Below are 143544 nucleotides of genomic sequence, written 5' to 3' on the forward strand. Positions count from 1 at the left end.
CGCTGAAAGAACGCACCCGGGAACAGGAAAAGATAAAGTTCATTCTTGCTAATATTTTATAATTAAGCTCGGCGCATGTTTTATATAGATATGTATTTTCTTTTTTAATAAAACTGGACTTGTGAATGCCGTATAGAAGGGTTTAGATTCTGTTCCACAGATGGCGCTAATGCACACGAAAGCTGCTTGCCAACCGCCAATAAACAACAGAAGAAGAAAAACACCACGAAGAAGAACGCAGTCTGACAACTTTCCGATTGAGCGGGTACAAGATACCTCAATCGGATTGGGGAAAGGAATATTCCACCCCTTTAAATTCCATTATATATTCATTCGGATTGGGACTTTTCTTTCGGAATGAGGTGTATACAAAGGTTACATTCTTTCCGTTTGAGCAAATAACCCGAATGGAATTGGAATATTTGGGTCCATGTATACATGGCTAATGCACTTCCCCGATGGCGTTCCGAGTGGCAGGGTTTGGTTGTTGTGTTACTTACAGAACCAAGAGTGTGTATTTCATCATCTGGGGGCCCAAGTTAAGTCAACCTAGTTGCTTATATACGGTATGCCACCCCACCAAAAACAATCCATCCATCCATTTTCTATGCCGCTTATCCTCCCAAAGGTCTCAGCTAAGTATGCTGCAGAACCAAAGATCTCAGTATGGAAGATGGAGAAACAGCACGTTGGCCCCTCCATGGGAAAATCAGCCATGACGGAGCAGTCAGTCCACATCCAGAGTATTGTGCACACTCTGCAAGACGTTTTTTTTTTTTTTTACTGAAGCGCTTCCAACTTTAAAATAGCACATGAATGCAAAGCAGACGTTGGACTGCATTCTTTCTTGAGTCTCTTTGCTCATTCGAAATGAAACCCAGTTCATATACAGCAGATGAAAAATAAATGATATTTCAGGATTCACAGATTCCGGCACAATTAGCATAAAGCTAATATGCACATTTTGAGAAACAGGAAAGTCTCCATTAGCCTTAAAGTAGAACCGCTTTTTTTGTTTTAAAGCCCCACATTCCGGTAAAGTTTGGTCTTGGATCACCGACACAGCACTGATTACTAACAATTACATTACTAACAATGAAAAATGTAAACATTTGTCTCAATGATGTTACAGTACAACACTTTTGAGGCATAATTCACAAGGTCAGATGCAGCAATACAGTATGTGCCAATCAACTTGTCTATTTGCATAAATTGGGGTTTAGTAGTCCCTCGTTTATCACGGTTCAATGGTTCTTCAATGGCGTCTTCTTTATGAGGTTTTGTTGAAAAAACTTTTAGCTTTGTCTCTTTTTTCCTGATTTATCCATCCTGACTATTCGTACTATTTGCCTGAATTATGGAAATACAGTTATCCCGACCACCATAAGCGAATTTCACAAGTAGAATTCAATATCAGTAAGCAGTTAGCGCATATAGAAAACCAGTTTCAGACTTTCAAAATACTATTTTTACCATTATTGGAGCCCTCTAGACATGACATAGCACCCCTATAGTCACCCTTACAGTCATATAGTAGATACAACGCAAGAAAACATAAATAAATCATGTTTCAATAAATGTGTGTGGACAGGAAGTGACATACGGGATGAAGAGTTGACTTTCAGTCGGAGTACGGCCAAAACAGCAGCCCGTGTTATTATTATTGTGGTGATGATGATGATGGCTATTCATCCTCCTACTCTTAGCCTCCTGCGTGTGGTCCAGCCCATCCTTCCTGGACATGAGGTCAGGCCACGAGGACCACAACAAAGGGTGAGCTCACCTCCACCGCAATTCATAATGCCCCCCCCCCTCTCTCAGCATCAGGAGTTAGATGACTGAGAAGAGGAGTGTCTCTGTGCAGGAACCACAGCACCAATCATGGAGGCGTATGTGTCTGCAAAAGGAGAAAGTGTCCCAAAGAACAGAGGTTGATGTTGGTCCATCATGTTGGTCCATCATGTTGGTCCATCATTCTTCTGTCCGTGTGTCCAGCCAGTAATACTGCTCACTTTAGTGTAGCTATGGATGCGATGGAGGAGAGAGGCTGGTGGATCAATGGCTTGACGTTCTCGTCATGCATGGATGGACACATTCTGATGATGGTGCCTCATAGTAGATGATGGATGATGAATATCGGTCATGATTGACGAGTGGAAGGTTGGCTGTGAATAATAGCTAATGACGGACGGATGGATGATAACATGGCATGGTAGGGTGGACAGATGGATGGTTGATAACATGGCATGGTAGGGTGGACAGATGAATGATAACATGGCATGGTAGGGTGGACGGATGAATGGATGATAACATGGCATGGTAGGGTGGACTGGACGGATGAATGGATGATAACATGGCATGGTAGGGTGGACGGATGGATGGATGATAACATGGCATGGTAGGGTGGATGGATGGATGATAACATGGCATGGTAGGGTGGACAGATGGATGGTTGATAACATGGCATGGTAGGGTGGACAGATGGATGGATGATAACATGACATGGTAGGGTGGACAGATGAATGATAACATGGCATGGTAGGGTGGACGGATGAATGGATGATAACATGGCATGGTAGGGCGGACAGATGAATGGATGATAACATGGCATGGTAGGGTGGACAGATGTATGGATGATAACATGACATGGTAGGGTGGACAGATGGATGGTTGATAACATGACATGGTAGGGTGGACGGATGAATGGATGATAACATGGCATGGTAGGGTGGACAGATGGATGATAACATGGCATGGTAGGGTGGACAGATGGATGGATGATAACATGGCATGGTAGGGTGGACAGATGGATGGATGATAACATGGCACGGAAGGGTGGACAGATGAATGGATGATAACATGGCATGGTAGGGTGGACAGATGTATGGATGATAACATGACATGGTAGGGTGGACAGATGGATGGTTGATAACATGACATGGTAGGGTGGACGGATGGATGGATGATAACATGGCATGGTAGGGTGGACAGATGGATGGATGATAACATGGCATGGTAGGGTGGACAGATGGATGGATGATAACATGGCATGGTAGGGTGGACAGATGGATGGATGATAACATGGCATGGTAGGGTGGACAGATGGATAGATGACAGGTAATAATGAATAATGAAGACATACAGCGAATGAATGAGAGCATGGATGGACGTATGGAAGGATGGTTGAATAATGAATGAGGGATGATAGATAAACATTATGCTAGAATGCTATCAACCATTAATACAGTGACTGCATCGTTGATGAATAGATGAACAAACGGGTAGGCGGGGGCTAATTTATGACGACTATAATTCATTTTTCAGCTGCTTTGGAATTCCCTTTGCGGTAAAAGTATCCCGGCATACTCACATATGCTGTGCATGAAAACAATATGTCATATGAAGAGATTTGCATGCGGGATCAATGCCGCAAAGAGGCTGGCTTGAAAGGGGAGAGGAAGGAGGCGGAGGAGGAGGAGGAGGAGGAGGAAGAAGGGGTGTGACTTCCAGCCCAGCGACTTTGGAGGAGTTTGGAGAAGGGTGGAAAAAAGAAAAAGATGATGATGGTCTGTGCTGTGCGGAGCAGGAGGGAATCGGGGAAGCGGTCTCGGAGGACGTTCATTGGGAGGAATGCAGCTAAAACTAAACCAGTGACATGACTGGCTGGGATTTTAGTTTGAAACGTCAATTGGACCCCCAAACTACATCCTGGTAAGTCCACCATTTATCATCAAAGCCTGCTTGCATGCATTTGGCAAAGAACGAAATGACCTCACGAGCATGCCCTCCCCACAGAGGACCAGCCCGCGGACCCCCCTTGCTGGCTCCTTTGACCTAGTCCAAAATGATAGACCCTCAGATACATCTGCACTATAACTACACGGGCAAGCTGGATCACCGCCCCACAGTGGGCACCAGCACAGGAAGGCTGGAAATAAAAACCCTCCTCTTCCTGGTGGCGTGTGCCTTCATCGTCCTGGAGAACCTCACGGTGCTGCTGGCCATTTGGAGAAACCACCGCTTCCATAACCGTATGTACTTCTTCATCGGGAACCTGGCGCTCTGCGATATGTTGGCAGGGGCGGCCTACCTGGTGAACCTGCTGCTGTCCGGCGAGAGGACCCTCCACTTGTCGCCCATTTTGTGGTTCGTTCGAGAGGGCAGCATGTTCGTAGCGTTGGGTGCCTCCATCTTCAGCCTCCTGGCCATCGCCATTGAGCGGCACCTGACCATGATCAAGATGAGGCCCTACGATGCCAGCAAGAACTACAGGGTCTTCCTGCTCATCGGCACCTGCTGGTTGATCGCAGTCTCTTTCGGAGCGTTGCCCATCCTGGGATGGAACTGCCTGGACAACCTCCCCGACTGCTCCACCGTCCTCCCCTTGTACTCCAAGACGTATGTGGCCTTCTGCATCACCATCTTCATGGTCCTGCTCCTGGCCATGTCGGTCCTCTACACACGCATCTACGTCCTGGTCAAGTCCAGCAGCCGCAAGGTTAGCAAGCACAGCAACTCGGAGCACGCAATGTCTCTGCTACGCACCGTCATCATCGTGGTGGGCGTCTTCATAGCGTGCTGGACGCCCATCTTCGTGCTGCTTCTGGTGGATGTGGCGTGCGAGCAGCGCCGGCGGTGCCCCATCCTCTACAAGGCCGACTGGTTCATCGCAGTGGCGGTTCTCAACTCGGCCATGAACCCCGTCATATACACGCTTGCCAGTCGGGAGATGAGGAGGGCCTTCCTGGGGTTGGTGTGTTGCCTTTGCTACCGGGGCGAGGCGTCGGCGCCGGGGAGCGGGAACAGGCAGTGTCTGGAGCCCAGTCGCAGCAGAAGCAAGTCCTTTAGCAGTCAGAACAACCAGAACCAGCAGAGCTGCAGACAGGCGGGGTCGGAGAAGGAGGCGGACTCTGGACTGGCTGGGAAGGTGTCCGTGGTTGCAGGACCCAGCGGCACTGATGCTGAGGGGTTTGCCCAGAGCGAGGCCCGGATGGCCTGACTTCTGGCCAAGACTTTTACGACAGGATAGGATGGCCCCCTTCTTGAGGACAGGTTGGGGTCTGGTGTGCTTGGGTTGGGGATCTATATACGACCCATGTGGTCAGGATTGGACACCCATCCCGTGGACTACAATTCAGTTCCAACTCTATTTATCCCGAGGGGCAAGTTAAAGGACACCAAGATTAAACATTAAACGGAAACACAACAGCCACCATTTGTTCACCCCCCCAAGGCAGATTAGGGCGGTCCTGCAGTGCGAATCCAGCCTGAAATGTTCATTAGATTGTTTGAAACAATCACATTATTTATTATTACTCCTTATGCACTAATTCTGTATGATAAACGACAACGCGACCACTCCCGAACCAGTTTGTCCCACCATACCCCAATGGGAGGTGCCACATTCTAAGGTTGGTGACGTCTGCGGTGTTTTGGCGCCACCTGGTGGTCGTCCGTGTAAACTTGTGTAGCCGAGTGAGTGTAATAATAGCATGGCTGCTTTTTAAGAGTTGCATGTGCAAGTTGTTACCTCATGTGATCAGTAGAGGTCGCCATTCGTCCCGGTGACGTACTTCCTTTTCCCTCTTCAAAATAAACTTCACCTCTTAGTTGCAGTCTGCCAAAAAATAAAAGGCATGTTAGAAACAGCCTGAGAATGATGTAGAACGGGAATCAAACCACAACAATAAAACACGGAATTTCTACACACTGACGTTTTTATTGCCAACAGTCATACAGAAGAATGTTAAACCCCAACTACCCTCTCTGGCTGCGCCTTGTTCCTAAAATAGTAACTTCTTGACTGATTCTATGTGATAATGTTGTATATGTGTGGAAAGAGAGATGACGTTGACACTACATGTATACATTAAGAAGAAGAAGAAGGAGGAGGAGGGGGGTGGGGTGGTAATCGAGCAGCAACACGCAGCAGGGCCAAGAAACACAAGGATCTCCACAAGTGGAGAACAGGCATGCTCATCATCACCATCATGAACATCACCTATTGCACTTGGAAGAATGAAAAACATCCATATTTTTTTTTTTTTTTTACAAAGGAAAGGCACATTTTCATCAACAAAACCCAGGAAAGCCGCCTTGGCGGAGAGGAGCGGGGACTTCCTCACGTCTTTGTTCCAACTATTTCCAAAAAGGATGTTCCTTGTCTTAGTTAAAGCAAATATTCTGGTATAGCGTTGCAAAATAGCTAAATGTGATTTTTCGAAGAATTCATGTGAATACGTTAAAAACAAAAAAAGACCACATTTTCTGACAATTTGGTTTGATTTCTACTCTGCCAATTCATCCTCATGAATAATATCAGAAAATGTCCAGAGTGGAATGCTAAAATCCCCATGGACCGCATGGTTCCCTGTGGAATGTATGTGGGACACTAATGTGACACTTGAATGACACTTGCTGTCAAACATGGACTGTACACCCCCCCTTGCAGCAAAATACAGGCACGGTTTATATTTCATATTTATATTACATTGCATCGGTCTGGTTAAACCCATTGAACGCATGCTGATTTTGGTTCAACTGCAACTGAAAGTCAAGCCCCCCCTTCCTTTCCGTTTGGTTCTGACGGATGAGCACATTGAAGAGAAATGGGACCCGTCTAATTCAGGTAAGCCGCATGAAGCCAAGAGAGCATCTCCTTTGCTACCAGCGAGGGACGAGGAACATCTCTGTGCTGACACCTATAGAAGGGAAATCTTGCTCCGCTTTGGTGATTGTGCTGTTGTGGTCACTCAGATCCTATCACCTTACAAAAACATGTGCTGGACCAAACACCCGTCAAACACCTGGAGGCAACAACCCGCATGGGATTGTGTTAAAAGGGTCAATATTTAAGTACGGAAGTGTCAGCACAAACAAGCCCCCCTCCAAATAAAGACTTAACGACAGTTTGACTAGGAGACAAATCATGCAACCCATTGAAGCAGCCTACAAGGGAGTATTGGGCCATACTGAAGGAATCAATAATAATAAATAATAATAATAATAATAACACTACAGTCAGAATAAATGCCAAGAATAAGGCAGACATACTGCAGAATAAAATGTTGCAGGAAGACAAATGCATACAACAAAAAAAGTCATATTTTGCAAAAATAAAAAATAATAAAAAATAATAAAAAAAAAATCATCAATAAAAAAGAGGAGAATAAATGTGATGATGCATCATTTTTGTTTTCTTTGGAATGAAGTTGTAATTAAAGTAGTAATACAATAAAAAGTATTTGAATAAAAACTTAACTACCAGAGTTAACTCAAATGCATACAAGAAAAAAAGTCATATTTTGCAAAAATAAATAAATAAATAATTTAAAAAATTTAATTTAATCAGGAAAAAAGAAAAGAATAAATGTGATGATGCATCATTTTTGTTTTCTTTAGAATAAAGTTGTAATTAAAGTAGTAATACAATAAAAAGTATTTGAATAAAAAACTTAATACTACCAGAGTTAACTTAAATGCATACAAGAAAAAAAGGTCATATTTTGCAAAAATAAAAAATTTAAAATAATTAAAAAAAATTTAATCAGGAAAAAAGAAAAGAATAAATGTGATGATGCATCATTTTTCTTTTCTTTACTATAAAGTTGTAATTAAAGTAGTAATACAATAAAAAGTATGTGAATAAAAACTTTTAATACTACCAGAGTTAGGTTAAATGCATACAAGAAAAATAAGTCATATTTTGCAAAAATAAAAAATAAAAAAATAAAATAAAAAAAATAATTTAATCAGGAAAAAAGAAAAGAATAAATGTGATGATGCATCATTTTTGTTTTCTTTAGAATAAAGTTGTAACTAAAGTAGTAATACAATAAAAAGTATTTGAATAAAAACTTAATACTACCAGAGTTAACTTGTAGTAGTAGTAGACAATATCTCCTCAGTTAAATAGAATAGGCAGCATTTTAGTAGTGATGATTATGAGAAGCAACATGATTGTAATCCTATCAGAATAAAGTGGTGACTATGCTGTGTTTGAAGTAGTTTGGCAGTAAAGATGAAAACAAGGCCAAAAAACACAATATTAATTGTAGTAAAAAAAAAAAAAAATAATAATAATGTGACTTCTTAATAGGCCAACTTTATTCTCATAATTGTATTGTCGTTTAGTCTTTGCAGTGTGGCCCTAATACTCCTTTGACGCCGCCCACAGCACCATGAAGGACATGTGTTTCAGGGGGGGGGGGCGGCTTCCATGTTTTCAGTAGAAATGCGGTTGTGCTTGACAGAGGAAAAGGTCTAATTTGTCATCTAAAATACTCTGCTTCACACAGCTCTCCGAGGTTCGTCTAAACTAAAAGAACGTCATCTTTTCAAACACCAAATCAAGATATGGCGTGTCCTATGTCTTCTCAAAAATATAGCATTTCAGTGGTCACAACAAAATAACACTTCTATCATAAATATTTCTTTTCCCGCGGAATAGTAACCGCTTTTTTTTTTTTTTTTAGCAGCTTCCCTCACGCTTCTTCCTCGAGTTTGAGAGACGGTGTGGGAGGGACGATTTGTTTCCCCATCAGGCGTTGCGGGCGTCACTGTTTCCATACGACAGGCTGCAAGAGACACAGTTCACTCCCAGCCGATACGATTGGCAGCTTGTTGTCACGGTGATGGCCAATAAGGTGGCCGATGCTGTCAAACACGTGATCTTTTGTCCGCACCTTCATAGAAAATAAACAGCATCACTGACTGACTGATTGACTTTGGGAGGAACCGTGAACCGGACTCTCACCGTGCCCTCGGGGTCCACCAGGAGGAGGTGTTTGGCAAGTCCCTTGTGCATGCCGGTCAGCACGTATGAGCCCGGGTTGGTGGTGCTCTTGCGCACCAGGAAGTCTCCGTCGTCTCGCAGCAGTTTTTCGGCGTCGTGGCGGCTCATTTTTCCGCGGTACCACGGCTGGCCCTCCAGCTCTTCCTGTGCTCGGAAGGCTATGGAGCGAGCCAGGAGGGGGCTGGAGTTGTCCACGGACGCCGCCTTGTGCAGAGCGGACACCTGCGACGGGGCTTGGGACTGGATGGCGTCCTCAAAGGGTTCTGCTCGAAGGCGATGGAAGGATTCATCAAGAAAGACGGAGAAAGATTCATCTCCAAAGATTTCAGGAGGAAATTAAAAGATAGGAAACTGGACACAGCCCCTTCCAAGAGGACTGGAGTGAGGCCAGAGGAGACTGGAAAGGTTTGGTTTGAGGCCAAAAGGTGGACATGAGGAAAGACGGCAACATTCCAGCTTCTACTTCCAGGTGTGTCCCTCTGTTTGGAGCAAAGCATTGGAAGAGCCAGACTTCAAGGACGTAACGTTTTGGTGCATCAGGCCTGCAACCCACTGACATCGCCGGCGTTTGCGTTCTTCCTTTCTGATGCTTCTTTCACCCTCAAGCTGGTAAAATGCACACTCTATGGCAGGGGTCTCAAACTCAATTTACCTGGCGGCCACTGGAGCTAGGGTCTGGGTGAGACTGGGCCGCATCAGGTTTTCCAAAAAAAACAACAAAAAACGGAAAAATGAATAAACTTTGCTTTGGTTCCGATTTTGTACAAGAAAAGCTCTGATAAAACATTCCGCTGTTGTCAAATATCTCACTTTTCTACACAAAATAAGATGAAAAATAAATAAACAAATCAAGAATAAAGAAAATCAATAAATCAGTAATAAATAAATATAATAATAATAATAAAACGGCAAATAATAAAAACTTAAAAAACCATATATAGTTGGTGGGTAGACAAATTATTTTTTTCAGATTAAAATTAACAGTATTAACAGTTATTTAACCTTTAACATGAACATTAATCAAACGTAATAATTTTTTCTGGGTACATGATACCATACAGCATCCATATCAAACTTGCGCGGGCCGCACTAACATTAAACTTTCATATCAAGGCGGGGTTCCTCAAACTAGTGTCCGGTGGGCCACATTTGGCCCGCGGGCCGTGTGTTTGAGACCCCTGCTCTATGGGCTTTAAGTCCGGCATGTCCCTGGGCTGGTCTAATGCCTTCCACTTCTTGCACTGAGGAACTCCTTTGTTTGTTTTCTGCATGGTGAAGGATCTCCCCATCAGTTTGGATGCATCCTTCTTCAAACTTGAGTTCATTGAAGCAAAAAAAAAAACCTTAAACTATATTAGGAAAGCAGGAAGTGAACAAATGTAACAGTTACTGATTGTAAAAGTATCAGATGGAGGGGTAGGATTTAATAAGCTTTGCTTCTTCCTACTCCTTTTGGACATGTGGAACTGTGAACTGATTATGTGATGCATTCAATTGTAATCTGATGCATGTTCAAATGAAATTAAACCATTACCATTTTGGTGCGTTACATCATCCGTGAAGATGAACGAGCCCGTCCCGGAAGAAGCCATAACATTGGCGGCACCATGTTCCACAGATGAGCTTGTATGTTTGGGATCATGAGCAGATCCTTTCCATCACTTTGGTCAAGGTTCATCTTTGTCTCATCAGGCCATAAAACGTCGCAATAAAAGGCACCTTCATCTTCATCTTTTGGTGTCAAACCCAAACCTTTCCAGTCTACAACAGCATGGGTTCCAATCCTTTAGGAGAGGACTGTGCTTAGAGTAGTCAGTGTACAGCCTATACAGCAGTACAGGTTTACTTTACTTGCAGGGATGTTGGCTATTTGTGTTTTTTCTGAGCACCAACATAGTCACACTGCAGAAGCTGTACACGACTCACGTATATAAGTCTAGTCAGGTCAGGGGTCACGGTCCCTGGACAAGCTCTATTGGAATAAAGATGGCTGCTAAACAGGAACAGGGACACACACTAACGTTGAAGTTGAAGACTTACTCATGTCAAACAGGTCCATGTGCGGGCTCTCCCTGGCGGCGGCCGCCATGCCCTTGGTGACTTGTTCCGACTCGGCCTGGAGTGCCGCCAGCACCTGTGCGTCAATCTGCTGGGTGTTCATATATGTGGGCATCTCTCCTGGCTTTGGTGCAGGACCTTTGCTCTCGCTGTTGATGTCCAAGGATCCTGGAGAACAGGTACGGTCTTGTCACTGGAAATGTTACGACTTTATTCTCATTAAATGTCATTTCCCCTCATGAGACAACTGGAAAATTACAGACATTGTTTCCCCATTTTTGCTGTAGTTTTTTTGTTTACTTGTTAAAGGTACAAGGTGCAAATGACCCCCTCCCTCCTCCCCAAGGTCCCTGTTCCATACCTTGTTGCCCAAAGGCAGACTTCCTCTCCTCTGTCCAGCTGTCTCCGCAGTGCCGGCCTTGGTAGTAGTTCTGATCCACAGAGCCTGCACCCGTCTGTACCTGGCTTCCATCTGACGCTGTGCTCTGATTGGACAGCCGGGCGTCGATGAAACCTCCAGGGGGCGGCATCTTCCCGGGAATGTTGTTGTAGTAAGGATGCTCTGCGGACTCCTCCTCCTCCTCCGTCCATGGCAAGTCCTCCACATTGAACACCCTGAGCAAGAGCTTGCGTGAACAGCTGAATGCACCGTGGGCACCCAGCACCCTGACGACTGATGGAAGCGCTCACCTGTCGTGAGTGGAGGACGGCTTGCTCGACGGGCACTGCAGGTACTGCTGGAAGCGCAGGTCGAAAGCCTGGCCGATGGTGCTGATGACATCCTGGGCCAGCCCGTCTGAGCACTCCAAGATGTGGCATGCTGAGGACACCCCCAGAAATATAACAAAATATCACTGCAGCGTGGCAAAGCAAATGGGCATTCATACCTCTTCGGTTTACAGGGTCCTTTGCCACATAGGCGACATAGTCCGTTGTGTCCTGTAATAAAAAGGCACATGACAATCTCGAGACACCGCAATAATACATGTTGAGGATTGAACACTTACAGGGTCTCCACCCGATGCAAAGGAGATGGACTGCATATGATGATTGGCTATGATCTGCAGAGTAGAATGATACCGTTACTGTATACAGCTATAAAGATATATTACAATATTTACTATATAGTTAACCTTCATTTAAAAAAAAAACTGAACTGCAGATACTCCTGTTATAATATGACACGAGTGAGTTCTTGATGACTTATGACTTTGGCGCCATCTTCTGGTGGAATGATGCATTACACCAGGTGCTAATGCCGCTACCTGCCTCGCTGGCTAAAGCTAGTAGTACTTTATTATAGTAATATACACAATAAATATTTGCTGTATATTCTTTTCTTTGCTTTAAATAGTAAATAATGACTTTTTTCATTGTAATTGAAACGCAGTGGTCAAGTCAAGTACTGCCTGGCACTCCAATGTGTTAAATATTGTATTTATCATTAAAATGGGGCGTCCACTGGTTGGGTGCCTGAACGGGTTAAGCTAGCACCGGTGGTTTTGAACCAGGCCTACCTGTTTGCAGTCGGGGCTCATCAGGTTGAGGCTACTGGTGGAGATGTTCAGGTTGATGGACATGCCGGCAAACTGCAGATTGCTCTTCCCCAGGATGCTGGATAGAGCCTTGGAGGGCGGCTGTCGCACACAAACAATGAATCCAGATAAAAGGTGTTCGACTAGCATTAGCATTAGCTCACCAAACATAGAATGCATTAGCTACGACTGAGTCAAATGTCACACATTTCAATGAATAAAAAGGAGGTATAAAATTATCCGTGCTAAATTCTGGTGACAGAAGCCCAAATAACAGGAGCTTCCATGTTGGCTGCAGCAACTGGTGTTATTTTTTTGTACACGCTGACATTTCACCGAGCACCGGGGGGGGAGTGCAGGGTGGATGCCTCATAACCAGACACTGTGCACGCTGATGAGTCACCGAGCTGCCGGGTGCCGTGAATGCATCGTGGGCTGCTTGAGCAACGCCCCCGCACACGCATGCACGCGCACACGCACGCACAAACAACCATTTCTCTGCTCTCGTTATCTGAATGTGTTATCCCCGATCTTCCAGCAAAAGGAGCATGAGAGGAAGACAGTGCAGGATCCATGCTATAAATAGACTCTGAATGAATATGTAATACTGTTGCCTTTTTTTCCCTGCTATGGCCAACATTCATTTGCATACCCCCCACCCCTCCTCTAACTACCTCCCATTCCCCTTGCTTTGCCTTCCACACCCTGACTCCTCTTCCTCACTGTCTTCCCTTCTTGCCCGCTTACGTACCTTTCGCTTTCGAAGAGCTCCTTTGGTCCCTGGAACGGCCTCACAGACCAAGCTGATGGCCTCCCTGCAGGCATGGGGAGACAAGGGCAGACAAACACAGGACACGTTTGGTCTGATGGCTTTGAAATGAAGTGGAAGGGGATTGTGGCGGTAGCAGGAGACGGGTCCGGGGCTGCGACAGACCTGTTAGCGACGGACCTGTTAGCGACGGACCTGTTAGCGACGGACCTGTTAGCGACAAACTTGTTAGCGACAGACCTGTTAGCGACAGACCTGTTAGCGACGGACCTGTTAGCGACGGACCTGTTAGCGACGGACCTGTTAGCGACGGACCTGTTAGCGACGGACCTGTTAGCGACGGACCTGTTAGCGACGGACCTGTTAGCGACGGATCTGTTAGCGACGGATCTGTTAGCGACAAACTTGTTAACGACAGACCTGTTAGCGACAAACCTGTTAGCAACAAACCTGTTAGCGACAAACCTGTTAGCGACAGACCTGTTAGCGACAAACCTGTTAGCGACAGACCTGTTAGCGACAGACCTGTTAGCGACAGACCTGTTAGCGACAGACCTGTTAGCGACAGACCTGTTACAACAAATCTGTTAGCGACAGACCTGCTAGCGACAGACCTGCTAGCGACAGACCTGCTAGCGACAGACCTGCTAGCGACAGACCTGCTAGCGACAGACCTGCTAGCGACAGACCTGTTACAACAAATCTGTTAGCGGCAGACCTGCTAGCGACAGACCTGCTAGCGACAAACCTGCTAGCGACAAACCTGCTAGCGACAAACCTGCTAGCGACAAACCTGTTAGCGACAAACCTGTTAGCGACAAACCTGTTAGCGACAAACCTGTTAGCGACAAACCTGTTAGCGACAAACCTGTTAGCGACAGACCTGTTAGCGACAGACCTGTTAGCGACAGACCTGTTAGCGACAGACCTGTTACAACAAATCTGTTAGCGGCAGACCTGTTAGCGACAGACCTGCTAGCGACAGACATGCTAGCGACAGACATGCTAGCGACAGACTGTGCCCACAGGAAGAAAACAGAGCATGGTAGAAGAGTGACTACGGTAAAAGCCCCCCCATTCATAGTTTGGTGTCTATTTAAAGCGAGCGGTGCTACACGATGATTACATGATTAAAGACATTGTACGTTGCAGTCAGCTGGCGGTGGGCTTCGAGATGGACATCTAAATGCTCTGCCAGCACTAGACAAGAGATACACAAAGAGTTGACGGCCTCGTCAGCTCAACACACGTGGAGCAGAACGTGAACGCAGCACTCAGCAGGTTACTGTCGACGCATCGTTCAATGCTTTGGACAAAGAAATACATATTATATGGGATTCACCGGGGGGGGGTGGTTCAGGTATAAAATTATTTAAATTATTTTCTATTTTGGTGATTTGCCTTAATCATCATAATCGTCGTTTTTTTTTTGGGGGGGGGGGGTGGAGAAACAACAACTCACCTTGTTACTTGTGATCGTGTGGTGAAATCCAAAGATCTCATCGATCGCAGCACTTCAATGCAACCCAGATACTGGAAAGAAACGAGAGAAAGTTCATGTTTACTTTTAACGTTTTGTCCATGACTAGTGAGAAAACCAACAGCAACACTTCCACCCTCCCTCCGAGGCTCCTCAGGTCTTTCCACTTTGGGGAAAATAAACCTCCAAGTGGAGACGTTGGTGCAAAACCAGACATAAACAGTACGGTATATTGAATTCTGCAACGTTACTATGCCTGATGAGACACACACACACGAGCATGGCATTCATCAGACTGTAACCAGAACATCTCCTGGTCGCTTACAGTAAGTTGGGTTGCACCATGTTAACATGACGAGTTAGCATGCCTCCAAAGTTATGCTTTATCAATAACGATTAGAGCAGAAGAGGAACATCTCTCTTGGGGGTACATGCTAACGTGCTAACATGTGTGGAATAAATGAATCTGACATAAAACAGGATATGACAGTACAAGGCATTAAGATAGATGCATGCATAGGAGAGGAGTTTCTAGCCATGGTGGAGAATCTGCTGGTCCTGCTCTGAAGAACTCTTTGCTTCCGTTGTGCTGAATAACTGTTAGTAATGTTGGTATGGTTATTGTATTCATTGCTTTGTTGTCAGGGCGATACTGCTAGCTGGAGAACAAATTGCCCCACAGGGATGCTAACATTTACCTTGACCTTGACCACACAGTAAGGGTGCTCCGATCGATCGGACAGCGATCAATACTGTGCTGTTTTTCCACTGATATCGGTACCGATACTTGCTTTAAAATGCAGATCAAAACACATTGGTTTTGTTTGGCTGGAAATAAGCCATGAAAACAAATGTTGGTTATTTTCATTCAGTTAGAGAGAAACAAAGAAACCTTGGCCCCCGCTAACATAGCCAGTAGTACATTTCCACAGCATCATTGTGATCGGTATCGGAATCGGTACAGGTTGTAGGGATTGGTATCGGCAGCATCCAGCATCCCTAATCGGTGATAAATACGTATATTGGTGAATGAATGAATGATCATAGCATTCTCATGGTGTTCCAGTCTTCCACTGACCTTCATAGAGCAAACAAATAACCCACCCAAATACTGACCTTTCACCTCCTGTATATGGGGTTAGGGTTATATAATATTAACAGGAGTTGGTCATTTTTCCATTTAAACCAACCAGAATAAAACCATAACCATCATAGCGTCATAAAAGGGATTCATTGATGCACACAACTTTTGGATGAAATCAATGTCCATTTGGTGTAATGGTGCATGATGGGTGACCATGTGACGCTAATTAGAAGCGACATTGAACGGCCGAATGCAGGGGGGAAGGGGGGTTGGTTGTCCCAGAGTCATGGGGCTGGCCCTAATATGGTCATGGAACACTGCACACAGACGCTCTGTGTGCCAGGTGACATGCTTTACCCATGGTGCATGCAGCACGTATAGAAAGAAGACAAAGCCGCTACTTCTGTGTAAAATGAACATTTCTCCATTGACTTCAGAGAACCGCGGCTCAGCATCGTCACTCCTGCCGGTGACTCACTGCCGGGAGAGGATGACATTCACAGCGGAGCGCCGACTGTGCCGGCTTAAACTGATGTACCGATGGCACAAATGTGGGATAGAGTCACACGCCGCCTGTAAACGCTGGCATTTGAGTAGCGGAATGAAGGTCACCAACACAGACCAGAGACGCTGTTGTAGCGGTAAAACCACAGCCATAACCAAGGCCGTGGGTAAGGACAGCACCATGGCAGCACCCAAGGCTACATTCATTCATTTTCTACCGCTTTTCCTCACGAGGGTCGCGAGGGGTGCTGGAGCCTATCCCAGCTGTCTTCGGGCGAGAGGCGGGGTACACCCTGCACTGGTGGCCAGCCAATCACAAGGCACATATAGACAAACAACCATTCACACTCACATTCATACCTATGGACAATTTGGAGTCGCTAATTAACCTAGCATGTTTTTGGAATGTGGGAGGAAACCGGAGTACCTGGAGAAAACCCACACATGCACGGGGAGAACATGCAAACTCCGCACAGAGTGGAATTGAACCCTGGTCTCCTAGCTGTGAGGTCTGCGCGCTAACCACTAGACCGCCGTGCCGCCCCCAAGGCTACATTTCAGCATAAATTCTGTATAAAAGGCACAGGTGAATGAATGCCAGGTCTGTGTGAAAAGAGGCTTCCTTTTCTAACCCCCCCCCCAATCATCTGAGCTAATACACTCATGAGGGAATAAGGACGTCGTCATGGTTACAAAGGCACAACACGGTGGCTTCACATGCACAAGACAGGCACACCATTCACAGATAAAATAAAGCATGTTGTTAGCTCGCCAGATTGGTGCCGTGTATCTTGCTACCTTCTATTTTTTGCCCTATATCAGCTGGGATAGGCTCCAGCCTCCCAGCAGCACATACGCTATATGCACAATGGAAGCATGGCTGTTGAGAAATGAGGATTCCTACCTTGACTATGTATGTCACTCCCGGCCCAGAGACCTTCTCGCTGGAGTGTAGCCACCCTCTGAAGGCTTTGCTCACCGGTCCTCCACCTCCTGCGGACATCCAGTCCTCCCCGCTGGGTTGCAACTCGTCCAGCCTGCTCTTTTTGCTCATGCTGGCAGAAGGCTCCAGCTGCGAGCCGCACAGAGATCCGGAGCCCGCCGCAGTCGGCAAACTGCTGGAGCAACCCGAGCCCAAACCCCCGCCCCCTTGAAGCTTGGCCACCGCCAGGTCCTTTACAGCCGAGGGCAGGCCCTTGATGCCCAGCAGGCTCCCCGAGTTGCTGAACTTCAAGCTGGTCACCTTGTTGATGAGGGTGCACAGTGGGGTACCTCCATCGTCCGGGTGGTCGGAGCCGTGGCTGGCGGGTGCACTGGGGGCGCTGGGGGTGGACGAGGGCGGGACGTCGGTCGGGGGCGTGTAGGATGTCTCGGCAGCAGGCTGGGGTGCACCCGAGACCTTGGGGTTCATGGACAGGCCGTGGACGAGATCATCGACGGACGTCACCGATTCGTTCCTGAAGCGGTTGTACTTGGTACGGTGAAGCATACCCTCTCTCCCTCTGCTCTTCTCGACACGCACCGCACACGCCTCTTTCACCGATGTGCTGGCAGACGTGGCTGCGCCCAGATGATTACCTTCTCCTGCAACATGGCAGCAGCGGCCGTGGGGCTTGTGGTCGCCGTGGTGGTGGTGGTGGTGGTGGCAAACGCCTTGTAGCAATCACAGGCCAGAGACGTCTCTCGGTTGGAGGTTCAGATTCCGATTGATAAAATCCAGAGCTTCAATGCCGTTGGCCGCGGAGACAAATATAGAGGAAATCCATGGAAACGAGGAAGAGGATGGAGCTAAGAGGCTGCTGGTGTTGTTGTGGTTTCCAGCGGCGATGCTGCTGCTGCTGCTTACAATGATGATGATGATGATGACGATGATTTCTAGCCTCCAAAAACAAGGAAGGTTCCAACGAGGAGCAACGCTCCGCCTGTCCCCGTGTCCGTCTGCCTGCTGCCAGGCTCAGAGCAGGAGCATGACTCACTGATGTGAGAAAACCTTCTCAACAAAAGGCTTGCTGAACGCTGCAAATCACTTCCTGTTGGGGAGGGGGGGCTTGCAGATCACACTGGTAGCAATCAGTTTGTAAAAACGGATGCTGTATAATTCTTGATGAGAATCAGTGCGAGGTCAAATGATGCTAAAATACTGATGGATTTGTTCAATTTCATTTTTTTAAATGAATAACAAATAAAAATTGAACAAAAACTGAATCCAATCTGAATTAAAATCAACCTTTGAGGAAGCAAAGAGACAAGATAATAAACTTTAGCCTAACTAGCGAATTAATTTGTGGATGACGTGTGTAGACGTGTTCCCATGTATGAACACATTTGTTGCCTTTTAAAAAGACCAGCATCATCAGAACAAGACGCTGGAGCCGCTACGCAGCAGGCTGTGCGGGTCCACCGATGGAGGTGATACAAGCCAAATAAAGCGGCATCTTTCTCAGTCGGTCGAGTCAGTGAAGAAAATAAGAAACACAAAAGGACGATGAAGGAAGCCCACCAGTCTCCTTAACAGCGGCGCCGGCGGTGATGGTGATGATGATGATGAAGCATCTCGGTCGCCGTGGTAGCAGGAAGAAAGCGTGCAGCCGCACACACACCATTCATGTAAAAAATGTCCTCAGCGGCATGGAGTCCAGCAACGACAGCGACTGACGCTCATTCATAAGCAGCTTCCGCTCTCGCTCACACCGCTGCGGATTTCGCACTGCAGTCTCCCTCCCAACATGTTTTCCCCCTGCCTGGCAAATATAGAAAGGAGGAAGAAAAAAAAAAAAGAAAAAGAAAACAGCACGTCTGTCTGCCTTCTGTCCTCAAACAAAACAATGGGCTGCTCCCTGCTGCCAATTGAACAGCGAGAAGACAAAGAGCACAGGGAAGGGGGGGCTAGAAGCCATGCAATATTTAGTCCTGGGTGTGAATGAAATAGCGGGCTGGCATACCAATGTTTCTGTGAATGGAAGCAAGGCCACGCTGCTGCTGCTGCTGCTGTTGCCGCTGCCGCCGTTGCTGCTGCTGCTGCAAGGCAATCCCTGCGGACGGCATGGTCCTATCCAATGAGGAGCCGGCTGGATGACTCATTCAGGGGAGGCTTGCAGAATAGTGGGAGAGACCATTCCCAGTGCGGGTGTCGGCTTGCTTTTCTTCCCCCAGGTTTCCTTTCAAAAACACAATACCACATTGAACACAAACTCACCACATTTAGCATAACGGTAAAATATACAGGATATCCAAGAACCATAGCTATAGCATCACATGACACGCCCCCTTTTACATTGCTGTTGCCTGCCAATATTATGGGTTGTGTTTTATGAAGGAACATGTACCTGCTCCATTTCATGATGTACTGTACGGTGTCTGGGGGTCCATCCTGTGTCTAACACTGTGCTGTGCGTCGGCTCTGATGTGAGGATTTCTTTTCCATCGCGTGGATGAGGTGATGAGGTCAAATATGAGCTGGAAACCTCATATTACAAATATACAACATAAGGTGGCCAGAAATATTTCAATATTGAACAAAGCAAAATTTGTTCTCAATCAGAAATCACTCCACACTCTTTATTGCTCTATGGTTCTACCATATCTTACTTATTATGTGGAAATATGGGGTAATAACTATAAAAGCAATCTTCACTCGCTAAATGTACTGCAAAAAAAGGTCAGTAAGGATAATTCATAATGCCGCCTACAGAGAACATACTAACTCCTTATTTCTAAAATCACAAATACTTAAACTTGCTGATATAGTTCATCTTAAAATAATCTAAAATAATGCATAAGGCTAAAAATAACCAATTAGCTAAAAATGTCATCCAATACTTCTCTACAGGAGAGGAGAAATATGATCTGAGGGAAGAACTACATTTGAAACACTTATATGCTAGGACTACGTTAAAAAGCCATAGCATATCACCTCGTACTTCGTACATTATTTAAAAAAAACAACCTATATTAACTATAAACTATATTATGGAAAACAGGAAGTGAACAAATGAAACAGTTACTGATTGTAAAAGTAAACTGTATTATGGAAAGCAGGAAGTGAACAAATGTAACAGTTACTGATTGTGAAAGTACCAGATGGAGGGGTAAGATTTAATAAGCTTTGCTTCTTCCTACTCCTTTTGGACATGTGGAACTGTGAACTGATTACGGGATGCATTCAATTCCTTTCACAAATGAAAGTAAAGACTCTAACAGACTCCATGCCAATTATTTACCGCCCAATCGCCACAATGTAAACAAATAGTTCATTTCTAAATGAATTTGATATATATTTACGCCAAACAGCAGATATTTGGACACACTTGGTGGGAAGCCAAAATATAAAATAGTAAATATTATTATACACACTATTTAGTATTGAGAATTTCAGTTAAAGAGGACTAACCTACGCTATGATGTGATGTTCCAATAAAAATGCAGGCTTCCCTAATAGACGTCTACAGTATGCCACTAAGAGGAAACATAGGATATTATTCCAAATGTTTAGGATTTTCCCAGCTGCCGAGTAGGCAATGACCTCCGTGCAAGCCTGGAAAATACAGGATGCCTGCAACCGGGAAATTGAACTTTCACACCCTCTAGTGGATGCTTAACGAACAACACAAATGGGAGCGCGTGAAAAGGCTACAGATACTGTCACCGAAAATAATAACCCAACGCAAGAGCTGCATCATCAGCCAGTCCATTGTATCTTTACACGGATAGTAGTGGTCACTTTTCATGGCGTTTATTTAACAATACGCTGTTTTAAAAGACGTACAATACAGTCGTTCGTATTGCAGCATAAAGTTACCATAGTTTGCCTTGGAAATAGTGCTAAAGTACACACAAAAGTGTCTATGTGTTTCTCGAGTTCATGCGTGAGCAAAACAGAAGAACAAGAGTGGTTTAAAAAAGATTAGCGTACTCACCTGTCAACAGCACAAAAGTAGAAAGACGTAGAAAGCTCACACCCGGACACAACACACAGACACTCGGTGTCGCCGCCGCGCAGTGCTTCAGTGCGCACGCCGCCATCTTGTGTAGCACAACTTGGAAGCAATGTATAGGTATATATAGGTAGCTAACAGCCGCACAGTAAGGCGTTTCAATGCCTTATCGCGTCCAGAATTTCAAAAACCATCAGTAAAAACGTCAAAAGTCGCAGACGAACAAGCTTGTGCTGCACAAGATGGCGAACTTGCGACGATAAAAGTACGGCTCGTGAGTTTTCTACGTAATGTAGTTCTGTGGTCACAAGGCCATCACCATTTTCTTTTCCGGTAAGTGACCTCGGTTATCCAATCAGAGCTCATGTTTTAAACACGTGCTCATTACGGTTTCCCAGTGGTATATTGTTAACATTGATAACATGTCTTATTAACATTCAAAACTACGTTTACTTTAGATTTGTTAATGAAGGAAAATGACAATGTTGTGGTTTTGTTTTAGTAAGCATCCCCAACCTGACCAGTCATCAAAATAACTGCAATTTATTCATATTTCTACTGCATTAGATTGAGCAGATATAGCTTTCATCGTAGTAATAAAAAAAATCAAAATGGGAAATTTCTTCAATGATGTTCTTTATCCGGACACAAGGGGGTGCTATGGTACATTATATCCAAAGATGAGGTTGATCTGTGTTACTTTTCTTATAAGTAAAATTCTTATTTGGCTCCTGAAAAGTCTGCAAGGAAGATTCGGGATGCAATTCAAGGTAATTACTTTGTGGTTTGTAATTAAAAACATGCACATCCATGCTGCCATGAAGAAGAAAAGGCCAAAGTAACACGGAAGAAAGTGGCCTTTATTCCCGATTCCAAGGTGCACATTTAGGCAGGAATGAGATGGAAATGGTAAAGAAATCCAGCATCAACATCATGTTACATCTGAATCAAATCAATCTTGAAGGCCCCAAGAGTCTACTACAGTAGGGTAGTCCATGTGACCAACATCCAGGACCCGAGCGGACATGATAGAAACATCCAGTGCAAAGAAGGAACTTTTAAAGACCTCTTCCGAACTAAAGTCACCCCCAGCCACCCTGGAGCGTCTGGTCAGAGCAAATGGGCTCCTCAAGGTCTTCCAAAGAGCTTCCTCTCCCTTGAATCCCCCAACCAGCCAAGTGATGCTGTCCAAGTGACCTCGGCGACTTGTCTCCTTGTCAAAAAGTATCAGGTCTGGGTTCATGACCTCTCCGAGGGAAGTGAGGCTGGTGGCGTCTTCACTCAGCGGCCATCACAGTTTGCCTGTGGCGTGGAAAAAAGGAAAAAAGCACCGAGCCGTTGTGGTTAATCTGGTTTGGATCCTACTGGGAAACTGGCCGTGGGAACAACAACGTCCAGCCATTCTCCCGTTCTCTGTACCGCTCGTTCTCATAAGGGTCATCAGTGAGCTGGAGCCTATCCCAGCTGACTTCAAAGGAGAGGCGGGGTCTACCCATGCACTGCTTGCCAGCCAATTGGAGGACACGATTTCTCTTTCCTGATTTCTCTTCTTGCCGTGTTGGCACACTTACATATTTCAGCTCATCAAACCAACGTAGTAACTAACTGGTTCAAACTACTTACCAGTTCACTATGATAGTGGGAGTGGTGGCTATCATAGTAAACTGATAACTTGTTTGAACCAGTTAGCCACCACTCCCACTAAGTGGTTCAAACTATTACCAGTTTACTATGCCACACACCACTCCCACTAACTGGTTCAAACTAGTTACCAGTTTACTATGCCACACACCACTCCCACTAACTGGTTCAAACTAGTTACCAGTTCACTATGATAGCCACCACTCCCACTAACTGGTTCAAACTAGTTACCAGTTCACTATGGTAGCCACCACTCCCACTAACTGGTTCAAACTTGTTAGTTACCAGTTCACTATGATAGCCACCACTCCCACTAACCTGTTCAAACTAGTTACCAGTTCACAATGACACACACCACTCCCACTAACTGGTTCAAACTAGTTACCAGTTCACTATGACAGCCACCACTCCCACTAACTGGTTCAAACTAGTTACCAGTTCACTATGACAGCCACCACTCCCACTACTGGTTCAAACCAGTTACCAGTGCACTATGGTAGCCACCACTCCCTCTAACTGGTTCAAACTTGTTAGTCACCAGTTCACTATGATAGCCACCACTCCCACTAACCTGTTCAAACTAGTTACCAGTTCACAATGACACACACCACTCCCACTAACTGGTTCAAACTAGTTACCAGTTCACAATGACACACACCACTCCCACTAACTGGTTCAAAGTAGTTACCAGTTCACTATGATAGTCACCACTCCCACTACTGGTTCAAACCAGTTCCCAGTGCACTATGGTAGCCACCACTCCCACTAACTGGTTCAAACCAGTTACCAGTTACCCCAGTCAATCAAAAAGTGACATTTCATCAAACCTATGGCCATCACCTTCACCACTTATTTGAATATAACAATATTCATATCACATTCATTCATTCACATTCATATCATTCCATGCATTAATCCAGAAGTACAAGGTGGGGGGAAAAAAATTGAATTATGTAAAATATATCTCTTCATTCATAGGCAGCATATTGAAAAAGTACCGTCCAAGCTTTATAAAATAATAAACTCCAAAAATCAGATAACATCCCATCTACCAAATGGAAAAATGATCTAGATATTTCTCCCCATCCTCGACTTCTGGACAGAAAAATGAAAACATATCATTGCTTTACCTTCTCATGTATATTGTAAATATCCACCTTATGTGATTATCACAGTTGTAAATACACACTTCATGTATGCATTAAAAATTAAAATTAAATCTCAGTTATGTTTTAGCTCGGGAGGGTGGGGAAGTTACTTTTTCACACAGGACCATGGAGGTTGTGATGGGGTTAGTCTCTTCCTGGCATAAGGGAATAACTGGAGGCTATTGTATATAACATATTTTATATTTATATATAAACATAATATATATATTTATATTTTATATTTTAATATATAACATGTTTTCTTCTTGAGTTAAAATGAACAAATTAATTTGGATTGATCTTGAAAGATGTATGGGCATCCTAAACTGGAAGGTGTCCTAAAACCAGTACAGAACCCGACTGAGGGAAAGACACCTACCCAGGATTTCTCCCATCTTTTTAGCAGCTGCTCATGCTCTGTGAGTGCACTCCTCCATTGGTTGAAATCCCTGGACGGGGCGCTCTCCTCATCTGTCAAATAACCAACATCACTACAGGAAACACATCTCTGCACCGATGGGTGTCGGCCATGGCGGCCCACGGGGCATGCATTTCCGTCTTCGCAGCCGCAGGTACCTCCGATAACGAGGTGGAGGTCAACCTCTGACACGTCATTTCCTGTGCCGGCCTCAGCCACACAGCGGTAACGGGCGTCCTGGATCAGCGGGCCCTCTCGGAGCCAGCTGCTCACCAGGACTGTGTTCTGAGTCAGCGGGTGCCGGTGCTCCGTTCGGGGCCCGTCCAGGGCGCGGCCGTTCATTAGCCAGTCAATGTGGACATCACTAGGACCTGGGGGGCAGAATGGTACTTGATGTTGACCTGTTATTTCTATGTTCAACAGTGGAACCTTGAGGGTCACAACAGTAGAACCTTGAAGGTCACTTATAACATTTATTTGGGCTTTTGGCCTTAAGTGGAATGACTCCATTCCTGGGTCAAAGTCACACCATTCTAAAAGCTTTATGACTCCACAGATGACATTTCACCATTCCCACCCGTACGAGTGTAGGAGGGCATCTATGTCATACAAGTCATAAAAACCCAAAAGTCCACTCACCATGAATGTTGCGTAAGAGCAGAGTAGCAAACACGTGCAGCTCACTTGGTTTCATCATTTGAGTTATGTCGTCTTTGCCGTGTTGTACTGAGCTACCGCAAAGGACCGGAGGACGTCAGAGGTCACGGGTTCCATCATCGCCGCTCTCAGCCTCCTTCGGATAAATCACCATTGGTGGGGGTACAGCGGCTCCATCAACTGTTCTTCTCCATCATTGGAACTTGATGCTAACCGTTTTGTTAGCACAAGACTTCAGGTCTTTTTTCATTTCTTCTGCTGCTGTTGGCCTTGGAATATCCAACTGTTTCTTCATAGAAGCGCTTTCTCGAAATGACGTCTGGGACTTAACCTAACCCTGTTCTTGGGTTCCATAATAAGACCTTTAAAAATGACTTTTTATAATGAGACTAAAATTTTGTTCCTCCAAATAAGTAATTTTACAAGGATAACCAATTATCTCCTTAGAATACTATTTTCTCTTATCGATATATTTTAACTTTCTTCTTCTAAAATGACAGATTTTTTAAATGTTTTCTTGTTAAATGATATTTATACAATGGGCTGTGGGCCGCACCCCCCCCCCCAACTTTGTAGAAAATAAAATTCAACCAAAACTTGGGATGCACTCAATTGTAATGTGATGCATGTTCAAATGAAATAAAACCATTACCAAGATGTCAAGAGAGGAAGCTGAATTGTTAATCTAATAAAGAAAAAGTCGCAGTTAACCCTGAAGATGCTCCATGAGCTGAGAAGATGTCCTAACCTCCCAAAATATTCAAGAGGTGTGTTTTCTCCAAAAAGTGTTGGTTGAACTCCAGCATCTACAACCTTGGGGTTCCACTGTATTTCACAGGCATGACATCATATTGTGGGCCGTGCAGCGAGCCCTGTGGAGCCCCACGTCATTTGCAAAGTAGAATATGGACGTCACAGTTCAAAATGTCACATCATGTGAGCTATGGAGTTATTAGCACCAACACCACAGCACTGATGCAGCAAGCAAAGAAACCAAACTCAACCAAGCCAGTGTTAGCTTGAAATGCTTTATTTAGCCTTCCTAACCCAACACGTTGATTCATGTACTGCACATCATCAAAGATGCCCCACCCCCCTTTTATACAAACATATTTACATCTTGTTTGCAGGCACGAAAACGGCCCGGCTGGCATATTGGGATTCAAACACGGTGAGCCCACCATAGAGAATGATCATGGAAGGGTTCAAATCTCAGCAGCCTGAAGACACAAACGCTGCAACGCTGCACCCATAATTGTTGACATTCAAAGTCAGAATGTCAACTTCCCATATTGGTTTTACTGCCAGGTATGGGACCCCCAGGTATAGAGCTGGCTGCACAGCTCAGATGACCACGGCGTTAGTTTGGGCCAAAGAAGTATGAAGAAGACACCAGGAGGAAAGGGTTCTGAGGTGTTAGGCGTTCAAACCGAGCAAGGAAGTGATTAGGCGTTCAAACCAAGCAAGGAAGTGAGCTGCCAGCACTCACCCAGAGCCAGGCAGAAGAGGAGGAAGGACTCATGGGCATGGAGTCCCCAAGCCTGGTCCTTCAGCAGGGGGGGCAAGAGCCTCACCTCCGCCTCGCCAGCCTCCACGTAGGAGGAGGAGGTCAGAGTAGAGGAGGAAGAAGAGGACAGTGAAGGTGACGAGGAGGCTGCCAGAGTGGAGTGGGAGGGTGGGGGTGAGGGGGTGAAAAGAGCAAAACATAAAATTGAACATTCTGCATAAAACGGATGGATGCTTTGTAACCCGGTCCAATAAATAAACCCGAATTATTAAAACCAATGATGGCTGACGTGACATAATAACAACATATGATGATGTTCTTCCATACTGTTCCCGGGGCAGAAAAAGCCAACAATAGATGGCGGGGTACCCCAGAAAAGTCAAATGCCTCCACTTGTTGGGGACCCCCCAGCTAACCCTTCCCTGAGAGATGCTAAAGGGCCCAAAGTCAACACTTAGTCCGCCTGGGCTAACAAAATCCAGGTCCACTTCGGAAAACATCCCCATAACTTACCAATTTGGTAAACAATGTTTCCAATGTGGAATTTAGGAATGAGCTTTTCTCCGAGGGTGCAGCAGTTTCCACGAACACAAACACAGCTTCCACATGCTAGCAGCACGGTTCATCCGCATCGGCAAACTGGATGGGCTGGGAGGCGCAGTCCACGTCAAAGGGTTTCTCCTGGCTTGAGCTCTCGTCTCCGAAACCGTGGCAAGGTATCCGACCGTTGCCGCACTCCGGCTCCGTCTCGTAGCCGGTGTCGCGAAGGGCCCGTAGATTCTGGCTGCCGTTTTGCGTGGGTTGCTCAGACATGTTCATCTTGTCCGTGGCGGACGCCTCCATGAGGCCCGCTTCGCAGGCGCGGTACTCGGGCTGGCTGGCGGTCTTGTGAGTGCCCAACAGGGCGGACCGCAGACGCAGGCATGGCGCTGGGAGGTACTGCATGTAGCAGTTGTACGCCATGGCGGCCAGGAAGAGGAGAAAAAAGAGGAGGAAGAGGAAAAGGAGCGCCGTGCTGTTGCTGTGCTGCAAATATTCCGCCTCAGGGTCCCCGTTGTCAGGGCGGGGCCCGCTGCCGCTCGGGGGGAGATGCTGTTTTGGCAGCACCTCGGTAGGGGGCGGGGTTAGTGACGAGTGGGGCGGGGATGTGAGCAGCACTGGAGCCGTAAAATTGGGAGGGGCAAGGGCCGGAGTTAGCGGTCTGTCGGTGTCAACATTACCTTGGCCGCCTCGGGTCCTGGACGTCTCCCGACTCTGGAGGGTGGTCACCGTCGCCGCATGGCCGCCCATACGCGGGGCTCCTGGCGGGAGATCCAGAGTCAAGACATATCCCGCCAGGAGGCGAGTGAAGTTCTTCCCGATGGCGGCGACAAACTCCAGCGACCAGCACTCGTAGTGGCCCTGGTCCTCCGGAGCCACGCTGTAAATGAGGAGGCCGTTCTCGCGGATGAAGTGGAAGCGAGACGCCTCGGTGAGAAGCGAGCCGTTGGACTTCCACAGCACGTGAGCCACGTTGGAGCGCACTATGCACGGCAGCTCAGCGGAGCTCCCAGGCTTCACCGCCACAAGTTGGTAGTCCTTCAGCGGCATTCCTGGCTCTACGAGGGAAAGGAAAGCACTTTCAACTTCCAAATTCCAGCATGTTCCTGATGATCCTGATGAGGGTGCGGAAATACGATCATATCACCCCCATCCTGGAATCACTGCACTAGCTCCCTGTGGAACTGAGGATTGAATATAAGATCGCCCTCCTCACCCACCAGTGTGTAACACGCTAACGCGAACTCCTCCTCCCCCAGACCTCCTCACGCACCCTCCGCTCTAGCACAGCCAACCTCCTCAGGGTCCCCAGAACCAAGCTGCACAGCATGGCCGATCAAGCCTTCTGCTCGGCTGCTCCCAGTCTGTGGAATGCTCTTCCCGACCATCTGAGAGCGCCACAGACTGTGGATTCCTTTAAACCAGGGATCCCAAACATGCGGCCCGTGAGCCAAATGTGGTACGCAGGACACTAGTTTGAGGCCCCCGCCTTGTTATGAAATTTTAATGTCAGTGCGGCCGGCGCGAGTTTGATATGGATGCTGTATGGTATCATGTACCCAGAAAAAATTATTACGTTTGATTAATGTTCATGTTAAAGGTTAAATAACTGTTAATAGTTATCCTCCCTATCCGTGTGGAAGTGGTACGTTTTTGGCTATTTAAGTTTAAAGGAAATAACTTGAAGGCTACCGTTTAGGTCGCTAGCTCTGTAGTTTGCAAGTTAGCATGTGTCTCAAGACCCTGCAGTAGCGCAATATGTTGTAAATAAAAAGAGTATAAATGTGACTATAGTCGTGTTTTGTCATGTCTACAGGGCTCTAATAATGCTTTGTTCATTTTAATCTGAAAAAAATAATTTGTCTACCCACCAACTATATGTGGTTTCTTAAGTTTTTGTTATTTGCCGTTTTATTATTATTATTATATTTATTTATTACTGATTGATTGATTTTCTTTATTCTTGATTTGTTCATTTAGTTTTCATCTTATTTTGTGTAGAAAAATAAAAAGTAAGATATTTGAGAACAGTGGAATGTTTTATCAGAGCTTTTATTGTAGAAAATTGGAACCAAAGTGAAGTTTTTTTTAATTTTTTTGTTTTTAATAAATGCGTTTTTTTTTTTGGAAAACCTGATGCGGCCCAGTCTCACCCAGACCCGAGCTCCAGTGGCCCCCAAGTAAATTGAGTTTGAGGCCCCTGCTTTAAACGGAGCCTAAAGACTTTTTCTTAGCCTCTTTTTTTTTTTTTAACATATACCTTTGGTTGTGTTGTTTTATTGCTTCACTGAAGGTTTTATGCTTTCTTTGTAGCACTTTAAGATTTCTGTAATGTAAAATGCAATATAAATAGAATTTATTATTATTATTATCCTGGGAGCCCTGTGATTGGCTGGCAACCAGTCCAGGGTGTACCCCGCCTCTCGCCCGAAGACAGCTGGGATAGGCTCCAGCACCCCCGCAACCCTCGTGAGAAAAAGCGGTAGAAAATGAATGAATAATTAATTAATAATATTATCCTGGGAGATCATTCAGTAGGGTTGTAGATCCCTCTGACGGAATTCACCTTCAAAACGCCAAATGGGAGCAACCATGGTTCCATATGACTTGGTTGTTGGTTTAGTTAAGACTTGGAGATGCCGCCATTCATCCTACATTATGAAATCTACAAGCCAATTCCATAAGTGGCATTGTGACATATTCATATTCTTGTGTGTGTAAAAGAGCCTATATAATAAAAGCCAATATGGCATCGGTTTACCGTTCCCCAGCCAAGAAATGAATAATAAGTGTAATAAGCTATGATATTTAACAGAACCCAGGGTGAGCAGGGTTCCAGCCAAACAATCAGCTATCCTCTTACCTTTAGCACACTTGTCTGCATCCCCATCCAGACTCTGAATCAGCCTCCTAGAAACAGGATGTTTTTCATGGTGAATGACATTAGATGACATTCCAAGCTGGCAAAGTAAAAGCTGTCAGTCACCTCATCTGCTGGCTGGGCGTATCAAGGATATTGGTGCAGTGAGCAGTGTGAGGGTCCCAGGCGCAGTAAGGGTCTCGGGCCAGCACACAGTCATAACAAGACTGGTACCTGCCACACAGAGATGTGGGTGACTGCACCACTCCTGAGTCGCATCCGGCGTAAATGGACCGCGTCTGTGGGAGCACAAAGGACGAGTCAGTTCCACTCCCAGCTCTTCTGGTGGGGTCACCGATCTGTGCTAACGTTCCAGAGAAGACCGACCTCAGACGACAGCAGCAAGGTTTGGATGGCTTCTGACTGCTTCAGGAGCTGGATCTCTTCCACAATGTGGACTACGCCGCCGAGAACCACAGACTTGTGCAGGATGCCCTTATCTAAATCAGACAAATCAGAGTGTCGTCATTCCTGTCACGGCCACCTGCTATTTATTTATGTCAAGCAAACTGCATTCCAACTATGGGGAGAAAGAAATCCAACATGGAGGCCAGTTGTTGGAATCTCAATGCTCTTACACTAGCCCCGTTTACATGGACCCAAATATTCCAATTCCATTCGGGTTATTTGCTCAAACGGAAAGAATGTAACCTTTGTATAAACCTCATTCCGAAAGAAAAGTACCAATCCGAATGAATATATAATCGGATTCACAGGGGTGGAATATTCCTTTCCCCAATTCGATTGAGGTATCTTGTACCCGCTCAATCGGAAAGTTGTCAGGGTGGGTTCTTTCAGCGCATGCTCAGCTGTGACGTAACACGTCACACGTCTCTCAGGTTTTGAAAATGGTGGCGCGCAGTCACCTCTCGACTAAAGTTCATTTTTGATACAAACTTTACAAGAACTGAACGTTCAAGTTGCTGCTTTAAAAAAAGCGTAGCAACTGTCCCAACAACCGTGGTAATCACACTCTCGTCCGACATCTTCGCGGCGTTGTTGGTTACGTTTTACTGCCCATGCCCCCATTGACTATTCCGTTTGATTATAGCGGTGCATGAATATGTATACATGTATACACTGTTTTCTGGTACGTCATTCGGAAAGATTCCATTCGGAAAGAGGAAAATCTCCTCATGTAAACGTGGCTAATGAGGGACGTCCCATATTGGCTTCCTGGCAAAATACGATCCTGATATATAACATGTAACATGACACGTATCCTATGGTGGAATGAACACGAATGTGTAACATGACACATATCCTATGGTGGAATGAACACATACATGTCACATGACATATCTAGTGGAATGAACATATACGTGTCACATGACATATCTAGTGAAATGAACACCTACGTGTCACATGACATATCTAGTGAAATGAACACCTACGTGTCACATGACATATCTACGTGTTGTACACAGCATATTCTAATAGCGATTTTCATGATCAGGAAAAAAATGCGATCCCCATATCGGCCGATATTGCATTTTTATGCTGATATCGGGCCGATAATGATGGGGACTGTTTTTAGAGTTTGGATTATAGTTTATCCGTCAAGGGCTAGTACTCTAGAAATGAAGATTGTAGAACTTGCATTTCTATAGTAGTATATATTTAATAACTACTATTAATGTCAAAACAGCTCAGTTGTCAGCAAGTTCTAAATTGTGGGCTTGCATGAGTGATGCTGACATCGGTGAGCCGCGGTTCATTCTGAAGCAGATCTTGGAGATTTCTATCCAAGTTTCCCATTCCAGTAAATAGCATCGTCCCGTAACTAAAACGTCTGATGAAATACGAGGGCCGTTTCCTACCCGTTCCAGTGAAGATGACATCATAGATGTTCCCATCAAGTGCGCGGACCCGCTCAACGACAACCTGAGTGTAGTTGACGTCTTTGGTGATGAGGCGGGGCCTGTTGCCGACGGGCAGGACGGGGTCCTCCAGCAGGGGGTGGTCCTTGACAAACTGCAGGGTCTTGTCTGGGAGGTGCAGGGAGCTGTTGATGCTCTGCTTCCGCATGTGGCCGTCGATACACTGGCACGGCAGGCGGAGAGACATTTGGATCATTTCAACCTTGAAAAATAATTTTTCAGATGATCCCCACCCAACTTACCGCCCCAGGGCGTGGGGATGGAGTAATGCCGTTGTAGCGGACCCATTTGGTGTGGGACTGCTCCACTGTGGCCTTCTGCATGTACTTGCCCTTGGAGAAGACCTCCTCCACGGTGGTCAAGTTGTAAGCACACACAGCCGACAAGCCCACGTTACCCCTGGAGGACAATAGAATTCAGAGGACGGACTAAATGATCAAGATGGCTCCTGGGCGTGCTGCCACTGACCACTGGGAGGTGAAGACCCCATAGATGAGCGTGTCCCTCGAGTGGGCACCCTTCAGGATGAAGATGTCGTGCACCACGTTGAAGACGAAGTTAAGTTCCGGCATGGAACACACCAGCTTGGCTTTTAGAAAAGATGTCCACTTTTTCTGCAGCGTCCTCTGTCCTCCAAAGTCGCCCTGTTTGAAGGACAGATTCGATGAGCTGAGCTCCAATACGAGACCGGATCAAGGGTGTCCAAACTGTTTGGGCCAAATTCATTCCCAAATACAGAAGGATGTGGGGGCCACTTAAAGATATTCTTGACCTTTTGTGGACTTCATTAGCTGCAGTCGGGGAACTAGCCCTATTCTCCTCCCAAACCGATGCAGACAAAAGGCTGAACGTTTGACAAAACATGACACCTGGTTCCGATCTTCTGAATCGGGTTTGGCAGTGATGAAATAACGCCCCCAGAGTCGTCACATGTACATTTGCATTACAGCAGACTTTTCTGGCTATGGTCTCATTTATGTATTTTAATGGCTTTACACGCATATTAACCTGTAGAGTAGACCTAATAAGACTAAATAAGCATTTATGTGTCCTACGGGCCCTTAGTGGTGGGCGGACAGGCGGACATTTGGGTCCTGAGTTATGTCCGCAACAGTAGCCCATGTTATCATAAGATTACTGTTATTACTGCGCCTGTTGTGAGGTCATTTAACCCTGCAATAATGTTGTAGCGATGAGTCTGGTGCTTTTGACTGACCCCTAGTGGCCAATATGCAACACTACATTGACAATTTGAATGCTTCTTCTGCCTGCTATTTACATTTGACTTCATTCAGCAATCTTCCGGTTATAAAATGCTTAGTTTAGGCCAATAATAATTACAATTTGCTTCAATATTTCTTCTGAAAGTAGAAATACTTTGGTCGCCATCTTTGTGTTGGAGGTGAAAAGGCAAATAGTTAGTACTTGCCGTCATAGCAGGCTGTGTTTACAAAATGAAAACTTGCGTTCTGTAAACTTTGGACCCCCCCTGCAAGTGGAATACTGTAAATCAGGAAAAGCTTACCTTACAAACACGTGCCACCCTAGGAATGAGCAGATTGCCAAAAAACTCGTACTCCACGGACACCTCGGTGAAGAAGAAGTAGATTTTATCATCTTCACCATCCGTGTCGTCACCTTCCCTTATCACATCGGCAAAAACAAAACTTGGCTCTGCAATAAGAAGAGCACTTTTGTCAGAACAGCATCACGGGACGCAAACCACGCCAGACGAGTAAGTCACCATTGAGCCATGAGGTGGAATACTCCGTCCTCAGTAGGGACTGCGATGGCGAGTATCTGGAAATAATGGGCTCACTGCCCAAGAAGTTGTATGCCGTCCCCGAGTACAGCTCTCCATCTGGTCAAAGGACAGCATATTATAATACATAATAATACCGACGGGGATGATAAATGATGATAGCGTATGAACTAAAGAGATGAAAGCGGCCTTCACTCACCAACCATGACCGTGGTGAAGCTCTGCGAGGGGTCGTAAGAGCACTTTCCCCTGCCGTCTTCAGCTCGACCCTCCAAAGAAAAGTCAGCCAAAGTCTGCGAGAGAAGAGATTCAAGCTAAAAACTGCGTCCTTGTCCATCTCATATTTCCACGGGTGGCAAGAACTGACCAAATAATCACACTGAGGCTGGAAGGCGTACGTCCCGCAGATGTAGAGCCGCTCGTTGTCGACGACCTGCAGCACTCGGACGTAGTTGAGACAGTCGGTCTGGACAGCACCAGCAAGACAGAAGATGTCAATACACTCTTCCGTGACAGCAGTAATGCAACAATAATGTCTCTCACCTCCTTCGATTTCCCCTTTAGGGTGCACATGGCGACGGGGGTGTCGCCGACCTGCCACAGAGCCTTGAAATATTGACAAACAAATCAGAATTGCAATAATATGGATCGGTCATCCATTGGTTTCATACCTTGTTGTTTCGGACGGTTACGTTCTTCTTGCTAAGTTCAAAGATGGCCTCCCTGGCACCCACGTAGAGCGCGTCCCTCTCCTCGCTCAGTAACAGCGTTGAGTAGTTGAAGATGCCCGGCTCGGAAAACTCCATCAGCTCTAAATCTAAGCACATTGTCAGAATTGAACAAAAACGCTTGCCTTAGTGGGCACCTTTAAGCCATCTTACAAGACAGACCGGAAAAAGAACATGGTGGAACATAAAGTCTTCTAGCCTAATAACTCATTAGTGGATATTTTTAGTACATTTTAACTGTGGCCCCACACGGCTCTATTGGAGGTGGCCAATGTAGCCGTGATGCTAGAATTTATACACGTTAAAAGTGCTTTTAGTAAGCCCTAGTGGTAACACCTTGCTTTGTGTGTCTGCAGCTTTTATGCTAATGAGCTACTTGTCCACTTTTGTCATATCCTGTAGACCAGGGGTCTCAAACTCAAATTACCTGGGGGCCACTGGAGCTAGGGTCTGGGTGAGGCTGTGCCGAATCAGGTTAAAAAAAAAACGTATTCTTTAAAAACAGAAACATAAATAAATAAATTGTCTTCGATGCTTGTGCTTCTGCTATAACCACCTTTTCAGTGCTTTGGTTTCGGTTTTCTACAAGAAAAGTTCTGATAAAACATTCCACTGTTTTCAAATATCTTATTTTTAATTTTTCTACACAAAATAAGATGAAAAAATAAACAATTTAAGCTGTCATTTCTGGGTACATGGTACCATACAGCATCCATATCAAACTTGCACATTAAACTTTCATATCAAGGCGGGGGCCTCAAACTAGCGTCCCGCGCGCCCCATTTGGCCCGCGGGCCGCAAGTTTCAGACCCCTGCTGTAGACTGTAACACTGCACCTTTCCAACAGGACCGATGCCGTATACCACATAGAACAACGGGAGTATAGCCATGTAAGCTAACATTCCAGTTAGCCACATTTTAACAGCAACGTACCGCTAGGTTAGCTTATTTCACAGGCTTTATTTTAGGACGTGTAGTCAAGCCTGCCGTTTGACAAAGAAGTGGGTGGCAGGATGTTATCTCCATCCAGATTATGTTCCTTAAGACTTTTTATTCAAGACCGTAGACCTTTCCCTTGAACGTAAAAGAGCTGAGAAGCGCACCGGCGTGTTCAAGACCGCATGTTGTACGCTCCATGTGGAAATGTTGCCAGGTCTGCAGTGACACTGAAAGCGCTCCTTGACCCCCCCACTCTTTGTGACTTTATTCTTGCCCAGTGTTTTTTCTATTTCTGCTGCTGATGTTCCCATAATGTTCTAACCTTCCCTCAAACCATTTTCCCTAAATTTCAAATGTATTTATTCTTTATCAAAATATTATGTCTTAAAAAAAGTTGTTTCCTCACGATATTATAAATAATTCTCGTAAAAGTCAAGTTTTTTGCTTCTAAACTACTTTTTTCTCCTAACGTTTTGATATTTCCCATTTTTTGCTTTTTTCTTCTTGTTAAAAGAATATTTTTGGAATATGCTGTCGCCCAGAAGTAAAGAATAGAGTATTGATGAAGAGCACATCAACATTTCTATCTTTTTCTCTGTGGACTCACCTTGGTGTCTCCATGAGGTCCGAGGCACAGAATGGGGTCCGTGGGTGGACACCTCCAGAAGCAGTCCCAGGAACACCCCCAGCACGCCAAACCCCATATTGGACTCTGGCAGCTTGGGAACTGTGAAATTTCCTCTGCAAAGCACAACGGCAGGAGTGAGGCAAACCGCCAAGTCAGACTTTTGCAATGTGCGACGAGAAGAAGGGCCGGGTCTTATCACGCAGCAGCTGAGCGAAAACGGGAAGTCATCAAATCCACTTCCCCTCCCCCAGATATGAGCATGACTGATACGTTTGAATCAAATATTCTTTTGGACAGAACCTGAACATGTTGGAATGAATAAACCGTGGGGTGGAATCATGACAATAACCATGTGACATAATGATTAATCTGAGCTAGAAATAACCAAACACCTCCGGCTTACTGAGGAAACCCCCCACCCCCTGTGAAGAAACACCAAGTTGTGGGCGGGGGTATCGTTTCACCAAAGAATATGCTAGAGACAATGACAGCAGGGCTAACTGGAGCCGCCAAATGCCATTTTCCATGTGATGTTTCCAGAGCTATCTTCATGGTTCCATGGTGGATGGATGCCTCCAGGAAGGATCGGATAAGCACCACATGAGGACAAGATGCTGAGCATGTTTGTGGTATGGTGGCTAAATGACATTTTAGAAACATTTTGGCTATGGCTAGGTTACACCGGAGTACATTCCACAGTTCCACACGTCCAAAAAGGAGTAGGAAGAAGCAAAGCTGATTTAAAGTGGACCTATGATTCTTGTTCCACATTCCACTGAACATGTTGCGTTTAGTTAAATGGGATATTTCCCAACTTGTAGTGCATGCCCAGTGTCCCAATGGTCAATATTTAAGAGTTGGCCGTGTTTCAGGTCGGCTGTCTGAGGTCAGCCGAGGCTTTAAAGATTAGGCAAAATATTCAAATAAATCTGTAAATCTGTTCTCAATCCCGCTCGTGCCGCATGCACCGTGAAGGCCAACTTGGCCTCAACGGGGGGGCCGCACACGCAGAACCGGAACTGCAGCTCAGGTTGCATGACAGTCCCTGTCAATCTACCACGGACGGACGTCAAGATTATCTACCGTTATTGAATACGCACATCTCACAGAGTCATGACCTGACTGAGTGCCTTCTGCTTTCTTGAGTCATGTGACGTGGGAATGCATCATTGCGGCTTTGGTGAATGCTGCATGTGTTCAGGATGTACTGTATCAACAAATAATCCTGTGACACAAGGTCAAGGGCTAGCATACTGTATATACTTAAATACACTGTATATACTTAAATAAAATAAACATCACATAAACTTGATTTTCCACAACTCCATCAAGTCTTCTTTCCACAAGCAAGAGTCGGTCACAAATAGATAAAAGATAATCAGATGTCTTACCAGATAAGGGACTTGCCTTTTTGCCATGAGTTGCACTAAAGGTAGATTAAAAAAAACAGCAAATAGCAAAAATCGGAACACCTTTTCCATAGGAGTCCAAAAAAGGTTCCCATACGGATGACAATGGTGCAAACCAACCCCGGTCCGCATTTGGCGATGGATACCTTAGCCATAGCACTTAGCCATAGTACTTCGGTACGAGGTACATTATTAAAAAAAAAACAACAAAAAAAAACCTTAAACATATTATGGAAAGCAGGAAGTGAACAAATGGAACAGTTACTGATTGTAAAAGTACCAGACGGAGGGGTAGGAACTGTGAACTGATTATGTGATGCACTCAATTGTAATCTGATGCATGTTCAAATAAAATAAAACTATTACCATTACCATTTACATGTGGGTTTCAAACTGTTCGATGAGTTTGTCTGTTTTCTGCAAATACAGCTGCATGTCAATACATCCCAATGGCATGGAAAAGTCAACTCAATAGAGTCTAAAGCGATGCTCATTAGAGAGGGTGACTAGCACAGGGAAATATTTAGTGTGCGTTTGTCTCATCTGCAAGGCTACCATTCCTGCTGGAGTGGCATTCATGGACCATTCCTAAAAACGAGGACACCAAACAGCAGGGTGGCTGATTATATTCAGGTCAAGTCATCAGAGTAACGAAATATTGTGAAATATCGGTTCAAACACCAACAAACTGTATATTCTAGATACCGTACATGTAAAAGTACACATGTATGTCTAAGCAGCCATATTTCTGGACTGCAAACCATCACTATTGTAACAGTTTAGTACAGACCAACTGCCTGGGAAGTATATAAAAGCAGACTGCTGTTGTCATACTCCCTACTCGTGTGTTGCGTTAAAGAAACCAAGCTAGCAAGCTTTGTGAGCTTTTGTCCTGTCAAAGAGTGACTTTAGACGCCCTACACGTCGGACAACGTCGGATCCAACGGGCTTCCAAAGGCCAAACTACTGCATGAAAACGAGATAACTCAAGCTTAATATCTATTATGAGGTTGTTCAATTGTGAAGAAAAGGAAGACTTTAGTGGTTTTAGTTCCCAGGAAGAGGACAGGGATAAATATTGCGTAACCAGCCGTTTCACACAGCTTTTTATTAAAAGTTAACAAATCTTTCTGTGTACTAAATATAGTACTTTACAACATGGACACCCAAGTGTAGCCTAATTACTGGATGTACAAATTTTTTCTTCTTGAAATTGAGTGGTGTGGTGTTATACGGGACGGGCTACGGTCCGGACATTACAGTAAGAATACCAAGAATACTCAATATGTTAATTAGATGTTTTCCTTTTTTATAGTAGGAGGGCAAAGGAGACAGCTTTTGACATGGAAATGATGATCGTCTTCACCAACGTTTGCCTTCTCAGGCTCTGAAACACTTATGTAAACAAAACGACCGGCTTTCAGTTGGGAAAATCCTCCTCTAAACACCTATTAAGAGTGAAAGTATTATGGAAAAGAAATAGAACAACTAGCGCATTGTTTCTCATGACCAGAAGTATGGCAATTCCAAATGTAGGTTAGTCCTTACTTCTAACAACTAGGCCGTTGGTGGCGGGAGGGTGCACGGGCAATCAATCAGCTTCATATTTACTGGGAGGATTGACTATTGATTCGCTTGGTAGGGAGCACAGATTTCCCTGGGGGGGGGGGGGGGGGGTTGACCTTCAAAACACGGGGATCACCAAGCAAAAAGATTCCAGTTCCAGGCAGACTCATCAGTTTACCAAGAGGGGGGTGAATGTGGGGGTTGAGTCCAAGTGCACAAGGACCAATTGTTTACCGAAGATGAGTGTAGGCCTCCACTCACTCCGCCGACTACTCCACCCCTCCCCACCCCCGGCCCTCCACATCATCACTGCAGAGCCGCAAACAATGAACAGAGAGGACACAGTGGAGCTCTCTCGCCCAGGTCGTTCAGTCTTGCCAGACGAAATGCCAGCACAGATCAGCTTAGCTGCAAAGGAGGGGGGGGATTCACAGATCACCCAAGGCATTGGGATCTGGAAGGATCCTGTAAAGACCATCTTTCAAACAGTCAATTTCAAAGACAACCGCTGAGAAGAAGAGCAGTGGCAGCAAAAGCCCAAGTCTAAATCAGAACTTTCCAACTGGTGCCTCAGCACTTCTGACCGATCCTGACTGGTACACTGCATGCTCCCCAATTTAGGTCAAGGCTTAACAAAAGCCTTCAAGCCACATTGGAGGGTCGGTGTGTTACAGTAGCTGAAAGCGCAAATTGGCAGCCACCCTGCGCCGCAGAGAGATTTAGAGGAGCTGCCACACTGGCCCGGGATATTCAAGACGGTTGCCATGCTGGCAGGACTCTTTCAGGCCTTTGTGTTCCTCTTAGGCTCCTCCAACTTCACAAGGAGGCCGACACCTGCTCGGGGCCGAGGCCTTCCCAGTACTGCACTGGTGACCGAGCAGAAATGTTGGCTGGCCACTCAGGGAAAGGGGGGGGGGCAGCCTGTGTGAGGGTGGGTGAGGGGGTAGGATGAAGAAGTTCTGCTTCTTCCTACTCATTTTCTGCCATGTTGAATATAAAAATAAGAGGAGCAGCAGAAGGCCTTCTGTTTTGGAATGAGTCTTGTTATGCAATATGTCCATAACTGATGCATTTGTTTTTTGGATCACCGCCTTTCCTTTCTGGACCAGACCAGAGTACTGCACCGCAAATCAGAATTAGAGAAGAACAGGAGTCCTGGCGAAGCTAGTAATCGGAAGATAACGACGATCAATGAACTGTCAAGCAGCTACAAAAATGCTTTGATGGGAAATATGATTTTGCCAGGAAAGGAACCTATGGCAATCTACAGAGATCATTTCCGTGAGGGTTTGAAAGAAGGTTTGAAACAAGACGTTGACATGTTCAAGTCCCTTTCAATGACATAATACGAAACCGCAAGGCGCCATCTGGGTGGAGATTCATTTTCTTATCTTCACGAGGGTCGCGGGGGTGCTGGAGACTATCCCAGCTATCTTCGGGCGAGAGGCAGGGTACACCCTGGACTGGTCGCCAACCAATCACAGGGCACATATAGACAAACAACCATTCACACTCACATTCATACCTATGGACAATTTGGAGTCGCCAATTAACCTAGCATGTTTTTGGAATGTGGGAGGAAACTGGAGTACCACAGAGATGCCCGCATGCACGGGGAGAACATGCAAACTCCGCACAGAGATGGCCGAGGGTGGAATTGAACCCTGGTCTCCTAGCTGTGAGGTCTGCGTGCTAACCACTAGCCCACCGTGCAGCCATCTGGGTGGAGATGTGCTTTGGAAATATCGTACAGTTCAATGCTGCCCAAGTAGCACATCAGTTATGTAAGTTGGATGCCCCCCCCGACCCCGGACAATCCAAGTTGTCTTGTCCCATAAGGGAAAATGGTCTTCCCACATTCCTAATGCGGTGCAGACAAGAAGCTCCACATGAGGATGGGGTGGAGGGGTGCTGGAGGCGGATGTGAGGAAGTCAGGACATTCAGTGGCTGCCAAAGCTCTCAGTGCACTTGCTGGCTCATGCTTCCATCATCGACACCAATGCACGGAGATGCTCTTCTTCCTGGCTAATCATTTTATCTCCGGATAGAATGCCACGAAGCCTCAGCGTGCATTCAGATGTTCAGTTTGGGTGAACCTAGTGCCCGCTGTCGCTGATGGATAACAGACTGAAAGTATGGTTCATCACATAGGGCTGTCCGTCCGCTTATCTGACCCCTGGGGAGGACTTTCATGCTATGTGACATCATAAGAACTTGGAAATTTCTGGGAATTCATGCAGAAAATAATGCAAATCATCAAAATAATGGAGCACCGGTTTACACAAAGCGCCAGCCATGACTGTATTGAAGGTACTGTGCCCACTTGCAAGTAGGCCTGAAACCAAATACTGATGGTGGTCGGCTTTCGGGATTAAATGAGTTAGGCTATAAATACAACAGTGTATGCAATACTGTAAACTACGGGGGGAGTCCAAGCCCTCATGGAAGAGACCACATGGGGAGCAAAGAGCCTTAAAAATGGAGACAGCTTTCAGGTTCCCCACAGCATGATGAACCGATTGTGACAGTTCAGCCGAGGCTTTACCAATCTCTCCGTCTGGGCTTAACCGCCGGCATTACAACTCCAGCTGGCAATCATTCGTCATGTATGATTATTGAAGCTTCCAGTACAGTGGAAGGGCTGCAGGTGGATAACGGGCGAGTTGTTTGTCAGGGAAGGGGGGGCGGGGGGAGCCTTGTCTCATTCCACAGTTCAAGGTATGTGCCGCTCATCCAGGATCTCCAAAACGCGGCAGCATGACCTCCAGTGGCCGATGACACAGCAGTCTGAATGCATTACCCAGCGGAACCTCGAGATGACAGATGGAGGAGGAAGTTGACTTTTAAACAACGCCAGATTAAGAGCTGACCGCATGATTAAAAAGGTTCAAATCCACATCTTCACTCAAGCGCTTGGATTGGCCAACCGCTTGGAAATAAACTATTTCTGGTTATATTAAAAAGTGTGGCCTGACTATGAAGATGAGGATGTGAGCTTGTGTGAAGGAAACACGACACATGGGATGTCAAATGGAATATAATTACTAGCTGGAGTGCCGTGGCGGAGCTAGCATGTCAACCTAAAGTGGCCACAGCAAAGGCAAATGAGGGGTCAGGTCCTGCACAAGGCTATATTTAGGATGGCTTTCTTTAAAAAACAACACACCCTTTCTTTGAGTCACGTGGATGAGGAACCTTAAGAGAGTCAACATATGGACCGTTCAACATTGTGGAGCATTTCTGTGCGTCCAAAGTATCCCAATAGTACTTCTTTCACCTAAAAATCAGGAAAGCTCAGGTGTTAACCTGTTTGGATTATTTCTTTTCCATCTTCCAAGTCCTGTTTTGATCCTCTGCTATTTTCATCCGAGGCGCTTCCAGTCAGCATTATTCCCAAAAAGCGAGGGGGAACCGGTGCATTTAACTGGGAAGATTTGACATCTGAAGCGTTAAAATGTTGACGACAAACAGAGCAAGCCAAAGGCTGTCATCTGACTATGGAAGCCACCATTCACAGACAAGTCATCGCTTGATGTTGCTTCCCCGAGGCTGCAATAATGGCAGCCAGGCCTCAGCATAGTACAGACGACTATTTTGGGAAGCCTTGCGGTTTACAATGTACCCAAGCAAGACTGGTTGTCGGGTCTGTGCTGATGTTTTGTTGTCCAAATCGTCCTGCGTCATGAATTGTAAAGAAAGGCTTTCAGATCAACCTCCCACCCGTCACGGGCCGCTTGAAAGAAACAGAAATGATTCTATATCTCCTTCCTCCTTCCTCCTTCCACTCCCTGCTTGTCTCTCTCGCTCGTCTTCTGTGGGCAGCTATTTCACGGTGGCATCGGATAAACGCCTCCTGTGGAGTGGTTTGTGTGTGAAAAAAGTAGGGGGTTCTCTTGAATTTGGCAAGCCAGAAACGGGGATAAACAACACAAACACACAACACTTCTCAGTACGTGTTAGGATTGGGATGTTGGTAGAGGAGGGAGGGAAGGTTCAACATTTCATTGGTTGTACTGGAAAGATCAGCGAGGAGCAGAAATCAGGCATCATTGAACTGTTCTTTAAAGCCCTCCTAATGAGAGGATTTACAGGATATAAAAGATGCTCTCTAATGCACTTCCTGTTTCAAGTCTCTAGGGTAATCTAAGCCCTGTGTCCACGAAACAGTCCCGTCCGGCACACTTTTTATTGCATTTCCATTGAAAAGGTTTACACTCACTTTTCAGTCGCCCTTTGTAGGGAAATCAGGTAGTGGGTCACGATGGTTATGGTGCTCAGAGGCACTGGTAAAGCACAGCCTCGTACGGCATTGAACGGCATCGTATAATATCGTATGGCATCGTATAGTATCGTATGGCCTCGTATAGTATCGTATGGCATCGTATAGTATCGTATGGCCTCGTATAGTATCGTATGGCCTCGTATAATATCGTACTGCATCACATATCGTACTGCATCATATAATATCATACGGCAACGTATAATATACTGCATCGTGTAATATCGTATGGAATCGTATGGCATCGTATGGCATCTTATATCATATGGCATCGTATAATATTGTATGGCATCGTATGGCATCATATAATATCGTACTGCATCGTATAATATCATACTACATCATATAATATCGTATGGCATCGTATAATATCGTACTGCATCGTATGATATCATACTACATCATATAATATCGTATGCCATCGTATATCGTACTGCATCGTATAATATCATACTACATCATATAATATCGTTCGGCATCGTATAATATCGTACGGCATCATATAATATCGTCCAGCATCTTATAATATCATATGGCATCATATGGCATCGTATAATATCGTATGGTATCATATAATATTGTATAATAATAACTTCTGTAGAACTTCAGCCCCATTCGTCAAGTGTTTACATTTATGTGAATTTTTGGTCAGGCTGATTGTGTGTCGCCACAAAGCATGATATTGGTGAGGACTTGGTAGAAAGCATGAATGCTTGCATGTTGAAGGCCCCTTCTCATTCATTGCCAGTATCAGGTGAATTCATCGATAAGCCGTAAGCCGTCATGCAGCTCATAGGAGGAAGGGAAGTGGTTGAGAGGCCAAAGCAAAGCATGACGTGGAAGCCCACTTGAATTAGTTGGCTGTTCATCCCAATGTTTCAATCTGAACTACACAAGCCCCCAGTTTGATTCCAGGAAGATAAAGGATGAATATGCAAGCCAACGGAATATCACCAAAGAAAAGCCCAATCCCATCAAAGTTGCTTTGGCCAGGTGTGATCATGCAAGAGGGAAAAGCCACACAAAAAGAGCAAAGCCCGGGTGATTACACAACCAAAGCAAGGAAAAGGGTGGCGGGGGTGTTGGGAAGGGTCGGGTTGAGCATGCAGCATTCATGTTGGAGCGTGCAGGCCCAGGAGCAGCCCGGTCACGGTCTGCACAGCAAGGAGCAAAAAAACGGGGAGGATGGAGATGGAGGAGTAAAGTTTCTGACCTGTGACTCCTTACAAGACGCGAAGTTCTTCCTCTGGGAGAATTATAAAATCCTCAAGCTAGGGGTAAGGGGGAGAAGAAAGAGGTCAGACACGCATGCCCAGGTAGATGACGCCCGCTAATGATTGAAATACATCCAGTGTTTTATTGTTCTGTACCCCCACCAACGACGCACCGTTGGAGCATTTACCCTAAGCAGCTAGCATACCTCCTATTCAAATGAAAAGCAATACCACATGCATCATTGCAAAATCTGAAGAGCAAAAAAAAGGGAAAGAAGCTGAGGCAGACCATGTTGACAGATGGTTGGTCCTCCATTCACGACGCTTTCCAGTCTGTTCCATCAGACCGCTTCTCTTCTGGCCGAAAGAAAACCCTAACAAATGGCTCTGAATGCATTCTCCTTGCACAAGTACGCCGGCTTTATTCCCTACAGCTGAAGTGCTTTGAGATACTTGGTCTTCCTTGGCTTCACTCTGGGTCAATGTGCACCGTTGTGTCATTAATCATGGAATTAGGACGCAAGAAAAACAACACTCTGTGTCTTTGATATTGGCCCCGCCTCCACCCATGAGACAGACTGTACGACTGACTACAGGGCTCACTCCATTCAATGCCACTGTTCTACAGATCAAAGTCTCTCTCCCAGGTGCTGAAATCAATGCCTCCTGAAAGGCATCATTTATTAATTACAGTCCCAGTTTGGCATTTATTCTGAAAAAAAAAAACGACATCCTGTGACACCCCGATAAAACCTTCTGACAAACCCCCAAAGCACCAACAATGCTTGTATCCTTGAAAGTATATTAGCACAAGAGATCAAGGTCAAGAGCCATGCAAGCTAGCCGACCAGCTAGCCATCCAACGCAGCCTTTCAGTGTCCAAGAGGTATTACTTCAGACTCCTCGCCATTGTTGAGAGGCACACGAAGCCCCCAAAGATGGATGCAAGCACAAACAAACCACACAGCACCACCCTGGCCCTACTCTCCTCCGACAGCATCAATGGAGACCAGGGGGACGATGACATGGGCAGAGAGATTGATGAGCTTTGGGTCAAAGGCTACATCCCCTTGGACATCGTTAGGAAGCGCTCGGACTTTGTTTCCCGTTCAGCTCCCACAAACGCGGTGACAGCTGAGTCTGGGTTTTTTCCTGTGGACCCACAATTTCTGAGGATGCCACGCCTTTGTAAGTCATTCAAGGGCGGGTGGGGTCATGGTGGGGTGCGAGTTCCGGGGTGCCCCGAAACCATGACCTTGGTGACACCAGGAAGTGGGGAGGTCATGGGTTTTGATGAGGGGATTGAAAAAGGAATCAGCTAATAGTAAATACACATCTAATTTCCTCACACGTTAGCACGGTAATTATATGGAGAATTATTACTTCATACTAATAAAATAGCTCAGTTAATTATTCTAAAAAAAAGTTCCAACCAGGCAAGGTTACACATACTGCTCTATAGGTGGATTAGCGTGAGAAAATCAAGCGCTCCTTTTCCATCAAGTGCTGCAAACGGCTTGTCCTGACTTCCCCCGAGCTCACTTGTTAACAAACATAGCGTTGATCTCTTGGGCCTCCTCACTCTGCAAAACGTTGTGTACTTTAGTCGCCTGAAACGCCGGCATCGATACGACACGTCTTCGCATCACCACGCGGTGGAAAAGTGAAAGGACTTTGCCATGACGACTTGAAGGCTAAATGGAAATGATGGCGCTGGATCGCTTTACAGTCGTTGAAAAAGACCTGCTTTTGTCAGTCACGGTTTTTCTTTCTGAGGCTCCGCCATTTTTAGGTAAAAGGTTATGGGTACACTGCACTTGCTTACTCATGCACATTTAGCCCCCCCCCCACCATCCTGACTCCTCCAAAATCCAGCAAGCAGGACCTTGACTCATGCAGTAACAAAGCACACATATACAGTGGACCCCCCCTAACACATTCTTCTCTTTGCAATTCAGCCGATCCATCTCTACATCAACAGTCCCTGACGGTGCTGTCAGCATGTGTCACTGCAGGTGGGGACGGGGGGGCGGGCAAACGATAGGGACAGAGGAGGGCGAGTTTGGGTTTGGAGAGACGTTCTCCCGGCCTGGGAATTCCCACAGTGGTTGGTGAATGGAAAGACAAAAGAAGGAGCAGGAAGGAGCAGGAGGCATGTTCAACTACAAACCATCAGTTTGTGGGAACCACCAGTGAAAGAGGAAGACATTTTTACCATCTTGCTATTGTTTTTGCATTCTTCCCTCTAGCTGAGAATGTACCAAAGCAGCCTAAATAAAAACAACATTCTGTCTCTGTCTCTGAATGTATGGTTACAAAACATGGAGGACATCTGTATCACATCTATGGCAACATGTCTTCCAAACCACCCTTTTGGGATGAGATGGCACATGCTGCTTGGCCTGTTGGGTTATACCAACTGGTGCAATGTGGGAATGCCAACCGAGCCAACATTTGCCTGGAGAAAATAATGTTTACATGCTAGAAAGAAAATCTTCCCTGTATATGAATATGAAGTAGTGCCGTGTTGAGGGGATTGCTTTGTTCACCATCACTGTCAGGAAGGGAGGAGTGGGGGCGACCTCCTCCCAACGTTTGCCCTCACTTCCTTTCGGCAAAACATTTATCATTCTCCGCCAGTGGACAATCTTCTGACAACATGGACTAGCAACAGGCGCACAATAAAACAAGGAGCTCCTCCTCCTCCTTTTTGCTCTTTCTGGTTGCCCGGATACCTTTCATCCAGGGTGGACAGCTCGTCAACATCATCATCACTTACTCAGAAACTCCCTACCTTCACTTCATTTTCATTCGGTCCAGGGGATCCTGAATGAAATACTGACCAAAGGTTTATTTAAGGCCATTTTCTTGGTGGCTAGAGCCAGACCCTTGAAAGCCCGTATTTATTATCTGACAGTATTTTCCGTACAGAACAGGGGACCAAAACACATGACAAAGAGGTTTGGATTGTCACATTATAGGATGGACCTTATTCGGCTTATTATTTGGTTTACTGCGCCCACATTCTCCAATCAAGCAAACCCCACTGAGTGTTGGAGACAACATTTACAAAAGAGACAAAACAAGAGTAAAGGGAATGAGTGAGGGAATAAAGATGATGTAGTGCAACAAAGCCTCGAAGGCCTTCAGGTTTAACCCTAAACTCTAACCCTAACTCTAATAACTCGAACTCTAATAACGCTAACCCTAACCCTAACTCTAATAACGCTAACCCTAACCCTAATAACTCTAACTCTAATAACGCTAACGTAACTCTAATAACTCAAACTCTATTAACGCTAACCCTAACTCTAATAACGCTAACCCTAACCCTAACTCTAATAACGCTAACCCTAACTCTAATAACTCTAACTCTAATAACTCTAACGCTAGCCCTAACTCTAATAACTCTAACTCTAATAACGCTAACCCTAACTCTAATAACGCTAACTCTAATAATGCTAACCCTAACCCGAATAACTCTAACTCTAATAACGCTAACCCTAACTCTAATAACTCTAACTATAATAACGCTAACGCTAGCCCTAACTCTAATAACTCTAACTCTAATAACGCTAACCCTAACTCTAATAACGCCAACCCTAACTCTAATAACGCTAACCCTAACTCTAATAACGCCAACCCTAACTCTAATAACGCTAACCCTAACCCTAATAACTCTAACTCTAATAACGCTAACCCTAACTCTAATAACGCTTACGCTAACCCTAACTCTAATAACTCTAACTCTAATAACGCTAACGCTAGCCCTAACTCTAATAACTCTAACTCTAATAACGCTAACCCTAGTAACTCTAACTCTAATAACGCTAACCCTAATAACGCTAATAACTCTAACCCTAACCCTAACTCTAACTCTAACTCTAGTAACTCTAATCCTAACGCTAACCCTTGGGGAGCTTAAAAGGGAAAACATGCATAACTACCTCAATGCAAATGTCATACATCTTCAGGGGGGCAATAACAGACTATACACGCTACCCCCCCTCAGTAGTGCACTGCAACCTCCGGAATGCCACTTGCCAGAGCAGACATTCTTGCAGAGGGGAGTGTCAGCAGCAACAAGCATGGCCGTCTTAATAATTCTCAAATCGCTTTCCACAAGCGTGTGAGGGATCTAGCGTGTACTACTTACTTATCGGTCATGGCGTCGGCTAGCGTGTACTGGTTCATTAAAACTGCTTTTCGCGTCCCCTTGGCGCAGTTGAAAAAGGTTGAGGATGAAGTCAGCCAGTCTGCAATAAAGAGAAAGAATGCAAGTTAGTTGGGAGCAAAACAATCCTGCTAACTTTTCTTAATGCTAACATCCTAACTAATTCATTCTACTGATTGGTAATGTGCAGAAAATACCCAGCAGGCTACGGTGCAACTTTGCAGACATGCTTCAGTGGCTCACAATTGTCCTAACGAGGCCTACTCCCCGAGAGCTTCTGTGGGATACTGTTGCCGTGGCGACCAAGGCAGCCCCCCCCCCGGTCTTGCAAGCCAGCTAGCTAACATAAACAGAGTGCCGAGTAAATCCTCGATGCGGGCAGCAAACAGTAGCATTGCAATCAAAGAACACACAGGGTGGCCAAGCGGGTATCTACAAAAGGAAATATAGGACTACAAAATGGCAGCTTTGGTAAACATGCAGGAAAAAGGTGTTTGATAGCTCTCTGTATCATAATCTATAAAATATTATTTAATCATCATAGTTCATTGCTAGCTTTAGCACCCAGCAGAAATGTGTAAATGTAAATCGGTTTCCTAGACAGAAATGACATGTACAAGAGTTTATGCTCTTTTCACTTTGTAACAATAGATAGCAAGTAGCGGTGTCATGAGATCTGGACATGAAAACCTGAAGAGATTTGGAGACATTTGGAGAGAAGCTGTCTCACAGAACAGAACGGCCAGAATGAACTACGCCATTTGCGTCATGCGTTTATTCTGGAGTTAAACACAAGCGTCAAGAGTGGAGTATCTGCTGCACATGCGAGTGGAAGTAGATGTCCACCTCTGTACCACCATGCAATGCGGGTCTGAAAGCTGCATAAACACTTCCTCAATGTAACCCTTGGACAAACTCCTCTATCGCCTGACGGATGGCTGTCCAAAAGGTGGGGTCGAAGGTTTTCTAGGATAAATTATTAGTTTTACAATAAATATCACAGGACAGCTGGACGGCTGTGACATAAATAGACAGAAACAGCGAATTGGCATTGTTCATCTACAAACTGAAACTATTCATGTGGACACCTCTGTGGAACATTTTCAAGAAATGCTGCAAACGTTTGACAGACTGAATTGTTAGAATTCACAGGCTTACTACACAGGTCAGACTTTGTTCAGCAAAACGATGCCTTCATCTCCTGTCTGGAATTGGTTTACTCAAACCGATCGCGTTTGGTTCTTGTCTTGACGATGTTTGAAGTGAATCATTGGAAGATTAGAACGGGACAAATCTGCCATTTGTTGTTGTCATTGGTTGTTGAGCTCCACACAAGCAGGAGAATTTCATTACATTAAAAAGTCAAAATCGGATGATGACATTTTAATGAGACTCATCCTGCGTCCCGACAAGCTGATGTGCGATCTCCAAAATCTGGCATTAGCTCTTCATCTTATCTATCTGCCGTTGGAGATTACAATAGCCACATCAGATTCCTAGATTATACGCCATTATGCGTCAACGCTTTGGAATAACGCAGGTTGTGGTCTGCCAAAGTGGGATTTAGGTCCGCTGTAAGAAGATAAACGTTGGGATACCAATGTTCACCCCTTCCTGCTGACTGCAACGAGAAAAGAGCTTTGAGTCATGTTTTACAACATTATTTCAAAAAGGACATTAAGTACATAATCCAAAAGAGATTACCCAAACCCAAACGGAGGGTAGGATGGTCCCCACCCAGTGCTAGCAGTTTTTACAATAAGCAGACTTCACCTGGTAAAGACCCTTTAATGAGACATCATTTTGGGATGTTCCTGTGCATTTGACACCCCTGTCCATGTCATCCACGTCCCCGTCTGACCATGACGAGTTTAGTTCCACTTCCTTTGTTCCCACATGTGATGTCTTCATGGGGGGGGGAAGGAAGCACCTACACTGGAACTGACATGGACCATGTTTCTTTGTTGCTGAAAAGGTCAGCATCAGCGTGTTGCGGCCATTCTGCAGAACAATCTACAAATTCAGCAGAGCACCATCACTGATAACATGGTAGGTATCGTTCTCAGCTGTCCAACTACAGAAAGAAGCACGTTTCTGACTGAGCTGCTGGTGATTGGGCCAGCCATGGGAGCTGCCAAATGCACTGGCATCAAAACAGGAGTTCTGAACACAACGGGTACCCTTACAGATGAGTCTTCTACCCCGACTTCCTGCTTGCCTGCAGTCATCCAAAGGCGACATGGACCGTAAGGACTGTGATTGGTCATTACCAGTGTTTACATGACTCGTTTGCCAAAGACTTCTCCAATTTATGATGATGAAAACAGACTTGCAACAAGTCAACATAATTCATGTAGCAGAAATTTCTGATACCACTTGCAGCGATTGGCAATCCACGAGACATGACTGTGCTGTAATGTCAGCTAGAAGAATATCAGCAAATATACACCAAAGAGTATCACTGCACATGCACTGCAGCCATCCTCATACATAAACAAACATGCTACTTCTGACATGTTTATCTACTCCTATCACAGCAACAATAATGAAATGTAGCCAGCCACGTCTGGGATCCCTTAAACGCATCAGGCTCAGCGCTGGGATCGGTGTAGATGTGCAGAGACAAATTTATTGCCACTGTTCACTAGCAACAAAGGAATCTAACAAGCTAAAATGTTGAGAAAACACTGCCTCTAGTGTTTGGGTGGAGAACTGCACAGCCTGCGCTAAACCCCGACACAGAACTTTGATTTAAAACTGTGCCGGAAGGGAAGGCAAGCGACTACAAAAGGTATCAAGCTTTCGACACAGGCTGCGACTCGCCTCTGATACGATCTCTGAAGCCGGAATACTGCCGTATCGGCTCGCAATTCCAACAGAACAGGTGGTTTTCACAGACTAGTGAATGCCAGGGTGTAGCCTCATGCAGTCAGCGTAGGAACAGGCTCTAGACCCTGCCCTGACCCGGAACAGAATACCCAGGGAGTGAATGGACGGTTCCAAATAACCCATCACTCCGATGCTCAATAAAAGTCCCACTCAGCAGGAGAAAGTGCCATCCAGCAGAACACTGAATTATTCACCTCAAAGGGGAGATGAAAATAGCCTGCGTCTTGCTACAGTCGCTGCACAGCTGCAGGGAGACGTGTGATTTCCGTGGCAATAAAGGTAGCGGTGGAGGAGGCGTTGACATTTGGAGATGCAGCAGTAAACAAACATCCACTCCCCATAGGGGGCTCACACAGGGCTGAATCTTACCATGACGAAAGCCAGGACCATCCTGCAGGTGGAGCGCCCTTTTTGGCAAACCTGCATAGCAGATGATGCATCATGCAATGCATCCGGTGTGTCAGCACCCCCCTCTTCCTTCTGTAGCCATAACTCTTCTGGTGGGATTGCTTTCAGTCCTTCATCATGTACAGCGTTGCAAAAAGGGCGGCGGAGGAGGCTTGCTGTAGTGGGGAGCGCAGGAGGAGTCGCGCCTCTGGAAAACCTCAATGCACACAATCGCTGAAGGAAAAGTGGGGGGGAGGGGGAGTTAGGGTGGCGATTGAGCGAGGGGGAGGGGACCCCACAGATAGGGTGGTGTGCATGTGCGTCTGTGGGAGCGTGTCTATTGTGACGGAAGGTTGCTTTCTTCTTTCCTTTGAGGAGTCCAGCCACTGCTCTCCTTCTGATCTGCATTTATCCATAAAGTAAAGCAAGCACACGGATATGCAACTGACCTGTTAGAACTGTTAGAGCCCCCAGGCAGTTAGTTGGGAACTAGAGGTAATGTTTGGGTGTATGCGAACACAAGGAAAAATTCAAATCTTCCATTTCTGCCACCTGTAAACTCCTTGTTGCCACGCATGTTAATGGAAGTTGGACAAAGATAGGCGGAAAAACACAACCACTCACATAGAATGTAATCTATGCGGGCTGCCTTCCTACTCCCATTCCCTTCCAGCTCCGTACCCTCAGCAACACAAAACGCTGGGAACCTTTTCAAAAATGCCAAGTTTGCCATCAGCAGCGCCGCAGCCATGCATCAGTCGCTCTCTCAGTGCTCGGCCGTGTCGTCAGTGAGGCCTGGGAACCTTTAGACGGCCTCTGATAGCACTTCCAAAACCAAGGGGGCCCAGTGCTGCCTCTGAACCAAAACAACCCTCGGGTGTGTTGACACAAAGAAAAGAAAAAAAAATGTACTCCTGACTGTTCTGAACTCCTGTTGAATGCCAATGCAGAATATTTGTATATATTAAACAACACTCACACAAAGCTGAAAAAATGTGTTCTAAAGTTGCCAACATGGCCCAATCAGAACACTAGCGAGGAGGTACAGGTACAGTTTTACCCGCTCAACATATTTGACCCCACACAGGATGGATTTGATGTTTAATATAAAAAACACAAAGAATATGCAACTATAAGTATCACACTGCTACATTTTTTTACGTGACGTACTTGTATACATGTTTGTTTTCATTGATTTTTCTAGTATTTATGTCAAAGCCACCATGTTTCCAATATCCTTCTTATCAGCTGATTCCAAAGCTTGACTTATGGTGCCTATTGCCGAAAAATCTTTGGAATGCATTATGCATTATGCATGGTTAGTAATACACACATCAAATGCCTCCGCAGGCGTGTCTGCTTGGGATATAGCAACAGATGGTGCCCCCTCTCTGCCAATAGGAAATGATTCCAGCCTGGGGGTCTGGGAGGTATGGCGGTGTTGTGGCTGGGAAGCGTGTGGAGAAGAGGGGTGGGGGCTGGCCCAGATATTTGCCCTGTGGAGCCAACGCAGCACACCTCAACATCAGAGCACCCTGACTCGGCCTCTGACCTCGACCTGCAGGGCTAAAACAATGAGCGTGCTGCAAGCCGCATGTCAAAGTCCTCACATGGACAAGCACAGTGGAGATTAGATCCAAGTACCAAGTACTATGGTGTTTTTGGACTACAGCTTTTTGGGGCTCAAAAACAACAATTGCATTACCATTAACCATGAACACACCTACTCTGTTTTCAGTCCACGGCTGTATTAGAGTTTCTACAATTAGTGCCTCTGTTTGATGAACCACAATCTCTGTGGCTGTAGGCAAGCTCCTGATATACTTTTAATTAACTACAAAAGATGGTATAAGGTAGCCTTGAAGTATCACGAGCGGTCAGCATCCAGTAACTTTATCTTCCTCTGCATACCGACTGAGCCGTTTGATAATAAATGACCACGACCAAGGAGAGCTGTGGTTTCCTTTCCACTTTCTCATGCACTCCAAATTATTACCTTTTAAAAAACACAGTGTTGTTATGTCATGAACCAAGACTGCATGATTGGGCCCACGAGAAGAGATTGGAGTTGACCAATGCACGCCCACCATTTTTGGTCTTGTTGGCATCAGGGCTCTCCAGCCGTCCTTTTGACATTTACAATAAAAAATAATAAAAGGTGAAACAAATCTTTGTGTTGTTATTAGTTATTGGTATCAACATTCTAGATTTTTCCAGTTTCTAGTGGCGCCAGCGGCCCAGCTGGTCCAGCAGGTCGGCCAGAAACCTGTTGCTTGGAGGTTCCATCCTCGCTGCCTCCACCCAGTCACTGCAGTGATGTTCAAGACACTTCACCCACTTGCCTACGGTGCTGCCCACTCGGATGTATGAATGTGAAGGGATGTCAGATGCTGGTCGGAGAGGCCATGGCACCAACTGGCAGCCATGTTTCCGTCAATATTATGCCTTTTTGCTCTACTTTTACACTTTTGCTGGCTTTTTGTTCATTTGATTTCTGCAATGCAAGCCACATTCCCCAGATGGCCCCCGCGCTACACTTTGGACATCTGTGTGCGTTTCATCAGGAAGGCGAGATGCTGCCCCCATCCTGTTGATTGTGTCCCCTAGTTACCTGTACATATATAGAGTATATGTACATGTATATAGAGTATACATATATATTTTTATGACTGGTATACCAGTTTTTCCCTGCTTCAAAATGACACCCCGCCCTCTTTGCCGTTTGGGAATTAGAGCATTCACAGTAAAACAATTGCCTACCAGATCATACATTTTCCGTATAAAATATTTATACATTAATAAATACCCAGTGCCATGGCCGATGAGTAAACAGTCTAGTTTGTACTTGGACTTCATGTAAACATGCCCTGATAGCAACACGCTTGCTAATGAGCAGGAGGGGGACAATTGGCTGGAGGTGGACGAGGAGGGGTGGGGGGTCCGTGTCAAAAACGACACCTTCTCCAGTGACAGCCCCAGCATGAGGTGGATTGCAGCTCCATGCCTTTTGAGGCAGAGGAGGTGGCTGACGACTAAACACAGCAGAGGGTCTGATGGGTCTGACCACCATTCAGGAACCCCCCCCAAACCATTATTCAATTACCTGAATCCACCTTTGTCCTCACATGGCCTATACGAGCGAGCCGCATCTAAAGAGTGTTTATAAATGCAACACCAGACTAACTCAAAGAAGAGATTCCAGCAGCCGGGCCCTTTGCTCCAAAAGCCAAACACAACGTCCAAGTAAATAACGCCTGACATGTGAAACTAGCGTCATTCCTGCACAAAGTTCACATGGGGAACAAAGCTCTTTTTCAGCGCTGCAGATCCTGCCCCTAACCCCCCCCCCCCCCCCCTTCCACTTCAAATTGATTATGGGTGAAAAACAAGAGGACTCCTGAAGACGATGCTGTGCGTGCTATGCGAGGTTAACATCAACAAGCTGGAGGGTTGAACCGAGACGCGTTCCAGTCCGAGTCTTTGAGCGAATACGTAAAACATGAAGACCGTGATCAGTCTAAAAATGGTTGAAGGTGTCAGGGTGGTGGTGCTGTTTCGGGGCGCTTTGCACGGCAGTGATTCCATGCTTGGCTAGCCGGGTCTCAGGCCAAATTGCAGTGGGCTTCAAGTGGGCTTCAAGGCCAAGCATCCTCCCAGCCCTGGTCCACACTGGAGAGCCCGGCTGATGATGCCGGAACAACCGGAAGAGCTACAGGCACTCCAAGACACAGTTGATTCACATGACGATGATGATGATGTCTGTGTATTGTTGTGGTGAAAGAGTAGCTTTAATTTATGCATCCCAAGGGCAGAAACCTCCCAGTGACCTCTGGGTGCACCAATGGCATTTTGGGGAGTAGAAAGGTTGAAAAAGCTCAACTTATATACTCGTATACACATATACAGGTAGTGTTTATGTTGGCTGTTTAACGCTGACTGACTTCACAGGTTGTTAACTGACGTAATAATAAATCTTTGCACTCTTTGGGCAAGTTAGCGGCTAACTTCAAGAGTTTAAGAATCCGCACTTTGATGTAAATGGTGCAAGCAAGTCTTTTAACGCGGAACCACTGAGTGCAAATCTTGTCGAAAATGAAAATTAAAACAAAAGCGACGAAGAAAGTTTTTCTCTCCTCGGTAGGGGAGAAGCAAGTGCAAGCACGTCAGCCCAGCAGCGGCCAGCTAGCGGCCAAAACATCTACCCGGTAGATGAACCTAAACTCACCACCAGCAGACTCTTTCTCCTCTTTCTCCTCTTTCTCCTCTTTCTCCTTCGTCCGGGTGTGTGAGCGGCAAAGGTTGATGCGTCCGACTCTTAGCAGCTCCTCATGGCGCTTGGAGACACTCTGGCTCGAACTAGCCTGGTTGCTGTGTGTGCACGCGTGTGTGCGTGGGAGCTCCAGGACCTGGTCTCTACATGGACGGGGGAGGGGGGAGAGGGAGAAAGAGAGAGAGGGAGGGGGAGAGAGAGAGAGAGAGAGAGGGAGAGGGAGAGAGGGGGATTACAAACAACAAAAACGGTTGACTTGTTACAATATACACGATACAACATATGCATCAAATGAATAAATACACAACTTGGTAACTTATATTTCACAATTTTATGAATTAGCACACTTTGGAGTAAAATATTGACATGTTGATCCTTTCACAGGCTGCACGGCGGTCGAGTGGTTAGCGCGCAGACCTCACAGCTAGGAGACCTGAGTTCAATCCCACACTCGGCCATCTCTGTGTGGAGTTTGCATGTTCTCCCCGTGCATGGGTGGGTTTTCTCCGGGTACTCCGGTTTCCTCCCACATTCCAAAAACATGCTAGGTTAATTGTCCACTCCAAATTGTCCATAGGTATGAATGTGAGTGTGAATGGTTGTTTGTCTATATGTGCCCTGTGATTGGCTGGAGACCAGTCCAGGGTGTACCCCGCCTCTCGCCCAAGGAGAGCTGGGATAGGCTCCAGCACCCCCGCGACCCTCGTGAGGAAAAGCGGTAGAAAATTGAATGAAAAAAAATGAATGAATGAATTAGCACACTTTGGAATAAAATATTGGCATGGAATGGAATGGAATGGCCTTTATTGTCATTATACAAGATGTACAACAAGATTGAAGAGCTTCTCTTTTCAGTGCAATAATCAAGTTTAAAAAGTATACAAAAAGTAAAGTAAAAAAAGACAGTTTAACATGATATATACAAGATATATACAAGATATCCAACATATACACATAATATTGCACAAGAGCAGATATGTGTTGCAGACATATTGCATATATATTAATTTTAGTGAAATGATGAATGGGTCATATGAGTGTATTGTATTGAGCTGTTAAATAAATAAATATGTTGACATGTTGATCCTTTCACATCCTCACTAGAGTGGGGGTATGCTGGAGCCTACCCCAGCTGTCTTGGGGGAGAGGCGGGGTCCACCCTGGAGACTGGTGGCCAGCCAATCCCAGGGCAGATATAGACAAAAACGGTTGACTTGTTACAATATATACGATACAACATACATATCAATTTAATAAATACACAACTTGGTAACTTACATTTCACAATTTTATGATTTAGCACACTTTGGAATAAAATATTGACATGTTGATCCTTTCACATCCTCACTAGGGTGGGGGTATGCTGGAGTCTACCCCAGCTGTCTTGGAGGAGAGGCGGGGTCCACCCTTGACTAGTGGCCAGCCAATCCCAGGGCACATATAGACGAACACATTCATACCTATGGACAATTTGGATTGGCCAATGAGGCTAACATATTTTTGGAATGGGGGGGCATGCAAACTCCACCCAGAGATGGCCGAGAAGGGAGTCCAACTAGTCAAATAGTATATATCACACTGTGTATAGGGTGGTTAGCATGCAGGCCACACAGCCAGGAGATGGAAGACCTGGCTTGGAATCTCCCCTTGGTCATCTCTGGGCGGGGTTTGCATGTTCTCCCCAAGCGTGGCTTTTCTCCGGGGACTCCGCTTTCTCCAGAACAGGAATGCAAAACATGAATTAGTCAATTGTTAGTTGAATCCTTACAATGGGGACACATTTTACTCTCAACACTGGCTGAACAAATACGGTATTCTAAAATCCCAGTTAAGTCTGGAGTCACTGATGTCTGAGTCCAAGTCGAGTCCAAGTCTTTGTGGATATTGTCAAGCCGAGTCCAAGTAAGTCATTAAAAGTGTCTAAAAAAAAAACTCTAGTCTGACTTGATTCCACACATTTGGCCCCCGACCCCCAGTTTGGAAACCCCAGTCATTCAGCATTTATAGCTCAGCCTAAACAAGTATCAGGTTCTTTAGTTATCCCAAATATGACCCAAGGACATACCCAAAGTGTCTTGGAGATTCTACAGGTGAGGGCTGAGGGTTCAATAGGTGATGGTTGCAAGGTCAAAGGTTATACTGCATTTTCCTGAATGAGCAGTGAATGCATCGCACAGGCTGACTCTTGTATCACTGAGAGGGGCTTTCTGTTGAAGACAATACCACCTTTGACCCGTAGACCAATATGGGGGATACCAACATGAGCGTCTACGTCTGTGGCTCTTTTGTGGCTCATAAAATAACAAATTAGTCCCCCCAAAAATCAGCCTGGAAGGACGCATTTATCCACAGCCAGCTTTTTAAACAAAGAAGGGCCCCCAAGCGTATTTCCCAAGCGTCATTAGCAGTAGTACAAATTGTTAACTTTGCTATCAGTCGCCGCTGATTTGAGAGCCGCCAGCTTAGAAGCTGGATGATACTGGCGGATGAATTCGACAAGCAGCTGGCTTTATCTTCACTCATTGGGTGACATGTGCTGCTAAGAGAAAACAGGTGACCCGAGAATGTGAACACATATCGCTGGAGCTCAAATGATTTCTGGCAACCCCAGACCGCGCTGCTTTTTAAAAAGGTATGCCGAGGCAGTCATACGTTGGGAGACGCTTGGGCATTCTGCTAATGACCGAGCGTCTAAACTCTTCTAAAGGTCCTTTTTCTTACCTGACAGTTTGGACCCACTTGCCCACTTGCACTTGTCTTCCTCAGAGCGGTCATGGGATGTTCCTTCCTGACGTGTCATTTCAGCTGTCTAACCTTTGACTGGTATGAAGTGCAAAAGCTAAGGCCAATGCTTGCTTTGTTGGACCCTTTTCACAGCTTCCATTTTGGCATAGTACAACATTAGTAAACAGCTCAGTTGTTAGCAGCTTGTTTACCTCAAACATTCCGAAGCCGTCTTATGGATGAAGGAATAACTCAGAAACGATACTGGAACATTACATAAATACAGTGGATGCACTCGGGTCATACAAATAGAATTCCATCCAAATTATGGGGAAAAATATGCCTTTAATGTTGCACAAACATGACATCACACAAGACATCTGGGAGCTTCAAAGGTTCATGGTTTGCTTTATTCTTTGGCTTTTTGTGTCTTTTTGTGTACAAAAGAAATATATAGTACAGGAGAACGTCATGTTTAGGTTGACTATTTGATATAGGTTAACTTCTTTTTACACTTGCAAAACCAGATTTAAAAGCAAGTACTCATTTCAAGTAAAGACGGAATGTTTTGTTGTTGGTGTGTACTGTAATTTACGGTCCTATGACGGCGGAAAGGATGATGTTCTACAGCAGAGGCTATACTTTTTTGACAACAAGATAACTTCATCAATTAAAGTGTCCAGCCCCCAAAATCAGAATGGTACCACCCATCTGGACTCCATCCTCCATGGCCCAGGAAACAGTCCCGAAGCCAAAAGATGGATAAAGAACTCCACTCCATGATGTTTCCACTTAAATAAATAGAACAATATACCAAACAAAAGAGCTGTACAGTACATACAACAGGTGAAAATTTCAAAATGCAGTCCCAGGCAGACAGAAATAATTTCCCACGCACAATGGATGGCAGGCTGGTTGCTGTAAGGTGTGGATTTCAAGTCTAAGTCTAAGTATAAGTTTCCCTCCATGCCTGAGCTCTTCAGACACCGGTTGGGTATATTTAGATTCCCAAGCTGGTGTGTATCCATGCTTACAAGGCAGACTGCCATTATTCTCAACCCCGCAGGGGTCAACGCTGGTCCCAGATCAGTTGAGAGTGGACACATGCAGTAGTTTATCATTAAAGTCAGAAGACAGTTGACTGCCCAACCCGATTAGGAACTTCAATGCTGGTGACCTTGCAGACTTCCTGTGCACTAAATGAATACAAACGGCAATGAATCATGTGACAGAAATACGCTAAACAGAGTTTCTCATCACTCTAACCTTGCAAAGCCTGTTATTGAGCTGCTCAAATATCATGATAATGCATACCTCCAAGACTGGCCCGTGCTGTTAAAATGACACGAGATATGTTGACGAAAGGGGAAATATTTGTGCTCTAACCTGAGGCTGGCCTCTCCTTTACTTCTCTGGTGTACAGGCCATACTTGTGGATAATTATTACCGGTTGTCTTATTTACATAAGGCCGAACGGTGACCTAGTGATCCGCACGTCAGCCTTAGAGTCAGGAGATTTGGGTTCCAATGTCTACTGGTGCATCTCTGTGTGAAATTGACATGTTCTCTCTGTGTTTGTGTGGCTTTTCTCTGAATACTTTGACTTCCACCTATCCCAACATCACGCACGTCAGGCTAAGCTGAAACTCCTCAGTTGCCCTTTCCAAAATGTCCAGGTCAGGGTGTACCTGACCTGCTCAAAGATCCAGCTCACCCATGGCACTAATGGGGAGTAGTGGTATAGAAAATGGATGGATGGATATTTATAATTTATATTTATTTAAAACTGCAAAATCAGACACATTATATACAGTCTATATAGTATATACGTATATACAGTTGTTGTGTTTACACCGGAAGAACTCCTCCCTTATCTCATGAACAGTTCAGCAGCACCCCCTAGTGGAAAGCCAACTTTATTGGACGCATGCCCAAATGTTCGGTCCCCAGCGTTATGTAATACAACAATTCTGCTACGTGCGATTATGTCATCTGACAGTGTGCAGGATTGAAAGTTACCTGGATCAGGTGATTATTTGGTATACGTGCAAGAATGAATGCGCAATGTAAATTGATTTGTGATGAACGAATCAAGCCAATATCAAGCCAATATAATGCAAACTGATATTAAAACGGCGTTGCATTTTATTGAAGGAATCATTAATAAAAAATAGAATCTAAACACGATTTTCTGAAGTTTTGCGTATGTTTTTTCTCTTTTGTAGCGTTAGCAAAATCGGAAAGATTATATCCACATAGGAGGCGGGGTTAAACAACCTCCATCCAATCATTCGTCATAGAAACGTCACGTGTTAATAAATAACCAATGAAAACCCCGTAAGAACTCCTTGGCCGCACGCAAATCAGGATGGCTGTCGGTGTGGGAGGAGCCGATTAAGGACGACAACTTAGCCTGAGGCTAAACTCGTCCTGCTATCGGCAGATTCGGAGGATAAAAATCGCGGAATTCGCCGTCCCCGCTTGACCGACAACGGTTGCTTTTCATCACCTCGTCGAATAGAGGGTAAGCTTCGAAGTAAATGTGGCGACCGTTCGCTGTTTGCTCAATGCAATATGGCTGTCGCTTGTTTTTAGTGCGCGGTATGTTCCAGTGTAGCGAGCTAACCTTGTTTTGCTAATGTGTCGCCTCCGATCAATGGAGTCTGCAAGGGAGGTGGCTGTGCACAGATGGGATTCAAATGGTCGGGCAACGCACGGTTGTTTCTTAAAAGTATTAACTTTGGTCATCTTAAAAGAAGAACAGAAGCATACTCTTTGTCAACATGTTGTTATTTAGCAAGTCATAAGGTCTACCAATGAAGCACTTGAGGGCTTAGTACCGGAATGGCTGGAAAGATCCCATCTAATGTTTGAATGTTTGAACTGCTTTGCATGGCAAGTGTTACCGTTTTAAAAGTGTTTGTAAATCCTTATTTTAAGTGTCCGTTTAAGGAGTCGAAGCTGATATTAATTAATTAATATAATTCCTAGTTATTTTACTATTCTAAGTGAATCATCTGATGACTTTTAACAGTACTTACAAAATATCATATAATTTTACAAAACGAATTTGTGGCCAAGATGTTTATTTGCCCAAGTATAGAAAGTGCCAAAAGATCATTATTTGGAGCCAGCAGTTTCTCAAGGAGGAGGGTTTTATGTGTAGATGCATTTAGTAAGATAATTTGTAATAATGTATATGCCACATGGAGAAATTCAGGAGCTGGTAAGACACTTTAATCTTAGATGCATGCCTCGGTAGGCGCTGCTGTTTTGGTTAGCAACAGAGTTAGCAACGGGCTCGCAACAATTGTGTTGATAGCTGTGTTGTATTTGCTCAGAGGCGTTCCAGTGTTTCATTTGGACAACACACTGTGGTTGAGCCATCGATCTGGTATAGTGAATTACATGTGGTACTAAAGTCTAGAAAAGGGCATTGGGGTGTCATTTTGATATAGGTTCTTGCTGGAGCTGATGATGCAGCTAATTTCCTAAATCCTCAAAGTCCCTCCCGCTTGTCCTGGGTGTGGATTAGCAAGGTCAAGACCTGCCAAGATAGCAGTACAAACCGTACCTAGTGGTGATGGTGACCATCTGGATTGCGAGTCGGTCTGGCTCTGTATTGCCACCATCACATGTACAGAGATGTTGTGTTTTTACTGGATGTTTGACAACAGTGCAGTGGAAAATGTGGTCCTCATTTCGGGTCCAGTCTCTTTGCTTCCTTCCTTCCTGTATGCGACCACTTGACATGTTTTGTTTTGAAATGTGAATGCCCCCTGCATAGGTCAGATGCATATGCAGTGGGACTTTTTTGGCCGGTAATAAAACCATTCATTTTGTAGGTAACATCTTTAGCACTTGGAATGGTCAATAGAATAACTGTTAAAATAACTCCACCACTGTGAAATCGAACAAAATTAAAGTCAAAATCCCAACATCTTGATCCTTAGACATCAAATTATCCCTGGTGATGTCATGGCACACGCTTCTGTTGACTTGAAATTGCTTGAGACCCAATCAATAGTGTCTCCGCTGGATGAAGCCAAGTAGTGCACTTCATTTTCAGGATGTGAGTCATCAACCATTAAGTGGAAAAAGAAGTGAACCCGTGTAGATAACCACCTCCGCATTCAGCCCCTCGCCATATGACATGCAGCAGCAAGATCCAATGCACAGCTGCTCTATGTAGCATGCTAACAGGGACGGATAAAAACCGAGCTCTGTTGAAAGTTTAAAACTGTTAGCCCCTGGAATCATCCATATTGCTTTAAAGAGCTAGTTTTAGCCAATTGCAAGATGTACTTTAACTCACCCCGTTGTCCCTAAACGGGGGCCCCATAGGCGAATTATTGTCCACACATATTTTGGCAATGTTAGCATCTTTTTAGGACTTTAGCATGCTTTTGCATGTCATCGCAGTTCTAAACTGCACATCTCTGCAGGGCGATACAACAGCAACATGGACTCTACATTAGTGGCGTTTATTTCAGTCCCAAAGCATTACTGAAGTCTCTTTAGTATGTCATACACTCAAGAAATGCGTGTTTTATTATAGTCTGGCCAACAAAACGTAGACTACACTAAGTGTGTGCCTGAAACTGATGGGATTGCTGCGTGATCTTGGCCCACAGCTGCTCTTACGTAAGTCATCTTCACAACTGTCCTGTGTTTCCGTGGCAACGTGTTTGCTCTCCATAGCGATTACACTTTCAAACAGGACTGGAGGTCTGCCAATCCTCCCCGCGCCCACGTTTTTGAGGCCGGATAAGAACTAGAGGGGTCCATGTAGTCATGCGGGGGTGCCCCTTGTTGTGAGATGACACATTCTGACTCGTGGGAGGGAGAGAGAGAGAGAGAGAGAGAGAGAGAGACTCATCTCTGGACGCCATTGCTGTTATCTGTCCACGCTATTACTGCTAACCGTATATCACGGGTGCCCATTACGCCGATTTTTTTTGCATTTTTCAATAACCTACAGAACATGAACGGAGAATATTGTAAAACTGTTAATTTAATGGCAAAATTGCTAAGAGCACTTTGTCTCAAAAATGTTGAGCCTCCTTTTGTTAGCTGACCTACTGTATGTAGTCATGTAGTCCAATAGGACAGCAATACATGGGAAATGAATTGTTCAGTCCTATATTCAATGTTAATGTAAATTTGGACATGGAATCTGTCCTGTATAAATTGATTCCAGGCTTACAATAGAGATGTATCCAACTTGTAGCACCGTTTAAGCTACTTTTAATGGGGAAAGGAGAGGTGAGCTGTTTTTTGTGTGACTGCCAACATTTAAATTGTACTTTATTTACAATGCACATATCCACTCAGTGTGCTCATTTTTTATGAAAACATACAAAGGTGAAGCAAATATCCTGAGGTGAACTACTCAACATCAGCTGCTGAGCTAGCCGTAGGGCTAGCACAGGAGCTACCTGTTGGAGACCCACTGTCTAAAGCGGGACACCACAGTGTTTTGACTACAAGCCATAAGTATGACAATAATAAAAAGTGACACGAACATGAATGTGTTGCCACTTGTAGCTCACCCGTGGGACAAACGAGTGAGCCAGTGAGAGCCAGGCAAAATGTGTAAACAAAGATGCCACAAAGTGGAATGAGAGTCAAACGTGAGCGACAGCACGTAGCCTGTGATGTGATAGCCGGTCGTCAATTGACTACATATTCTATTTTTCATTCTCACAATAAGGACCAACACAAGAAGCATACTTTTATCTGGTCGCAGTACTTTGTGTTGATTATTTGACATTGAACAACAGTTTGAACTAGCGATGGAAATGAGTTACTGCCTATATCATATACCGTGTTCTTTAAAGCTGACCATTTTCTTTGTCTCGATGCAAAAGGACGCCAGCCCAGGATGAACGGCGACTCAGGTGCCGGCGTGGTGACTGCCCACCCTCTCGCCAGCGCCCCTCATAAGGAGCGCTACTTCGACCGGGTGGACGAGAGCAGCCCCGAGTACCAACGCGAAAGGAACATGGCGCCCGACCTGCGGCAGGACTTCAACATGATGGAGCAGAAGAAGCGGGTGTCGGTGATCCTGCAGAGCCCGGTTCGTGGGAGCTTTGTATTTGTTATCATGTGGGACCTGGTGCTTGACCTCTGGGATGTTGACATTGCAAAGCTGTTTCTCTTTTGGCAAATAATGTCAAGTCCCTTAATTCGTTCTCATTATCGTAAAACGTTTATGAGCTGTGCAGGTCATTGTGTAATAACCACGGGTACTGCAGAATAGAGCTCTGCTCAAGTTGAGCTTTTTAGACGTATATTTTCCAAAGTTAAGCTTTTAAGACAAAGGAGAACCAGGAAGTTGTTTCTGAGCGACACTGTCACCTTGTGGCGTTTTATAGGTATTGCTTGTCAATGAATAAGGTGATATTTAATGAACCATATTGCTATTATGGGGTGTACGGCAAGTGCTTAGGCGCAGGCGAGTGGTTAGCACGCAGGCCTCACAGCTAGGAGACCCCAGTTCAATTCCACCCTCTGCCATCTCTGTGTGGAGTTTGCATGCGTGGAGTACTCCAGTTTACCCCCCATTCCAAAAACATGCTCGCTTCATTGGCCACTCCAAATTGTCCATACGTATGAATGTGTTTGTCTATATGTGCCTTGGGATTGGCTGGCCGCCTCTCACCCCAAGACAGCTGGGATAGGCTCCAGCACCCCCGCGACCCTCGTGAGGAAAAGCGGTAGAAAATGATACATGTCTTGACTCTATGGTTATTATCACACATTCCGTCTTTGCCTTTATTGTTCTGTGGTGGCTTGTACAAAGTGAACAAGCAAAGTAAAAGTCAGAAAAACCCCTTTGTAGATGCCCACAAAGCGGCATAATGATGGTTTGAACTCCAAGTTTAGTTCCACTTTTCAGGCATATTTTTATTCCCTTTTATTGTTTTGAGTGTGTTTAGCGATGACCCTGTTATGAATTATTAGCATGATAACCTGTTAAAACATTAATTACTTCATGTTTTCCTAGTTTTTGGTATGGCTCCAACACTCCCTTGTAATATTCATACGCGGGCCATGTTTAGTGTATATTACAAATATGCCAAGCAAATCGTAAAAATGCCCAGCCCTCCAAATAATGACATGACGGCCCCACTTTATTTCTCAACAGCAGCGTGACTGTGACAAAGTGGATGTCAACACAAATGCACCATTGTGGCCATTGTTTCAGCAACAGCTTACGGAGATGCTAGGCTGTATTTAAAGAGGAAATGATAACCTGGTCTTATATTGATGTAATACTTCTGCTTGGACCAAACCAGTGGTTTTCATGTTGCAGGCGTTCTGCGATGAGCTGGAGACTATGATCCAGGATCAGCTGAAGAAGGGCAAGACGCCCACCAGCCTCTTGGCTCTGCAGCAGATCGCCGACTTTATGACGACCAGCATGCCTTCCATGTATCCCGCTGCACCGCAGGGGGGCATGGCGGCACTCAACATGAGTAAGTAGAACGACCATGCCACATCTTTTTTCTATCAGCCATCTTCACCTGTTCACTGTTTGTGTTTCCACAAGATCTTCTGAATTCTCTTCTTCCTCCCCTCAGGTTTGGGGATGGTGACTCCGGTGAATGATTTGCGTGGTTCGGACTCCATCTCATATGACAAAGGCGAGAAGCTGCTTCGTTGCAAGCTGGCGGCGTTCTATCGGCTCACCGACTTGTTTGGCTGGTCGCAGCTCATCTACAATCATCTGACAGTAAGATCATTCTTAAGAAGAGGGTTGACTGCTTTGGTTGCTTCTGCTCAGTTGGAACTCGGCTCCTTCTAATCGTACTTCCTGCCCTCCAGGTTAGGGTGAACTCCGACCAGGATCGCTTCCTCATCGTCCCTTTTGGGCTCCTGTACAGTGAAGTCACTGCATCCAGCCTTGTATGAATTTGTCTTGGTCTCTTCTTTCATATTCCATATTCCATTTCATAGTCTTTTCCTTGACCCTCCAGGTGAAGATAGACCTTCGAGGTGAGGTTGTGGACCGGGGAAGCACCAACCTCGGCATCAACCAGGCCGGCTTCAACCTCCACTCTGCCATCTATGCGTCCCGGCCTGACATCAAGTGCATTGTCCATATACACACGTCTGCAGGGGCGGCCGTACGTACTATGCCTGACGTCTCCTACATTATAGAAAGTGGCAGCTTGGAGCTAATTAATGCACACTCAACTGTAACAAAGTAAAGTAGCGCTAGTGTTATTGTCATGCCAACGCCATTCTTTTTGTGTGGTAAAATCTATATACAGTATATATATGGAGCGGTATGAACCTATGGTGTCCTGTTCACTCATCTGGTTGCCACCAAAGTAGTGAAATATGCCTCCCCACTTAACATTACCTTTTATCATTCCGGATGAAGACTGATATTCTGCATGTTCCGTAACTGTGGAGTCGGTTTGTAATCTGGAAGTTGCAAAATCCACATTGGATTTGCTCCTGGGGTTTTTCCTCATTATACACTTCATGTCCTCCAATTTGTTGGACTCTAGGTGTCGGCCATGAAATGCGGCCTGTTGCCCATCTCCCCAGAGGCTTTGTCCCTTGGAGAGGTGACCTACCATGACTACCAAGGCATTCTGGTGGATGACGAAGAAATTGCACTCATCCAGAAGAACCTGGGCCCAAAAAGCAAGGTACTAACTTCTTCATGCGGTCAACTATGGTACAGTACCTTTTGCCAAGTTCCTCATCCTTTCTATGGTGCTTCCTAGGTGCTCATCTTGAGGAACCATGGGTTGGTGACTATGGGTGAAACAATCGAGGAAGCTTACTATTACACCCACAACCTGGTCAACGCCTGTGAGATTCAGGTAGGACCCACAGATTGGCGCTGATGGTAACAACATTAGCTATACCTTACAATACAAGAGATCCATCAAAAACCAATGTTATTGGAAATCAGATGTTGGTACTAAATCTGACTTGCTCAATTAGAACTGCAGTATAAATGCCTGTTGAGTGTGCAAGTACATACACTTTGACAGTATGGATATCTAATACTGTACTGTGTAATACTAATTGCCATTAGAGGTACAGTAGTAATGGCATGCGTTGCAGTGAATATTTGTCCTACCCTAATCCAGAATAATCCAGTACATGTCCAGTATGTCGTATATGTCCACATAATCTATCCCGCCTATCTGGAATCCTACATCTCCTCCAGGTGCGAACACTGGCCAGCGCTGGAGGACCTGATAATTTGGTCATGCTCGACCCGGGAAAGTACAAGTCCCGTCCTCGTGTTCCCGAGCCTGCCGGCGAAGGCTCCTCCGCACAACCCAAGTGGCAAGTCGGGGAGCAAGAGTTTGAGGCTCTCATGAGAATGCTGGACAACCTGGTAAGTGAAGCTGAAATCTAGAATTCTTCATAAGTTTGAAGGCGCTGAATGCCGCACTGAGCCAAATATAAGACCACCACTCATTACAAAAAATGAATATATAGAGAGATCTATTTTTGAAATCATGTTTTCAGTGTCCGTGAATGAAAATTTTGTAGGGATTAACATTTTGCAACTTCATCCCCCCCCCTGTCCCCCAGGGCTACAGGACCGGCTACCCTTACCGCTGTCCGGCACTGCGGGACAAAGGTAAAAAGTACAGTGACGTGGAGAACGCTCACTCTGGTTATACTTACGGGGAGGACAGTGACTCGGGCGCGCGCTCCCCGCTGAAACACAGCTTCCAGCGCGGCCAGCATGACAAGACCCGCTGGCTCAATGCCGGCTCTCGGCCCGACGAGCCCTACGAGGACGGGCCTGACGGTGGCAGCCCCAAGTCCAAGCCTAAGGTGTGGACGAACATAACACACGATCACGTGAAACCCTTGCTGCAGTCTCTCTCGTCCGGTGTCTGCGTGCCAAGCTGTATAACCAACTGCTTGGTCTGTGCCTACCTTATTGTTCATAGTATACATGTTTATAGCCACTTGTGGCCGCTGCTGGTCGGCATTATGAGCCACAGGAGGAGAAAACTCCTTTTACTGCAGCATAAGAAATCATGTAACCGTATGTAGTAAATAGCAATTTCGCTTGCGTATTGTCAAATCTTTGATAAACCACATTGACTGAATATCACACTAGCACTCATATCTCTTAATTATTATAAATGGAGTATTTCAAAGGTAAATTGTATTTTTGAACTACATTTCAGGCTACTAAAAATGTTTTGTTTGTTTCTTTTAGTCTTTTTTTAACATTATATTTCGTTGACTAAATAAGTCCACTAATATAAATTTTCTCCATTTGTTCCTTTTTTATGTGCTTATTCCGGAAGTGACTTCCTTCCAGCTTGTGATTGGCTTCAATGGAACATAAGCTTATGTTGGGTCTGTCCTAAGGAACAGGAACATTGACATCAACGATAATTGAAATGGCAATGGCAACCTAGACAATACACAAGCCTTTTAATAGTGAAAAAATCGATCATTTATTTGTATTATCCTTATACACGCGGGCACTTTGGGGCCTTTTTTTTTTTTTTAATTTTCCCCCTCCCGGTCCTCCGATGTCTCATGATAGCCGACCAGCTGCCGGCAGCATGCCCCACTGCATGTGTAGGAGTGAAGTGCATTGTTGGTGTTTTTCCCCCAGAGGAGCGAGCAGCAGGGGTGTGGCACGAGCCCTGGCACAAGCCCTGGCACGAGCCGTCCACCGGTGCTCGCCGCTCTGCCTCCTTTTAATGCTGCTGTTTCTTCTGGCTTGCTGATTTCAAGGCTAAATTGCTTGCCTACTTGGAGGGTGACACTAAAAAGCATTCTAAAGATATTTTTGCATCTCGAGACATAGATATATGCTGCTTGAATTATCATTTGCGATTTAATGGCTTTTTTGCAATTTCCTCCACTTAAGTTTATGCTGTTTGGTTTATTGTATTTTTTACACAAGCATGATTGGCAAAAAAAAACCTACAAACCAAATTTGACCTGACCAATTATTATCTCCTGTTGGAAAGTAGGAGATGTTGTGTTGTGAGGCTCTTTTCCCAGTGAGTATATCATATTTACATGTTCATCTCCATGCCCTTCACCCAGAAACCCCCACATTCAGCCCCAGAGTCAATGCAAGCCAAGAGCAGTCGATAAAAAAAGTAATGGACAATTCTTGCATGACAGCTGGAGTTCTATCTATCTATCTTCACCCGCTGTTCTTTCTTCCTTGTGTGGATATGAATCCAATTTGATTGCCACAACGCTGAGCATTACCAGGATTCATCATAGAGGATGTGTTTCCCTTCTCTTGTATGTTTATCGTATCTACCAATCTGGAAAAGCGACTTTGGTGATGCCAGCCCACCCACCCCACTCGCCTCCTGTTTCTTCACCGCCTCGCTCTTTGTCCTCACTTCAGGCTCGCGTTTGACTTAGATTGAAGACATCAGATGTCCTCTGTGCTTGCTAAGATATACTCCAAAGAGAACAGTACAAGAGAACAATATTCCAACTTAGTTATTTTACTTTAACAATAATCTGGAGTGGATGATAAAGTGGAGACGAGGCTTTTCACCACCTGGCCATGTATTTACAACACAGCAACAGAAGCATGTTGTGATGGCGCCAACTGGTAATGTCTAATGTATGTAGAGTCCATCCACCCGTCGACTATAGGAGGTGTGAATCTGAGCGTTGGGGGTACAATGTATGGAAGAATACATCGTTACATCCATTGGTGACCCTAATTACCTACACGTCATGAATGATGTCTTTTATATGTGCCCCTTTTTCCACTGGTGTAACTTAACCACACAGAATGCCCCATGATGCATATCGCTGCTCAGTCATCAACTCCAGCCTGGCAGATGCCCTCTCTGTGTCTTGTGGTAATGATATCTAGCGTACCACATAGTCTCATTCTTTGGGGTACGGTGTTTATTGAAGGGGCGACACATCTAGCATGCCACATAGTCTCATTCTTTGAGGTATGGTGTTTATTGAAGGGGGCGACACATCTAGCATGCCACATAGTCTCATTCTTTGGGGTGCGGTATTTATTGAAGGGGGCGTCTCATCTAGCGTGCCACACAGTCTCATTCTTTGGGGTACGGTGTTTATTGAAGGGGCGACACATCTAGCGTGCCACATAGTCTCATTCATTGGGGTACGGTGTTTATTGAAGGGGACGTCTCATCTAGCGTGACACATAGTCTCATTCTTTGGGGTATGGTGTTTATTGAAGGGGGCGACATAGCAGAGTTGATGGATTAGCATTAGAGAACCGGCGTTCCTAAGGAAACATTCTAATTGTCATCATTTTTTGAAGCCCTTCATAAATCTTCATGACATCCCATTTTGTCCTTCTTCAGTTGAGCATGCTTTTTGTATTATGAAGCCTGCATAAAAGTTTGTGTGTGTACAATTTCTATTGATTTACGTTGTTTTGGTTTCCTTTTTGTGTTACTCCCTCTGCTTCTATGTGTACTTACTTGTTGTTGTGGCATCCACACAGTGGACTAAAGAAGACGGAATGCGACAAGCTGCTGTCGCCAATCAGTTTATCCCGTTGAACACCAATCCCAAAGAAGTCCTGGAGATGAGGAATAAGGTACCACTCACTGGATTCTGCCTCATCCCTTGTCTTTCCATGAAGTTTGTTCTTTTTATTATTATTATCATTATTATTTTGTATTTGTAGATCCGTGAGCAGAATCTGCAAGACATTAAGACTGCAGGACCTCAGTCTCAGGTTCTGTGTGTTGGATCGGTGGGGGATCGCAGCTTTCACCAGGTCAGTCCCGCAACTTTGCTCGAATCCTGACCTGGAGATGAATATTTTCTGGTATTGGTGAAAATCCCACAATGATGTCAGTGGTATTTCACCCGTTTTGTACATTTTGATTCCAACGATCGGTGCGGTTTGCTACATAAACTGCTGAGACCTCCGTAGCACTGTGACACCGTCAATGATTTCAACACAGAAGAGAAAGATCACATGACAAACAATGGACAACCATGTCAATGTTGCACCTTTATCCTGATCTGCAACAATATTTGCACCAAAGCCTCTTTTGCAGGGTGTCCAAAGTGTGACTGGCAGCCATTTTTGGCCCATGTGATGTTTGAATGGCCCTCATCGTATTCATTATTAATGAAATATCCTGTTGGATATTACACCATTTTTGCTTTGTCACTCATAAGACAAAGCTAATATTTGATGCTTTTTAGCATATGTATCAAAGAGGCCGGTGGGAAAGGTATTTCGCATAATCCTACTTTGTTGGAAACAGAACTATATTCTCTCCTGGTCAGGACGCCTTCAAGAAAAACTGCACTTTTGGGGGGGAATTCTGCCCATCATCCGCAATCCATTTTTTTTTTCCTGTGTGTTCTAAATGGAGAAAATGTGCTAGCACAAGGCGGCTAACAGTACACTTAATGGATTCGCCTAGTCTGCCTGAGGAGCCCTCGATTGGGAAACGCCCTCAAAAACCTCAATTCGGGGATGCAGTAGCAGGTGCAAAAGTATTTTGCTCATTCGAAGCATTGCCGGAGTTTAAACTAAGAAATTAGGAGAAAGACATTTTTCTGATGTATTACATGATTTATTTTATGAGCTATTTTAGGCCGCACGGTGGTAGAGTGGTTTGTATGTAAGCCACACAGTAATGATTTGAGGGGTGAGGGGATTCCAGGGGTGGAATGAGGTCATTGGAATTTGGAAAAAACATCTTTGATTCTTGGTTTTTATGGTATAGAAAGTATTTTTGTTTGAATAATAACAACATCTGAGAGAGTTTGGTAGGTAAACGTCCCCTCGATGACCCCCTTACAGACAGTAATAATGTTGCTGCAGCTTGGTCCGTATGCAGGTCACGCCATGCCAGGGCTTCCTGTTGCATACATTGTTAGCTGCCTCATGCTAACTGTTTTTTTTGTCTTTAAAACAGAGATACCAAAAAGGGAAAGCTGTGTTGGGGCAAAATTCCTTTAAGACCAAATGCTGCAATGTATCCACTGTGCATGCAGTAGGCATTGGTGAATGAAACCGCTTGCTAAGAACTTTTAGCTAAGCATCATTTGATGGCTCAGGAGAGTATGAACTGGTCAGCTCAGGTTGTTCATACTTTTGTTTTTCGGATGAGCTTGGGCAAGCTTTATGGAATGCTGAGCAACATACAATCAATCATATCTTCTTAGCTTTCGCCTGCATGCATTCATTGCGCTCCTCATGTGCCTGATGGTGTGGTTTTCGTCCTCCGGGACACACGGAAGGAGCAGGATATGAGAAAGTAAATACAGCTGCTAAGTATATTTGCGTATGTTGATTCAAAAACCCGCACTTTCATCACAAGCCTTCACACATGCATGAACCCGCTTCGCTTTTTCCATATCCTGGTCTCGCTTTGCCTCTTTTTGCATGCAATTTCTGCACGTTTGTGTCCGACTTCTTTACAATCTAACCCAAATTTGCAGCTAGAAAGAAAACAGATGACATATTTCCTCAAATGGTGGCCCTTACTATAATGGACATGCCAGAATTTATGTTTAATATTTAAAGGCCGCACCTCAAATGGCCGTCTGACACTCCTCCTCTGGTGCTGATGCATATTATGTGGTATTACTGTATAGTACTTCTAGGAAAGGTCTGGAAAAAACAGGTTATATTTATTCATGCTAACCACTTCTCTGCAAGTATCATAAACACCTTACCCCTAATAGAAGCCTGATGCTTTCTGCAGCTGAGTAAACAAACACGACTTGAGGAAATTTTGGCTTTTTAAAAGGGGGGCAAAAGTATATTGATTTCACAATGATGCCGCTTCTGAAAAACATTTCTGCATGTGCATGACTATAAAAACACGCATATTCCCGCCTGCTTAACAGACTGCTAACATGAGTGTGCCCCCCCCTTCCCCGCCCTCACTGGGTTTACAATTGCAGGACGTCCCTCTGTCTGACTGTACAGACGCTATTGACGGCCTTGATGCCCCAGAGGGGTCCTATAGTCCTGCTAGATCAATTAGAAAGGTACTTGCAGCTCCAGTCTCAAATCTTATTACTGACATGGTTGTGCATGACAGGAAGTCCACCACTGCAGATATTAATGCCACAATACTTGGAGTAAAATACTGCATTTGTCTTTGCTTTGTCACAACTTGGTTTGAGCTTCAGTCTGATGTTGTATCTGCATGACGTTACTCCTAAACACGAGGAGCACAACTCAAACCATCTCAACTATGAAAAGGGAGAAAGAGCGAAATCGAGGAGCACATTGGTTGGCACGTCAAAGCCAATCCCAGCAGTCCCAGCACGCATGCAAACATGTTGCCATGGTGATGAGCAATGCAGGTGTTGGTAAGGGTTGTCATCTTCCGGAGATGTTGGACGTCATTTCCTCTCCGGCGTCTCACGTTTTGTCCCTGATCAGTGAAAGGAATGTACTATAAATGCTCCAGTTATGGAACACATTCACTGGTTCATTGAATAAAGGTGTTCATCAATGGGGGTTTTTACTCGTACTTTAAAGTGAGTTAATACATTCTCTCTGCACAGTGATGCTTTAATGACATGACATTATATTACATGGAATATGTCCTGGTGACATTCATATCTATGTCAACTAGAAAAGATTTTGACAACATTGTCAGCATGACTGGTGTCTTCCCTCTTTCCCTTGTCATGGTCGCCCTGCAGGGGGAGCTAGTGACCGCATCCAAGGCCATCATTGAAAAGGAGTACCAACCCAAGGTGATTGTCAGCAAGCAGGGCCCCAACCCCTTCAACAAGCTCACTGACCAGGAGCTGGATGAGTATCGCAGGGAAGTGGAGCAGAAACAGAAAGGCACCGAAGGTAACACATGTCTGTTTGTATTCTCATGACTTGGCTAGACAATGATATGTCTCCACGCGTACGGGCCCCGCTACCGTGGCCTGCAGTGCGGGAACAATGCCGCTCTTCCCCGCCTTGTTCTGAGATGGAAACGTTACTGTTGCTTCAAGCCTCAGATCCCACTCCTCTGCCCACTGCAACCGACGGAGGCCCTGAGCAGGGCCCCTCGACCCTGGACCTTGCAGATGAGGTCTTCTGTGACTCCCCCCACAAGGAGTTCCACTGTGCCGTGCTGCGAGCCCTCAGCAAGGAGCCAGTAGGGGCAGGTCATGCTCCAGGTACAGGAAGCGGAGACACTTTAGACGGTGTCGGCCTCCCGTTTCTTCAACAGCCGCTCCGCAACTCCCCTCCCCCTCTGCTCATCCCCGGCCCCCCCCCTCACTGGGACTCTTGGAGCCCACCCTTCCCACAACCTGCTGTCTCCTCTGTTCTCTGGAGGCTTTGAGTCAGCTGCTGCTGTTACCACCAGCGACCACATCGACCTCCGCTTTGATTTACTCCCCATCCCCTCACCCCCCCTGCTCTGATGTCTGGTGCAAAGACATCCGAGAATTCCCTGCAGTGTGATTGGGCGAGGAGCTGAGGATGCTTGTCCCTTGCATCCTTAAGTGTGTTTTGCTGTGGAGTGCTGCGCTAACCTAATGAGGAAGCTCCGTCATCCAATCAGAACAGCCCAAAGGGTGGTGTCTCTTCCTGCTTCCTGTTCCTGTTGCTGCTCTCCTTTGCCCCTTAAATGACTTGACTGGAATCGTTTTGTTTGACTCTTTGGGACATGATTGTGGATTTCAAAGCTTCTTCCCTGGAATGAATTCTAATTGTCTCCCTTGTCATACCAAACGAAAGGATTTATTATTATAATTGTGTGTGTGCTTATTTTAGATCAAGAGCAACCAGAGGAGGAGGAGCAGGAGGAGGAGGCCAAGGCCAAAGACCCAAAGGCCGCCTCTACACCCCCCAGCACCCCAGTTCGAGCAGAGGAAGGTAGGTTTAGCATGGTTTTCTCCCTGGGCCATCTCCGGTGGAGTCCAGAGGGAATGTGGAGTCCTGCTGCATCCGTGTGGCTGTTTCAATGTTTCACTGTTTCACTGTTTCAATCTCATTACCATTGTTAGTGTTTGTGTAATAATAGGCCAAGGGGGCTGCGATACCAATCAAGTGTGAATTTATAGATTAGTTTATGTGATGGTGATCATTGACCAAAATAACCTTTTAACCATTTTATTTGTTTGAAATAAAATAGACCTTTTATAGAATAGCTACAATTGCTACAAAGTCAATTCCACTTTCTACCTGCAGGGGGCAACAAGTGGAAAACCCATTGTTTTTTCCAGCTGCAAGGGAGCGTTTGTTTGAAGCAATTGTCTGTTAGTAGAATTATGAATTAATTGTAAGTGTAAATTACAGCTTATAGAAACATAAGCATTTCCTCCTCTTGGTCTCTATTACCGTTGGATTACACCGACATTACAGCAGCATCCAGCTTTGATAATACTGTCCGAAAGATCTGCAAACAGTTGCTGGTGTGCAGCTTTGATGTCGGGTGTAATCTAAGAAATGTAATATTCTATAACATGTCTCCTGTACCCCCTTTGCCTCCATCGTCCATCTCGTTGGGGTCCTTTCTCCCAATTGAGTTTCTTTTTTTATTTAAACACTGTGCCTTGTGGTTTGATCCTGCATAGACATTTGTTTCTACTTGTGCTTTTTTTCCTTCTTTGTGGCTGCCATTGCAATCAAAGGAGATGGAAATGCTAAAGAGTACCTGTTACCATAGTAAGTACGTACTGTTTCCCCCCCCTCGACCGCCCCGCCATCCCCACCACCTTCATGCTAGGTCTCCTTGCATCCCTTCTCCTGTCTGCATGGCTGTAGTGCTAGCGCTGTCTGGACTAACGTTTGTGACGCTTTGCTGGGTTTAACGTCTTCCTCTGGCTCCTCCTGGATGTGGATGGGTGTTACCTCAGAGCTCCTCCCACTCAAGTAGACACTCCCACTTCCTATTAGAGCCCTTTTCACTGCCTGAAAAAGACAGTAGGAAATTTCCGGCTTCAGTGGTGCCTTACGCTTTATACTGGAATTTAGCATCAAGTATTTTATATTTAACATGCTTCCAATTATTTGAGAACGGCATTTACTGCAAGGAGGAATAAATGCCAGATCTGTTTTTGTTGGTCTAAGGCACAATCAAAAACTCCAATTTAACAAGGAAATTTTAACAAGATTTCTTTTACAAAAATAGTCTAAATATTTACAGAAAAAGTTGTAGCCTGATAGGAAAAGTCATAATTTTAGGGCATCAATAATTGAAAAAAATGACATCATCCTAGTAGCATTAAGTTTTGTGATTTTTTTTTGGGGTTTTTTTTTGTGAAAAGTTTTATTATGGGAATAAAGTTCGAAAGTGCAATAGTTAATAATAAATTTTTCTTAGGAGAAAGATGACATTAGAAAATGGAAAGAACAGCTGTCATTTTCTGTGCATAAAGTCAAAATAGGAAAAGAAAATTGAGATATTGTAATGAGAAAAATAGTTGCAATTTTACAAAAAGAACTGCCTTATGAGCAGTACCCTAAATGTGACATTTATCATGCACTCAGGATCATTGGATTCACATTAGCGGGCGTGCTTCTTGCACAGCGCTTTCTTTCTCTGGAAAGGAATAAAAGAAAAAGTGGAAGATGCCTCTGAAGTCCCCCACCCCCGTCCCCTGCTAACCAAACAACCACATGGGATGTTACAACATGGTTGGCTAACGTCCTGGAAATGTTCTTGTGTTCTTCATTCCAGACCACTCCTTTAGCAGGTACCCCAGCGTGTGTGGCTAGCGCTAGCAACCTCATGCTGCTGCCTTAACGCTTTGAAAGGCTTTATCTACGTCATAGAGGACGCCAATGCTTCCAATGCTTGAATTATTTCAAAGCACGGTGCAGTGTTTTGGTCGCGTACTAGTCGTGTGAGCAGTGTTAGATCAACATTAAAACTGTTGCTGCTTAGCATTAGCCTTATGTTGACAATAAGAACCGTTACTGTTCTTATTAAACAAGAACCTGCAGCCTTCCAGGGTGTTCTTCTTGTTGCTTTCTACCAGTCCCTGCCTGCTAGGGACCGTCTTTTGGCTGCTTTGGACAAGGTGCTGACAATTTGGGCCAAAATGACCCTCCTGTGACCCTCAGTACAAATTTGATTGGCGCCACATTAAGGCTACATAGAGGTACTGTATGTGATGTCAGTACAGTTCCAAGTGCTCAGGTCTCAGGAGGTCTTCTAACCTCACTTGTGTGTGTGGTTTTGCTTTCCTAAAAACCTCCGAAAACATTTTTCAGTTTTGTGTTCTGGACTGTATATATTTTTTGTTTATATGCAGGGTGCAAATGATCCAAGGAACGGCGCTTGTTAAGATTTTGCTGTTTAAATAAAGGTAATGCTAAGTGAGAAGGTCCAAAATGCCCCTACTGCCCTTGAATGTAAGACGCTATATACAGTATACATTTCTGTATTGCATGGATTGTCTTGTATTTGGACAAGCGGGTTGCACGGCAAAGTTTTTCTTCCTGTCACTCAAACACAACAATGACCATGACAAAGAGACCAAATGGGGAAAAATGGTCGCAATGTTCATTGCAGTTCATTTTCTCAAAAGAAGGGCATCCAATTTGCCAAATTGTTCAAAGCGTCTTATATTCTGTTAGGGTCAGTGCGGTGTTGGGTGTTTTTGTCATTGGTTGATGAACTTGGCCACTAGTAAAGCTTAACCATCTCTTGCTATATCGCCGTTTGACCATGGCTGCCTCCTCCTTGTTTTAACAAATAATCAATGATTGCTGTTGTGTTGTTGAATACAGCCATCATTAAAAAATGCATATTTAAGCAAATTAATCTTGGCGTAAGTGAGGCATTTTCAAGCACATAAATATAAGTAAAGTAGCAATCCAACGCAGAAGAAGCATTGTGATTGAGAACGTAGGAATGTAGTGTTCTGCATTGGCCACAAGGGGTCAGTGACAAATCTAATCGTGTTAAATGTATTTAGATCGCTTTTCTATGCCTTAGCTATGGAAATATTCTATGTATTCATATCAAGTTTTACTTTTGGGAAATGGACGTATCACGCTCGGGTGTGGAACATAAGGGATGACTGTTTCTTCATGTTTTGGAGAAGAACTTGCCATTGCAGTCTATGAGGGAGAACCTGAAAATGTCTAGTGGGATACAGTGTGGTGGTCTGCGACTGGAGTGGTGTTGTTGGAGACTTATTAAGCTTGGCAAGGCAGCAGCGCCGTGTGAAATTGAAAGTGACTGATTCCGCCAGCCGCTTGGTATGTGTAAGCTGCAGAGCGCCACCTTCTCGTACTCGTCCAGTAACGCTCCTATCCTTCTGCCCTCCCTGCTAGAGACCTTGCCAGAGCCCACCTTTAAGGACGAGAGCGACGCCGCCACCCTGAGACAGACTCTGCCGGATTTGACCCCCGATGACCCTTCTGACGCTCCAGCACTTCCCGCTGAAGACTTCGCCCCCTCCCTAGCCCCCGCAGCCACTGAGTCCGCCCCTGCTGCAGAAGCCGCCGTTGATGGCGAGGAACCCGCCGATGGCGGCGAGCAGGAGGGGGAGGAGTCTCCCAGCAAATCGCCTTCCAAAAAGAAGAAGAAGTTCCGTACACCTTCCTTCCTGAAGAAGAACAAGAAAAAATCAGAGTCGTGAATGAACCTGCCATTTCTTCCTAGTTCTTTTTAGCTGTGCTGGATGGATGTACCCCCCCACCCCCTTACAGCCATGTTCCTTTTCTTAGCCCGTGCCAACCTTCCATACATTTACTATCCCTCATGAGAAGCTTTTAGCAGCAATCGAGTCATACCTCATGTTTTGTCCACTCTGCTGGCCCCCATGCATGCCCCCCTTCTGTTATTGTGGGGATTTTTAAGGATATTATTAGAATGTATGGGGATTGTATAACAATATGAAAGTGTCTTTTAAAAAGCAAAAAAAGCAGTGGTTGCAGAAAGGAAGAACATGTATGCTCTCTTTAAGAGAATTAGAAATTGCAAGCGTCGGCAAATGTCTGAGCAAATTATGCAATGCTTTAATAATAGGAGCTCCGGTAATTTGAAGATGCAGAGGGAGACACCCCAGGAAGCGTCCAAAGGATCTAATGGTTGCTTGACTAGGAAGGAATGTGTAAACGCTTACCTTTTTTCATGTCTTCTTGGATTCATTCTTTGGTTTGTTTTCATTTTCCTTCTGAAAGAAATGGGCATCAATGCTTTATTTAGTGTTTTTTTTTTACATTGTAAACGAGCCACCCCCACCCACTTCTTATGTATTTGTTTTTAGCTTTAGTACCACAGACCTAACACGTCCACTGTTACCACTCGGCCATCTTTTATCACCCCAGATCTCTTCTGTAACGCCCCTCTTTTATTGCTTTTGCCATTATTGTGACATATGGCGGCGTGCTGTAGGTGGCAGGGCATTAATACAATGGCCTAATATATATGCTTATTTTTTTTCTGCCTGAACCACTTCCAAGTAAATGTCTCATGTTATTGTCTACTGATGTACTACTTCCACTTTTTCTTTTTTACAACCATAAATAAATATGCTATGTTGAAAATGGTTTGTATTTGTTATATTTTAGACTTTATACACAACTACAAAAAGTTGCAAATTTAGCATTTTGAAAACTTAAAATGTGACCATTAAATACTTACTCTGAGCGTTTTGATATAATTGTAATGTCATTACGCCTGCAAAAGAATCCTTACTAGTAAATGTAGATTATTTTTATATTTAATTCTACTTTATGCTGACGGATTTTCCACTATTGGCGGTAGGGTGTAGTTTCGTGGAGATGCTCTAGAGGCGCTGTCGGGTTTCGCGAACCAGTGAGTAGCGCTCTTGAGTTGCTTTCTCTTTGGTTTTGACCTTTCACACTCGTCTCCACGCTGCTAGTGGAATGTGGTGGAAAAACGTGGACAGTTTATTTAATGTCCTTTAATTCGTTCAACTATTAGTTGGCACTTGTTCTCCCTAGGCTGGATTTTATAGCGTTCGACTCTTCGAGACACTGACACGGTAAATAAACTGCTTTGTTTTGAAAGTGAACTAGCTAGCTAATGTAGACTCCAACTGGTACTCCTCAGCTAATATGTAATAATGGTGGCATTTTCTACATTGGTTTAAACGGGGTTTTAATGTTATTCCAGTATTTCCTGAACATTTTAAACTAACTATGACACTTCCAGATGGGGAAGCCGCCCAAAAAGAGGAATATTGCAGACAAAGTCCGCAAGGTGAAAACGTCTACCGAGATCAAGAATAACCCTTTTGAGGTGAAAATCAACAGGAAGAAATTCGAGGTGCTTGGGAGGAAAAGCAAGCATGATGTGGGCCTTCCTGGGGTGTCCCGGTCCAAATCTATCAACAAGGTGAGACCGAAGCACCGCCATTTAAAAAAAAAAAAAAATATATATATATATATGTATATTATTACAAACTTCAATTACAAAACAGTATAAGCAGAATCCCAGGAACATAAAAGTGCAATTCTACAGAACAATATCAACATAAATAAGAAAGTAAATAACAAAGAAAGGAATGTGCGAGGGATATTGCTTGAAAATAGAACAAAATAAAAAACAATAGAAAACATGTCACTTAAGCTTGTTAATATGAATTGTTTTTAGAACGTTCTCCAATGTATGAAAGGCTTTCACTGCTTTTCTGTTTTTGATTATCAGCTGCAGTGTTTCATATAATATTTTCAGTTCAGAAGAAAACTGGTGAATATTTGGCTTACATAACATCACTCTGCATTTGTGAATATGGGATTTTTCTAATAAACAAAGACATTTCACAGCATTCTGCAAATCTTTATGAAGGTTACATTGTAGAAACAAGACCATTTCCATTTTGATGTCAATGAGTGTATTGAAAGATATAAAAAGTAAAATAGAAACTTGCTTCCAAAATGCTCAAGAAATGGGACATTCGTAGAATAAGTGCCTTATTGATGAAGGAGTTTCTTAGCAATGAGATGCCTACCCGGTGATTTGTTGATGTCCCCTTTGCAGTAATGGCGGCAGTTGACCAATCTAGTGTTGTCACGGCGTCCTTCATTGAAAGAGTTTTATTTCATGAGGACGATGAACAATATAGCAAGACTGGGGTTCTTGAAAAGCAAAAAAGATTGTTTGTGGAATCAGACTGGCTCGTAGTCTCCCGCTGTGGCGAGCAGCAATGCTCCCTGCTCCTCGTCCATGGGACTCAAGTTGTTCGGATGACTTTCCACAGCATCCCACTGTGCGTGGACATTCTGGCGAGGAGAAAAGGGGGGCCTGTATGGCTGCTATTCTCTTCTTAAACATCAAAATGCAAACCCTACATTAGTGAGTAGCTGCTGTTGTGGATATAATGTGAAAAGAAATAAAATAAAAAAAATTGTAATGCGAAATATAGTCACAAAACTAAGTATATGATATACATTTATGTTTGTTTACTGTGTTATTTTGTGTCTGGAGGGCTCTAATAATGTAAAAAAATATATATATTTAGAAGGTCTCAAACAGGTTTTCAAACAATGTTCCATTTATACAGAATGAATCCAACTGGGTGGACATTCACTAATTAGGGCCGGGTCTGGAACCTAATGAACCCAGATAAGGGACTTCTGTATAGCTCGTCACAGTTTCCCGACACTTAAATCTTTGCGTTTTTCTTCTTTTTCTGGCAAAATGTCCATCAGAGAAAAGAAACCCTCCTGAAAGAATACAAGCAGAAGAACAAGTCCAACAAACTCATCGACAGGCGCTTGGGAGAGTACGACTCTAAGATGGATCCAGAAGACAAGATCCTCCAGAGGTTTGCCATGGAGAGACAGGTTGGTCATGTCGTCTTGTGCTTTCTACTTTTAAAGTCTTTGTGCTTTAATCAACGTGCCACTTCCAGCGTGCCCATGAGAAGAAGGACTTGTACAACCTAAATGAAGAGGAGGAGTTAACCCATTATGGACAATCGCTGTCTGAAATAGAGAAGTTCACCGACTTGGTGAACAGCGATGACGAGACAGAGGAGAAGGGCCTTTTGTCAGGTGGGTGCACGCCATCAACAATATACTGCATCTGATTGGTTTATGTGTTTATTCCACCACAGGAGATAGCTCATGTTACACATCATGGTATCAGTAAAGGTTGGTATCGGTATCGGACAATATCGGCATATCGGTCTTGGGCCAAAAAGCCAATATCGAACATCTCTATATTGTATTGATATTGTTTTTTTCCCTGGGTAAGTATTCTGTCAAGGGTGTTCCCAATAAATTAAGTTGTGGAAATTAGTTTGTTTTAATTTGTATCTCATAATTATGACATCCCTGAATAAGTTTTGACGTCATACTTTTGATTTTGTCATAATTCTGACTTTCTTATCTTATAGTTGACTTTTAATCTCATAATTCTGACTTTACGTCTAAAATTATGACTTTTTATCTCGCAATTGTGACTTTTTAATGTCATAATTATGACTTTCATTGGTGGAAGCGGGCTTCCATTGATGAATAAAATGAATGCAATATATATTTTTTCCCTCATAACAAAGTAGTTTATTAAAATTAATGGTAACATATAAAGAAATCCACCCCCCCTTTCGTATTAAATGAAGGAATTCAATTAATTTGGTATCCATTTAAATGTAACATTCAAAGATTATACAGTTATTGATCTTGCTTGTTTACATTGCCATTTTACAGTTTGATAGTTTCCTTTTTGTAGCAAGACAAAAATGTTATAACTTTCCACATGTTAACGTCCACTTGCATTGATGCAAACAAAAAAGCTTCCTTGCTTCTGCAGTATGTAATACTACCACCTACAGGACTGGAGGTGAACAGCATGCACTTCATAGTTTGGAATGATTGCACTGCCCACTTCCCCCATTTCATAAAAATATACTGATGGTTCTTTTAGCTGAGCTGACGGCTGCCCACTTTGGTGGGGGAGGCGGCCTCCTCAGGAAGAAGACCTCTGGGGAGCAGCAGGGGGAGGAGGGAGCGCCGAAAGCCAAGTCCAGACTAGAACTGATTGAGGAGCTCATCCACAAGTCCAAGCAGGAGAAGGTGAGTGGACTCCTTATTCTCCTTGTAGCCAGTGACATCCAGCCAAATAACATGTGATGGCTTCCTTTTCTTTAGAGGGAGCGACAGGTGCAGAAAGAGGAGGCGCAGGAGCTGACAGAAAAGCTGGATAAGGATTGGAAGAGCATCCAGGCTCTGATGGTGCAGAAGAAGCCCAAAGCTCAGCGGGAGGAGAAGGAGGAAGCGGACAAACCAAAGGTAGATAAGAGGGCACGTTGGCTTTTATTGATTGAACCTGTTCACTTTTCCTCCTCCTCCTCCTTCTCCTGCAGCTGGAGGACTATGACATGATGGTGAGGGAGCTTGGCTTCGAGATGAAGGCTCAGCCCTCTGAAAAGATGAAGACCCCTGAGGAGCTTGCCAGGGAGGAGCGCGAGAAGCTGCAGAAACTAGAAGTAGGTTCCCAAAATGAGCAGGGCCTCCCCATTCCAGAATTGTAAGATCAGATGGTTTAAATTGGAAACAGAATTAATCAGTTCTAGTGTCAAACTGTGGCCTTCCTGACCTTAAAGGGGACCTTTTATGCTTGTTTTATGCCCTTTGTATTGAGTGGTGGACTCCTGTAGAGCAGCTACACACCTTCCAAGCCTTCCAGATCTTCCAGAATCTGCACCTATTCCAGCTGGATTTCCTTGGCTTTCCAAAACCGTTTCATTTATTCCACTCATTGCCCGTCTCTGTGATTGCCCACCCCACTGTGATTGGTCCCACTCAGCTTGTGTACCCAGGCACGCCCATATAAGGATGTAACCGGCTGGATGGAGCAATGCACCAACCTCCTGCTCTAAAACTTTGTTCTAGTTGAACGTGAGAATACAACATTCTAGCTCCAATTAGCGTCCAGAAAAGGGGAGGAAGCATCTTAGGTCCCCTTTAAGTAACATAACGTTTTAGCCATCACACTTCCATGTCGTCCCGGTTACTCTATGGTCATCATCATTTTTCCAGGCTGATCGTCTGAGAAGGATGATGGGAGATGAAGAGCAAGCGGAAGGTACACAACATCAGAGCCACTTGTCTGCCGACGACCTCAACGACGGCTTCATCCTGGACAAAGACGACAAGAAGACTTTAGCCTATCAGGTGAGCAAATACTCGAGGAACACAGCAGAGTGAACAGCGTTTCTAACTTCCAAACGACTCTTAAGGATGGCAAGTGGAACATCGACGAAGAGTTGCTAGAAGACGACAACAAAGGTGACGAAGAGGGAGAAAGTAGTGAGGAGGAAGATGAAGATGAAGAAGAAGAAGAAGAAGAGGAGGAGGAGGAGGAGGATGTAGGCAGCAGTGAGGAAGAGGATGGTCATTCAGACTTGGAAAGCGAGCGGGAAAGTGAAGCAGAAGAAGACGAGGCTGAAGCGCTCAGCGCCAAAGCAGAGAAGAGCCTGAGCGAGGAGGAGAAGAAGGCCCAGCAGGAGGCAGCCAAAGCAGAACTTCCATACACGTTTCCTGGTAACTCGTACTTCAACTCACACGTCATCTTCTGGCCATCATCCACAACACACGCCTTCCTCTCTCTTCTCTATGTGCCTTCTAAAGCTATGAAAACAGATCATTGATGCGTGGAATGGGACACACCCACTGTATGAAAAGCCCTTCAAAAAGCGCCAACAATGTTTTATGGCTTTACTGTACAGTACATGGAGTACAGCCATGTAGTATATAACACTTACATTCAGCTCATTCAGTGATAAATGAGGGATCGCTGTATGTTCAATTCATTCATCAAACATTCCCCCTCTCCCACTCTTTCAACTATTAATAAAAGATAGGGGATGCTGTTTTCAAGCATCAAAATGGTCAGATGAACTCCAATACAGATGCAGTATCAGCCTTGTCAATGTAGTATTCTGTGTTGGTTACACATGTCGGTACTTGGAGCTTTTGTTGCAGGTTTAATTGATCTCACAACTGGCACGATAATAATTGGCTTACCTATATTACCACAGCGGGCTGCACGGTGGGCGAGTGGTTAGCGCACAGACCTCACAGCTAGGAGACCTGAGTTCAATTCCACCCTCGGCCATCTCTGTGTGGAGTTTGCATGTTCTCCCCGTTCATGCATAGGTTTTCTCCGGGTACTCCGGTTTCCTCCCACATTCCAAAAACATGCTAGGTTAATTGGCCACTCCAAATTGTCCATAGGTATGAATGCGAGTGTGAATGGTTGTTTGTCTATATGTGCCCTGTGATTGGCTGGCCACCAGTCCAGGGTGTACCCCGCCTCTCGCTCGAAGACAGCTGGGATACGACCCTCGTGACGATAAGCGGTAGAAAATGAATGAATATTAGCATAGCCTACAACAAGGTCATTTGTCTAAAATGGCGTATATTTGCTGTGTTGGATAATACCAATGGAAAGATGACTATGGGGGTGTTATATCAGGTCTGGATAACTCTAATCATGTTAAAAAGTGTTCATGTTTTGTTACTTGTAGCTCCCGAAAACTACAATGACCTTGAAAAGCTGCTGTGTGGCCACACCCCTGACAACCAGCGCCTCATTGTGGCCAGGATGCAGAAGTGCAACCACCCCAGTTTGGCAGTAGGAAATAAGCTTAAACTGCAGGTACGCAGCGGCTCCATGCTCCTTGTACTCCCATGTGGTGCTCGACGTCACCAGTAACCAACACGACATCTGTCCCAGAAACTAGTTGGCTTCCTGTTGGACTACTTTGGAGAACTGGCCCGCCGGAGTCCTCCTCAGCTCGCCGCCACTGACAAGCTGATCCCGTGAGAACTTTATCCAACAAATTGAAATACTTTTGTTCTGTGTGCACTGAATATGTTGCTTTGCAGAGAGCTCTACACTCTGTGTCAGATGTTTCCAGAAGAAGCCTGTAAGGCCATGCAGACCATCATCGGGGATGCTGCTCACAGCATGGAGGAAGTGGTGGAGGTCAAAGGTCATGCTGCTTTCCCAACACTGGACATGGTATTGACTATTTGTTAGCTAAACCGTACTTACTTATTCATTGTAGACTTTTATTCAGCGTTAGCGTCCATTGTCAGAGCTTCATCTTCAGCTTCAGCTAACAGTTTGCCATTCATTGGTCAGGTGTCGGGCGGCACGGTGGTCGAGTGGTTAGCGCGCAGACCTCACAGCTAGGAGACCAGGGTTCAATTCCACCCTTGGCCATCTCTGTGTGGAGTTTGCATGTTCTCCCCGTGCATGCGTGGGTTTTCTCCGGGTACTCCGGTTTCCTCCCACATTCCAAAAACATGTTAGGTTAATTGGCCACTCCAAATTGTCCATAGGTATGAATGTGAGTGTGAATGGTTGTTTGTCTATATGTGCCCTGTGATTGGCTGGCCACCAGTCCAGGGTGTACCCCGCCTCTCGCCCGAAGACAGCTGGGATAGGCTCCAGCACCCCCGCGACCCTCGTGAGCAAAAAGCGGTAGAAAATGAATGAATGAATGGTCATGCGTCATCCACATCTGATCTATTTGTGTTGTTGCTAGGTTACAGTGGGAGTGGAATGTTAGCATCTATTATTGTTTGTTTATTGTCCGACATCACATTTTTTTTTGTCTTTAAGCTCATTCACCTGAAGGTGGCGGCTTTGCTCTTTCCCACGTCGGATTTCCGACATCCTGTCACGACACCGGCGCTCCTTTACATCGGCCAAGTTCTTACTAAGGTACACAGCACACGTCCACTCGGTCACCCACATCCACCTCACTAGCAGCCATCTTGGAGGATTTTGACAGATCTTTCAAGGCACATGGATTATTATCTCCAAGGGCTGCCACTTCTTTCTTTGTCCTTCCTTTCGTAGTCAGTAGTAGAACACGGGAACGTCGCAGCAAAATGTCACTTTTCAACAACAAAAAAGGCTTTTTGTGAAAAGATGCGTTCACTTTGCTTGAAATGTCACCATATTTAGCCGTATGTATCAAAACAACTTTGCCACACCATAAACAACCCACAAATATGGTTGTTTAGCATGACAGTAACCGCATATTTATATTTATCAATATAATACCATGAACTATTTACACTTTTCACATTTGGATCTAAAGTGTGTGCGCAAGCATGAACATTTCCTGAAAAGTGTAGACCTTGTGTACGCTACACAGCCCCATGCCACGCTCTACTACATGGGAAAGATGGATGCCGGGCTCTTCTAAAATGCACTTCTGCCCCCTTGTGGCCGTTGTGAAACCTGTTTCAGGTTGAAAAAACGTACAAATACGTTTACGTTCATGTAGAAAATCCCAAGCATCGAGAGTGACGACTAATGTCGTTTGCAGTGTCCGGTGAGGTCATTACAGGACGTGACGTCAGGCTTAGTCCTGTGCTGTCTCGCTGTGGAGTACGTCTCCTTCTCCAAGCGTTTCCTGCCCGAGCTCCTGAACTTCCTGGCTGGAACGCTGCACCTGGCCGTGCAGGACAAGAGCTGCCCAGGTAGCCGCCACTGGTTTGTGCGTCATGTCTGGATGCCAGCAGAGAGATTATAGTCCAATGTTTTGGTTGCAGGTTACGCCGTCGTTCCGCCCTTCAGGTCCTCAGGGAGGCACACGGATCTGCTGGTGCTGTCAGACTCGGAATCCTGGAAGAGCTGGGACGGGAAAAGTCAGCTCCCGCTTTCTGCTGCACAGCACCTCTCACTGAAGACTGACCTCGACCGTGATCACTTCAGGTATTGACCACGAACACAGGGAAATGTACAATGTTGGTGTTGTCGCCGCATGTACGAAGACGGCAAGGCTTAGTGTTGGCCGTCTGGTGTTTACCTGCGTCTCCATGGAGACGCTTTAGCCTTTTCAACCACGGTGAGCGGCCAGCAGGCGATTTCACGCCACAGCTTTTGTGTGGGCCGGACCGCACAGCTCGCTAAGATGACTTTGGTAGATCACAATATTTCTTCACCCCCATGTCTGGGAACCTTTTTCCTAACTAGAAGTGGAAGGAGGTCCGCACTCGATACTCAATACCCAATACTGAATACGCAGTACTGAATATTCAATACTGCCTCCATGCCGTTGTTGTCGTTCAGGTTGACATGTGTGTCCGCCTGCATGGACCTGCTGAAGAGATGCTGTCTGCTCTACCGCGACCTCGTGGCCTTCACGTCCATCTTTCAGCCAATCAGGAGGCTGCTTTCACAACATCTCTCCTCTCAGTTGTTACCCAAGCCTTTACAGGTCAGTCCTTTGTTACCTCCGCCAAGCTTTCCTTGAATGGGCTTTTGGATTGGAAGACATTATTTTCCCGTGCACATTTTTGTGGTGTAAAAACAGAGATGATTTCAAAATCACCAATGAAATAAATACTTTTAATTATTTATAACTTTTATATTGGATTTTCTTCCTATAAAGCAATTTTTAAAAATCACTCACACGTGACAAATATTACAGATATTCTTAATGAAATGTAATATTTGAATTGTTACACGTACAGTAAATATATTTGATATTATAGGATTTTCTTAGCCTACTGTTTACTGTCATGTGTAACGTGACACGTATCCCACGGTGGAAAAAAACACATATGTGTAACATGACACGTATCCCACGGTGGAAAAAACACGTATGTGTAACATGACACGTATCCCACGGTGGAAAAAACACGTATGTGTAACATGACACGTATCCCACGGTGGAATGAACACGTATGTGTAACATGACACGTATCGTACGGTGGAATGAACACGTATGTGTAACATGACACGTATCGTACGGTGGAATGAACACGTATGTGTAACATGACACGTATCGTACGGTGGAATGAACACGTATGTGTAACATGACACGTATCGTACGGTGGAATGAACACGTATGTGTAACATGACACGTATCGTACGGTGGAATGAACACGTATGTGTAACATGACACGTATCGTACGGTGGAATGAACACGTATGTGTAACATGACACGTATCGTACGGTGGAATGAACACATGTGTAACATGACACGTATCGTACGGTGGAATGAACACATGTGTAACATGACACGTATCCCACGGTGGAATGAACACGTATGTGTAACATGACACGTATCCCACGGTGGAATGAACACGCATGTGTAACATGACACGTATCGTACGGTGGAATGAACACGTATGTGTAACATGACACGTATCGTACGGTGGAATGAACACGTATGTGTAACATGACACGTATCGTACGGTGGAATGAACACGTATGTGTAACATGACACGTATCGTACGGTGGAATGAACACATGTGTAACATGACACGTATCGTACGGTGGAATGAACACATGTGTAACATGACACGTATCCTGGATGGATGACATTGTATTGCAGGAGCTTCAAGCGGAGATCCTGGAGGTCATCAGCAGCGCTCCTGTTGCCCACAGCCGCTTGGTGTTTGACAAGAAGAAGCCCGTCCCTCTGAAGCTGCTGACACCCAAGATTGTGGAGGTGTAAGTGGAAACATCACAAACATGTGATGCTGAAGGTCTAGGAGCTTTGGTTTTGCTAGTCTGTACTGCTTGTCTTTCTCCAGGTTGGACTACGGCAAGAAGCGCGGCTTCACCAAGGAGCAAAGGGAGGCGGAGCGCGTGCATCACAAGTACAAGAAGGAATTCAAGGGAGCGCTGAGGGAGATCAGGAAGGACTCGCGCTTCCTGGCCGGCGAGAAGCTCAACGAGGTCATGAGCAGGTAACATATCTTCAGGGGTGGGAAGCCTTTCACCACTTCCCGCGGATTCCCGTGACCTCCTGTCTGCTCTTGTTTCTTTGCAGGGATGCCGAGAGGAAGAGGAAGGTGAAGGAGCTCTTTGGCAGCTTGGCCACGCAGGAGGGAGAGTGGAAGGCCATGAAGAGGAGGAAGACCTCTCTTCAACGCCGCAAATAACCCAAGTGTCATTTTCTTTTTATTGCGTCTTTATGATCGTTTCTGAAAAATAAGACACATTTGGGACAAAATGTCATCTTCATCATCTCTTGATAGCAAAGGAAAAAATCTTCCTCTCCATGAACACGATCTGATTGTGGGCCACTGGCAGCAGCACGCCACTGCTGCTGAGGTTGGACGCCATTAGCGTCAATAGAAAGTTCTTCACCCACAAAGTCACGTGGTTGGATCCCATTGGCACCTTACATGGAACAGTGGAGCTTCAGGTTGTGCAGGGGCATCCAACGGCATCTGGCTACGTGGAGATGTGGCAAGGCTCTCGACTGAAGGTCCTCATCTGTGTGGTTTTGAAGGGACTTCTTCCAGAGGAATAAGCTCACTCTTTTGGATCATCTTGAACCTCCCCTCATCTCATGTAAATCCAACTGAACTGAGAAGAACATTTGGGGATGGATGTTTACAAAAGCAGACGTCACTTTCAGACAGTGGATGACCTCCGTGAAGACAAGTCCACCTCCTGGAGCAACATTCCAGTCGCCTTAGAAGCTCTGGCTTCTAAGGTGTCTGTGAGGTATGGAGGGGTCAAGCTGTGGTGAGAAGGATTTTGAAATGGATAATTTGGGGGTTGGGAAGCCAGTGGAGGTTTTTAAGGACAGGGCGATGTGTTCACTAGGGGTGTGAATCTACAAAAAGGATTTGGCTTTATTCCTTCTAGGCACTTGGCAGTAAATTCTACTTAAGTGCTGTTTGTCTTTTTTACTATGCAACACTTCATCATTCTTTTTGCCATCTTAACACAGCAACAACTTTCCCGTGGCTATGCAATTCCAATAGCAGTGGTTCAGTCAAACAATTAAACAATTACTGCTGTAAAAAATACAGCACAGCAACAACAAAGTTAAAGTGACACTTTCAACAGTGCAGTTTGTTTATATTCCTGTCTGCTAAACATAATGCTAATATGAATGCACTAGCAGCTAGGCTAATACAGTAGTGAGGAGCAGAAAGGAAAACAACTTCGACCCTTTTAAAGTTGTTTCCAAATTGAGGAAGAAGCCAACTGCTCTGCTGTTCTAATGTCACCTGCTGTGGATGAAAGAACACGATGACTAAGCTTTTACCACATTTTATTCCACACTAAAATCCAACTAAGGCGTTTTGTTCATCACTGCTGATAATAGAATATGATACATGAGCAGTGACATCAGGATACCAAAGAATAGCCCAAAAATCCATGACATAGACACTTAGGTGGTTCATTGTGGTAGACACTGTATCGTTCTGTTCCGGCTAGGAGACATTGTATCGTTACTGTTCCGGCTAGCAGACTGTATCGTTACTTTGCCGGCTAGCAGACACTGTATTGTTACTGTTCCGGCTAGCAGACACTGTATCGTTACTGTTCCAGCTGGCAGACACTGTATCGTTACTGTTCCATATCGTTGCTGTTCCGGCTAGCAGACACTATCGTTACTGTTCCGGCTAGCAGACACTGTATCGTTACTGTTCCGGCTAGCAGACACTGTATCGTTACTGTTCCACATCGTTACTATTCCAGCTATTAGACACTGTATCGTTACTGGTCCGGCTAGCAGACACTGTATCGTTACTGTTCCATATCGTTACTGTTCCAGCTATTAGACACTGTATCGTTACTGTTCTGGCTAGCAGACACTATCGTTACTGTTCCGGCTAGCAGACACTGTATCGTTACTGTTCCACATCGTTACTGTTCCAGCTAGTAGACACTGTATCGTTACTGTTCCACATCGTTACTGTTCCAGCTAGCAGACACTGTATCGTTACTTTTCTGGCTAGCAGACACTGTATCGTTACTGTTCCGGCTAGCAGACACTGTATCGTTACTGTTCCAGCTAGTAGACACTATCGTTCTCTTCCAGCTATTAGACACTGTATCGTTACTGTTCCGGCTAGCAGACACTGTATCGTTACTGTTCCAGCTATTAGACACTGTATCGTTACTGGTCCGGCTAGCAGACACTGTATCGTTACTGTTCCATATCGTTACTGTTCCAGCTATTAGACACTGTATCGTTACTGTTCTGGCTAGCAGACACTATCGTTACTGTTCCGGCTAGCAGACACTGTATCGTTACTGTTCCACATCGTTACTGTTCCAGCTATTAGACACTGTATCGTTACTGTTCCGCTAGCAGACACTGTATTGTTACTGTTCCACATCGTTACTGTTCCGCTAGCAGACACTGTATCGTTACTGTTCCACATCGTTGCTGTTCCATATAGTTACTGTTTCGGCTAGCAGACACTGTATCGTTACTGTTCCAGCTAGTAGACACTGTATCGTTACTGTTCCATATCGTTACTGTTCCAGCTAGCAGACGCTGTATCATTGCTGTTCCACTGTAGTTGTTGCTAACACAAAGTGGCAGTGATGACGTTTGGTCCCAAAGCACAACAACACACCTGAGGCACATTTGCTGACGTATCATACGAGTACACACAACCCACACCCGACCATTTACTTAGCTTTACTGTACAAACACGGACGTCATACAGGACCAAAAACGAGGCACGACGGGACTTGGCAGAGCAACACGGAATGTTTGGATCGTCTTCCTCTTTGATGGTCGTCTTCAGTCCGTGTCGTCCTGCCACAGAAGACCAGACGTGGTTATCGTGTGTGTGTACCTCATCCTCTGCAACGTTTACCCGAACGTAAAAGTGTCTCACCTCTGTCACATCGGCGGTGTCTGTGTCAACCGGTGACTCGACGGCATCCTGCACGCCCGCGTTGTCGTCGCCCTGTGGAAGACACACAAACAGGAAGTCTTGCTTTCTGTCCCCAATTCATTCTGGACTGCAAAGCTCCTGCTGTTCTTGACACGCGTCGGTCATGTGGACACGTACGGTACATACACTCTTCTTCTGGCCGCTTATCACTGGGTGGGGGTGCTGGAGCCTACCCCAGTCTCTTCCCCCATCTCACATCAGCGTGTGTTTGCACGGTCAAAATGGCGTCATGACCTTGAGTCTTCCGTCTGCTGCTGCCTTCCTCCTCATCTTCACGCCCGGGCCATCGGTCAGTCACATGATGACAGCGAGGAGCTAAAAGGTGGCTGGCAACCCGTGACAAATGATTCTTGTCCGCTTTTCCTCATCATTGCTTTTTCCAGCCCCCTGAAAATCAATAGCGTCACCCGTACGTCTGTTCCGTGCGTCTGTTCTCTTCAACGAGTCGCAATCCATCGGCATCACATGACGCCTGGCAAGCGCTCTTGTCCTTGCAGCGTCCTTGCCGCGTCATCGTGACAGAAAAACAGGAGCTGGACTGTGAGCCAAATAGCAGGAAGAACAGCTGGACACACCAAAATATTGGGGACGTGGATCCCTTCCCAAGTGGCTTTGTTTTGAAAATTGCTAACGTAATAAGTGGCCAATGTTACGTATGTGCAATATCATCCTAAAATATGTAATATTACGGCTCCTTTAGTGAGATGACACTTGATTATTTGACAATTTGATGTGCAAAATGAGATGATGAAAGTGGACAATAAAGCAGCATTTTGACGAGGAAAATACGACGGTAAATTTGAATTACAACAAGAAAGTATAAAGTGAAACAAAAAGTAACGTAAGTAATATAACTTTACAACCAATAGTATCTCTGGGTGACGTCACCATTCCAGGGAGATGACTTCCCTGTCCTGCCAAATCTTGCAGGGTGTGTAAAAAAACAAGAATGAGTTCTTACTGGTTTGGCTGGATCCTTCTTGACCAATCCGGTGGCTGCGACGATACTGCCCGCCCCTTCCACGGTTTTGTGGGCCACGGCGGTCACGCCGGTTACCATGGTTTGGCCAACCTGACTCACGCCTTCCACTGTTTTACCTGCAACTGTAGAAAGGAGGAGGTATAGAAACCTTATCCCACGTGACCACACCCTCTACGTTCACAAAGCGTTGTGCAAGCCGTGGCTTTGTTCAGCCAGCACGTCTTTCTTGTTGTGCTTCACCTTTCAATGCAAAAGCACGGAAAGCCATTCTTTGGACATCTGGTTAAAAAGCAGGTCACCAGAGGATCACTGCACTGTCATTATTCCCACCGAGGGAGCTTCCAGGAGGCTCCCCAGGAGGTCTCCATGGCTCCTCTGCTTGTTTGTCAAAGCAAGCCTCCCCCAGGGAGCCCAACCAGCCTTACTTAACTATCCATTTCTCCATGGAGAAAACACAGAGAAGATTATTTGGATGCTTTTTTTCACCTCACATCTACAGCATAGATGCACAGACATTATTAGTATATATATATATATATATATAGATATATATAGATACATATACATACACCCAAAAACAGCATAAAATGCCAGAGTTTGAGGGGGGTGATTTTTGACAAAAAACGTAAGGGGTTAGTATGTCGTTTTTTTTTTTCAACTTGTTTCTGATGCACTTTTCTTGCCAAAAAACCAGGGGAAACCACACACTCAAGCATCCAAAAATGGCATAAAATGCCAGATTTTAATGGAGGTGATTTTTGACAAAAAACGAAAGGGGTTAGTATACCGTTTTTTTTTTTTTTTCAACTTGTTTCTGATGCACTTTTCTTGCCAAAAAAACTGAAAAACACACACACACACACACACTCAACAGGGGCCTTACAAGCATCCAAAAATGGCATAAAATGCCAGAGTTTGAGGGAGGTGATTTTTGACAAAAAAACGTAAGGGGTTAGTATGTCGTTTTTTTTTTTTTTCAACTTGCTTCTAATGCACGTTTTTGGTCAAAAAACAGGGGAAACCTCACACACACTCAACAGGGGCCCCAGAAGCATCCAAAAATAGCATAAAATGTCAGAGTTTGAGGGCGGTGATTTTTGACAAAAAACGTAAGGGGTTAGTATGTTGTTTTTTTTCCGTTTTTTTCAACTTGCTTCTAATGCACTTTTTTGGTCAAAAAATCAGGGGAAACCTCACACACACTCAACAGGGGCCCCAGAAGCATCCAAAAATGGCATAAAATGCCAAAGTTTGTGGGCGGTGATTATTGACAAAAAAACGTAAGGGGTTAGTATGTCTTTTTTTGTTTGTTTGTTTTTTTTCAACTTGCTTTTAATGCAATTTTTTGGTCAAAAAAACGGGAAACCTCACACACACTCAACAGGGGCCCCAGAAGCATCCAAAAATGGCATAAAATGCCAAACTTTGTGGGCGGTGATTTTTGACAAAAAACTTAAGGGTTAGTATGTCGTTTTTTTCAGTTTTTTTCAACTTGCTTCCAATGCACTTTTCTGGTCAAAAAAAACACAGGAAGGGCGGTGATTTTTGACAAAATACGTAAGGAGTTAGTATGTGTTTTTTTTTTTTTTCCAAATTGCTTCTAATGCACTTTTCTGGTAAAAAAAAAAAATAATTAAAAAAAACGGGTAAACCTCACACACACTCAACAGGGGCCTGAGAAGCATCCAAAAATTGCATAAAATGCCAAAGTTTGAGGGCGGTAATTTTTGACAAAAATATAATATATATATATATATGCTGTATATACATACAGTAAATATATAATGTACATATATACAGACACTATACACACATACAGTATATGTACACATATGGGTATATATATATATATACACATACACACATCGTGTTATGTACTGTATTAGGGTAACGTAAGGGTCAAGTAAAGTAAGAAGGGGCATACATTTGGGCACCCTTGGTGTTTTGTTGATTTGAATACCTTTAACACTAATTATTGGAACACAACACTAATTATTGGAACACAACATCAGTTTGGTGAGCTCCTTGACCCTTGACCTGCATACACAAGTGACGCCAATCATAGAAAGGGCATTTAAGGGGGTCAATGGCAAGTGGCATCTTCTCTGAAGAGTAGCACCATGCTAGCCTGAAAACAACTAGGGGAAGGATACCAAAGCTAGCTCAGAGGTTTCACTCTGAGGAACATATTGAGGAACTGGACGACCACAGGCACAGTTCTAGTTAATGTATGTATGTATGTATTCTGTATATTTCAGATGTTTTAATAGGATTTACAGTGAAGAAATACCTGTAGTGACGCCATCCTTTGTTTTGGTACCTGAAAGAGAGTAGGAAATAGTTGGTGATCCAAACATGAATGGTACATGACAGCATGCATGGCTAAATGGTACATGAAGCATCCTGGTTGTCTACACAGTAAACAGGAGTTGACTTCCTGCCATGATGGCTTCAGCATTGCCTCATCCATGACGGCAACAGCATCAGTCATCTTTTGCTTCACGCTGCTGATGCGTGGATGTGTGGATTTCGAATAAAGCGTCTATATATCGTTGTGGGGTACATGATGTTGTTTTGAAAATCCCATGGAATTCTGGGGAGCGATATATGGTGAGGGAGGTGTCCCGGGAGTTGGCTCATCCTTTTACTTAAAAAAACTACTTTTGTAAAAAACGGTGTTGTATCATAAAATAAAATAGCTATTTTTTTTAAGACAATATTAGTAAAAAATACAAAATATAAACGAAAAGTGCAGCTAAAACAAAGGTCAGCGTAATGAAGTCGAATATGTGGATGAGAAGCAGCAGCACCTGATGCTAATAAATGAACGGACGCACCTACAAACATGACCCCATCCTTGGTCATCTCAGCAGCTCCTGTCACCGACTGCTTGGTCTTCTCTGCGGCGGCCACCACTCCTTCCTTGGCTTTGTTCAAACCTTTCTTCAGAACGTCCATGTCTTCGTGTGTCTTCTCGTCTCGTCTCCGCCAAAAGCACTGACGGAGACGCTCACTGCTCACTCAACGACGACAGCAGCGCTCTACTTTTTCCAGCGGACGTATATTCATACCACCTGTAGGACTTCTAAGTGAGGGGAGAGAGCCCCAGTGGGTGTAGTCGCTAAATAAAAGCACACGCAAGCCGTGTGGGGGCGTCTAGGAATATATACACGATATATATATATTTTTTCAAATAGACATACACGCACCCCTTATGTGTAACTCGCCGTCACTTCCGGGGTGAAGTTCCCAGTAAAACCGGTTCGCTCGGCCGAAAACTCCCTCCACACGATGGTGTGCGCGTGTGTGTGTGTGTGTGCGTGTCCACGATCACACACAGACACGCCTCGGTGATGGAGGCACACCCGCGCGCACACGCTGATAATGAGGCATGACGTGTAGCTCCGCGTGGACATGGGACGCACAAGTCACGAGGTCATGTTCATTTCAATGAAAACATTTGACGTTTCACACCGTGTTGATTAACATAAGTCATATTGATATATAGTTGCCACTAAATATGGCAACAAAAATTCAAAAGTCTATTTTATACCATGAATATACTGTATGTTATAAAAATGAACATAAATCTAATCTGGCGGTCAATTGCAGATTGGAAATGACGGTACTTGTTTAGCATGTCACACCATCAATCGCCACTAGAGGGCGCCACAAGACATCAAATCAACAATCATCACTTTCACTACTCCCTTGTTTTGATAAATACTGTACAGAGTAAATTGTACTGGACTTTATATAACATACACTATAAATAAGTAGAATAATAAATATTAACATGTAACCATGATGAAAGTAGCATTAGCAGACTGTCGACTGTTGTCATTCAGTGTGTGTGCGTGTGTGTGAGTAAATAAAGTCAACATGAAACTTGCCGAACCTGCAGAACGTCTGGCAGAAATAAACACGGGGAGCAGATTGAGCAGATACCTGACATGACTTTAAAGCCATGAATGCCGGTAAAGAATCCATATAATAATGTAAATCATTTTAGTAAGTGTAAGTAGTGCAGTTCAGAAGGAATTGGCAAAACACAACTGACCAAAGCTAGCAGCTAAGCTATAAGCAAGCTCTAGCAATAGCTATAGCAAAAGGTAACTTAAATGACTTACTAAACGGAAGAGGGAAACGGTAACATTTAATGAGCTTAGTTAGTTAACTTGCCAAGTAAGTAACCAAAGATTAATGGAAATTTGTAAAGGATAAAAGGCTAAACATAAACAACATTCTTAATAGCTACTTAACTACCTCCACAACTACAAATAAATGAAGGAAACAGGTAACCAAATAGCTAGCTTGGTTAGCTAATCACGGTGAAAATAAATTATAACAACTGAAAAATTGGGTAAATAATTAACAAAAGATAACTAACTAACTATATAGGTCGATGATGACATGTGAAAAGGAAGCAACGCTAACGAGGTAACAAAAATATCAACATAAAGACAGAGAAGTTAAATGACAAAAGCAAACTAGCACAGTTAACAACATCATAAACATAAACTAAGAAGCGGAACTCAGCTACCTAGTTTGCTACCAGTACCAGCAGACAGGTGACTAGTTAACTAGCTGTCCATCAAATAAAGCCTGCGTGCTAATGCTAATCACGCTAGCAATGACTGGGATGAATGGTTTGAAAAGGCATTTACAATCAATAGCGACACAAAAATGGCTTGAAGTTGTAGTTGGAATGTTGTTGCGCTGAAAAATGGCAACAATTCACCAGATGTCCTTGGGGCGCCATGGCAACCGCTGCCTGCCGTTCCCTGCACGCCTGCTTGCACTTACACTAAACCATCTAAAGAAACACAGACACAGCAATGTGTGTACTTGCAATACTTCTGTCAGGCAGCAAAACTTGGCAACATCCATCACAGCTTCTTAACGAGACGCTTTACTTCCACCCCAAAAGTCTTATCTATGGTCGTTCAAAGTGGTTAATGTACACAACATGTGCATGACGTTGCCAGATGAGGCGCTACGAGCCTACCACGGCCAGCCATGATATCACGTCCAGTGTCAAGTGTGTGCCTGCATGTGTGTTATTGTGTTGCTGTTGGAGGCGCTCCAGGCGTGCAGATGGCGTTGCTTTGTGTTTGCAGCAGCGGCTGCACGCCTCCCGGGACCCCGGGATCCCAGGACCCCGGCATGTGCGACACAAACACAGCCTAAAGACCAAAGAGTGTACTGTAACATCTTCAAGGAGGAAAAGACAAACATCTGCGGGTTGCCAGTCGACCACACGTCGCTTTGATGTGACAAAAAACACCTCCAATTCCCTTCGTGCCTTCATGCAGAGTCAAAGAAGTGGTTGGAAGCGCCGTGACGTCACTTCTCTGCCCTTCACGTGTCTGTCTGGACCATCACAATCATATACGAGCTCCACAAACATCCACGTCCCAAAAAAAAAAAACAGAAGACACAGGATACTCATATCTTAGCAAAACCATACAGCACATCGTACAACACGACACAATTGTACAACATGACACACCGTGCTAGCGTTTCAGGACAATAACTTCAATTCAGAAACATAAATCTGAAAAAATGTCAGTTAGGAAACCATTGAACACCGTTGGTGTTTCCAATAGAGCAAAAAATAAAAAATAAAAAAAATAAAAAAAAACAAAATAATAATTATATTTATATAATAATAAATTAATAATTAATATTAATAAAAATCAAATAAAATAAAAAACATTAAAAAATTAAAACCACTTAAACTATATTAGGAAAGCAGGAAGTGAACAAATGTAACAGTTACTGATTGTAAAAGTACCAGATGGAGGGGTAGGATTTAATAAGCTTTGCTTCTTCCTACTCCTTTTGGACATGTGGAACTGTGAACTGATTATGTGATGCATTCAATTGTAATCTGATGCATGTTCAAATTAAATAAAACCATTACCATTACAAAATCCCAGCAAAGGAATATGTTTTACAAAAGACATGGTACAAAAGAAATGACCCAAATACTACCAAATAGTCTATACAGTATTGTATAAATGAAATGACACTACAATGTCTGGGAAAAATATACATACACTCTACATACATGTATATACATGTACTCAATAACAATATAGTTATAAGTATATATCATGAATTAGAAAAATTATAATAAAATCTTACAAAAAATGTATACTGTACGTAGTCAATAAAAACATGCTAAGATTTTAAAATATAGAAAAGTACATGCACATAAAAAATATATATACACAAATGACTTATTTCTAGAGGGAATGGAAAAAATGGGAAAAAGTATTTTATTGATACGGACTATGTGATCTGATGCATGTTCAAATCAAACTAAACCATGATAATAATATTTAAGAAAATAATTTCCAGTGGATTTATGGAACGATATTGAGTGTGAAAATCCTGTTTCTACCAGCCAGTAAAGTTGCATCGTTGCTATGTTGCTCAAACATTGAATGCCAGCACGGCAGCGAGTCGTGACTTGAAATAAAGGTTGTGACATCACCAAGGTGCGCCTGAATAAAAGAGTGTATATTTATAGCTCCTCTTGTCAATGTAGCGTGCCCTCGCCTGTCGCGTACCGTGATCACTGGCCGCACGCCACTACTATAGCGTAGCAACAACAATCACAACAACAAGGAGGACACGCCGGGGAACCCCGAGGACTTCCTGGGAGATCCTCACGGGGAGATACTCAACCTCGGCCCTGCTGTTTGTCAACTGGAGTCGGGTTGCCATAGCCACCGTGGGCCTCCGGGAAGGGGGAATCCCTTATCTTGCTGACAGGGTTGTACAAGCGTCACGGTTCAAAGGCTGCTCAGGAGGAATGTAAAAAAAAAAAAGGAAAAAGAAACGCAGGAACACACCTTGAAATGCTGCTCTTCGTTGGCTCATGTGTGCGTCGTCATGACAACCGGAGTGTTTGGGTGGGGCGTGTGAGCTCCACGGGGCATGAATGGTTGTAAAGCTCTGAGTCAGGGCTTGCAAACATGGGAGATTCATGAACCGGCGGCACGCCGCTCGCCTCTTAATGCTCTTTACTGTCCTGTGATTGGCTGGCGACCAGTCCAGGGTGTACCCCGCAGCAATTGATAAAATAATATCATAAAATAGTTGGAACAATTCATTCATTAATTTTCTACCGCTTATCCTCATGAGGGTCGCGGGGGGTGCTGGAGCCTATCCCAGCTGTCTTCGGGCTAGAGGCGGGGTACACCCTGGACTGGTGGCCAGCCAATCACAGGGCAGATATAGACAAACAACCATTCACACTCACATTCATACCTATGAACAATTTGAAATCACCAATTAATATTGGCTTGGTGCTCAATTTTCTACCCCCAAAAATGACATTTGAGCAAACCAAATATATTTAGAGCATTTTAGAAAATATGTTGCTCTAAATCTGAGCAGAAAAATACTGTATGTAAAAATACCCAAGTACATTTCAGCAAAACTTATTTGTGTTACTACTCAATTTGAGAAAAATTGCATTGAGCAAGGTAGCATGCTAGCATGGATATTAAAAATACATGTACTGTATATAATAAGCCAATAAAATCACAGGGGGGTGTGATCTGGCGGGGAAGCGTCCTAAGCTGACCCCTTTGACACGGCATGCGTTCAGCACCCCCCTCCCCCTGCACTCGCACACTCGGCAGGTGGTTGAATCTGACATAGCTTGTTCATTTGGATCCATCGTGTGCAGCATGTGAGGAAGAATCCACTCTCTTTGCAACCTTTTCACGGTGGAAGGCTTCCAAGATAGAGTGCACAGAGGACCCTTTTGGATGGGAACATCAAGGGGGGGGGGCGTAGACAGAAAACATGTCTGTTGCTCTTGATAGCAGCAGTAACAGAATGTCTGAATGGGAACATGCTGAGTCATGCTAGCGAGGCCCAGTGTTGCTCTTTAGGGTTCTTTTCTATACGAGAACTAGGGCTCACAATTAGGGTTAGGGTGATAGGTGGGGTTAGGGTTGATAGCTGGGGTTAGGGTTATAGCTAGGGTTGGGGTTATACGTGGGTTGATAGGTGGGGTTAGGGTTATAGCTAGTGTTAGAGTTATAGGTAGGGATAGGGTGATATCTAGGATTAGGGTTAGGGTTAGGGTTGATAGGTGGGTTAGGGTTATAGCTAGGGTTGGGGTTATACGTGGGTTGAAAGGTGGGGTTAGGGTTATAGCTACGGTTATGGTTGGGGTTAGGGTGGGGTTAGGTTGATAGGTGGGGTTAGGGTTATAGCCAGGGGTTGGGGTTGGTGTTATAGGTGGGGTTAGGGTTATAGCTAGGGGTTGGGGTTATAGGTGGGGTTAGGATTATAGCTAGGGTTGGGGTTATAGGTGGGGTTAGGGTTATAGCTAAGGTTGGGATTGGGGTTAGGGTTATAGGTGGGGTTAAGTTGATAGGTGGGGTTAGGGTTACAACTAGGGTTGGGGTTAGGGTTATAGGTGGGGTAAGGGTTATAGCTAGGGTTGGGGTTGGGGTTAGGGTTAGGGTTATAGGTGGGGTTAGGGTTATAGCTAAGGTTGGGGTTAGGGTTATAGGTGGGGTTAGGGTTATAGCTAAGGTTGGGGTTAGGGTTATAGGTGGGGTTAGGGTGATAGGTGGGGTTAGGGTTATAACTAGGGTTGGGGTTAGGGTTATAGGTGGGGTTAGGGTTATAGCTAAGGTTGGGGTTAGGGTTATAGGTGGGGTTAGGGTTATAACTAGGGTTGGGGTTAGGGTTATAGGTGGGGTTAGGGTTATAGCTAAGGTTGGGGTTAGGGTTATAGGTGGGGTTAGGGTGATAGGTGGGGTTAGGGTTATAACTAGGGTTGGGGTTAGGGTTATAGGTGGGGTTAGGGTTATAACTAGGGTTGGGGTTAGGGTTATAGGTGGGGTTAGGGTTATAGCTAAGGTTGGGGTTAGGGTTATAGGTGGGGTTAGGGTTATAGCTAGGGTTGGGGTTAGGGTTATAGGTGGGGTTAGGGTTATAGCTAAGGTTGGGGTTAGGGTTATAGGTGGGGTTAGGGTGATAGGTGGGGTTAGGGTTATAACTAGGGTTGGGGTTAGGGTTATAGGTGGGGTTAGGGTTATAACTAGGGTTGGGGTTAGGGTTATAGGTGGGGTTACGGTTATAGCTAAGGTTGGGGTTAGGGTTATAGGTGGGGTTAGGGTGATAGGTGGGGTTAGGGTTATAACTAGGGTTGGGGTTAGGTTGATAAGTGGGGTTAGGGTTATAGCGAGGGTTGGGGTTGGGGTTAGGGTTATAAGTGGGGTTAGGGTTATAGGTGGGGTTAGGGTTGGGGTTAAAGGGGGACCTAAAAGGGGACCTATTTTCCACTTTTCGGGCCTATAAATGGCCTCTAAATGTTGCATTCAGGTGTTAAACCATACCAACGTTTCAGATTTCAGAGTTTTGTGCATTTGGAAGTGAGCCCTGAAAGAAGTTTGGGATGACTCAAATTGCTTGGTTCCTTTGTGATGTCACGAGGAGCAAGCTTCCTTATGGGTGTGGCTGTAGACGTGTTACACTCCCGCTCCCCCCTTCCCCAAGCTCTAAGTTGTTGCACGTCGGTGTTTGTTATTGCGTCTCCACTCCACACGCGCTATTCCATCATCTGTTGTGTGTTTACCCAAAGTGATGAGTAAACATGGACTTTTCCATGGTTAATGACATAGCATTAATCAATATTACAACATGTATTCCCATGGCGGCCTCAGGAAGAGAGCCTGTAGGACAGCCTGATACATCACGTGACCTTTTCCTCTTAGGAGCAACATTTCAAGTTTGGATAATGTTAATATATGCACTGAAATATTCATTAGAGATAAAGAGATAATCCCCTGAGCTTCCAGATCAGACGGGGGTGCTACGACGGGGTTGACCTGCTGAATTAAAGATCAAGTAAATTTACCTTGAAATAATTATCAATAATTCAACTTCGCATTAAAAAGGATGTTTACACGGCACCCGAGTCACTCGTATGACTTTATTAGAATAGTCCAGATTAGGCCAAAACGGAACATACAAATTCAAAGACGAGTACGCGCTCAGGTGACAGAAGAGTGGAAAAACCGGAATCTGGTGGTAAAAGTTGTTAATGTTGCGGCTACCGTCTAAACGTCTGCAAAGTAGACGGAATGGTTTTGTGTTGTTGACATAAATACATTGAAGAGTGAGACATCAGGGAGTGTCTCCTTTCATACAGTAGTTGCGCCGACGGAACAATGACTTCAGTGAAATTAGGCTTTTTTTTGGGCGCACCGCTTTTTTGGTCTTGGGTTTGGGTTAGGGTTGTTTTTAGTCTCGGTCTTGGTTTTATTTGATTGAATTCACACTTCACAGTCAAATAATAACAAATCCTAGTAATAAAAATGATATTCTACACAGAATGTAGTTGAGCCACAGGTGCCGGACACACAAGCTGATTGGCCGGGAAGAGAAGGACAGGGGCGGGGCTTCACAACACAGCTAGCCAAGAAAAACAAACACCATTCCCAAATTTTTATCTAACTGCAGAAGAACTGGAATAACCAGAAAGCGCCATCTCCAACAGAAAATGCCGTGTGAACGCTTAAGCTAAAACCGAAAACCGGACGAAAACCACACTGCTCCTCCTGAATCCCGGATTCAGCTTTCCACAAAAATATTAGCCGAATTGTCGCAACTCAGCGCATAGCCAAAGCTACGCGTACCATACGTTTGTTATCACGTGCTATGCTAAGCTAAGCTAACTCAACTTCATTCCTGCGTCGACCCAAGGTTGCCTCTTCAGTGACCCGATTTTCTGTCCTGCCGCTCTTGGGGTCACTCACGGGTCACAAAGATGGCTTCCACGTTTTTTCCAGATTATCTCCAACCTGCCACGACCTTGCATTCTAAAAACCGCCTTCGCCCCTCAATCAAGGCGCTGCAAAATGTAGAGAGGAGGTAAACAGTCTGGTTTTATGATTGGGCCCCTTCTTACAGCGTGGCTGGATAATTGAAAAGCCTTGAGTGGGTGACTATTTTGGGACGCTAGTGGGAACAGACTCCAAATGCTCCGGCCGGGAATGGGGCTCTGTATTCAACAAACACGTGTTGGCGCCTTTTGTGTAGGGGAGGGGGAAAAAAACTAACACGAAACACATAACAGCCGTACTACCAGGATATTGGAGCTGTCAATCTGCATCAGAAAATAAGAATTAGCTGCAGAAGAGGAGGGGGAGCGGGGGAAAGGGGGTATGCCGCTGGGATGCCTGTGTGTTTTCAAACAGGTTTTTCCACTCTTCCAGCTGTTCCTCACACGACTCCGCCATCGCTCCACCGCTAACATCCCGCAAACCCAAATTACCGTTGTTTGACTGCGAGTCTAAAGTTTAAACAAACAGAAATATCAGCAGTCAGCGTCTTCCTGTGGACTGGCGGGCCGTACCGTATAAAAGCTCATGTTTGGACAGAGCTTTAAAAGTCATGGAAGAGCAAAAAAAAAGTCTCAAGGGAACATGTGTTGCGTTTCTATACTCAGAGGATGAAACGGCTATTAAGCAAGGCAGCGAACCTGCAGCGAACCTGCAGCGAACCTGCATGGCGCCATATTCCAGAATTAATTTGCTGAAATATTACCATATTTCAACTTCCAAGTCAGGATAGCAATGAATTTATGCAAACCATTTTGAGTCTTCTCACTTGCTAGCTATGTCACGTTCACAAGTTCTTCTTAGTACAAAGGTGTACAGAACGTATACTGACTACTCCAAAGTACTTCCAGATACATTTCTATAGTATTGCCCCTGGGATTATATACTGTAATATAAATGTTAGCTAAAATGTGAGATAGAGTAGATGGTATACAGCTTGTATAGCGGTATAGATTTACTATCCAATGTTTCCCTCCATATAACCACAGCTCCCCAGTTCCAGTCAGCACTCGTGCAGCCCCAGACCAGACTCTTATCTTGCCACTCACTGTCTTGGCAGCTACTTAGCAGCTATTTAATCAATAATGGTTGTGTGTTGAGTCAACTCCGTGGATAGTACAGCTGTACACGGACTATTCTCAAGTATATTCTTTGTCAGGATGGCAGCTTGCAATGCAAAACAAGCATCTTCCTTTTCTCTTTTTCCTTTGGACCAAGCTCTCGTGAGGAGGCTTTTCCTCTGATCTTTTTCTGGAATTGCATGTAATGGTTGTGGCTGACTTTGAAATGTGCAAACACATTGGCCGGGAGCTCCTTTGCACGACTTGCAGTCATACTGAGCTATCAGGGAGAAAGTATAAGGAATGTTTTTATCAGTGTACTGATGTACTATCAAGGATAAGCGCCCTGGAAACTGAATGAATGAATGAATGATGGGTGGCACAGCGGTCGAGTGGTTAGCGCGCAGACCTCACAGCTAGGAGACCAGGATTCAATTCCACCCTCGGCCATCTCTGTGTGGATTTTGCATGTTCTCCCCGTGCATGCGTGGGTTTTCTCCGAGTACTCCGGTTTCCTCCCACATTCCAAAAACATGCTAGGTTAATTGGCGACTCCAAATTGTCCATAGGTATGAATGTGAGTGTGAATGGTTGTTTGTCTATATGTGCCCTGTGATTGGCTGGCCACCGGTCCAGGGTGTACCCCGCCTCTCGCCCCAAGACAGCTGGGATAGGCTCCAGCACCCCCGCGACCCTCGTGAGGAAAAAGCTTTTGCTCTGCTTTGCATTAATATAAACAGCAGCTGGAATTTGCCACACAATATTAATTTTTAAAGCATTCTATAGTTTTTCTCCTTAAATTTAAGGTCGGGGTTAAACTATAATTATTCTCTATATATTCTATTTTTTGGCAAATATTTTTTGCCTTAAGGTTTTTTTTTTGTTTGTTTCTTAAGGGTTTCGTATGTTTCAGTTTTTCAACATCAAGCTAGCTCTGTACATGCTTCAAGAAGACCTTTAGCTTTCTGAACCGGAAAAAATGGCGTCTGGTATAGCCTGGTATACAGCTTGTCTTGTGTCCCACCAGAAAGAACCACAATGAATTTCACAGGAAGGTCCCGAGGACGGTCCCACTGGTGCTCCTCCATTGGAGTGAAACTGGATGGTGTCACACATTTGCACTCTGTTATTTACTCCAACGTCAGAACTGCCAAGATGGGTTGCAGCTGGGCCGTGCATGAGTTCTGTTGTCGTGCAGAAATATATCCACACTACCCGCTGATCACAGCCATGCTTGGTTTTCATCCAACGTGTAATTGGAATAATTGCAGCTCTGAGCACTCGCGCTTACGTCCTTGCAGGAATATATATCTGTCATATATATCTGTTGTAATTGGCCGTAATCAAACTATTTGGAGTCTTAGCGCAAACGGCGTTGGATTACACGTTCCTGGACACCCAGTTTGGTTTGGAGTCGGGGAAGGAATGTGTTGATTTGATAGACGCTGTGACATCACCTGATCTTTCTCCCGTGTGTTTTAGCAACTAGAAGAGAATGATATGCTTCATCAGGATAATGGGTGGATGGATGGATGGACAATGGATGGATGGACAATGGGTGGATGAATGGATGGATGGATGGATGGACAATGGGTGGATGAATGGATGGATGGATGGATGGATGGACAATGGGTGGATGGATGGATGATGACAGATGGACAATGGGTGGACGGATGGATGGATGGACAATGGGTGGATGGATGGATGATGGACAGATGGACAATGGGTGGATGGATGGACGGATAGACAATGGGTGGATGGATGGATGGACAATGGGTGGATGGACGGACGGATGGACAATGGGTAGATGGATGGATAGATAGACAATGGGTGGATGGATGGATGGACAATGGGTGGATGGATGGATGATGGATGGATGGACAAAGGGTGGATGGATGGACGGATGGACAATGGATGGATGGATGGATGGACAATGGCTGGATGGATGGACGGATGGACAATGGATGGATGGATGGACAATGGCTGGATGGATGGACGGATGGACGGATGGACAATGGGTGGACGGATGGATGGACAATGGCTGGATGGATGGACGGATGGATAATGGGTGGATGGATGGACGGATGGATGGACAATGGCTGGATGGATGGATGATGGATGGATGGACAATGGGTGGATGGATGGACAGATGGATAATGGGTGGATGGATGGACGGATGGATGGACAATGGCTGGATGGATGGATGATGGATGGATGGACAATGGGTGGATGGGTGGATGGGTGGATGGATGGATGGACAATGGGTGGATGGACGGACGGATGGACAATGGGTAGATGGATGGATAGATAGACAATGGGTGGATGGATGGATGGACAATGGCTGGATGGATGGATGGATGGACAATGGATGGATGGATGGATGGACAATGGCTGGATGGATGGACGGATGGACAATGGGTGGACGGATGGATGGACAATGGCTGGATGGATGGCTGGACGGATGGATGGACAATGGGTGGATGGACAGATGGATGGACAATGGGTGGATGGATGGATGGACCATGTATGGACAATGGATGGATGGATGGATGTATGGACCATGTATGGACAATGGATGGATGGATGGATGTATGGACCATGTATGGACCATGTATGGACAATGGATGGATGGATGGATGTATGGACCATGTATGGACCATGTATGGACAATGGATGGATGGATGGATGTATGGACCATGTATGGACAATGGATGGATGTATGGATGTATGGATGTATGGATCATGTATGGACAATGAATGGATGGATGGATGTATGGACCATGTATGGACAATGGATGGATGGATGGATGGATGGATCATGTATGGACAATGAATGGATGTATGAATGTATAATATGCTTCAGCGGTTTCCAAAGCCAGTTCTTTTCTTGTGCTGGTTTATTAGCTACCAGTGGGTGGCTGACTGTGGTACGAGCAATGACGGAAACTTGGGAAAACAAAGGCCTTGACAATAAAGTCTTAATTATGAGTGCGGAAAAAAGTCTAAGCATGCAGCATGGATTTAAAAAAAACCTAAATGTTATTAGCTAGCATGTAAATAGTAAAGGCTTTTGTTGATTGCTGATGTCAGGGAAAAATGCATGTTGGAAAACAGCTCGGCGTTTCATGTGCTGTCTTTATTGTCACTGCAGCGGCGGCTAATTGAAGATAAATTGTGATGAAGCGCCAGCAGAGTCGTCATTGTGGTGCGCTCTGCGGTCGCCCATAAACGCCGTCATGGCTGCTCCTTACGTTCAAAGCTAAACAACATCAGGCCAATGAACTCTTATTGCAGCCATGGACTCTTCGTCCCTAGTGTGGACATTAAGAAACAAATGTACCAACAGACTTAAATATTATGGCATATGTATCGGGACAATAATATTTTTAGACCAATGTCTCCAAAATGTCAAGAAACTGTACTGTAAAAGTAAATTTACAACGTATTTATGTTCATATTTTGGTGTGTCTGGAACGGATCCATTGCACGTACATTATGTCCTATGGAGAACATGTGTATGTTTCGGTTTTCTTAGGACTTTTTGGACTGAATAAATAACAAAAACTGAGGTATGTCCATCTATCTATTTTCTATGCCGCTGATCCTCACTAAGGTGGATGTATGCTGGAGCCTATCCCAGCCAACTAATGGCGAGAGACGGGGTCCACCCTGTACTGGTGGCCAGCCAATCACAGGGCACATATAGACAAACAACCATTCACACTCACATTCATACCTATGGACAATTTGGAGTCGCCAATCAAGCTAGCATATTTTTGGAATGTGGGGAGGAAGAGAAAAGCCACACACGCACGGGGGAGAACATGCAAACTCCACACAGTCTTCCCATCACCCGAGTGTGTGGCCAACATGTTAACCACTCGTCCACCGTGCGGCCCAACTGAAGGACTTCTTTACATGAATCAGCTGACAAACTGCCAAGGCAACAACATGTTGCCTTCAGGGTTTAGCTTGTTGGCGGTAAAAATAAAATTACAGTCATCCCTCGTTTATGGCAGTTAATTGGCTCCAAACCCGACTGCCATAAGCAAATTCCTTCTTTATAAATGCAATATTTTCATAGTTAGATCAGAAAACCTGCTTAAGACTAAATAAATATGTTTTGTAAGCAATGTTAGAGCCCTCGAGGCATGAAATAGCATTTATTCCTATAGTCACGTTTACACTTGTATGACCCAAGGTAGTTGACGTAATAGAAATAAATAGACCTGATGTACACTCACACAGACAACACATATTAAGTGAACATTCACGCAGGAGCTGCTGTCAGCCACAACTCACACCTGCTAATGATGCTAACACCCTGCAACTACTAGCTACATATCAAATCCTGTAGATGCTTTATGTGAGCATTTTTGGTCATTTAGCCACTTTTATGATTGAAAATGCTTCATTTGGGATGTGGAATTTGCTTTATGCATATCTTTTGACCCATAATAGTTCGTACTCAGCCCCAAAACAGGGATGATTTATCGATTTTTGAAAAACCGTGATAGAGGAAAGGCGCAATGTTGGAACCGTAACATGGCGAGGGACTACTGGACTTGGAAGTCTTGACATTATCATTCCTGTAAAGAGGAATGCTCCAATTCCTAATAGCATTGATGCTAAAGGGCAGATGCTAAGCTAGCGGTGCCATGTTCCATGTTCCATATTCCTACTTCTCTCGCTGATAACCTGTTTACCTTTCTTTTTTTTTCTTTCTTTCTTTTTTTTCAACGCCAGCCGGCTGCTCCGCGCTTCACAGCTGTTGGTTGCAGCGTGGAAGATGTTACCCTCCATCCAATTCCCCAGGGAAGAGCTGCCATTCTGGATGATGGAGAGGTAAACAACAGGTGTCATATAGGGGACTGTCAAAGAGGGGGGGGGGGGGGGGGGGCAGGGCAAAATAGCATGTAGCATATTGGGTAACCCAACAAGCAAGTTGGAGCATTGTTTATTCTGACAGAGTGAAGGCCTGCTTGGGGCCCACTGGACATAACAATCATTAGCGTTGCTACTTATTTCACTTCCTGTATTTACATGTTGGTACAGTATAAGGAACGCCGCGCCGAGCTTTGACGTTAAAGTTGTGCATGAACGCTAACTGGCGCTGTCATTGAACAAATAAAGGAGTGAACGCTACACATCCCAGTGGAACACAGCTGCGACAAGAATGTATTATCGGAAACGGATGCATCATTTTATTGTACACACACAAGTCGTCGCGCCATTAATAGTTATGTGATTGATTTTATGTGGATGTATATTGATTTTCATGAAATGTTCACATTTTCCGTATGAGAACATCACCAAGGACCACATGAAAAAGGTGACATCAGTAGTACTATGACCGTTTTACTAACTCCGTTTTACTAACTCCTTATTTATAAAATCCCAAATACTTCAACTTGCTGATATAGTTCATCTTCAAACAGCTAAAATAATGCATAAGGCTAAAAATAACCAATTACCTAAAAATGTCATCCAATACTTAATACTATACAAGAGAGAAGAAATATGATTGAACTGTATTATGGAAAGCAGGAAGTGAACAAATGAAACAGTTACTAATTGTAAAAGTAAACTGTATTATGGAAAGCAGGAAGTGAACAAATGTAACAGTTACTGATTGTAAAAGTACCAGATGGAGGGGTAGGATTTAATAAGCTTTGCTTCTTCCTACTCCTTTTGGACATGTGGAACTGTGAACTGATTATGTGATGCATTCAATTGTAATCTGATGCATGTTCAAATGAAATTAAACCATTACCATTAACATATATATATTATATAATACTATACACTTTCAGATAGTGGAGTGAAATGAGAACATCTCCCCGCCTCAGATAGAATGTGAACTTCGGTATGTGACAAAAATAAAATAAAAAATTTAAGTTTTATATTAGGAAAGCAGGAAGTGAACAAATGTAACAGTTGTATGGTCATATCACCTCGTACTTCGGTACGTGATAAAAATAAAATAAATAAATAAAAACATTTTTTAAAAATTATTTGAAAAAAACTTAAACTATATTAGGAAAGCAGGAAGTGAACAAATGTAACAGTTACTGATTGTAAAAGTACCAGATGGAGGGGTAGGATTTAATAAGCTTTGCTTCTTCCAACTCCTTTTGGACATGTGGAACTGTGAACTGATTATGTGATGCATTCAATTGTAATCTGATGCATGTTCAAATGAAATAAAACCATTACCATTACTATGTCGCCCCTGTGTTATCATACAGTGCCTTATGCTCATCTAAAAGCATGCATTTCCAATTTTAGCCATGAATATGTGTAAACAAAATTGGTTTCTCAATCGGTTTCTTCTATGGTTTCCATAGCGTACTCTTTTAAAGCGTTCTCAAGAGTATCCAGACCCAGCCCTGTTGAGGTTGAGAAGGGCCTTCACCACCACAAAGAGCCACTTTTGGTGCCTAAACGCCTCTAATCCCACCTTGGGGGCCTGGAACAGCTCGAGTTATCGCTCTCTCTCTACGGACTGTAGGACAAAAGATAAAAAAAATCAGGTGGTAACTGGAGCTTCTGACCTGTATGGTGCTGGATAGCATGCCGACGGTGTGGACGGCCTAGATTCTGTTCCTCGGACCGGGTAAGGAGGTGTCCCGTATCAGATGGTCTGGTTACTTGTGGTGGGAAAGTGGGAGAAACACACACAAGTCAAAATAGTAAAATATATTTGGAAACGCTCGGCTAGTGGCTTCACTACCTTCATTCTTCTCTTGCCATCGTTCTTGGCATTTTAGGAGCATCCTCATAACCGCCGTCGTGTCGTGAGTCATGCTATACTTTCCTCCGGGAAGGTCAGGATAAGGTGACCGTGGAGGATGTTCTGGGATAAAGTGACACAAAGCAGCAGGTGTGGGGGGAAAAAAAAAGTCAGGCTATTCTCTGCCTTCACAACGCTGGCATTTCCCAAGGCAGCCATCAGTAGCTTGGATTTCTAGCCTCCTGTGTCACCTCCGAGGTGAACACCATGTGTGTGTGTGTGTGTGTGTGTGAGAGGAAGTACACATCTGTTTGTGTGTGAACTCAGGTTAGCATCACACTCACTGGTAACAGGAACGCTCCATACAGCTATTGTAGAAATGGTGAAGGTTCATTCATTCATTCATTTTCTACTGCTTTTTCCTCACGAGAGTCGCGAGGGGTGCTGGAGCCTATCCCAGCTGTCTTTGAGAGGCGGGGGTACACCCTGGACTGGTCGCCAGCCAATCACAGGGCACATATAGACAAACAACCATTCACACTCACATTCATACCTATGGACAATTTGGAGTGGCCAATTAACCTAGCATGTTTTTGGAATGTGGGAGGAAACCGGAGTACCCGGAGAAAACCCACGCATGCACGGGGAGAACATGCAAACTCCACACAGAGATGGCCGAGGGTGGAATTGAACACTGTGAAAAGACATTAATACACTTTTACACTTTTACGGAGTGTCTATTCACTTTGAAATACCACAATTTATTAATTATTAATTATTATTTTTTCTGTTGGAACTTGTGATGGCCAAAGTGGTGAAATGTACGTTTCAAACCAAAGATTTTCAGGAAATGCAAGGTCTAACGAACGTCTTTGAAAACAACGTGCACAAGGTCACACGAGACCTCGCTTCGGTGAGCAATCACAGGGCTATTATTTTTGCTTTTTCTTTGGATTTTTTGGCTAGGAGTGAAGAAATCAATATGAAGTAAGCATATACATCTATTCCCATTCAAAGTATTCTTTGTGGATTTGCATGTCTTCAAGTGTGTCGCTTCTTTTTACACTTGTATTACATGTCAATACTGTTTTGTTTTTACCAGTAACAGTGTTAACTTTTTTTGTAGCCTTGTAAAACATGTTTAAATACTGGGAGTATTTGGTCTGTCACACGTGTACGTAGTTAGCGCAGTCAACGCATATTCCGATATTTCATGTATCCTTCACACCTGAGGAACGCCCCCATTCATTCATAAGGGGAAGATATGGGAACATCCATTTGGTTGGAATCCATAAAAGCAGCAGGACTTTGTCACAATCCTTCATCCTCAACTTCCTATTGTTTCCCTCCTCTTCAGTTGCACTGCTTTGTTTACATCTCCTCTTGCACAAGTCAATGTAAGTCAATGTAAGCAAAGAGCATGATCTGGCATAAAAAGCCCTAAAACAGGGGTCTCAAACACGCGGCCCGCGGGCCAAATGTGGCCCGCAGGACACTAGTTTGAGGCCCCCGCCTTGATATGAAAGTTTAATGTTAGTGCGGCCCGCGCAAGTTTGATATGGATGCTGTATGGTATCATGTACCCAGAAAAAATTATTACGTTTGATTAATGTTCATGTTAAAGGTTAAATAACTGTTAATAGTTATCCTCCCTATCCGTGTGGAAGTGGTACGTTTTTGGCTATTTAAGTTCAAAGAAAATAACTTGAAGGCTACCGTTTAGGTCACTAGCTCTCTAGTTTGCGAGTTAGCATGTGTCTCAAGACCCTGCAGTTGCGCAATATGTTGTAAATAAAAAGAGTATAAATGTGACTATAGTCGTGTTTTGTCATGTCTACCCATAATTTGTCTACCTACCCATATGTGGTTTCTTAAGTTTTTATTATTTGCCGTTTTATTATTATTATTATATTTATTTATTACTGATTGATTGATTTTCTTTATTCTTGATTTGTTTATTTTTCATCTTATTTTATGCAGAAAAATAAAAATTAAGATATTTGAGAACAGTGGAATGTTTTATCAGAGCTTTTATTGTAGAGAATCGGAACCAAAGCACTGAAAAAGTTTGCATATTTTTCTGTTTTTAATAAATGCGTTTTTTTTTTTTTTTTGGAAAACCTGATGCGGCCCAGCCTTGCCCAGACCCTAGCTCCAGTGGCCCCCAGGTAAATTGAGTTTGAGACCCCTGTCCCTAAAGATGCTTATGCCAGCACACGCTGCAGTGCACCGCGTGGAGAAGTTGGATGCAAAAACATCTGTTTCTCGATGACGCACATTTTTTTATGTGTTGGACAACATTTGAGGTCCAGGGCGGACATGTTGCATGGAAAACTGACAAAGGGAGTCATCTTTCTTGTCTCCGGTCCAGTACACACCCTTTAGGAAAGACCTTTAAGCGTAATGGACTTGATGTAAAGCACGCCGTCGTGTGTTTGCATACACAAAAACACGTGTGACTCAACTTGTCGTCAGCGTGGCGTCAAGCCCGGTAATTCCACATCGCCTTCATTTCGATCTGGTGCCAAAGGGACGACTCCCAATGCCCCGAATAAGCTCTGAGTCAGCAGCACATTGTGTGCCACAGGACTTTGTGGCCACAACATTAGGTACATAATGAGATCCGATGGATGAGCGCTAATGAAGATAACGACGCCCAGCCTGCTCAGACGCCGACTACGCTCAGCAAGCTGTAAATCCACATTCGGAGTATTTGGAAAAGTACTTTAGATGTAAATATACTGTAGGCCCAAAATGGTGTTGGGATTGACGGTTGTATAGATCAAAACTGAAAATCACAGCACATTGAACGCACCAGCCGGAAGACGGAACAACTCTTGCTAGCAATCATCAACAGAAGAGCTGTTATTTCCCAACTGGGAAAACTCCATCCATCCATCTTCTATGCTGCTTGTCCTCACTAGGGTGGGGGTAAGCTGGAGCCTATCCCAGGGCACATATAGACAAACACATTCATACCTATGGACAATTTGGGGACAATGAAGCTAACATGTTTTTGGAATGGGGGGGAGCGGAGTACCCGAAGAAAAGCCACGCATTCACAAGGAGAACATGCAAACTCCTGACTGTGTGGCCAGCATTCTATCCGTTGGGCCACCGTGCGGCCCAATGTTCGAACCCATGATGTACAATATGTAACAACATCATGTTGGAGTGCATGAGAAAGTGGAAAGGACCACATGTCATACAAACAAGTATAGCGCACAACGCAGCAGCAACACAACCAATGTTGTAATAGCGGTAGGATGCAAAGTAACCAAGGTAACCAACATTTTGGTATGCTAAGTGGAACACATATACATTTTAAAGCGCATGCAGAGGTGTATAAAGCTGCTGGATGCTACTGTCATCTTGTGGAGTTCCTAAATAAACACATAACCTGAAGCTAGCCAAGACCACAACTGTTCATGTAAATATGCTAAAGCAGACCTGGGGGGTTATTTGTTTTGACTCGCTGACAAGTCAGTGGTCCGATACTGGTGCCAAATCAGGCGACATCATTCCTCCTGCCAGTTATCAATGAAAACCGCCACATCACAATCAAACAAGTGTGAGGTAGGTTGCAGTCACAATGTTGTGTTATGAAGCGATGGCGCATCCAATAACCCGACTCGTCATTTGGTGGCATATTTTTAGTGGCACGTCATGCCGCTCAATGAAGACGAAGAGGGGAAAAAAGAAGCAGATGCTCACTCGGGAGGAGGCGTCATGTCCACGCTTCCTCGTTGATAGGAGCAGCATATGGGACGAGCACGAGACAAACAAAGGACAGAAGAAGCAACAAAAGGGCTGAAAGGGGATTTGGAGATTCGTGCATGAGGCAGGGCGGGGCGGGGATCCACTCGACTTAGCTAGCGCCCCTTTTGCGGCCTGTGTTTAATCACGGTCGCACCGGAGAAAGTCTCTGAGGCTTATCACTTTAATAACACCATATGTTTGTGCTGGATGATTGGACATTTCATCAAGCTAGGAACGAGTCAAGAATCCATTCCTTGCGGTGACGACGCACAGACTGCACACTTCATACTAATTTGGAACATGGCGGCACACAACCATAATGTACGCCACTGGACATGTTCGTGATGCTCGGTCGGGTTTGATTCAAACTGAGAGACCATGAATACACACAACAATACAATAATTGATAACTTGCAAGTGTATGGTTGGACACATTTATAAATAAATATAAATATTAAGATGATAGACCAGTCCAGGGTGTACCCCGCCTCTCGCCCAAAGACAGCTGGGATAGGCTCCAGCACCCCCACGACCCTCGTGAGGAAAAAGCTATAGAAAATGAATGAATGAATTAAGATGATAATAATAATAATAATAATGCGGCACGGCGGTAAAGTGGTTAGCGCGCAGACCTCACAGCTAGGAGACCAGGGTTCAATTCCACCCTGTGCTATCTCTGTGTGGAGTTTGCATGTTCTCCCCGTGCATGTGTGGGTTTTCTCCGGGTACTCCGGTTTCCTCCCACATTCCAAAAACATGCTAGGTTAATTAGCGACTCCAAATTGTCCATAGGTATGAATGTGAGTGTGAATGGTTTGCTGGCCACCAGTCCAGGGTGTACCCCACCTCTCGCCCAAAGACAGCTGGGATAGGCTCCAGCATCCTTGTGATGGAAGGAGGAAAAGCGGTAAAGAATGAATAAATTAATAATATTAATAATACATTTTATTTGTATAGAGTACTTTGTTTCAGAGTACTTAAAGATGCTTTACAGTAGAGAAAAATAAATAAAAATAGAGTTGAGTAAAAACGGAGTAAACAATGCATTAAAATATAATATCCAAACATTAATTCAGAGCTAAAACAAGGCTAAAAGCGGGGCGGGGCGCAGCAGTCAGGTATAAAAAGTTAAACATTAAAAACGGATTTAAACAGGTGGGTTTTGAGTTGTTTTTTGAAGGACGGAAAGTCGGGGCAAGCACGGAGTGAATGGGGCAAAAACTTCCAGAGGGTGGGGGCAGCAATGGCATAATATCTTAATTAATGATACATATTTGTCTAATTACCCATAATGTCCTACTGGAGTATAGCTACCACATAAATAGCGCTTATTTAGAAGAGAATACAGATCAAACTACGCAACAATAACAATAATAATATCCTTAGTAATTATAATAAATAGAGATGGAGAGATTATTGTATCATTTAGGGCGTTCAATCGACATCCTTAAGGCTGAATATATATCCAATATGTATTTATAATAATATATCATCATTTGAATATTCCTATCGTTTGTCTATATGTGCCCTGTGATTGGCTGGCGACCAGTCCAGGGTGTACCCCGCCTCTCGCCCGAAGACAGCTGGGATAGGCTCCAGCACCCCCGCGACCCTCGTGAGGAAAAGCGGTAGAAAATGAATGAATAAATGAATATTCCTATCAAATATTGTGTGTAAAAATACAAGTTTTGTTAGTAAATATGACATAATGTAAATATCCAGAAGTATTATTATTATCCTGTAGTTCTCTCCCGGAAAAGGGACGAATAGGACAATTCCAAAGGCGAGGGCCCCAAAAATACACAATTATTACAAAAATAATAGGAGGAGGGGGTGCTGAGTCTGGGTCACATGCGCGGCTACGCAAACAGGAAAGCAAACAAAAGACGAAGATCAAGGCTTCACATCAAGGTAGCTGCTGTCAAATATCCCTGGGCTACACTTGATGGAAGCGGCTGAGGATCCATTTTTGTTGATTTCAATAGCAGAAGGAAGACACTGTTGTCCTCACCGATGCTTCAACTGGCATACAAACACCGCAGGCGCTTTGGTTACCAGATGGAATATGTATCCAGTTTAAATATTGTTCCTGTTGCTCACGCTGTCGCGTATTAAAGCGTAATGAGGGTCATGTGGTTACGCAGGAAGGAATACGAAGCGAATGCATCTGAACAACGGCAGCGTATCGTACTATTCTGATACTATTATGATACTATTATGATACTATTATGATACCATTATGATGAGACGGTCTGAAGTTATGTTTGTGTTTGGCGTCCAACCAGGATTCATAGTGTCCCCCCCCTCGCTCCCCCAAGGGAAATAACGATCTGCAAGTGTGTCCCAGAGCCATTCGGAATCCATTGGAGCGTATTTCAGATGGAACCGATTGCGCTGAAATTATTGCACCTGAGGAATTTACAAGGCGTAAATCAACGCCGCAGCCTTATTGGACAACTTATTTGACAAACGTCACAATGAATTTTCCTTGCGTCAACACGGCCGCCGTCTGACTGACATTAAATATTCCCGCGGGAGGCGCAACCTTATCTCTTCATCAAAGCTCGACTCGCCGGTGACTTCAGAGGCGTTGTCATGTGACCAATCACAGTTGTCTGCGATGATGTGGTTCATCACGTCAGCTGGTTTAAGTGAATCCGCTGTTTATTCATTCATTTTCTATCCTCATGAGGTGCTGGAGCCTATCCCAGCTGTCTTCAGGCGAGAGGCTGGGTACACCCTGGACTGGTGGCCAGCCAATCACAGGGCACATATAGACAAACAACCATTCACACTCACATTCATACCTATGGACAATTTGGAGTCGCCAATTAACCTAATATGTTTTTTTATTTTTTTTGGAATGTGGAAGGGAAACCGGAGTACTCGGAGAAAACCCACACATGCAAACTCCACACAGAGATGGCCGAAGGTGGGATTGAACCCTGGCCTAGCTGTGAGGTCTGTGCGCTAACCACTCAACCGCTGTGCAGCCCTTTCATTCATTTAATGTAATTCTATTTTTAGTTGCTATATACTGCTATATGCAGTAGTATTAGTATTAAATAGTAGTATTATTATTAGTAGCATTCATTCATTCATTTTCTACCGCTTTTCCTCACGAGGGTCACGGGGGGTGCTGGAGCCTATCCCAGCTGTCTTCAGGCGAGAGGCTGGGTACACCCTGGACTGGTGGCCAGCCAATCACAGGGCACATATAGACAAACAACCATTCACACTCACATTCATACCTATGGACAATTTGGAGTGGCCAACCTAGCATGTTTTTGGAACATGCTAGGTTCCAAAAACCCGGAGTACCCGGAGAAAAACCCACGCATGCACGGGGAGAACATGCAAACTCCACACAGAGATGGCCGAAGGTGGGATTGAACTCGGGTCTCCTAGCTGTGAGGTCTGCACGCTAACCACTCAACCACCGTGCAGCCCTACATCCGCTGTTTAGCGTTTACCTTTTTAATCTTTAAGTAAAAGTTGAATTACCTATACTGTGTGAAAGCATATCTCGTAGGCTAGGCTAGGCTAGGCTACCTCATGAGGCTGAAAAAACCCTAAAAATATCTGTGATTGCCCTGTGATTGGCTGGCCACCAGTCCAGGGTGTACCCCGCCTCTCGCCCAAAGACAGCTGGGATAGGCTCCAGCACCCCTGCGACCCTCGTGAGGAAAAAGCGGTAGAAAATGAATGAATGAGTTTGCGTTCAGTTGTGTTGTCATTGAGTAATATTTACATTAGCTTGATGATCTTCGCAAATAAGAAATCAGGAAGGGGGCTTCACTTCCGCTTCAGACCACACAGCATCTCCGACAGCAGGGATATTTTGCTTAGCTCAGTGGGCTCCGCCCCGATGAGAAGTCAAAGTAAAAACGTACGTAAGTCGTAGACCACAGATTAAGATGTTTTCCTTCAAAAAGTAGAGTTCTCGCTCCATACAGAAACGTGGTGGATCATGACCTGGTATGCGCGGGGAATGAAACCCGGGTCACCAGAGTTTAAGGCCGCCCTGGTTACCACCGCCCCCTCTAACCACAACACCCTCGCTTTCCACCATGTTGGTTCAGGGCGAAAAACCACCGGCTGCTTCCTTCCTGGATAATCCTGCTGCTGCGGCGGGGAGGAAAACACCTCTGTCCCTAAAATGCCTTGGAGAACTTGGGGTGTTTAAACGCAAAGTGCAAAGAGAATATTCTTGGATGAAGCACGCTTTCCCCAAATGTTTCGTCTTCCAGTCGGAAGCCGAGTACCTGATTGCGTAGGTGAGGCTGTTTAAGGATCAGACCTTCATCATCGCCGGTATTTGGCACATTAAAGTATCGTATTTCTGCACTTTGCATTCATCCAACTGCTGAAACATGCTAGGAAAAAGACTTGTAAGAGTTAGCAGATGTAAATAAGGGAAGCTGACAGAGAAAACACGCAAGACAAAGAAGTCTTTTCATGTCGCTCGAAGCCGAGCCTCAGTATAAACAGCGACGTGTATGAAAGCTCATCAGAGTTTTATTAGTGTTGCCTTTGCCCGCACACCTGGTTTCCATTTGGGAGAGCAGGGTCAAGGGTCATCGTACGTCTTAATCAGCCGATAATATGTGTCAGCATGAACTCTCACCTACGTCGTCTTCGGCTCGAGGCTGGAGTGGCGGGCGACTCGATCCCCCGCGATCGCATGAGATAACCGCCTTATTCATATCCATAAAGATGTGCTCACGATAACCTCACTTCAGGCGCGTCTGGCGGCGTTCCAACTAAAAACACATGAGCTTACAAATGCATGCTGGGAGATAACGATGACATATCCCATCAGATATGTAGGGAGATTTACCCGCACATTCCAGCACAATTAGCATATCACGCTCGAATCCTCATCATTGATTTAGCTGAAGTTGGCACTGCTTCGTTTTCAGGAAAACCTAGAAAACGACCGAAAACCGACCAAAAACCTCACGTTTTTTTGGGGGGTGGCGACAGCTTACATGTTTCGTTAAGATTTGTATTCAGTCAGCATCTTACTAGAAATTCCAGATTACACTCATCCCTCGTTAATTGTGGTTAACAAGCTAATTACCGCCCAGTAGGATTCAACATTTAGAAAACTCTTTCTGATTTTCTAAATGTATTTATATGCATATGGACATTATTAGAGCCCTGTAGACAGGAAATAACAACCCTATAGTCATCCTGTACGCTCCTATTATTACACATTCCTACGAGATTACTGCAGGGACACAAGAGATGGCCAGAGATGGCTAGAGGCGGGGTACACACTAGACTGGACTGGACAGCCAATCACAGGGCACATATAGACAAACAACCATTCACACTCACATTCATACCTATGGACAATTTGGAGTGGCCAATTAACCTAGCATGTTTTTGGAATGTGGGAGGAAACCGGAGTACCCGGAGAAAACCGACGTATGCACGGGGAGAACATGCAAACTCCACACAGAGATGGCCGAGGGTGGAATTGAACCCTGGTCTCCTAGCTGTGAGGTCTGCACGCTAACCACTCGTCTGCCGTGCCGCGAATATTCATTCATTCATTTTCTATCGCTTTTCTTCACGAGGGTCGCGAGGGTGCTGGAGCCAATCCCAGCTGTCTTCAGGCACCCTGGACTGGTGGCCAGCCAATCACAGGGCACATATAGACAAACAACCATTCACACTCACATTCATACCTATGGACAATTTGGAGTCGCTAATTAACCTAGCATGTTTTTTTGGAATGTGGGAGGAAACCGGAGTACCCGGAGAAAACCCGGGGAGAACATGCAAACTCCACACAGAGATGGAATTGAACCCTGGTCTCCTAGCTGTGAGGTCGGCACGCTAACCACTCGCCCACCGTGCAGCCGTATTTGTAATGTATATTTCTAAATGTGATTTTTGAAACACCACCAAGCTTCTCCAAATGAAAGTGTGACCTGCGTACATTTCAAATCTGGAGACAAACCACAATAAATCCACGGCATCCCACGGGATACAATCAAATTTCTCAGCTGTAAAAGAAAAACTTGTGGGGCCCGAGCAAAGGTGACAACCTGGGAAGGGAGACGTCCAACAGGACCGCGTCCCCCACCAGCACCCCCAGGACGTGTGTGTGTGTGTTCAGTAAATGCGATTAGGGGTCAATGGCGGAGGAACATTTTGACACATGTCTTGTATTTGGAGGGAGATATGGGCGACATTCGATCTGCTGCCGGCGCTAAAGAGTCCAGATGGCGCCTTCGGGGGTTCTGGTTAGCGTTCGCATGTGATGGTTCCGTTCTATGCGGTACGTGTCGCGGTGTGTGCCTTTGGTGGGTTCGTTTTCGGAAAGGCTTTGGGAGGCCTTCCCCAGCGTCACGCATTTGTGGTGAGAACGAGCACACTTACAAGAATGACGTGACCTCGCGTCGCCTCATTGCGTATGTTCCGCGGGGGTTTCCTACGTCAACGAGGCAGCTCTGGAACCACTAATGTAACATCTTTGTTTTGGTAAACACTCCTCTAGAAACCGCTGCGATCAGAATGCAGCTCGCCGGGTCGCTGCCAAAATTAATACGCGGTTAACGACACGCTTTGGCCGCTCGCCCCGCTGCTATTGATCCAATGTGGATTCTTCCAGGCCACTTTATTGCTCTAATGTGAAACATCCATCACTGAGAATTTCTGCTGTCCAAACTCAGCTGAAAATGCAGGATTTCCCCTTCGACAGCCACAAGGAACTGCATACTTCAGATCATCGGATTTGCATCGGACTGACACGCTTGTGCAAAGAAGACTGAGCGCTAAACTGGGTGAAAAGTCACGGGCAAAAGAAAAACAAGTACAAAACCGGGCCAGAAAATAGTCAGGAATCAGCCAACCTGCCAGAAAGTGTCCAAGGCGGTTTACGTGTCATACGTCAAATGGCGAAGTACAGAATGGAGGGTATTCCTGCTCTATTCCATGTTAGCGACAACATCTGGAGGAGATTTCCAGAGAATAGCGGCCTGATCTCGACAGTCAGCCGCATGGCGGCGGGGGCAAACCCCCCTAAAAACCCAGCAGCTAATTAAGAGTCGGGATGCTGTCACCGGCTTTCAGATTACGTGTTGCTCCAAAGCGCCGCTTTGCATCCGTCAGAGTCTGTCAAGACCGTCCCCGGGATGAGCGCCAATCGTGTAGCAAACGCTTGCGGTCATTTCCAGGCTCCACAAATGCCGCAAAGGCTGGTGATGAGCTCTGATAAACAGCTGCTTTGGATGAGAGCCGCGCTTTTTGGAGAACGCGGTCACCGTTTAGACCCGAGCCACTTGACAAACAGTGAAAGGGATTCTAGCCCACTTAGCAGTGGTTTCATTCCATTTGTTTTGGGAGCATTTTTTAGCACTACAAAAAAAGCTGCAGGCTGTATTTTTCATTTTTTTTTTCATGGTTTGGTTGGTCCTGCAACTTATACTCCGAAGTGACTGATATACGGTTTTTCCACACCCATGAGGGGGCGCTCTAGGCTAGTACCTGCTGCTCCTGTTGTTATTAAGTTCGTACTATAACCTGCCTGCTGCATGGTGGTCGAGTGGTTAGTGCGCAGACGTCACAGCTAGAAGACCTGAGTTCAATTCCACTAACATCTAAAAAAGAGGCAGCTAAGATTGCACGTAACGGGACGCGTCTATTAAGCCATGAAATCTTATGTCTGCAGTGACATTGTTATTATTATTGTTATTAACATTGTTAAACCTGCACGGCGGAAAAGAGTGGTTAGCGCGCAGGCCACACAGCTAGGAGACCCGAGTTCGATTCCACACTGGGTCATCTCTATGTGGAGTTTGCATGTTCTCCTCGTGCATGCGTGGGTTTTCTCCGGGTACTCCGGTTTCCTCCCACATTCCAAAAACATGCTAGGTTAATTGGCCACTCCAAATTGTCCATAGGTATGAATGTGAGTGTGAATGGTTGTTTGTCTATATGTGCCCTCTGATTGGCTGGCCACCAGTCCAAAGACAGCTGGGATAGGCTCCAGCACCCCCCGCGACCCTCGTGAGGATAAGCGGTAGAAAATGAATGAATGAATGTATAACCTGCCTTTCAAGATTAAATGTCTATTCCTGGTCTCTGATTTCATAAAAGACAATTTGTTCCATTTTTCATCTCTTAGCGGCTGTCGGATTCCGAAAAAAAAGGCCAATGCCGCTATGGGTCAAAATGTCGAATATCTGCAGCGATAATTGTAGTTAGCAAAGAACGACAGAGTCAACCGGTTACGATGTCAGAGCTGGGGGGCAGAGACGTCCCGTAAACCAAAACAACCCTACCCAAGGTTCCACTGTGCCTACATTCTGTACATTGTTGAAAAGGGTTCTAAGTCATTTTGTTATCGTTTTGGGAGGGGCCAGATGACTTTAGGGGAGGTGCGGCAGCTCGAAAAAAATAAATACAGCATCTTTCTCAACTTGCTATGTGTCAAAACCAAATGAATCATTTTTTAGTTTCTATGGTGAAATAGTAAACAAAGTCTGGGCTGAGCAGAAAAGCAGAAAATCATTTCTGTTATTAAATGACCATTAATATACAGTTTTTAAAAGTCACCCCAAAAGTCGTGTTAAAGCCAAGTTCTGCCATGAAGCTAAGAGTGTACGCTATAATCGGGGGAGCACAGATGTCATGCAAGTGCGCATAAGAATGCAAAAATAACTTCAAACTGGAATTATTATTTTTCTAAAGGCACCAACCAGGAACCAGCTTGGATATTATTAGAGTAGGTGTACAAGTCGGAATTTTTCAACTGTCTCTCAGTCAATTCTCCATTTGGCAACGACATCCCAGTCACGGCGCTCTGCTGACCATCTAGTCACCCGTCTCTGACCAGTTGCTCTCCCGTTCACCCCCCCCCTCTTACCCCCGTTTAAAACTCAATCTAATTCAATAATAACTTTGTGTTGGAAATAGTGAGCAGCACAATGTGAATCTGTCCAGAGAGTACACTACAAATATAAACAAGTCAAAGTGGCCAAAGAAAGCCACGCTCATATTGTTTGAATTAGTGTAATTGCGGCTTTTGGCCTCCAATCTTTGGCCACACACACACACACACGCATACACACACACACACACACTAACCTAAACTTAACAGCAATAACACATCACCAACAAATGTCCCCACGAGGTACCCAATCCCTGCGTCCCCGTCATCAAATCCGTCCCCACGAGATGATAAATGCCTGAACGCACACACACTGACATGTGTAAAGAAATCATTAAAATGCAGCTGCCTCGTTTCCGCCATTGCCAAAGGATGCTGATGATGAAGCTGCGCTGGATGCCGCTGGTCCCCTGATGACATCACGGGCTGATGTCATGCGGTCGGGTGTGGTGACTTGACAAGCAGCTGAGAAGGGGAATGTTTTTAAAATTGTGCGTGTGTGTGTGTGTGCACATGTCAGGGCAGGGCGTAAGTATGCGAGAGTCCTCTGAGGTTTTCTGCAGTCAGTCAGATATTTTGGATGGACATTGGCTGTTATGTTTGGGAGGAAAAGATTGAGGAAGTACGAGGGAAAACTGGACGAGGTAAAAGCGTTGCGTTGCTCACAGCTCCATCTGCCACAGCGCTAGCAACAATAGCCCTAGCTAAGAATTCTGGAAAGCATGTGGAAATGATTGTTGATGAAAACAGAGTGCAATATTTGTCTGCCACCAGCGGAGGCACTATTGTAATTTATATACTGTACCGGTGCCTCAACCTTGGTTGCACGGCGGTCGAGTGGTTAGCGTGCAGACCTCACAGCTAGGTTCAATTCCACCCTCGGCCATCTCTGTGTGGAGTTTGCATGTTCTCCCTGTGCATGTGTGGGTTTTCTCCGGGTACTCCGGGTATTACAAATTTCCCCACTGAGGGACGAATAAAGGCATATCTCTTACTCCGGTTTCCTCCCACATTCCAAAAACATGCTAGGTTAATTGGCGACTCCAAATTGTCCATAGGTATGAATGTGAGTGTGAATGGTTGTTTGTCTATATGTGCCCTGTGATTGGCTGGCCACCAGTCCTGGGTGTACCCCGCCTTTCGCCCGAAGACAGCTGGGATAGGCTCCAGCAACCCCCGCGACCCTTGTGAGGAAAAAGCGGTAGAAAATGAATGAATGAATGAATAATAATATTTTGTGTATTTACATTTTGCATGAACCTTTATTAGTAGTAGTACACATTCTTATGTATTCATGTCTTTTACACTTCCTTCAACGTTCACCGTGTTCAATTCCACCCTCGGCCATCTCTGTGTGGAGTTTGCATGTTCTCCCCGTGCATGCGTGGGTTTTCTCCGGGTACTCCGGTTTCCTCCCACATTCCAAAAACATGCTAGGTTAATTTGGCGACTCCAAATTGTCCATAGGTATGAATGTGAGTGTGAATGGTTGTTTGTCTATATGTGCCCTGTGATTGGCTGGCCACCAGTCCAGGGTGTACCCCGCCTCTCCCCCGAAAACAGCTGGGATAGGCTCCAGCAACCCCCGCGACCCTCGTGAGGAAAAAGCGGTAGAAAATGAATGAATGAATGAATGAATAATAATATATAATCGATCCTCTTTCTGAAATAGTCAAATCCCTCACAGCTACAATGCTAACACGTCAATGCTAAGGAAGTGTTTTTTAGTTTCCCTCATCTGTCAGTGACTCCAGATGAGATGTTATCAATGAAGGCGTACAAACAGAGCGGTTGCGTGCGTGCTGTTGTATTCCTGTGTTTAAATGGCTCCCAATAAAAAGCCAGCATTTGTAACACACAAAGGTTGAAGGTCTAACGCTCTTGCTTCGAGGCATCTAGGTCAACGGAAACTTCAGCGCCACCTCCAGTTGATGAATCAGCAAAAAGGAAATACTGTACAGGGACGGCGGTTTGATGATGATGATGAGCGGGATATAGAACTCGCAAACTTATCCCCCCCCTCCAGCTGTCCCGGTGCTCGGTCTTGGACTTTGCTTGGCAGTAAATTGCAGCACAAACCTCCCACGCAGTCCACCGGCGATATGAGCATATCAGCAAGGAATTGTGGCTGTGCGAAAGTGGGATGTTGTCCCAACAATGACAAGAGACACGCTCCATGACGTTAGAGGGGGAGGGACGAAGGGAGATGGTGGACGTGTGGAGTCACAGGAGAAGAATGGGGAAACAAACACACATCATGGAGGCGAGAGAATCGTCGTCATTTGATGACTGCAGGCATTCATCTCGAGCAGAAAGCAACATGATTTGACCTTTGACCCTTGGAATCATCCTCACCCTGGTGGGTGAAGCGGGTCGATCCAACAATGCCACCCATGCTACAGAGAAGTACTTCATCCTGAACCGAATTGGAAAGTGGCTCAGCTGGAATCCCAGTAAAAGATTCCAGGAGCTGGGATGTTTGCGTACAACTTCTCTGAAACGACCAAGATCCAAAAGAGCCTCCTATGCGAACAGGTTCAGCTGTTACATAATTTGATTTTCTTTTCCCCCTACAATGACGCAATTTCAAACATGGCCCCCGCAAGCCCCAGAGGTTAACTTTATAGACGTATAATTTACTTTTATAAGCCCAGCTTTAGGAGTTGAGCGCCAAAGAAAGAAAAATAACCGCCAATATTGGCGCGCAGCAACGCGGCGCTAGAACAACGCTGCACAGCAGAATGATAAAAGCTGGAAGGAGAAAGTCCCGCCGATGTGCGTCTGAGCAGATTAGGACTTGTGTGCTTTGTGAAACCCGAAGCACGCCGTGAGAAACAGAGAAAGGGATCTGCTGATACGGTTTGGAAGGCGATGCTGTTGTTTTTGGAACGATGACTGGGAGGAAATGCACCTCGGTGGATGGCCGGGAATGTGGGCGACAGGGATGAATGTCTATCGGAAAGTACAGTTGTGAAGAGCGGGGTAATGGGTTCTGGATCTAACACAGACCGGCTTCCCAGCATGCTCTGCAGCACTTGTTTTGTAAAAAGCTGCTCAATGTACATGTTTATTTTTTTCATTCATTCATTTATTCATTCATTTTCTACCGCTTATCCTCATGAGGGTGCTGGAGCCTATCCCAACTGTCTTTGGGCGAGAGGCGGGGTACACCCTGGACTGGTCACCAGCCAATCACAGGGCACATATAGACAAACAACCATTCACACTCACATTCATACCTATGTTTTTGGAATGGGGGAGGAAAACCGGAGAAAACCCACGCATGCACGGGGAGAACATGCAAACTCCACACAGAGATGGCAGAGGATGGAATTGAACCGTGGTCTCCTTGCTGTGAGGTCTGCGCACTAACCACTCGACCGCCGTGCCGCCTAGTAGTATTATTATAGTATTATCATTACAGCAGATGAAGTGTATTTTTTTTGGTTCTTCCGGAGTGGCTCCTAAAGTATGACTGCTTGGGCGATACTGTACGCCTGTCAAAGTGGACATTTGCAGCCCAGGCATCAGACCAAGTCATCTGTTATTATGAGCGCATTTTCATGACACCATTGACCACGAGTGCCAAAGTCATTTCAGTGTGGATAGTAAGCGGCGAGTTGGGCACCGTGAGGTGAGCTCAGACAAACGTCTACAAAAACATCTGAAGGTCAAACACCCAAGTGAAGAAAGGGCTACCCAAATATCTATTTAAGACTAAGGAGGCGGGGCCGGCGGTGGGGGGAGGGGTTTTCACGGTTCCAGTGTGTGTCTCCATCAAACTCTTACCCCGACTAGGCGAGGCAGTGCGGGTTGCCGACGTTGGGACTTCGCCAGACGCTAATTAATTCACACGCTTTGCCAGCCTCATGTCAGCCTTTTTTTGGCAGCGACCCAGCATCCCACCGTGGGTGGATGGATTATGTGCCGTCTGGCGTCCGCTGCCCCCATCGCGTCCTGAAGAAGGAAAAAGGAAGGAGGGGGTGAGGAAAGTTAGCATTCATACGCCATGACTACTACGAAGCCATGTTGTGCATGTACGGTATGCAATATGGCCGCGTGTCCCTACCCTGGTCAGATTCCTGTCTTTTTACGGCAAGACACACAAGACGTGCTTTCAAAATAAAAGTGCAAGAAATACGGGAGCAGGAGGCCGATCATGGCAACGGATAAAGGGTTCGACCTTCTGGAAGGAATGACCATAAATTCTGGTGTATAAGAGAAAAAAAAACAGTCTGCAGCGGTGTATAAAAAGCACGTGTTCACATAATAAGATGGCCGTTACGACCAGGAAGCTCTTTATTTGACACGAGCCAATCATGACCCTTGAAATAACTCACAGCATAGTGGGAAAACTTCATTTCAAACTTGTATTGGTACATGTTTGTATATTTTTGAGGTGGAACTTATGAGTGTTAAGTTGCTGTGTGACGAGTTTAGTGTTGTTAGTAAAGTGTTCCTAATCAGACTCGCGAGTGGAATGCAACTTTGTTTCTCTTAGTCACCATCGCCTTCCTCAATGTGCTTCACAAAACCCCGCTGTAACTTTCGGGGAATTTTTTCCAATAACCCGGAAATTTGGTACACATTTCTAGGGTACAAACAAGCGCATGCGTGTCAAATTTAAGCAAGATTGGTGGAAAAACATGGCCGCCATCAAGCACAATGTCTTTGTAGGGCCATAGCGGGGGACTTAGCGGCCATTTTGAGGACATCTGTATTATGTATATACAGTATATGATATTCCAAAGCACCGCCCAAAGGGGGCACCACAAGTCTAAATAAAAACAACTGGAGGGTTCTCATCCAAGGCTCCCTTCCTTCCTGCTTTCCTTCCTGCGAATTCTGATCCGACTTCAGGCCTGTCCCCCCCCCAAGAGGGAGGCTGTCAGATTTGTTCTGTCGTCTGCACTTCCTCAGTGGCCTCGCCATGTTACATAACGGCAGGTTGAAGACACGCCGCCCTGAGGTCAGCCGGCCCAGCAAAGCAACGTCGGTGTCCGGCCGACTCCGGGCGGATCCTCCCTTCCTGAGTGCATCCTGCGATACGGAGTGAAAGTAGGTCGTGGTTGACCTCAGTGGACCGTCCACAACCTGGTCTGGTTTCCACCAAAGTCAAGAGACTTCATTTCACTTTCTTTTATTTTCCCGATATCAGATGAGAAAAGTCCAACGTCGTCATCTTTTTTTCCACAAAAGCTGCCTCTATCCCGTACTGCTTTCCTCCGTTGGAACGCTGCCGGCAATTACTGAAGACATAAACCGTATCTTTGTGCTTATCAGCCATGGGTGAACCCACAACAGGAAATGGTCGCATAATGAGCACACTGGCCCGGTCCCACGTAGCGCCGTGCCATCAATTAGCCTGCAATCATTACAGTCTGTGTGTGTTTGAGAAGTGGACCTTTGCACGCCGGGACAGAAGGTCGCTTTGACCACTTCCTTAGGTGGATTTCATTTTTTTGGCGCTGCGGTTTTACAAGCTTATCTGATTAGCCGGGCCACGGCGCTGCCATTACGAGGTCCCGACTCACTGACAGTTTTTGTGTTGTTGCAAAAACATGGCGATAAACATCTAATTGGCTCCGTCGGTGACAAGCACTTGATTCTTAATGCCGCGACTCATCACTCCTGACCAAAATAAAACGTTTTCGCAGTTAGGCCCAACATTGGTCATACCCTGGCCAAAGTCCAGCTTTAAAGTCCAGTTTTACTCGGTGTTTGGGTATCTGGAGGATCATAAGGTTGTGTTGACACATTCATTATTTTATTGCTGCACTATTTGTGTTTACTGCTGATAAGAAGACCGTGTTGCTGCTGTTTTGGCCGGCACGCTCTAAGAAATACAAAAAATTAATTCACATCCTGTTTAAAAATAAAAATCATGGAAAAATTTGATTATGTGTTTTTAAATTATGAAAAAACTTTTGATTTCCTAAATAATACAAATCTAGTGATTATATAAAAGTATTCCCTTTCCTTCATCATCCGTATGCATTTCTATACATTTGAAATTGTTTTCTGCATGTTTTCTGCATCTAATCGAATTTTCCCTTAAGAAATAATGTCAATCCAAGTCCAAGCATCTAACTCGATTCGATTAGCATCTGTTTTGGTTAGGGTCAAACCTTCTAGAAGGAATGACCATAAATTCTGGTGAATAAGAGAAAAAAACAATCTGCAATGGTTTATAAGAAGCACGTGTTCACATAATAAGGTACAGTAAACCTCGGATATATCGGATTCAATTGTTCCCACTGGTTTTGTCCGATATAAGCGAAATCCGTTATATGCGTATACCGGAAAATGTCAGTTTTACGCATATATCGGATTTATATCCGGTATATGCGTAAATCGGATTTTATCCGTTATAAAAAGGCACTTCCTTGACTATGTTTCCAATGTACCTGGACTGGGCAATGAAAAGAGACGTAAGGTAATGAGAATTTAACTTTATTGGACTCTGAGCATAACAAATTGTTAATTAAGCTAGGCCCTGTTACGCCCGTCAGGCCTACGTTATTTCCAATAGTGAGGTTAAGATCTCATTCACTGCTGTGCTAGTATTATTGAAGTCACTCACTTTTATATTTGTCCTAAATCTGGAGCCAGGAGAAAGACACGATACGGCCATACGATATATGCGAGGGAAATTGGAATGGGACTGGAGATTTTGTCCGAAATAGGCGAAATCCGTTATAAAAAATTCAATATATGCAATGAATTTTTATTGGAAATGCATTACAGAAAAATCGGTTCTTTTTTATCTGTCCGTTGTGAGCGAATTTCCGATATATCCGAGTCCGATATATCCGAGGTTTACTGTAGTAGCCGTATAGTGTGGCGCGCACAAGTCCGTTACAACCAGGAAGCTCTTTATTTGACACGAGCCAATCATGACCGTTGAAATAACTCACGGCATAGTGGGAAAACTTCATTTCAAACTTGTATTGGTATATGTTTGTATATTTTTGAGGTGGAACTTATGAGTGTTAAGTTGCTGTGTGACGAGTTTCGTGTTGTTAGTAAAGTGTTCCTAGTCAGACTTGCGAGTGGCACACTACTTGAACTACTACTAAGAATTGATAGTAGTTCTGCAGTAAAGGAGCTGTCAGGAGATTAGAATTTAGCCGCTGTATAAGCTGCGGGATTCAGAGTTTAAGAAAAAAGTAGCGTCTTATACACCGGCATTTACGGTAATCTTTCTAACCATGGATTTGTGTATGAGTGTATATATATATATATAATATATCCACATCTGGTAACCAACAGTTGTGTTCCATCTGCTGCCATTTTGACACATGTGACAATTTCTAACATTGCCTGCATAGTTTTCAAAATCAACACCACAAAAGTCCCCATATTGTCGTCCGTCTGCTCCGTTCTCCACAAGTTGCGTACATTCTGTGCACTTGTAAAGTCCTTGTGGATTGTAAACTTGTGTTTGTGGTCAAACACACTGCAGCTAGTTTCGGAACATCCGAGAACGGTGGAGACTGTTGCTAACTGGGAGACAGCGAGAGATTATCATCACACGTCAACATCTCCGTCAACGTAAACAGATTGAGGACGTGGGTGGGCAATACAGAGCCACATTTGACTGGTTCAACCAAGGGGTGGGCAAACTCCAGCCAGGGGGCCACATCCGGGCCTCCGGATGCTTCCAATGTTTTTAATATAAGCTTTAAACATACGAGCTGGCAACAGGACTTGCAACTAGTCAATCTGAGGCAACCTTTCGATGGTTTAGTAGTTTTTCGCATGCAGCCATACAGACAACGACCTCGGTCCCGGTGCCAAACAAAACACAAACACATGGCAACACAACTGTTGCCCACGAGCTACCCACTGCACCGGGACTGGGACCTTCACATCCTCTTCAATTCCATTTTTGGATGTGGTCCCATGTTCAAAGTGCTCCTGAAAAAAGGGACACAAGCACATATCGCAGATTGCACGACTCTTTTACAGATCACATAAGACGCATCATTCCAGGCGGACGGCTTTATATCCGACATACATCAAAATGTTTGGCCACTCCTGGGAATCGTGGGTATTGGTTGGTGCGATCACAACATTGTGGGACGCTGCAGGGTCCAATCAATACCTCTGACACAACATATTTTGCTACTTCCTTGTGCCATTTCCACCTAAATGATACACATCCAACACATTTAGCTCTAAATCTGGCCGGGTTATGAATAATGATGGGTTTCACTATAGGTGTCTAAACCATCAAATGTGTTTTTTTTACTGTACGAGTGGAGGGTTTCATTTTTATTTGTCTTGGCTATATCTCCATACTCATAAAAGCTAAAAAGAGTTTTCACACTGGGACCCTAAAATAAATGAGCTAGGAAAAAAGCATAAAACACACTTCCTTGTTTTGACTGTACAGTATTCCTTATGTTTTAAGCCAGTTTTGGTCCAATAATAATGCACGGTAAAGGCCGGAATTACTGGAAGGGATCCAATAATGTCGCCATAGACTTGATGTCGGGTTACACACGTTCATGAGAAAATAGAATCAAAAGCCTTTTTCCTTGTTTTTAACTTTTGAAAGCAAAACCATCTTGCAAACCAATTTTCCATCCTTTTACATCTCGATAAATGGCAACGAACTGAAAGTCCAAATCACAACAGCACAAGATAGAAAGTCAACGATGCAGGGAAGGTGCTTCTACGAGAGGAGCGGGGCTGCTCAAAACCGGAGCTCCCATTCGAGTTGCGGAAAGGCTCGGAATCACAATAAAACGTGAGAGAAACCTCAGTTAGCATACGTGTCATGTTGTTAGCACAACGATGTTGTTAATGTATTTTTGTTTGGAAATCAGAAAACGTCCTTCCTTGTTAGCGAGCTTACAAAATGACTCCAAAACTGTTTTTTCAATAGTTCTACATGCATAAAACAATTTTAAATGCATATACATGAGAAGTGAAAGGGATAAAAGAACAAGAACAAGAACAAGAAAGACGTGACTGTTCCCAAAGACACGATTACAGCAGCGAGATCAACCACCGCTACCTTCCTGTTTTCATTCAAGCCAAGAATAATGTCTCCTAAAAAGTCCACTTATCCCTTTCCTTCAACGTTTATATGCATTTCTAAATTTATTCTGTCTTTTGTGTTAACATTTGTGGCTTTCTAGAATGGATTCATTGGATTTAAATTTTCTTTGTGCGAAAAATGGATCTGGTTAGCATCCGCTTTGGTTTGAGTCGGGCCATATGGAAGAAATGAATGACGCTAACCAAGGTTTTACTGCTATGGTAATTATGTTCGTCGTAAAATGCTCCTTTTCCATGAATCCAGATGAATTGTGTAAACATGATGTGCTTTAATGTAACCGTGTCAAGCATGTTGGAAGCATAACATTGCCTTGTTCCTCACACCGGTATCCCTGTCAGGATGTCCCAGTTTGTTACTTTAACTTAAAATGTGCCCAAGGTATGAATTATTTGGGCTTGCTCGCCGTGATTATTCCGCTTGGCAAGGAAGTCTAGTCAGTGATGAAGGCCCGCTCCTATCTGTGGGAAGAGGGTGTGTACACCAATGAGCACGCACGTTAGTATTGTTGTATTTACGAGCTGGCATGGTGCCCTGACATGTTTCTGTCTCACGGAGTGACGTGGGTCCTTGTCGTCTTTAAACGCGTCCCTGACGTGCACGGTGCCACGCTTGACAAAAGCCACAGTGGACATTCCCATCAGAATGTTGGTGTCAGAAAGTGGGCGTGTACTGCCGGCATCGTCCGACATGACGTGCTACTTGAGTTTGGGGTGACAAATATTACAAAGACCCATCTTGACCAAAATTTTGGCTTCTACGCATTATTCCTCCTTTTCCTTCCTTCTCTTTCAGCCTCCCGGCAAAAGGTGCCAATCTTGCTTTTAGTTGCCTCACTCAGACACACCAAGATCCGCTCAACGCGGCAACGAGCCGAGCCAAAGTTTACAGCAGCCTGGCAGCCACCAGCCATGACAATAAACATGAACAGCATCAGGACGGCCCGAGCAGTGGAATACTACTCTCAGTCTGTAGCGGCTTGCTTACGCACACATCACAATGAGTCACAGGGAAGGGGAGGGCCCCCCCCCCACACTTTCTCCCTCCCACCTTTAAGTTTGCGGTGACGCATTAAAATAGCGAAGGGGAGGAGGAGAAAGAAAAGGGTTGACAGGCAGTTCCACAAGCTGGATCCGAGCGTGGGATGGATGTGTAAAGTTTCTCCACAAAGAACTGATGAAATGGGGAACGTAAAGACCCTTTCCCATAGGAAGTCCTGGAAATAGGAATCATTCTTTCCGGTGTTGTGATTTTTAAGTACAATTTTTATATTTTTCACCCAAAACAAACGCATTCAAATAAGTTCACCACTTTCAAAGTAAAAGCCATAGACAAATGAGTCTTGGTGGAATTTAAGAGACATTTTCCCAAAACTATCGGAGTAAAAATAAAGAAGTGTTTGGCCTCAGAGGCGTTGAACGAGAGCGTTACGGTTGTAGTTGTCACACTGAAACTCAATTGTCCATAGGTATGAATGTCCTTTATCTATATGTGCCCTGGGGTTGGCTGGCCACCAGTCCAGGGTGGACCCTGCCCCTCCCCTAAGAAAGCTGGGATAGGCTCCAGCACCCCCACCCTAGTGAGGATAAGCAGTACAAAATGGATGGGTGGATGGATGGATGATGGATGGATGTTGGATGGATGAATGATGGATGGATGGATGGATGGATGGATGGATGTTGGATGAATGAATGATGGATGGATGGATGATGGTTGGATGGATGGATGTACAATGGATGGATGATGGATGGATCATGATGGTTGGACAATGGATGGATGATAGATGGATGGATGGATGATGGTTGGATGAATGATTGATAGATGATGATGGATGGACAATGGATGGATGATAGATGGATCATGATGGTTGGACAATGGGTGGATGATAGATGGATGGATGGATGATGGATCATGATGGATTGACAATGGATGGATGATAGATGGATGATAGATGGATGGATGGATGGATGATGGTTGGATGAATGATTGATAGATGATGATGGATGGACAATGGATGGATGATAGATGGATGGATGGATGTACAATGGCTGGATGATGGATGGATCATGATGGATGGATGATAGATGATGCATGGATGAATGATGGATGGATGGATGAATGGATGGATGGATGATGATGATGGATGGACAAAGGATGGATGATGATGGATGGACAATGGATGGATGATGGATGGATGGATGGTGATGATGGATGGATAATGGATAAATGGATGGATGAATGATGGATGGATGGATGAATGGATGGATGGATGATGATGATGGATGGACAAAGGATGGATGATGATGGATGGACAATGGATGGATGATGGATGGATGGATGGATGGTGATGATGGATGGATAATGGATAAATGGATGGATAAATGATGGATGGATGATGGATGGATGGATAATACAATGTAGTTTTGTGTGGTCTTTACACTATAATCATATTTTGCAATAGCATTTTTATAATATTGTCACCTTCTTATTTTTAGACAAAAATGATTTTTTTAGGCCAAAATCAACTCCTCTTATTTTGTGGATAATTTGAAGGCGACGGCATGAAACCGATTTACATTTCACGTTACAAGAAAACAAATTATAAGATTGAGAAATGTAGATTTTTTTGTGCTAAATTGTGAATGATTATTATTGCTGTTTACTGCATCATTTAAAATATATATCTTTGTGCTAAAATAAAAATAAGAAATATAAAACCAATATTGAAATAGACAATTACAAATATATTATCATTGGTTCAAAGAGTCCATAATTAGAATCATATTACAGATGAATACGATGGCTAAGACATGCTTATTCATCAGTTCCTGGCCCACATGAAAGTGGAGGTGAGGTTTTTCTAAAAATAGCCCGACCATGTCCTTGCGGTGGCTCCCACAGGAAGTCGAAGCCCACAGTGAGGACAATAGCGCCGCGCTCCAATGTCTCATTCAAAAGGGACACAATAGATGTGCAGGCTGAGGAAATGAAGATGGCCGACGCTCCTGGCGATATGCGAGCCAGTGACGCCTCAGACACAACAAGCCCTCGCCATCCCACGCGTGTTTATTCCTCCCAACTCCTGGAAGTACATCACGAGAAATCGCTGTGCCCAATAAAAGGCTGAGTGAATAAGGCTTTCATTGATAGCGCTTTCTTTAAATAGCCACATTTGTTTTTCTTGCAGTGCCTGAACGTGACACTGGCGCTGAAGGGTCCAACACAAACAAGTTGCCCCCCCCCCCACCACGCCACACAGAGCCAGAGTGTTTATGCTAACGCGCCACTCGCACACAAGTCTTTTTTTCCATAACGTGTCCACATTTCGCCGGCGTCACTTTTTCCCTCGGCGGTGAAACAAAGTGGCAAGCTCACGTCTAACGTGGACGTGAGCGGGCATACGAGCGTTGAAAAGCGGCCGGGGGAAGGTCATGTCGGTACGTACGTCATTTCAAAGTCAGGTGCAGAAATGTGTTGGAAACCTTCCACGGTAATTATCCTCATTTCCATGTCGCTAGAATAGAAACCCTGCTGTTCATACAAATAAAGTTACTATTGACTGCGGGGTCAGCGCTTGACCGCCCAGCCTGTCATGTTGCCGTTATGTGTTAACCGGACACACGTGGACGCTCTTCTTTTTTTCAACCCGCCAAAGCCACCTGTGTTAAAGGTTTTTTTTCTTGGCTGACAAAAATGTGTCGACTTTGCTTCTGGAACTTTCCATTTATTTATTTCATCCTAATAACGACTTTCAAGAACTAGGATGCAATGATAATTTGGTGCGATGGTTTGACGCAGTAAACCTTCCATACTGTACGTACCATCCATCCATCCATTTTACTCCGCTTATCCGGGTTCGGGTCGCGGGGGCAGCAGTCTCAGTAGGGATGCCCACACTTCCCGGTCCCCAGCCACCTCCTCCAGCTGCACCGGGAGGACACAAAGTCGTTCCCAGGCCAGCTGTGAGACATAGTCCCTCCAACGTAGTAGCGCGCTAACCAATCCCGTACTCCCGGAGCACCACCCAGAAAACGCCACGAGGGACATAATCAAATGCCTTTTCCAAGTTTTCAAAGCACATGTAGACTGGTTGGACAAACTCCCATGAACCCTCAAACACCCTCGTGAGGGTGTAGAGCTGGTCCAGTGTTCCGCGACCAGGACGAAAACCACATTGGACCTCTTGTAGCAGAGGTTGGACCAACGGTCGTACCCTTCTCTCCAGCACCCTGGAATAGACTTTCCCAGGGAGGCTGAGGAGTGATAGTTGGAACACACCCTCCGGTCACCCTTCTTAAAGAGGGGGACCACCACCTCGGTCTGCCAATCCAATGGATTGGATTGTACGTACGATAATGACTGGTAAGGACTAGTAACGACTGGCAAGGACTGGCAAGGACTGGCAAGGACTGGCAAGGACTGGCAAGGACTGGCAAGGACTGGCACGTACGTATTCGCCAAGGAGCCAAACCCAGCTAGTCTGCGGCTGGAAGTCCAGTCGACTTGCTGGTGTCGCATGCTTGTTGCATCAGTCTCTGCGGTGTGAATAAGTCCTGACTAATGTTTCCAATTTATTGGGAATAATAAAAATGAATTTGAGGTTTTCCAAGGGTTGTCATGACCTGACACGGTTTCCCCACTAAAAGATAAATTACACCCGTATTTTGGCTGTTGACCAACTCTTATAATACTTACTAAGGCTATTCTACTGTAATCCACAATCTGATGGATTATAGTTTCATAGCCATATTTGGAATGCTAAGTTGGTTGTTGATAAGTGCTTGGATCTGGCTTCCAAAATTTTGATACAAATTCAGTCTTGAGTGGATGTCAGAAGCACCAAACATTTTTGGCAAAACTGAGAGCTTCGCATGAAAAGATTGATGACCTTAGCCTTATCTCAGCCTTAGCGTCACCTCTGTAAACCAGCAACACGGCAGTGATGAGAGAATTCCATCAATCCCAATTCATTATGACATTTTTCCAGGTATTGGTGGGTAGGTACGGTTTATTGCATTGGATGCTCGGCCAAGCAAACACAGACATAAGAGAGAGACGTCATGTGACATTACTGGCGGGCGGCCACAGGGCCGCACACATGAGCGGCGCCGCTCCGCCCCATCTTTCATTATTATCAGCTTACTTGGCTCGCCGTTGCTGCAACCCGTCCAAATATGGCGGCTCTCATTTGCAAGTCTTCAACTCATCACGTCACCATCCCTATTTATTTGAGTCGTCGTCTTTAGGTTAGCACTTTCTGAAATTAGCCCGAAGTAGCGTTGCACACTGTCAAGACAATTTATGGCTGTGGCATACGGAAAGAAGTAGAATATGAATATGTTCTATGAACTCTACAGGGAATTCTGCTGGTAAGGTTAAGACATAAAAACATAAACACATGACAAAAACGTCATGTGACGGCACATTACGCATGTAAAAAAATATGGTAAAAATTGGACGTATATTGTCCATTTTTGTGAATTCAGTTTGAAAACTGTGTGGAACTTACAACAGCATGTCATAGAAAAGGAGCGCTTGTTTTGCTTACGCTAACCCACCTACAGCACAGTATGAGTAATCCGGCTATCACAGCTATTTTTAATCAGAATCAGAAAGGTTTATTGCCAGGTATGATCAAACACATACTCGGAATTTGTTTTGGTATAGTAGGTGCAGACACATCTATTAAAAAAAGAATGAAAAATACAAAATATACAGAATAACAGTATAAATATATGTACACAGTCTGTTTTTTGTTTGTTATTCCGGAAGTGCAGTCTGATTGTTTTTCAGTCCAAACTGGGCGTTAATGTAATGGAATTTAGGCCTGTCACAATTATTGCCAATGATCAATATTATTGATAACATTTTTGAGATAATTTCTGTCATGAGTTTTATGGCAATTGTAATAATGCCAGGCAATTCCTACCGTCTGTCAAACATTTCCTGAAATGGTGGCTTTTTTTTTAAAGGTTGCATTTCTTATACAGGGTAGCAAGCGACACCGTCTGACCGTCTTCTTTTATATTTACTTCACCGATGAAACGCCTCAGTAATCATTGACTGTCATGACAAAGGCGCTGTCGCACTTCCACACGGGGCCGTGGCATTTGGCTTGGGAAGCATCCCGCCTATGAGAGGCTAGAAACCAAGCGGCAAAATTATTACTATGGAAAAATGACTATTATTATGGGAAAAAAAATGTGTATTTGACATTGTGAGGTGGCTATTTTATGATCTATTTTTAAGATTAGGTAGTAATGTGACACCGGCACTATTCTTTACACATAGCGTCATTCCTTTATGATGAAATACTACCATGGAAATACACGTACACATGTTTCTGCGATCAATGGAACGGTATCAAATGATTCCAAGCGGTATAAATTGGGCCACAATTCTATTTTTTTACGACGCTGCATTCCGCCTTAAAGTATTTCTCGGAGCCAAAAGAGAGCGACACTGCGAGCGAGATGACGAGCTGGTGGCCCATCTGGTTTGAGTAACCCCAAATCCCAAGCAGCCTCCATCTTCTCCCCCTCAGTTAAGACGCAGCATGATGTCAATAAAACGTCAGACTGGAGAGGCCATCACTTAAATTGGGCCTGTCAAGCAATCGCTCTTTGCTCGGCATTCCGGCTCGGCATTCCGGCAGATAATTTGTAGTTTGATTAAGGTTACCGCAAAGTGCCATGTCCGATTTGGTTGCCTTGATGGCAGGCATGAAAACAGCGGGTGGAGGTACAGTACGAGCGTGGAGGTACAGTATGAGCGTGGATCAGTGGAGGTACAGTACGTGTGTAGAGGTACAGTACGTGGGTGGAGGTACAATACGAGTGCGGAGTTACAATACGGAGGTGAAGGTACAGTACGAGCGTGGAATTACAGTACGTGGGTGGAGGTACAGTATGAGCATGGTGGTACAGTATGTGCGTGGAGATACAGTACGAGGATGGAGGTACAGTACAAGCGTGGAGGTACAGTACGAGGTTGGAGGTACAGTACGAGCGTGGCGGTACAGTACGAGCATGGAGGTACAGTAAGTGGGTGGAGGTACAGTACGAGCGTGGAGGTACAGTACGAGCATGGAGGTACAGTAAGTGGGTGGAGGTACAGTACGAGCGTGGCGGTACAGTACGAGCATGGAGGTACAGTAAGTGGGTGGAGGTACAGTACGAGCGTGGAGGTACAGTACGAGCGTGGCGTACAGCACGAGCATGGAGGTACAGTACGAGCATGGAGGTACAGTAAGTGGGTGGAGGTACAGTAAGTGGGTGGAGGTACAGTAAGTGGGTGGAGGTACAATAAGTGGGTGGAGGTACAATAAGTGGGTGGAGGTACAGTACGAGCGTGGAGGTACAGTACGAGTGTGGCGTACAGCACGAGCATGGAGGTACAGTACGAGCATGGAGGTACAGTACGAGCATGGAGGTACAGTAAGTGGGTGGAGGTGCAGTAAGTGGGTGGAGGTACAGTAAGTGGGTGGAGGTACAGTACGAGCGTGGAGGTACAGTACGAGCGTGGAGGTACAGTACTTGGGTTGAGGTACAGTACTTAGGTGGAGGTACAGTACTTGGGTGGAAGTACAGTACTTGGGTGGAAGTACAGTACTTGGGTGGAGGTACAGTACTTGGGTGGAGGTACAGTACTTGGGTGGAGGTACAGTAAGTGGGTGGAGGTACAGTGCGAGGGTTGAGGTACAGTATGAGGGTTGAGGTACAGTATGAGCGTGGAGGTACAGTACGAGCGTGGAGGTACAGTACGAGGGTGGAGGTACAGTACAAGCGTGGAAGTACAGTAAGTGGGTGGAGGTACAGTACGAGCGTGGATCAGTGGATGTAAAGTGAAGAAAGTAGCAAGGAGGCTTGAGATTTATGTCACAATATTAAAGTTTATGCTGCGGCGGTCTGAAGAAATACTGTTGACGTTTATGTTTCTTCTCTGATGGCGAGCTTGGATTTATCGTGGAGTCAAGGCATGGATCATCCCGCGGCATTCATGTTCGCCATTATTAGTCGTACTGTTTGCATTTCGCTTTAACTCCGAGAGAGGTTCCCCCAATTTGCAAAGGCACGCTTGCAGACTGTTAATCACCAAAAAGGGAAAAAAAGGGGATGCATGGAAACGGTCACACATTCCCGAGTGCTCCCAGTGGGAAAACAAGCGAGTGCGCTCCTTCTCAGGAACGGCGAGGCCTCGTACGCCACAATCTGACAACAATTACGGCGCGCATGTCAGCGTATCATGATGCCACTTTTGGAGCTCCCAGTCTGGAGATCCTCAACTCGCTGGATCCATTCTTGAAGACCAAGTCAAATTCCGACGACACAGACGCTGCGATCAATCAAGTCAAAAAACAAGCCAGCCGCCCTGCATCAGGAACGTCCACACCTGATTAGCTGCCTGTGGATCCATGCCAGCGCTGCGCTCGTTGGGAATACTTGGCTACGCCTGATCTCTTACAGAGAAACACCACTTGAATCCTCGTATGTTTCCATAGGAACCCTCGCTAATGTTGTAAAGATGTGGTCTACTGGCAAGCTTTAAATTGGATTGTTCTCCAGCTCTGGTATAAACTTTAAAAGCCTCAGATAACTACTTGGTTGGCTTCAGATGCCAGTCGGATGACGTTGCGGGGGTTGCCAAGTCACATGGTACAAGACACTGGCAGCCATCGTGATCGTCTCCTTTTCTCTTTACGTCGTTTGCAGATGACTTTAAGAGCTAAGCAGCTTGGAGTCG

The 143544-nt window shown here is 44.8% G+C and overlaps 6 protein-coding genes and 2 long non-coding RNA genes across 23 annotated transcripts; 3 read left to right on the plus strand and 5 right to left on the minus strand.

The window, feature by feature from the left end:
• The first annotated feature begins 3524 nt into the window (after positions 1–3524).
• s1pr3b (sphingosine-1-phosphate receptor 3b) lies at positions 3525–5700 on the plus strand. The gene is made up of 2 exons (XM_058064233.2): positions 3525–3711; positions 3796–5700. Exon 2 carries the CDS (start codon positions 3845–3847, stop codon positions 4997–4999), a length of 1155 nt encoding a protein of 384 aa, XP_057920216.2. The 5' UTR covers positions 3525–3711; positions 3796–3844; the 3' UTR covers positions 5000–5700.
• A 1490-nt stretch (positions 5701–7190) lies between these two features.
• shc3 (SHC (Src homology 2 domain containing) transforming protein 3) lies at positions 7191–21226 on the minus strand. 2 transcript variants are annotated; one of them, XM_058064231.2, is made up of 12 exons: positions 21141–21226; positions 17129–19382; positions 14619–14689; positions 13139–13202; positions 12370–12489; positions 11860–11913; positions 11740–11791; positions 11543–11672; positions 11214–11467; positions 10835–11020; positions 8756–9057; positions 7191–8684 (listed from the first exon to the last, which is right to left on the minus strand). In XM_058064231.2, exons 2-12 carry the CDS (start codon positions 17711–17713, stop codon positions 8556–8558), a joined length of 1947 nt encoding a protein of 648 aa, XP_057920214.2. In that variant the 5' UTR covers positions 17714–19382; positions 21141–21226; the 3' UTR covers positions 7191–8555. The 2 variants fall into 2 exon arrangements, with proteins under 2 accessions (XP_057920214.2, XP_078650067.1); XM_078793941.1 differs by lacking the exon at positions 21141–21226 and adding an exon at positions 19551–19690.
• Positions 21227–21556: 330 nt separating this feature from the next.
• Positions 21557–26645, minus strand: LOC144901058 (uncharacterized). Its single transcript, XR_013629245.1, has 4 exons — positions 26512–26645; positions 24524–24736; positions 24327–24418; positions 21557–22460 (listed from the first exon to the last, which is right to left on the minus strand). It is a non-coding gene; the product is annotated as an uncharacterized LOC144901058 (long non-coding RNA).
• A 61-nt stretch (positions 26646–26706) lies between these two features.
• Positions 26707–56257, minus strand: sema4d (sema domain, immunoglobulin domain (Ig), transmembrane domain (TM) and short cytoplasmic domain, (semaphorin) 4D). 4 transcript variants are annotated; one of them, XM_078793937.1, is made up of 17 exons: positions 56071–56257; positions 48552–48651; positions 44395–44452; positions 35906–36039; positions 34303–34448; positions 34175–34237; positions 33999–34097; positions 33831–33924; positions 33614–33730; positions 33395–33543; positions 32338–32513; positions 32112–32268; positions 31810–32032; positions 30317–30429; positions 30056–30228; positions 29933–29979; positions 26707–28127 (listed from the first exon to the last, which is right to left on the minus strand). In XM_078793937.1, the coding sequence occupies exons 4-17, from the start codon at positions 36000–36002 to the stop codon at positions 27139–27141; spliced, it is 2643 nt and encodes an 880-aa protein (XP_078650063.1). In that variant the 5' UTR covers positions 36003–36039; positions 44395–44452; positions 48552–48651; positions 56071–56257; the 3' UTR covers positions 26707–27138. The 4 variants fall into 4 exon arrangements, with proteins under 4 accessions (XP_078650063.1, XP_057914772.2, XP_078650062.1 ...); XM_058058789.2 differs by lacking the exon at positions 56071–56257 and adding an exon at positions 51828–52011; XM_078793936.1 differs by lacking the exon at positions 44395–44452.
• A 4943-nt stretch (positions 56258–61200) lies between these two features.
• On the plus strand, positions 61201–80302 carry add1 (adducin 1 (alpha)). 11 transcript variants are annotated; one of them, XR_009120024.2, is made up of 19 exons: positions 61201–61363; positions 64710–64918; positions 66158–66320; positions 66426–66577; positions 66670–66750; positions 66822–66971; positions 67362–67505; positions 67584–67682; positions 68036–68209; positions 68410–68751; positions 71312–71407; positions 71498–71590; positions 73744–73830; positions 74497–74653; positions 74803–74970; positions 75572–75673; positions 76432–76465; positions 78058–78111; positions 79085–79231. XR_009120024.2 is itself a non-coding variant. In XM_058054454.2 (18 exons), coding segments are annotated over exons 2-18 (2238 nt in total). In that variant the 5' UTR covers positions 61201–61363; positions 64710–64723; the 3' UTR covers positions 79086–79234. The 11 variants fall into 11 exon arrangements, 10 of the variants coding, with proteins under 10 accessions (XP_057910437.2, XP_057910446.2, XP_078650064.1 ...); XM_058054454.2 differs by lacking the exon at positions 78058–78111 and having other exon boundaries at positions 79085–79234; XM_058054463.2 differs by lacking the exon at positions 78058–78111 and having other exon boundaries at positions 76432–76469; positions 79085–79230.
• Positions 80303–80594: 292 nt separating this feature from the next.
• On the plus strand, positions 80595–92244 carry nop14 (NOP14 nucleolar protein homolog (yeast)). The gene is made up of 19 exons (XM_058054428.2): positions 80595–80763; positions 80934–81116; positions 82433–82567; positions 82636–82777; positions 83652–83800; positions 83876–84016; positions 84091–84213; positions 84767–84901; positions 84967–85270; positions 86257–86387; positions 86466–86551; positions 86618–86753; positions 87360–87461; positions 88075–88228; positions 88301–88463; positions 88821–88968; positions 90091–90209; positions 90293–90448; positions 90532–92244. Exons 2-19 carry the CDS (start codon positions 80934–80936, stop codon positions 90641–90643), a joined length of 2619 nt encoding a protein of 872 aa, XP_057910411.2. The 5' UTR covers positions 80595–80763; the 3' UTR covers positions 90644–92244.
• On the minus strand, positions 91754–97752 carry LOC131105961 (uncharacterized). Its single transcript, XM_058054544.2, has 6 exons — positions 97607–97752; positions 97235–97482; positions 96688–96717; positions 94377–94519; positions 93356–93427; positions 91754–93273 (listed from the first exon to the last, which is right to left on the minus strand). The coding sequence occupies exons 2-6, from the start codon at positions 97353–97355 to the stop codon at positions 93259–93261; spliced, it is 381 nt and encodes a 126-aa protein (XP_057910527.2). The 5' UTR covers positions 97356–97482; positions 97607–97752; the 3' UTR covers positions 91754–93258.
• A 12941-nt stretch (positions 97753–110693) lies between these two features.
• LOC131104513 (uncharacterized) lies at positions 110694–129685 on the minus strand. Of its 2 annotated transcripts, none has more exons than XR_009119795.2 (4): positions 129525–129685; positions 113072–113194; positions 112893–112988; positions 110694–111168 (listed from the first exon to the last, which is right to left on the minus strand). It is a non-coding gene; the product is annotated as an uncharacterized LOC131104513 (long non-coding RNA). The 2 variants fall into 2 exon arrangements; XR_013629327.1 differs by lacking the exon at positions 129525–129685 and adding an exon at positions 116522–116625.
• Between the last annotated feature and the right edge of the window lie 13859 nt (positions 129686–143544).

Source organism: Doryrhamphus excisus, linkage group LG10 (assembly GCF_037039965.1).
Source record: "Doryrhamphus excisus strain RoL-2023G ecotype Guam linkage group LG10, RoL_Dexc_Guam_v1.1, whole genome shotgun sequence".
NCBI lineage: Eukaryota > Metazoa > Chordata > Actinopteri > Syngnathiformes > Syngnathidae > Doryrhamphus > Doryrhamphus excisus.

Bases quoted from the DNA above. Each gene is read 5' to 3' on its own strand.
- add1 (XM_058054441.2), top strand. From the start codon at position 64,724: ATGAACGGCGACTCAGGTGCCGGCGTGGTGACTGCCCACCCTCTCGCC. The intron at 64,919-66,157 runs GTTCGTGGGAGC...TTCATGTTGCAG, and splicing joins CGGTGATCCTGCAGAGCCCG to GCGTTCTGCGATGAGCTGGA. The intron at 67,506-67,583 runs GTACTAACTTCT...GGTGCTTCCTAG, and splicing joins ACCTGGGCCCAAAAAGCAAG to GTGCTCATCTTGAGGAACCA.
- LOC131105961 (XM_058054544.2), bottom strand. From the start codon at position 97,355: ATGGACGTTCTGAAGAAAGGTTTGAACAAAGCCAAGGAAGGAGTGGTG. The intron at 96,718-97,234 runs GTGCGTCCGTTC...ACTCTCTTTCAG, and splicing joins GGATGGGGTCATGTTTGTAG to GTACCAAAACAAAGGATGGC. The intron at 94,520-96,687 runs GTATTTCTTCAC...TCCTTTCTACAG, and splicing joins AAAGGATGGCGTCACTACAG to TTGCAGGTAAAACAGTGGAA.
- nop14 (XM_058054428.2), top strand. From the start codon at position 80,934: ATGGGGAAGCCGCCCAAAAAGAGGAATATTGCAGACAAAGTCCGCAAG. The intron at 84,017-84,090 runs GTAGATAAGAGG...CTTCTCCTGCAG, and splicing joins AGGAAGCGGACAAACCAAAG to CTGGAGGACTATGACATGAT. The intron at 88,464-88,820 runs GTATTGACCACG...GTTGTCGTTCAG, and splicing joins CTCGACCGTGATCACTTCAG to GTTGACATGTGTGTCCGCCT.
- shc3 (XM_058064231.2), bottom strand. From the start codon at position 17,713: ATGCTTCACCGTACCAAGTACAACCGCTTCAGGAACGAATCGGTGACG. The intron at 12,490-13,138 runs GTACGTAAGCGG...TGTGTGCGACAG, and splicing joins GAGCTCTTCGAAAGCGAAAG to CCGCCCTCCAAGGCTCTATC. The intron at 11,914-12,369 runs GTAGGCCTGGTT...TCTACTCTGCAG, and splicing joins TGAGCCCCGACTGCAAACAG to ATCATAGCCAATCATCATAT.
- s1pr3b (XM_058064233.2), top strand. From the start codon at position 3,845: ATGATAGACCCTCAGATACATCTGCACTATAACTACACGGGCAAGCTG.
- sema4d (XM_078793936.1), bottom strand. From the start codon at position 48,589: ATGAACCAGTACACGCTAGCCGACGCCATGACCGATAA. The intron at 33,925-33,998 runs GTCAGTTCTTGC...CTTCTCTCGCAG, and splicing joins AGCCTCAGTGTGATTATTTG to ACTTTGGCTGACTTTTCTTT. The intron at 28,128-29,932 runs GTAAGAGGATAG...TTTCCCTCGTAG, and splicing joins TGCAGACAAGTGTGCTAAAG to AGCCAGGAATGCCGCTGAAG.